Source organism: Oreochromis aureus, linkage group 13, assembly GCF_013358895.1.
Source record: "Oreochromis aureus strain Israel breed Guangdong linkage group 13, ZZ_aureus, whole genome shotgun sequence".
Classification (NCBI taxonomy): Eukaryota; Metazoa; Chordata; class Actinopteri; order Cichliformes; family Cichlidae; genus Oreochromis; species Oreochromis aureus.
In genome coordinates, this window is record NC_052954.1 from 16,974,538 (window position 1) to 17,118,716 (window position 144,179).

Here is a 144,179-nt window from a genome sequence, read left to right on the forward strand (position 1 = left end):
GGTATATTTTCAGCACTTTCCTCAGCAGTAATTAGTGGATCATGTTAATAGTTTTAAGATGTACAAAGGTAACTGTCTCTGCATAAGACAGACAGACTCAGGTGTACATTGAAATTTTGTACCTCGTCATTTTATTTGTCCCTTTTTTACAAGCTAAACTTTGTCATTAGGAATTTCTGATTTTTCAAACTTGGTCCAATCCAGTTAACATTAGACAGTTAGAATTTGCACAAGTAATTGTTGCAAATGGCATAAAAAGCACACCTGAGTCTTATGTTTAATGTTCCATTCAAGTGGATTTGTCTTTGTGAAGAGTATAGAATAATTTAGAAACCCTCCTACTTTTACTGCAGGTCTCTTTGTGTTCCTCGGCACACTGCTCCTAGCAAATGCTTCTGTCGATGCATCTCGTATCCTGCATTCAAAACTGCTTAACAACATCCTGCAAGTTCCCATGGTTTTCTTTGACACTACACCTATTGGAAGAGTGGTCAACCGCTTTGCAAAGGTAGCGTTTGTATTTCACCTTTTTTCACTTTTTAATCATTCCATTATTTTCTCATCCTGTGGCTTTTATGTTTACAAGTACAAGATGCAATTATTTTTTAATTCCATTTTTCAAAATTAATAGTGGAAGTGGAATGTTCCCCAGTTCTGCTTAAACTTTTGCATACAGTCCTTCTCAAATGCCTCCTCAAGTATAGACAAATGTACCCTGGTCTGTCTGGAATTGGTACAGGTGTTAGTAGAAACTAGAGTACAAAAAAATCAGGATTAGATTATTTTAATGTATACTGAGTAGCTTGAAAGTAGTGTCATAAGTCATAGTTCAGTTTATATAACAGGGTTTATATCTAACCCATCTAACAAAAACCAAAGGTTTTGTGTTCTTATCTTGTTTTACCCACCCGCTATGATCACCTTATACTTATTCTAAACTCTTTTACGAAACCTTTGCTTTTAGGATTTCATCTAGCTCTAGAACCAGTTTGATCTTACTATATTCTATTTATCAACAGAGATAGCTCACCCACTGCATACTAAGAGCTAAATTCACCAAAAATTAAATTAGCTTTTGATATATATTTATATACCAATTTTGCCTCAAATTTCAAAGTACACAAAAAAGTTGGTGGATAAACCATTAAAAAAAACACACACACAAAAAAACACCTCCTTTTATTGACATTTGCACCAAGTTCCTAATTTCAGCAGGTATTGTGTTTTGTTGTGTTATTTAACACTTTTTTCCTTTTATTTACACTTATAATCTCACCGTTTTTAAAATTACTTTTGATCTTTTTACATGCACTTTATTGATAAAATGTACTTGACTTGTGTTTTTATAAATACTAACTTTCCAACTATTGTCCTAAAGGACATTTTTACCATAGATGAAGCTATTCCTAATTCCTTCCGCTCCTGGCTCCTCTGTTTTCTGGGTGTACTGGGGACGCTATTTGTCATCTGCCTGGCAACTCCTTTCTTTGCCATAGTCATCATTCCTTTGGCAGTGATCTACTTCTTCGTACAGGTAAGCCGAACAAGGCAAAGAAGATTTGCCTAACTAACTAAGAATTGGAAATTGATTTTGTTTTTTTTCTCTCTACACCTAGCGCTTTTATGTCGCCACTTCAAGACAGCTGCGCCGACTGGACTCGGTGTCTCGCTCACCGATATACTCTCACTTTGGTGAGACGGTGTCCGGCCTGTCAGTGATAAGAGCCTACAGGCATCAAGAAAGGTTTCTTAAACACAATGAAGTAACTATAGACGAAAACCTCAAAAGCGTTTACCCGTGGATCGTGTCTAACAGGTCAGATATTGAACAGTGTACCTGCAAAAACAGATTAGCATGTGATGTAAATTGCTCATAAAACTGACCCTAACATTTCTCTTTGTGCATGCTTTTGGGGTTTGTTTACTCAACAGATGGCTGGCCATACGTCTGGAGTTTGTTGGAAACCTGGTGGTGTTTTTTTCTGCTCTGTTTGCTGTCATTTCCAGAGATTCTATTGACAGTGGCCTGGTTGGCTTGTCTATATCATATGCCCTTAATGTGAGTCACTAAAACACTCATACTTTTATCATTATTTCATCACTGTTTATGTATGTGGTAATACTAAAATCCAGGAATAATGTAAACACTGACGTCTATTCTACACTGTTCTGCAGGTAACCCAGACCCTCAACTGGTTGGTTAGGATGACCTCAGAGCTGGAGACCAATATTGTAGCTGTGGAGAGAGTGAGTGAATATACTGAGCTTGAGAATGAGGTATGTAGAAGTTTTTTAATGACAATTCTTTTTATTAGATCAAACTCTACTGTTATCTTAATAAGGCATGAATTTCAAGATTCCTTCAGGCTGTTAGTTCATTGTAAGCCCCACAATGCAACAGGGATAAAAACATAACAACAACAATAATAATAATAATAATAATAATAATAATAATGATAATAATACATTTTAGTACAATATCGCACATGTACACTGGGCTTTAGCTGCTGATCTTGAATAGTGACACATTGTTACCTCCGCCAAAGAGGTTATGTGTTTTGGTAGCATTTACATGCTTGCCGTTCTGTCTGTAAACACAACAGCTGGAAAGTATTGACTGAATTTTGATTAAACTTTGTTGTTTGAGTTTATAGTGGGATCATGTTAACAATCCACTCAAATTTGGTTAGCGCCACCAAGGTCTTCAAGGACAACTTAATGATTTATTGGTTGAAAATGGACAAAAAGTCTTAGAATCTTTGGTGTATATGGTCAACATATAATACTACCATATAAACACCACAGCTACTGCCACTGATTGTACTGACAACATTTAGGTATATAGGGAATGAAGAATGGGGACTCTAGATATCAAGTTACTTTGGAACTCTGATCTCCTCTTCAAGGTCAAATAATGTCAATCTTTTAATAGGTCAGACTTGTATAACATGCCTTTTTATTTTAAAAAACGATGTTAGAAATTTGACTTTGTTTGTATTGGCAACATTTGTTTTATTATGACTTTGTTATGTACATTACAATAACAGGTTACAAGTGTTTAAATACGTGGCAATTCAAATTCAAGTATAATGTTGCAATTTTGTTGCTTAATGCATGTTTATGTAGGTTTTGATATTACTATAATATCTTTGTATGTATATGTGAGTGCTTCAATTAAAGAAAAGACATATTCCAGTGGTTATCTTAGCTAGTCTTGATAACGTCTCCATTATTACTCATTTATTCTGTTTGTGTTTGTTGTTACAGGCTGACTGGGTAACTGACACTCGGCCCCCACAGCAGTGGCCAGAGGCAGGAAGAGTGCAATTTGAGAACTACAAAGTGCGTTACAGACCTGAATTGGATTTAGTGCTGCATGGAATCACTTGTGACATCGACAGCACTGAGAAGGTGCGTGTGTGTGTGTGTGTGTGTGTGTGTGTGTGCGTGCATATCTGAAAGAGAGACAAAGCAAAAGAGAGGGAGCATGCATGTATAAAGTTCATGCAGGATTTATTAATATGTTAATGATTTACAGAATAACCTCTTATCAAATAGATCAAGATATAAACAACAATATCTAATGTGTTTTTCACACAAGATACAGATTCAAATACTGTAAAAAATGTTGTTTGTTGGATAGAGGTTGCTTTGTTTTTTTCTCTTTCACTAGCCTTTAAAAATAATAGCGATTTCTCAAGTGTACCTTACAGATGGTAGACTTTAAGTTTACTGTAGTTGATTTTAGAAAAAGATTAATTTGTATTTTGATGTAACTTTCACCTGTAAAGCACTGACATTCTGTACTTTAGTTTTTTGATGTTTTACAGTCCAGTCTATTAATTATTTACTCAAGAAAAAAAAGCCACAGAGCAAACAGTGATGACAATAATTAATTTTAAACAAACAGTAAAAAATAATGTAAACTGTCAGCTTGTGTCTTTAGTTGTACATCACTCTATACTATAAACAACTGTGATATCCAAATGTGTAACTAGCCTATCTTTAAGATAAAATGTCAAATGACACACTGATAATGTGAAGTGAACATAATGTGAACACCCTGAATACAGTGAAGTCAAGTACACATTAGAAAAGACAGTCTGTATTGCAACAACATATAAAAGAACAAGATATAGCATCTTATGTTGTGGACTTATCAACAGTCAGCAGAATTAATTATACCATCCATAAAATACCAGCTGCATTTTTTTGTTTTAACATGACATTACTTAAATTGCTAAATAAAATCTTTTACACACTGAGTACAGACTGAGTATAAATGTTTGTGACTGCACTGTTTAATGCCTTTTCTTAACCTGTTGTGACAACAGTTTATGAAAACTTTTTTCAAATATGCGCCAGCTGTTATTTTGATCTTATGTGTTTTCTCTCACTGCATTCAGATCGGTATTGTTGGTCGCACAGGAGCTGGGAAATCAAGTCTTACCAACTGCCTGTTTAGAATTATTGAAGCTGCTGAAGGTTGCATCCGCATTGATGATGTAGATATCTCTAAAATAGGCCTGCATGACCTGAGAAACAGACTCACGATTATACCACAGGTATACACATCAATATAGACAATAACCTTGTCAAAGAATTAAGTATATTATTAAAAAATACACTGACATTTTTAATCCCATGTGCACAGGATCCCGTTTTGTTTTCGGGGTCACTGAGGATGAATCTGGATCCATTTGACAAGTTCAGCGATGAGGAGATTTGGAGAGTGCTGGAGCTCTCTCATCTAAAGAGCTATGTATCAGGACTGCAGGAAGGATTACAGCATGAAGTGGCAGAGGGGGGAGAAAACCTCAGGTGGGTAATAAAATTAACAATACAGCCTCTGTGGTCATTTGAAAATGATGATGACTTCAAACTCAAACCTAGTGAATGTTGGCACATAAACTGCAAACATCGTTAGATGTATACCTTTTCCACACTTCATTAGTCTAAACCTAATGCAATTTTCAAAAACCATACATGCATAAACTTTCATATACACATGAGCTCCTTGTGTGCTTTGTGCATAAACTCTCTTAAGATATCAATGCTTTAATACGATCTTCCCAGTGTTGGGCAGAGGCAGCTGCTGTGTCTGGCTCGAGCACTCCTGAGAAAGTCACGTATCCTAATTCTGGATGAAGCCACGGCAGCTGTTGACCTGGAGACAGACAACCTGATTCAGAACACCATCCGCAAAGAGTTCTCAGACTGCACAGTCCTTACCATCGCCCACCGCCTGCACAGTATCATGGACAGCTCTAGGTGAGTTATAGCTTTTCCCTTAACATTTTTGGATGACATTTTTGGAATTCATGACAATGTTTTTCTAACATGAAGCATAAATTTGGTCTTCTTTTGCTGCTGGCTCAGTGAATTTTGGTCAAAGTGACAAAATCTGTAGTTTCAGAATCTATAAAATATCGTCTTTCAGCACCCGACAACATGTACACCTTTTTGTGGAATCCCTTTGCTCTTTAATTGTTTGCTGTTCAGCTGTATGGCAGTTGTTGAAATAGTTTGGTGAGCTTTAACCTGGAGTTTCTGGAAAATACATTTATATTTAAAAACAGATTTCAGGATTTAATGAATCAATATCGCATTATTCAAATTAAATTCGATTTGAATCGGGAAATCGATCTATTTTATTTCTCAGTGGGCTACTATTAAATCCTGTCTGTCTTTCCAACAGGGTAATGGTGCTTGATGCTGGAAAAATAGTGGAATTTGATTCGCCGAGCAACCTGCTTGAAAAAGAAGGTCATTTCTACGCCATGGCAAAGGATGCTGGGATAACACTAGAAAGCAACACAAATTTATAATCTCTACTTATACTGTTTTTTTAGGGAAGATTTAGGGTCACAATTTTTTTGTGCATGTGTTTTATTTGTAGGTTACATTGTGAAGACTGGATTTTACTTTTATGTAAAGAAACACTGACATATATATTGTATTTATAGGGAACAACATAGGGAAAACATATTGTAAATGTAACGCATTTTATGTGTGAAAAATAAAATTTCTTTCTGAAATCATTCTTAACTGGTTTTAATTAAAAAAAAACAATTTTTTGACACAATGTTATCAGTTTATGTCAATGGAAAATTGTACTTAGTAGTCAGTATAAGCTTTTAATGATATAAGTTTGCATATGATAGAATACTGTATGTTGACCTTTTGATGACTTAGACTGTTGTCCACTACAGGACTGTTTTATAAATTCTTTCTCACAGCTGAAAAAGCTGTTATTATTTCACTCCTGCCAGGAAGAGGAAGAGCTGGACACTCTTATCTGACGCTCCCTAACAAGAAGAGAGGCTGAATCCTTCTGAATCTCACAATAAACACGCATACACCTGAACCACTCTTATCTTCACTCCCTACGCACTAACTTTCCTCTGCCTATGAATAGACGTATTCACTGTTGTATTATTTTTGCATATAAATAAAGACAAGTGCAAGAACAGAGGGCTGATCACAGGGCCCCCACTCTGTTGTGAGCGTTCTGTGACCGCCCTTGCAAGTAAAGATCTGCAGTGTGTGTCTCTTCACTCTTAGACTCTCAGCTGAAGAAGTGTCATTTAGAATAAATCTCTTGACATTTATTTTGGTCCTTCGTAGCCGGGGCAGAAACATCAGAACTGTTATCTGTGACTCTGTTCCAAGATCCAGCACTGATTCCTGACGCCGTGGGAAGCCAGCACCGAAGTCTGTGCACAGCCCTCTTAGACGAGGCCGAAAGCCCTGGACCGTGTGAATTCGGGTCCAGGCCGGTGTTTTTAGTCTGGTCCACGGCGGTGGGATTCAGTCTGACGATCCGAATCACCAGTGAGACGTCTGAGGGTGAGAGAAACACTATTTTGTGAAACGGCCACGAAGGTTTTAAGAAACGCGTAAAATGAAATGATAAAATAGGTTAAGTTCGCCAAAAGGCCAAAAGAACTAAGTTTACACCAGTTTCAGAGGTAGCCGAAATTATCTTGTGACAAATTATTAAAGAAACGCGTAAAATAGGTTAAGTTCACCAAAAAGAACTAAGTTTAGACCAGTTTTAGAGGTAGCCGAAATTATCTCGTGACAAATTATTTAAGAAACGCGTAAAATAGGTTAAGTTCGCCAAAAGGCCAAAAGAACTAAGTTTAGACCAGTTTCAGAGGTAGCTGTTAAATACTTCGTGACAAATTAGCGGCGCAAATGTCTATCTGTGTGATGTGTGTATGTGTCTAGAAGTAAGTTGATTTTACAGCACAATACGCTGCTGAACTACTTCTATTTTATTTGTTTTCTTTGCTTGAGGCTCAAGTACTGGTGACAAATGAGAACGGTTGAGTTTTATCTCGTAAAACTGATACCGCTTCATTTTTTAGAAGTGAAGTAGAAGGGCGTATCAGCAACCACTCTGAAGTCAAGCGTGCCAGTGACAGCCCAGCAAAATCTTTGAAAATGGAGAATAAACGAGCGAAATTAACACCTGCTGAGAGCTGGGTTGTCTGTTTTGTTTTAGGTGACAAGCCAGAAAAGTTAAAACTTAGTTTCTTGTTTTGAAAAAGAAAAAAGGGAAAAAAGGGAGGTTTTGTGTTTCTCAGCCAAGAACAACTACAATTTAATTCTATGTTTTTGAGAAAGGAGAATTTAAAATAATAGTAATAATAATAATAAAACAAAGAGTGATGTTTTGTTTAAGTGGTGAAGACAGCCAATACTGCAAGATACCATTTAGTGCATGATCTGCGAGCAATAAATGAAATCATCTTATTTATCTTTAAATAAACTCCAATTATGGAGACCTGAAGTCACATGCTTAGGGCACACTCTCAGGTGAAGGCAGAAAGCTACTAAACAAAGAAAAGAAGCTATACAAAATGCGCCACAGCCACAAACTAAGCATTCACATTCTTTCTGACTCTTTGTGAGCCTGAGTTATGACCTTGGCTCCCTGTTTTTCTGCTTCCACCAAAGGTGGGGGTGACGCTCCCGTGGCATGTGCTCTGTTCTCTTTACTATCACAAAGAGGAAAAAAAAAAAGAGAGAGAGGCCCCTGCTCTCTGAATACAATATTCTTTTCATAACTCAGCGGTATGAAATGTCATGAAACAGTGTAACTCACTCACAGTAAATCAGCAGTATAGGATAATACAAACCTATCTAATAAATCTAATGATTTTCACATTCTTTTAACTCAGAAGTATGATGTGGCCTACAGCAGTATCATGATTCACTCATTTTGATTACAGGTATAATGTAATATATAACAGCATAATAATCTCACAACTGCTTCAAGCACATTTGCCTTTCTTAACACACGTGAGAGAAAGGCAACTGTTGAGAAAATGCTCTTTTGGGTGAGACAGTCCCAGAGGCCCTGCATGCAAGCGTACTAACACACATACATGCAATGAAGAACAGCTTACACTACAGCCAACACATGTGCCTATATCCCTCATTAGTGTTAAAACAGGGAAAACTTAATAGTTTTGTTATCAAATGCTGAAGTTTATCCACTACTAACAAATAAACTCTCTGGGTTGCAGGACAACAACTTCAAAAAGAAAGAGACTGGTATGACCAACCAGTGATGAAACAACAAATTTAGTGGTTAAGAGTCAAATTGTGAGATGTTTTCTGCTGATTGAATCATACAAGTGATTACTGAAGGAAGGAAAATTCCTTTTTTGTGCTTTTAAACGTGATCTTACGAATTTTAATATCTACCTGTGTTGTCCTGTCAACTTGGTGGGTTATGAGTTGATTATATTGTGAGGAAAAACAAAAAAGGGGGAGAGAAGGCTGACACAGGGCCTGGCCCGGTGTTTCTCCCCTCTCTGAATAACACAGCCAATACAACATCATTTTCCTGTTCGTCTGTTTTTGTTTTGTTTTTGTTTTTTCTCTTTATGTTTAATTACAGGCTGCTTTGCCGGTCCTGAAAGCCGAAGCTGACCTGGACTCCTGCTCTCCCCTCTACCATCTCTGACCCTGACCCTGACCAAATGCTGCAGCAGCTGGACCCATAACAACAATCTAAAAATGTCAACAGTGCTACAGGAAAGCAATCTCATGCAGCAGAAACGGAGAGCGTTAAATCCAAGGCCCGTTTCACTACACAGGGAGATTTACAGACAGCTTCAGCTGACAGAGCTGTGACGAGACGCCCATTAAGCCCGAATGAAAAGTAAGGCCGAGCAAAGAATGCTGACCTTGATAACTCTGCATTAACACTGTACAGGACAGTGACGGACCAACACGGATGATCGGGCAGCAGAAGAAAGGGCGTGCCAGAGACAGGAGGAGCAACTGAGGTCAAAAGGCACCTCAGAATGGACAAAACACAGAAGAAGATGTAGGTTTCACCTGCGGTGAGCATGGACACTGGAGAAAGGACTGCCCCAATTGGGGCCAAAACCAGGACAGACTGAACTTTGAGCAGCAGCAGCAATGGTCGCGTAACCGGACTGAAAAGGAGGAGGGCAGGACCCCAGGACACGCTTCAGGCCGTGGTTTACCCAAAACACCAGAACAGGAAAGTGATAAACACGCCAACATACACAAACATACACATCTACACACACTGACTCAGAATGAAGAGAAACACACACCTGAACAGACGTGCACTTGTTGATTGAGTGAGAAATGACACACACACACATCAGACAATGTACACTCATCAAACATGACTGATGCCCTGAACGCCTTGAGACAGATCCAGCAGGCCCAAAATCAGGCCTATGTAAATAATACAAGTGACTGCTAAAAAGACTACTACTGCCTTTTCACTGTGCAATACTTTTTGTTAAAAACCAACGGTGCAATAGACTTCAATACTTGAAATACTTGAAATACTTGCAATTCCTTTGTATTCTTATTCTTATTTATTCTATTTATCCCTTTTTGTATTTGTATTTTTATTTTGTGTCTTTGTAACATGTATCCTGCCATGTCTAAAACTCATGATTAACCGTATAATTGTTTCCACTGTTGCTGCATACATAGCCGTGACAAATGATGATGATGACCCCGACCTGTTGGAGCATGAAGACTTTGTATGATTAATGATGATGTGATAGAAACTGTACAACAAGATGTTACATACTGATATCTCACTTGAAAGTTATACTGACAACAGGAGGGAATGTCAATGGAAAATTGTACTTAGTAGTCAGTATAAGCTTTTAATGATATAAGTTTGCATATGATAGAATACTGTATGTTGACCTTTTGATGACTTAGACTGTTGTCCACTACAGGACTGTTTTATAAATTCTTTCTCACAGCTGAAAAAGCTGTTATTATTTCACTCCTGCCAGGAAGAGGAAGAGCTGGACACTCTTATCTGACGCTCCCTAACAAGAAGAGAGGCTGAATCCTTCTGAATCTCACAATAAACACGCATACACCTAAACCACTCTTATCTTCACTCCCTACGCACTAACTTTCCTCTGCCTATGAATAGACGTATTCACTGTTGTATTATTTTTGCATATAAATAAAGACAAGTGCAAGAACAGAGGGCTGATCACAGGGCCCCCACTCTGTTGTGAGCGTTCTGTGACCGCCCTTGCAAGTAAAGATCTGCAGTGTGTGTCTCTTCACTCTTAGACTCTCAGCTGAAGAAGTGTCATTTAGAATAAATCTCTTGACAGTTTATGATTGTGCACTTATTTGTATTTTTATATGACAGCAACGTGCAAACATCTCGCCTGTGTTAGATCATTCCCACAAACATCTGTATGAAATATCCAGGAACTAAAAAATCAAATAAAGAAGTCAATTAGTACTAATTAGGCCACTGCATCCATTTACATCCATCTCTTAAAATTTTCTTTGGAATGGATAAAGCATGCTAATATTAAGCATCGGGAATGGTCTTCCCAACGCTAACCTCAACCTCACTGAAAATTTGTGGATTATACTTTAAAACCGGGTCTGTGCTAGGAAACTCACCAATTTAAACTCTACCAATTCTGTCCAGAAGATGGTCAAATATCCAGCCATAATTACTCCAGAATCTTGTTGACAGCAACCAAATATGTCTCTCTGAGGTGTAACTTACAAAGGGACGTTTAACCAAATATTAGCGGACATGTATTTATACAGTGGCTTGCAAAAGTATTCGGCCCCCTTCAACTTTCCCACATTTTGTCACATTACAGCCACAAACATGAATCAATTTTATTGGAATTCCACGTGAAAGACCAATACAAAGTGGTGTACACGTGAGAAGTGGAACGAAAATCATACATGATTCCAAACATTTTTTAGAAATAAATAACTGCAAAGTGGGGTGTGCGTAATTATTCAGCCCCCTTTGGTCTGAGTGCAGTCAGTTGCCCATAGACATTGCCTGATGAGTGCTAATGACTAAATAGAGTGCACCTGTGTGTAATCTAATGTCAGTACAAATACAGCTGCTCTGTGACGGCCTCAGAGGTTGTCTAAGAGAATATTGGGAGCAACAACACCATGAAGTCCAAAGAACACACCAGACAGGTCAGGGATAAAGTTATTGAGAAGTTTAAAGCAGGCTTAGGCTACAAAAAGATTTCCCAAGCCTTGAACATCCCACGGAGCACTGTTCAAGCGATCATTCAGAAATGAAAGGAGTATGGCACAACTGTAAACCTACCAAGACAAGCCCGTCCACCTAAACTCACAGGCCGAACAAGGAGAGCGCTAATCAGAAATGCAGCCAAGAGGCCCATGGTGACTCTGGATGAGCTGCAGAGATCTACAGCTCAGGTGGGGAATCTGTCCATAGGACAACTATTAGTCGTGCACTGCACAAAGTTGGCCTTTATGGAAGAGTGGCAAGAAGAAAGCCATTGTTAACAGAAAACCATAAGAAGTCCCGTTTGCAGTTTGCCACAAGCCATGTGGGGACACAGCAAACATGTGGAAGAAGGTGCTCTGGTCAGATGAGACCAAATGGAACTTTTGGCCAAAATGCAAAACGCTATGTGTGGCGGAAAACTAACACTGCACATCACTCTGAACACACCATCCCCACTGTCAAATATGGTGGTGGCAGCATCATGTTCTGGGGCGCTTCTCTTCAGCAGGGACAGGGAAGCTGGTCAGAGTTGATGGGAAGATGGATGGAGCCAAATACAGGGCAATCTTGGAAGAAAACCTCTTGGAGTCTGCAAAAGACTTGAGACTGGGGCGGAGGTTCACCTTCCAGCAGGACAACGACCCTAAACATAAAGCCAGGGCAACAATGGAATGGTTTAAAACAAAACATATCCATGTGTTAGAATGGCCCAGTCAAAGTCCAGATCTAAATCCAATCGAGAATCTGTGGCAAGATCTGAAAACTGCTGTTCACAAACGCTGTCCATCTAATCTGACTGAGCTGGAGCGGTTTTGCAAAGAAGAATGGGCAAGAATTTCAGTCTCTAGATGTGCAAAGCTGGTAGAGACATACCCTAAAAGACTGGCAGCTGTAATTGCAGCAAAGGTAGTTCTACAAAGTATTGACTCAGGGGGCTGAATAATTACGCACACCCCACTTTGCAGTTATTTATTTGTAAAAAATGTTTGGAATCCTGTATGATTTTTGTTCCACTTCTCACGTGTGCACCACTTTGTATTGGTCTTTCACGTGGAATTCCAATAAAATTGATTCATGTTTGTGGCTGTAATGTGACAAAATGTGGAAAAGTTGAAGGGGGCCGAATACTTTTGCAAGCCACTGTATGTTTGACTGTTTTGATTAGAGAAAGGCCAAAATAAATTCATCCTGTGCACCCAGTTTTTGTTTTTTAAAGTGACTCAGGATGTCTGCTGTACAATTATTCCATCCTGGAAAAAGATGACTTCAAAGAAATCATTAAAAGCCAAAAATTACAATGACATTCATATAAATGATGAGTTTATGTACCTCTTTGACCACACCTGTATGTGTACTTATGACAAAGTGGAACTAGAGTACTTTTTTTATTTTAAAGTCAGACAACAATCATTTATCAAAACCTTACTGGTTTAAAATATTTATGTAGAAAATAACAGGAAAAGGGATCTAATGACCCCACTCCCTCCAAATCCCTAAATGCTCCTCCCCTTCCCTTGTTCAGTAAGTTTTCCCCCTAACACAGTGAAAAGTGTGTTAGGGGGAAAAGTCTTACATAAGTAAGACTTATGTAAGTCCTTCACTTTGTTTTCCTCTCTCTGGAGCTTATTTGTGCAAATTACAAAGCTTGATTCTGTAAATGATTTTGCTATATCAGTTGTTCTCACTGACTCACTAGAAAGCCTGTAGTGTACTTTTTATAGAAACCGGGCACAAATTCGAATCTTGTATTCTCTATGCTAATACAGCACATCTCTGTTGTATTAATGTCGTTTCTCTGTAGAGGGCATAAGCAACTTTTTTTTTCTGCTTAAAAAACCTCACGGATCAAAGTCCCTTACAGCCACATCCTACAATTGTCAGTGAACTGTGGGTGGACAGAGGAGAAAGCAGCAGTATCTGAGTCAAACACAGCAGTAGTGGGGCAGAGGGTGAGAGGCGTCGGCTTGTCTGGTCAGCTGAGGTTGACTGAAGCTATCACTGTAAAGCATGTGTGCGGCAGCTCTGGAGGAGTACTGTGGGTCCATTTTTGGGGTGAGTTAAACAGACAGAAACACTGAAGATTTTAGGTAAATTCAAACAAACATATAAGACTAGTAACATACAAAGTAAATTGTCTGGAATGTATGTTGAGAATGACAGCAAATAGACATAACACCTTATAATACCATGTCAGGGGCATGTTGATGTTGAAGTTGGTATTGAAGTTTGTGGTGGTTTTTTTGAAGATCTTTATTTCTTTTCTATGCTTTGGAGACATAAAAGCTTTAAGACAAATGTAAACAGTGTAAAAAGCTGTTCATGTTATTGCGTCAGCCCGTTCAACACAGATTGGGCAAACAAGAAGGTCATGGTTTCTATTTGTCACAGCAACTATGAAAGACATCTTCCAAATATGCAGAAAAGAAGATGATTAACTTTCTGGTTTCAGAAAGTTTCTGGTTTCAGAGAGTTAATCAGTTGCACTTTCTGGTTCCTTTAGAAGGGCAGCAGGATTTTGTTATGCATGTGTGTTTGTGTCCTTCAGAATGCTTCATATCTGAAGCGACCAGACCCAGACCTCCCACTATGTGTGGAACAGACAGTTCTTGTATGGATCCCCCTTTGTTTCCTGTGGCTCTGTGCCCCATGGCACCTGCTGGCTTTCTGTCAGAGCGCAAACGTAAACACACAACCACTGTCCAAGCTCTACATCTGCAAACAGGTAAGAAATACTATCTAATAAAGACATCTTCATAAAAAAAAATTGTTGTTTCAGTTTATAGCTTAGGTAGGTGTGTTCTAGTTTCAAAAGTTTAACTGTATACTGTAAAAAAAAATATGTTTTACTGTAAAGTTTTACAGAATTTACAGAAAAAACAGAATTTCTGTTATTTTTAAATACATAAAATATGAATCAAATTACAATAAAATGACAGTAAAAGATGACAAAATGACATTAAAAGTAGTTTCTGTACTTTTACATGGATTTGTTGTCAGTTAACACATTTGTTGTGTTTTGATGGAAGCATTTGTTGCGCATTTTTTTAATCTTGATTAAAAGAGGGACGTAGTCTGAATCCAAGTTTCGAATCATTTATTGCCTCAAGCAGTTCAAACCATAAGCATGTACATGGATCTCTTTCATTCAGAAAACCACTGTCTGCAAGCAGTTAGCTGTAACCAACTTCCTGAAAGAGAGTGACCTACACTTAACATTACAGAGAATTATATGTAAATTTGTGCTTTCAATTGGTCAAAACTGTTGGGAGCTGTCCCCACTCCTCGGGTGAGAGCGGCTGGTGTCTGGCAGGGGCAAGGTTCCTGCGCGCGTCATGTGCCTGCCCAGCTGCCTGTGAACCCAGGTTCATGACCAAGCCTGTGGTCCGCCACCATTGCTTGCCATGCGGTCGAGAAGACCAGCTTCACTGTTGCCACTGGACAAGCAGCCGGCGTGGTTCGTTGCATGGCCGTGGGGAGGCTGACACACCTGAGCTGCATTAGCTTGTCACACCTCCCCTGCCTATAAGCTCGAACTAGGTCCTGAAGGATATTGTTGTTGGTGTGTGTTGATGTGTACAGCAACCGAGCGTAAATAAGTGTTTAAAAGCATTAAGATGTGGGCGGTTCCATTGCTCTCCTGTCACAGACTTGTTGGTGTCAAAGGGTATTGTAAAAATGTGAGTTTGAATAAGCTTTCTGAGCTTTTTAAGGAAGTTCGGAGCTGTGGTCTTTTGGTGAAAATCCTAAAAAGTCATCGAACTAAATGGGAAGTACAAAGTTAGCATAGTCTTGATTGTAGAACTTTTAAATTTTTCTCTCAGTGTTTCGTCAATGTGCTCATTCAGTGTTCTTCATTCTGTAAAGTTCTTGTCTCCCCGTTTCAAATTATTGTTTCTCATTCCCTGTGTTTTTATGTTAGTCATTTGTCTCCTGTACCTTGCAATTAGTTTTGCTTTCTTTTTAAGCTGTGCCTTTTTCTCCAGCTATGTCTGCTTCCCTTAATTCTTATGTGTGGTTTTTATAACCTAATTCCTTTGTTCTTTGTCAGGTCATTTGTTAACCTGCTTTCATGAGCTCCAAGTTCTCCGAAAAAGCTTTTTGCTGTTCATTCTTCCCCTATGGATTGTAATCATCCTAACTGAAGATTAGTTTTCACTTAAATATGAAGGTTTCTCAGTATTGCATTAACATTCCCCTATTTCCACACTTCATGCTAGTTCACAAATGCACAAATGCAGAGCAACAGCTACACAATGAAATACACAATCAGTACATATATGACTCATTTTACAGACTGCGCCTTTGCGCTGGACTATCTATCCAACCTGAATGGAATGGCTGTACCATCCAGTGATACCAGTTTTGAAAGGGACTCTACCAAAAACTATAATAAAACCTGCAGACAAACAGTGAGCAGTAGCTAACATTCTTCAATAAAAACCAACAAAACCAAGCTTGGTGAGAGCAGCCATCGCGGGGCAAACGACCGACAGAGCCTCTCCCGAACCCAGCACAGCCCTGAGTGGTGGGCGGATCGATCCAAATATCGATTGTATTGATACCAAGTCGGCATTGGTATCGGATCGTTATGGTGAGATTGATTCTTTACTTTACGTTCCACTCTTGTTTGCAATGCTGTGGTTTCGGCAAAGACGAAACAGCCAGGTCACCAGACTCGCCACACCTGTATCAGCGCAGAGCAGGCACACATTGCTCCCCCTCTTGTGTTTAGATGTTGCGCCGTCACATGACGCGACTTAGACGTGTTGGGTCTTGTTAAGTTGTTTACATATCATTTATATTTTTACCTGTTCTTGTTGTTGTTGTTGTTGAGAATTTTAATTGTAATTTTTGTAGTATAGTTTCTCAACAGTACTTGTTTGTTTTAATTTGTTTACTGGTTTGCACTTTTTATTTAAGATTTTTCTAGAAAAAAATTGATCATATCCATTTTCTATAAGCATTTTCTATTTAATTATAAAATTTGTCCTAATTATGTCCTGGGATTTAACTATTTAATAATAAAAAAAAGGAAACATCACAAAAAACACTTAAGGTCATGAAAATTAATTGAGATTTAGCAATTCAATGACACATCCACCTTCTTTATTTAAAAGTATCGATCAGCGATACTGGCCCCTATTTACTTGGTATTGGATCGATACCAAAATATGCACTATCGCACTCCACTGGTTTCACTGCACCTGTAATTTTAAAATGAAAACTACCCCAGAAAACCTTCTTTTGCCACATGTTCCTTGCCATGTGTCAATTTAACACAATTAGAGAAGCACAAGAAGATATGTGCGTTGTCTCTTAAAAAAATTCCAGGGCTTCTCCCCTGGAGTAGATCCGCTCCAGGCCTGTAACCCTATGTTAAAAAAAACAACATCCAGTGGTGTGTCCTGCTGTTGAAATAAAAATGAACTGAACTGAACTGAACTGAAATCACGTGATTAAATCATATGATTAAACCTCTGCTGTGGAAAAAGTGACATGGATGTTAGCACAGTGCATTTCATCATCTGTTTGCACACTTTCTCACAGTGACCTTTGCATTGTAAATATGATGTCATGAATAACACACTGCTGGTAAGTACACACAGAATTTGGCAACTAAAAGGTTAAGTCTGCATGGCCCATAAGCTCATGCGACCCTAGTATGGTGCTGTCATCTTCCTGCTCCTGTAAAAAAAAAACAAAAAAAAAACATACATCCACCCTTTTCCCCACTGTCTGGGTGGAGTCAGTCAGTCAGTCCCCTCAAGTTTATTGCTGATAGCAGAACTTCTTGTGCCGCATACTTAAGTTTCAGCAATATGACGTCATTTCAAAAGAAAAAAGAAGAATTTAGAATGAAGAATTCTAAATTTAGAATTTAGAATTTCAAAACACTTTCATCCACCAGCCACACACTTCACACAACATTAATTTTCTATTAAATATTGAGTTTCTTCCCATGTAACCAGGTGTGTGGCATGGTTAAACATCCCCCACACATCAGGAACAAGAAACTCAATAATCTGTTAGAGTCAGCACTTACTCTACAGCATTCTGTTCACCTCAGTTCAATCATCTTTCCCCAATATAATAATAGTCTGCTAGTTTATATATCACTTCTCATCCCACTAAGTGAACCGGACAAGATGATAATAACAGAAACGCATGCTTAAAATACTATCTGATCTTCATGAGCTTCATTGCATGAGTGTGTGTGTTAGTAGGATTAATGCATTTTATACTTATTTTTGTCATTTTTGTGTACCTCTCCTCTTTGCGGCGCTCCAGACACTTTCTCAATTCTACACTCCAAGGCAGTTGGTTTTTCTCTCCAGGCTCCTTAACCCAATTTCATTTCCCACACTAAAACAACAGTGTTCCTCCATGTGTCCTCCCCCTCCCGTGGTCTCCTCTCCCCCACCTTGCAGCAGTCCAGTGGCACTCAGTTCTCTTCAGCTTTGTCCTGTGTATTGCCACTGTCTCTTCCATTGCCATTTTACTCTAAATGTGGCAAATGTCAAACTCGGACAGTCTTCCCAAGGTACATTCACACAGTGCAGTTGCAGCTTGTTATACTGTGAGTGACAGTATTTCAATTACAATACAACATAAAGGTGAATCAATTAACTTTATGTTCAGATACATATAAAAATCCATTTTACAGTTTATATAATCAAAAATGAACAGTAAATTGTTAATAATCTAATGAGAATTTCAATCACGGTTTTACTTAGTTCAACTAGTTTAAATATGTTTTTATGGGTATTATAGAATCTTTTGCATATATGCAATATGGAATAACAGTACATGAATAACAGTCCTTTAACTTCCTAAGACCCGAACTCTTTCATGTCATGCATTTTCAGTTTTTCTTTGCTATATAGGCTGATTGGGACTTGATGAATGTAAAAACAAAGAATTACCTTTTTTTTTTTTTTTTTTACCTGATTTTTCTTTCTGAGATAAATGAGATCCACATATGAGGACGTTCGTTTTAAATTTCGATAGAACAGTGGCATAATGTCCTCGTAAGTGGATATCAGGCCCTTGTAGAGCAAAAAATTAGTATTTTGGTCTAGAGAACCCAAAATGTGATGTCCACATATGTGGAGGCCAGGTCCTAGGAGGTTAATGCAATTTTTTAATGGAATAACATGATTTATTCTCCTGTCTGGTCTGTGTTTTCTTCCTTCAGCTTGTGGTGTCCCTGTTGTTCCTGACGGCCATAGCACACCTGGGAGTCACACTAGGAGAAGATTTTGGTCCAAACAGTGACCAGTCTTCAAAAAATGCTGGTGTATACTACGCAAATCCGGTTTTATTTGCAGTCACATGGGTAAATAGAGCAACCTTTTTATTTAAATATTTAAATTTGAAAGGATGTGTTTTTTATGTTGTGATGTGTCTTCTTTGTTAGATCGTTGTCCTGCTCTGCCATGAAGGATTACGACGTGAAGGAGCAATAGACTCTGCCTCTCTTTTCCTCTTCTGGTTACTCCTTGTAGTGTGTGACATCTTTCCTTTCCAGACCCTCCTACGAGAGGCTCTCAGACTGGTATGAGTGAAGACATTTGATCAAGTTGGATTAAAGTAAAGGACAAATAGTAGATTTACTCAGACATGGTGCAATAACTTGATATGATTGACTTTTAACTCTCCATATTTTCCATAACACACTGTTTTCTGTTTCTTCGGGACCCTTTAAAGTTTTTCTTTCTCTCATTTTTGGTATTTAGGGCGAGGTCCCTGATGTCCCACGTTTCAGCCTTTTCTACATTTCTTTTGGGCTTGAACTGATTGCACTAGCTCTTTCTACTGTGGCTGATATCCCCCCAGAAGCTAAAGACTTTATAAAAAAGGTACCCATTTGTTTTTGTTTCTTTGTTTTCAGAGGGAAAAGTTCATAAGTATAGATTAAATAAGATACATTGAACCTTGTTTTATCCACAGAATCCTGAAGCAGGTGCACCATTTTTGAGCAGAATCACGTTCAACTGGTTAAACAGGTAACATTAATGTCAGTATAGCACGAATCTTAACATCATCTACATATGTGCTCCATGTCTTCAAAGTTCTCTTTGTTTTTACAGTATGGTTTTAAAAGGCTACAAACAACCTCTGGTTCAGGAGGACATGTGGGATCTGAATGAGAGTGATAGCACTGCTTTCATCAATGAGCGTTTCCAGCATTTCATGAAGCCTGAGTTGGATGCAGCTAGGGTCCGCTTCCAGAACAAGATGAAAAAGAAATCAGCTAAAACCAGAGACAGTGCCCAGGAAGACCCACAGCTTTCCAGTGGTCTGGGGAAAGGGGTGAGTCAGGATGTACTAATGATGGTGAGAGCATTCAAACAAAAACACTTCCACACCCATGTACACTACTGAGCAACAGTCCAAACGGATGTCACCAACACCATGGCTGCCTTTTAAGGATCCCAGATACTAGGTTGTTGCCGAATAAATTTCATCAATTGTACTTAAACGATCTGTTCTTTTAGGAGGAAAGGGGGAAGACAGAAGATGAAAAGAAGAAAAAGGACAATAAGGAGGAAGAGAACTATCCCAGTTCATGGCTGATTACCACCATTTATAAGACCTTTAAAAGGATTCTGATTGAGACTGTCTGCTTCAAACTTCTGCAGGATGTGTTAACCTTCGTCAGTCCTCAGCTTCTTAAGTGAGTAAGATATTAGAGAACGTTACAGAAATAAAACAACAGATTTAAGAGAAGAACAATGTTGTTCTTGTACAATGCTGCTCGACTTAAACCAGTAACTCAGCTGTGTTGTACCCTGTAGTGGACTACAGTGGTCTCTTAATAGTTCACTGTTCTGAATTTCTGATGAATATTTTTCAATAAGACAATCAAATTACTTAAAGGAGTTTATGCAATTATCTTTTACAGATGCAATAGTTTTACCAAATTTAGGTAAACATAAAAAAACCCATTTTCTTCTCTCTTAAGTTTTTTGTTTTTTGTTTTTAGATTTACTTGCTATTACCTTTTAAAATCCTTTGTGTTAACTATTTACTATTGTCAATGTGTGGGACCAGCACCTCAGTACAGGAAGTCTGGGTCAGCTCTCTGTTTAAGAAGTTCTAACTGCTGTATGACTATTACCCAGCAGGCAATGCAGAGTTCAGATGGGGCTGATGTAGCTGAGGGGGCTCGCCCAGCTTTAATGGTCTCAAAATCATCCGAATGTCTTGCCTGCTTATCTGATAAAATCTGGGGACCTGAGTAGCCTTGTAGTCCTGGCCTCCGTCAGGCACATAGTTACAGCAGCTCCCCTCTTTATTGGTGCGCTTGGTATTTAAGTGGGTTAGCTTTAGAGGGCTTGACAGTAGGCCTCAAGGATATGTTATGTGTAAAGGGCTGAAGTAACCTGTAAGAGCTATTTACATTAAAATGGGTTAATACTCAGATTTTTACCTGTACTGTTTCACAACGGGTTAAAAGGTTCTTCTGGGCGCTCTCTTTTATACTCTACCAAGTCCCATTTGCCTCCCCTTCTCTTTCCTTTCAGCAATTAACTATCACTATTAACTAACAGCTAAATCACATATGAATTCTGATTCTCTTTCACTACTCAAACTACATTTCTCATTTAACATATTGATCAAACTTATATTTTGATTTATCTTTTATCAAAAATAAAGAAAGATAAAAAATGAAGATAAAAATAAAGATTAAAACTATAAATCACATTAGAAAAACTGGATGTTAAGCTTTTTCACCCTCTCTCAGATGTGTTGAGAAGAAAGGCAGGGGGTCTTTAATCTCTCTCTGTCCCTCATGTCTCGACATTAGTCATTCATAACCGATAACAGGAGTGCCAGGATGAAATGAGGACATTGTTAGATAAGTGCTAAAGATGAAGCAGGAGATTAGCATGTTTTCTTCTTTTTTTCTGTTTTTCCTAGATTGATGATCTCGTTCACTCAGGACAAATCCAGATATGCCTGGGAGGGCTATTTGTATGCAGTGTTGCTGATGGTGGTGGCTCTGCTACAGTCTCTGACCCTACAGCAGTATTTCCAGCGCTGCCATGTGCTGGGGATGAAGGTTCGCACTGCACTTATGGCTGCTGTGTATAAAAAGGTAAAAGCAGGAGTGACAGAACACCATTTATTGACATTGGTGTGAAAAAAAAAATCAAATGCTGTATAATATAAATTACTGTTACACATTAGAAGAAAAAATTACTAGTCATAATTTTCTGCTTAAGTCAGTTGTCAGATTTTTCAGTTTTAAAGAACTTTTATCAGCACATACTTGCCACTGAAAAACACAGACTGTGTTAGTCTGTAGCTCGAGTTTCCATCAATACGTTTACTAATGATCTCAATGATTAATTTTGTGAGTTCTCAGTCACTACTGGTGAAGACCCTGATTGTATAGCCAATCAGAATACATCATTTTTGTTTTTATGAAGTTTTATTAAGTTTTACCAAATCTTAGAAATCAGGAAATGAAGAAAATTCTCCTTCTGACACATCAAAAACTATTTATATTATTTCTAAACGAAAGTCAGCTTTGCTTTTTTTTTTCAATATATAGGGTTAGAGTAGGTTTATGGTTTAAAAAAAAGTAACACAAAGATCCATCTCCTGTTTTGCTGATGTACAAAAACATACAGAGTAAGAAAAAATATCACTTATCATGCTTCTCTTACTTAATTTCCACCCCACTTTCTAATTAATATGCCCCTTTTTATCCCTTTTCTAAGGCATTAGTGGTGTCCAATGATACTCGTAAGGAGTCAACAGTAGGGGAAATGGTGAACCTGATGTCAGCAGATGCCCAGCGCTTCAATGATGTGACCACCTCTATCCACCTGCTGTGGTCCTGCCCTCTGCAGATCATCATATCCATTGTTTTCCTGTGGCTGGAGTTAGGACCTTCTGTGTTGGCAGGACTGGGAGTCATGGTGTTAATAATTCCAACCAATGCACTGATAGCAACCAAGGCCAGAAAACTACAGGTCAGGGGAAATACTTGCCAGATCTTCTTTGCTTCTGTAAACCTCTGTGCGAGATTCTAAATCAAATAATCAAGATGAGATTAAACTGCAAATTTTAATGTTTTATTCAAAATGTTTAACTAACGTATTGGATTGACTGTTTATGTCATGGTCTGCGTGGCAGGCCGTCGGGATGTGAGGAATGAGGACCCAAACGCTGGACTCTTTATGATGAACAGTGCATTTATTTACAGTGCTGTAAATAGTTCACACAATAAATTGAATAGCTTTTATTCAAGATGTTTAACTAAAGTATTGCATTGACTGTTTAATACATTTTGATACAGTCCCCCACTTTCAGAGGCTCAAAAGTAGTTGGACAGCTGAGTGACGCAGCATACAGGCTCAGCCACGTGTCTCACAGTCAACATACAGATTTGCTCTCATAGACCAGTCTCCCTTCTATAAAAAGACCAAAAATTTCTTTGGAGTTTAATTAATATTAACATTAATGTGAATAAAGTGATCTCAGTAACTTTGAACACGTGATTCTTGCTGGTGAAAAAGTTAGTTTTTTATTTTCAAATGAATTACACAGAATAAATTGCTGTTCAAAACACTTTATTTAAGTATTTCCTTATTGCCTGTTTAACATGAGCTACATTGTGTCTCTTTTCAGATAGAGAACATGAAGTTTAAAGATAAGAGAATGAAAATCATGAATGAAATTCTAAATGGGATCAAGGTGAGCTCTTTTGTTCAGTGTATTCATGGTGTATGTCGATGCCTTCCTTACATCTAAGGCTTTGATGCTTCATGAAACTGCAGTGACGTCATGAACCATAAGTGCTCTGCTGCCCCACCCTTCCTTCTGCCTCACTGCCTCCTCCCTGTCTTTTTCTTTTTTCTCTCACCAGATTCTGAAGCTGTATGCTTGGGAGCCATCCTTCCAGAAGCAGGTGGAAGACATTAGAGGGGAAGAACTAAAAGTCATGAAGAAGTTTGCCTACCTACACTCCTTCTCCATTCTTACCTCATGCTGCATTCCAGCTCTGGTGAGTTCTGTCAGAGAGCTTTGCAGTGACAAGAATCAAATGGTAAACAATCTTTTTTCCTAAACTGTCTGTTCTTGCAGGTTTCTCTGGCCACATTTGCAATATTTGTTAGTGTGAGCAAGGATAATGTGTTAACTGCTGAGAAAGCTTTTACTTCCATCTCTCTCTTCAACATCCTCCGAGCTCCTCTTGCCATGCTGCCCATGCTCATTGCTTCCGTTGTGCAAGTAAGTGAACAGACCTACATGAGACACATGTATCAAGCCTGTGATAAAATCACACTTAACCTGTTCTTTCAATTTGCAGACAGCAGTGTCTAAGAAGCGCCTGGAGAAGTTTCTGGCAGGGGAAGACATCGACAGTGACATTGTGCGCCAAGACCCCAGTTTCAGTATGTTGAGAATTTGCACTTGTTCTACAGCTGAAGACTGAAGCTTACTCACAGTTTCTTACATGTGCAGATCATCTGTTAAGCTCTGTCTTGGTCTGTGTTCATTCTTTAGATACTGCTGTGAGTGTATGTGATGGTTCCTTTGCTTGGGAAAAAGATGCAAAGCCTCTCCTGAAAGAGTATGTCTGTGTTGTTCATCAAAAAGTTACTAGTTAACTTAATTAACTGTGAGATGTTCACCAGGTGTTTTTCTAGCATTGCTTCAATTTTTCCAGTCTGCCTATTTGCCCCTGATGTGTTCACAGCATTGAGCACAGTTATTATGTGTGTCCAGTGTGAATTTGGACATTGAGCCTGGTCGGTTGGTTGCCGTAGTGGGAGCTGTTGGGTCAGGAAAGTCGTCTCTTATGTCAGCCCTCCTTGGAGAGATGCACAGTACCAAAGGTTTTATCAACATTAGGGTAATGGCTTTTTTTCATTTGTGTCTGTCAGTGTGCGTTAAAAAACATGTAAAATAAAACTAAAACAAACACATAAAATAAACAATAAAGGATAGAAGACTTTAACAATCACATTACAATATTTTTATTTTTTTAAGATTGCAATAATTAAACATTAAAGGCTTTAGCTAACAAAGCCAAGATATAGAAACAAAAAACAACAAACGCCTAATTCGTTCAAGGCAGTTTTGATAATCTGGTCTAAACTCATCAGTATTGGTGGAGATTAATTCAGCCACAGCAGAGTAAAGAAGTATATTTTTCTACAAATTGAAACATTGTTGCATGTTTTTTTGTGAAATTGAGACAGAGGATTTGCTGTGGCAACCCCTAAAAAAATTAGCCAAAAGAAGAATGAGAATTTTTTGCTCAGCAAGTTTTCTAATTTATAAAATTAAATTCCAGTTTCTTTTTTGTCTTTTCATTACATAAGTGTCTTTACTCCAGCTTGGTGTGATCAATTTTTTAGAAAGACAATGTAAAACAATGCTAAGTCCACTGGGCAATCCACCTGTTCAAAGAACAGTTTTATCCATATTGAACTGGGAATAACTCAAATCATTTTACTCACAGAATAAACTGAGTTCAGTGGAGTTTTGTAACATTTCTAGTAAAAGAATTGATTTTTTTTCCATCTAGCCATGGTAGTGTTTGGTCTGGATGAAATTTTGTGAATGCCAGTTTTTTATGATAAGACAGATCTGTCTTGAGTAATAGTCTATTTCTTTCCAGGGTTCTCTTGCTTTTGTACCACAGCAAGCCTGGATCCAAAATGCTACTTTGAAGGATAATATCTTGTTTGGATCTCCACATGAGGAAGAGAACTTCAAAAAAGTCATACAGGCCTGTGCTCTTGCCCCAGACCTTGAGCTGCTGCCTGGAGGAGACCTCACTGAGATTGGAGAGAAAGTGAGTTACACTTTGAATGGTTCAGGTTTTTGGTTACACAAATATTTTTCCTGTATGCAAATACTGTGTATGGTGTTTACTGTAAACACAAGTAAAATATTTGTTTCTCAAATACATGACAAAAAAGTAACAAAACAGAAGAGCTCTTCTGATTATATAGGAAAGGCTAAAAGAGTGTGTCTCTTTTACCTCCTTTCTTCTCTTTTCAGGGTATCAACCTCTCAGGGGGTCAAAAGCAGCGTGTGAGCTTAGCCAGAGCAGTCTACAGTCAGGCTGATATTTATCTATTAGATGACCCTTTGTCTGCCGTGGACTCCCATGTAGGGAAGCATCTGTTTGAAAATGTAATTGGACCCAATGGAATACTTAAAAACAAGGTTTGTGCTTAAAAACATATGTCAAATATTTGATAATTATTTTAGAGGAAAAAAGGGGGAAAAAGGAAAAAGAAACTCGCCCACTCCCCATTTAATTTCTTCTGATGAATCTTGACATGAACTACTATCTGCACAGGATATTCCAGCTGTTACTTGCTTAGAAAACATGGTGTCTAATTTGTAGTATTTTACCTCATTTTACCCAAGACCAGAGCATTACATAGAGGTTACAATAGGTTTAATATCACACTAAATGACCAAGATAACTGAATAGCCAATAATGAAAGGTTAGGAATAAAAGCCACTCGGAAATAGAATTACAAGTTAGAAAATGTCACGGCTAGCAAGGCAAGCCGTGTGGAGGTGAGATAGGACCCAAAATGCAGGCACTGACTTAAATTAGAGTGAGCTTTATTTACACAATGACAATACAAACAGAAGTGGTGATGGCATGTGCAGAACCTAAAGGGAAACCTTTAGGAGGTAACACAAAGACCAACAAGCAGACAGAACAGCACGGAGGAACACAGATGGACCAGTAAAAAGAAGGAGAAAACACAGGGCTTATATACACACAGGAGCAATCAGGGAATGAGAACCAGCAGGGAGACACAGCTGGGGTTAATTATACATAACGAGACAAGGAGAAGCAAAACTAAACTCACTGCACATAGGACTTGGACTATCAAAATAAAACAGGAAACAAGAGACAATTCACAAAGATGTGGACTTGACATTGAGAGACAGACTGAAGGAACATGGCACATGGAACACAAAGAAGACAGTGACTTAAACTAGAAACCAGAATAACAAATAACATCAAGAGAACAAAACCATGAATAACCAATAATCAGGAAATAGAAGTTAAACACAAAACACTGGGAAACATGGCTTTATAAATGATTTTTAAATGATTAAACCAATTATTGTCAATTCAGTCTGTGAACTGAAATGTTTTCTCTTTTTGATAAATACAATTTATAAATATATTTAAAAAATAATTTATGTATTTTTCTTTCTTTTTCTTTAATTATTACAATGTTTTTGTAAATCCTGTCAGTTCAATATTTTTCTTATTGTTGAATTTATATTTAATTCTTCTAATAATTGTCTATTAAAAATCATTAAAGTGATTAAACTTTTTCACAGAATTTGGATATCTTTGCTCTATTATTAATTACTATCTCATTTGAACTTTATTAGCGCCTGCTTTAAATTCAGTTAATATGCTTTATTACTGCTTTTGCAACACTTCTTATCTGATACTGAATTTATACTGGTTTTAAAGTCAGGCTGGGAGATATACAGTAGATGTATACTTACTTTATAAATATTAATATTTTCATTTATTTGACTGGTGAATTCAAACCTGAGTCTCATATATCTCTGACCATACAGACTCGTATCCTGGTGACTCATGGCATAAGCTTCCTGCCTTACGTGGATAAAATAGTGGTTTTGGAGAATGGAGTCATTTCTGAAGTTGGATCCTATGAAAACCTTCGTGCCAGTGGAGGAGCTTTTTCTAAGTTTCTCGACACATATGCCAAAGAGCAGAGCAACCAGGGAAATTCAGAAACAGGTGATTACAACCTTTTTTAGTATATTAGCAACATAATCTGCACACATCACATGTTTTCTTAGTTGCACAACCAAAACCTATGCTAAAATTATACATCACAAATATGAATGAATTAAATTTCTTTTTGTCATCTTTTAAGGATACTTTGTTTTGATGTTGTTCACATATTTGACCCAAGTGCCATAAATTACTGCCATATATGTAAAACCCATGTATATTGTTAATTTAGATGAGGGCCAGGATGCAGAAGACTTTGAGCTCATCAGAGATGGAGACGGTGCCCAACCTGACGGTGCTTCGGAGGACACTGTTTCTCTTACACTGGAGCGAGAAGACAGCATCCGCCGCAGCCAGCGCAATGTCAGGTTGGAGCTTGTTAAAGTTGTAGATGAAACCAGGGAAACAGAATGTCCATTTCATTTTTTTCCCCATTTTTTTTAGTGTCAGATTAAGAAAAAATACTTCAGTAAAAAAATCTGAAAATGCTGATGAACCACAGAAAGGCCAGAAACTTATAGAGAAGGAAACTATGGAAACAGGACAGGTAACATAATGTTTTTGTACAACTAGTGCATGATTACAACAAATGATAGCCTGTTTCCTGAGTGCCTTCTCCCACTGATTTCCAGGTGAAGCTTGCAGTGTTCCTGCAGTACCTGCGAGCCATGGGCTGGGGATATTCTGCCATGGTTTTCCTGATTTACTTCATCCAGACTGCTGCTTTCACCGGTCAGAACCTGTGGCTGAGTGACTGGACCGGTGATTCTGTGGAGTACTACAACACGACATACCCTTCCTGGAAGAGGGACACAAGGGTGGGAGTGTTCGGAGCTCTTGGAGTGGCTCAGGGTAACTGAACACTAAATCCTTTTCTATTTGCAAATATTTTCAGGTTCATGTAAGTTAACATTAAGCAGCTTTATGTCTTAAAGACAGGAAAATTCTGTACCCTGTTATTTAGGATCCACTCATCTTTAGAGCGCTATATAGACAACCTAAACATCCAGTCTTTTTATTGTACTAGAGTTGTGCACTGTGTGCGTTAGGTTCTTTGTCACAGGAACCCATGCTGCAAAGTGCATAGGCACCTATACTTTCTTATGTTAATAAGTAGAGACAATTATGAGGAATTTATTGATATACAGAATTCAGTTAAGCTATTTAATGATTAAACTCTGATGGCCCATCTTAGCAAAATGGATTTCCAGCAATAATAGGAATTAGGGGAGAGAGTAGAAAGATATGCTTGAAGAAGGCGGGCAGAAAGATAATTGAACTAGAGCAGTGACATCAGTATGATGATGATGATGATGATGTCATGACTATGACAGCGTGGGAAAGTGGAAGTGTTGTACAATATAGACTAGGAGCCAAACATCCAGGAAGTAAAGAGATGATTAATTACAGTGATTATTTAACTCACTATTACTGAATATAAAGGCTCAAGTTATCTTATTGCAACATTAAGAGAAGCCAACACCTGAGATTGAGTTTATCACCAACAGTTATTTTATTTAAATGGAAAATAAAAAAAGGGAGAGGGAGGAGATGAGTGAAAAATATAAAGGAGTACAAAGGGAGGGAAAACATTTGTTATCTATTTGTCCTTCAACAGTATTTTATTTCCACCTTTCAAATATGTTTTGTTTTTGTTTTCATATGATATTAAAATCACAAAACAGTGTGTGCATTTGACATACAGCACATTTTATTTTAATATAAATAGAAATCTAATGGAAGAATAGTTGATATCAATGTACCTCAGGATATTATTGAAATTATCATTGAATTGTCAATGCTGGCATGGATAACAATGAAATAGTGCCGGTTGCTCTATCATGTTGTAAACTGGGGACAAATTACTATGTCAGAGTGAAATGTTTTATTCCAGCTGCTTTATATTGTAAATTAAGGACAAAGAACCAAGACTGTCAATTTGGACCCTGGTTCATCTTGAGCTCAGCTTTACATGCAGAGCATATGTTGCTGATTGAACTATTGTTTTTTCCATAAGAATAAGAATTGAATATGAAAAAAGTTAAATACAATTTCTTCTGTCGTTATTGCCCTATTATTATATTCTAATAATAATAACAGCCATTCTATATCAGTAGGCAGGAAAAAGCACACCTGAGTGTTACTGTAAGTTCAAGGTTCTGTTCACAGTGGATTTGTCTTTGTTAAGAATGTAGTTCTATTATTTAGAAACTTTCTTGTTTTTATTGCAGGTCTCTTTGTGTTCCTCGGCACACTGCTCCTAGCCAATGCTTCCATTAATGCATCTCGTATCCTGCATTCACGACTTCTTAACAACATCCTGCGAGTTCCTATGGTTTTCTTTGACACCACACCTATTGGAAGAGTGATCAACCGCTTTGCCAAAGTAGGGTCTTGTGGTCAACTTTTTAAGGATTCTTTTCATGAATTTCAATATTTATTTTATCTTCTTGTGGCTTGTATGTTTACAAATACAAACTAGAACTAGTTTTTAATGTCATTTCTAAAATAACAGTGCTCAAAATTAAAAAACTAAACATTAAATTTAACATTAAAAAAGCTTTTATTTGTTTTTGCTGCAAGTTGTATATCTACTTGTATTGTTTAATTTTTCCCACTTTAGCTTAAATGTTTGAATACAACCCTAAATATTCTTAAAATTGTTAAAGTAAAGTAAAAGTAAGTATAATTTTATTTGTATAGCACCTTTCAAGATAAAAATCACAAAGTGCTTCACAGAGAAGCTAAAACATAAAAACAAAAATCAAGCAAAAGTAAGTTTAAAAAGATGAGTTTTTAGCTGTTTTTTTAAAGAGACCCCTGAGTCCACGGATCTCAAGTTCAAAGGGAGAGAGTTCCACAGTCTGGGAACAGTTACAAAAGCTCTGTCGCCTTTTGTTTTCAGCCTCGTATGATGGACAACCAGCAAGCCCTGATCACATGACCTCAGGGACCTGCTGGGCATGTATGGATGTAAAAGATCACTGATATATGTTGGTGCTTTTCCATGCAGAGCCCTGAATGTCAGAGTCATAATCTTAAAGTGGACTCTGAATTTAATAGGGAGCCAGTGCAGCTGGATCAGCAGGCGTGTGGCATGGGAGTACTTAGAAGTCTTGGTCAGAAGCTTTGGAGCAGCGTTCTGAACAACTTACAGATGCTCCAAAGAGGCTTTCCATAAACAAGTGAACAAAGAATTACAATACTCCAAACAAGATGAAACAAATGCATGTATGACAATTTCCAGTTCTGAGCATGATACAATGGGACTCAGCTTAGCAATATTTCTCAAGTGATAAAATCAGGAGTGGACCAGAGATTTAGCATGAATGTCCAAAGTCAGAGCTGAGTCAAAAGTTACACCAAGGTTCCTGATAGAAGGTTTGGCAAATGTAGAACGTGACCCTGAGTTTTCCATAACCCTACGTGGAAATTTTTTAGGAGCACAAACAAGGACTTCAGTTTTCTCCTCATTAAGTTGAAGAAAGTTATCAGCCATCCAACCTCTAATGGAGTCCATGCACCTATGCAAAATCTGTAGCTTGAAAATGTAAAGAAACTGTTCGTTCTTTAAGTCTTTCTTTGAAGAGGCTTTCTTCCCAATTGCCTCCTCAAGTATACAGTTAAATTTCATTTATCTAGTGCTGACGCACAGTAACAGTCACTGAAGGTGCATTATATTGTAATGGTATCTTACAACAATCGAGAAAAAACCCTCAAACAATCAGATGATACCCTATGAGTCAGTACTTGGTGACAGTTGGAATGAAAAATGCCCTTTTAACAGGAAGAAACTTCTGGCAGAACTAGACTCAGAGACGCCATCTGCCGTCACAGTTTGGGGGTGAAAGAAGGGAGACGAGTCAAAGACATGCTGTGGAAGAGAGCCAGAGATTAATAATAATTAATAATTAAATTCAGAGTGGTGTATAAACACAATATATGAAATAAATCAATATACTGATCAATTTAATTTAATTTAATTTACAAAGTACCAAATCAAAAAAATTTGCTGTAATGCTGTAATATGGTTGTAGTGCTGTTGTCTCTGTTAGCTGCGGCTACTAAATTCAGCCACTTGTAGAAAAAGGGAAGAAGGAGTTAATTTCTCTTGTATCCTCATATCCTACTTATAACAACAAAAGGGTCTTAATGGACTAATAATTAATTATTAAATTATTAAGTCTTTAGTGTGGCTGAAAGACTGCATTCTTTGACTCAGCTATAATCTTTGGAATAACTCAAAACTTTAAAAGTGTTTAGTCACTGATGAACATCCATGACTTATCACTGACATTTTCTCCAATATCCTGACTTTAGCTTTTATAATACTTGAATTCATTCTTCTAGTATTATTTACTCTTATAATTTTGCTAGATATGCACTTTTTGTGTTTTTAAATGTGCATTATAAATCAAATTGACCTTTGACTTTAATAAATACTAAGTCTTGGAATATTATCCCAAAGGACATTTTTACCATAGATGAGGCCATTCCTGCTTCCTTGCGCTCCTGCCTTCTGTGTCTGATGTCTGTACTGGGGACAGTATTTGTCATCTGCCTGGTAACTCCTTTCTTTGCCATAGTTATCATTCCTCTGGCCCTGATCTACTTCTTTGTACAGGTAAGCCAAACAAGGTAAAGAAAATTTGTAAAAAAAAAAAAAAAAAAAAAAAAAAAAGCTATCCTAACTAAATTATAGTATGAAATCAACATTGATTTTGTTTTATCTTTCTCTCTACACCTAGCGCTTTTATATTGCCACTTCAAGACAGCTGCGCCGGCTGGACTCGGTGTCTCGCTCACCAATATACTCTCACTTTGGTGAGACGGTGTCCGGCCTGTCAGTGATAAGAGCCTACAAGCATCAAGAAAGGTTTCTTAAACACAATGAAGTAACTATAGATGAAAACCTCAAAAGTATCTACCTGCGGATCGTGTCTGACAGGTCAGACATTGAACAGTGTACCTGCAAACACAGAGAAGCGTGTGATGCTAATTGATGAGACCCTAAAATTTGTTTGTGTGCATGTTTGTGGGGTTTGTTTTCTTGACAGATGGCTGGCCATACGTCTGGAGTTTGTTGGAAACCTGGTGGTGTTTTTTGCTGCTCTGTTTGCTGTCATTTCCAGAGATTCTATTGACAGTAATGTGGTTGGCCTATCTGTATCATATGCCCTTAATGTCAGTCACAAAAACACATTATCCTTATTTCATCAGTGTTTATATATGTGATATTACTAAAATGCAGATATAATGTAAACACAGACCTCTCTCCTGTTGGGGTTCTGCAGGTAACCCAGACCCTCAACTGGCTGGTGATGACGACCTCAGCGCTGGAGACCAATATTGTAGCTGTGGAGAGAGTGAACGAATACACTCAGCTTAAGAACGAGGCATGTAGAAATACTTTGTGAGCAAGACATTATTTATCCATCCATCCATTCTCTTCAGTCTATCCTTATCTGGGTCACGGGGATGCTGGAGCCTATCCCAGCTACCATAGGGTGTGTGGGTGCTAACTACCAAGCTGCCATATGACATTATTTATATTTTGGTTGGATCAAAATCTACTGTTTTCTTAAATAGGACATGAATTTTAAGATGTCTACAGGCTGTGGGTTTATTGTAACTCTGACAGTTCAACAGGAATCTAATAAGCTTGGGTGTGATGTCAACTGCAATGTTTGCTCACTGTACAATGATAATACTTTTATTCCCAGCTACCGATAATTGTTCAGATAACTGTCAAACAAACAAGATTTTGATGCAACAATTTAATTTTATGTTTCACTGACATTTGATTTCACATGTTTGAACTCGATCTGTTCTATTTGAGTTGGGTTGTTTATTCATAATGGCAACAGAGCTGCACTGATTAGCACGTCCCATCATGAGACGTTCATACTGACATTTGTCTGATTTAGAATAAAGTATAACATTGCATATGCACACTGGGCCTTAATTGTCAATCTTGGTTGCATATTTTCATTTGAGCTATTTAATTTTTTACCAAATGTGACATCTTTTTAAGTTTTTTTTTTCTTCTTTATTTTAATGGTGTATGCATGCATGTCTGTATATATGTTGTCTGTATAATTTTTTTTATTATTTATCTTGGTTTGAATATTAATACACAACATATTCTAGAGCTATCTTAGCTGAATTTGATAACTTTTGTACTTTATTACACGTGTATCCTGCTTTTGTTTTTTCGGTACAGGCTGACTGGGTAACTGACACTCGACCTCCACATATGTGGCCAGAGGCAGGAAGAGTGCAATTTGAGAACTTCAAAGTCCGTTACAGACCTGAATTGGATTTAGTGCTGCATGGAATCACTTGTGACATTGACAGCACTGAGAAGGTATGTGTGTGTGTGAGAGAGTCTCCATATATGTATAAAGTTCTTGTAAAAGTTATAGGTTTTACTGTATCTGATATCATGTTCACCAAAGATACAAAAGCATATACTGCTAAAAAAGAAAAAGAAAAAAAGATGTTGTTTTTGGATGGACATTAAATCAGTGGGAAGTTTTTTCTCCCTCATTGAAAAATCCATAATATATAAAATTGTCCCACTATTTTTTTAATTTAAAAGGTTAACTATTAACAACTTGTTTAAGCTTTCTGCTGGCTCAGATTGGTCAAATGTATCTAAAATGTAGCATCCAGATACAGACCTGCACATCATTTTTTTTATTTGAGTTTAGAAAAGCTATTTACGTTGAATCTGTTAATCTGTTACTCAAGAAAGATGCCACAGATCAATCTGTGTACAGTAATTACATAACTGTAAAAATGATGTGAACTACCAGTTTTTCTTTTAATTTATACATTATGTGTATTACTGTATATTATAATCAGCTGTGATATGTAAACATGTAACTAGTCTATGGGCAGTGGTTCCCAAACTTTTTTTGCTAGGCCCCGGAATATCCAGCATTGCAATCAATACATCCATCCATCCATCTTCTTGCGCTTATCCGGGACCGATTCGTGGGGGCAGCAGCCTAAGCAAAAAAGCCCAGACCTCCCTCTACCTAGTCACCTCCTCTAGCTTTTCCAAGGGAGCACCAAGGCGTTCCCAGGCCAGCCAAGAGATATAATCTCTCCAGTGTTTCCTGGTTCTTTGCTTTCCTGCTGAGGACCGTGGCCTCAGATTTGGAGATGCTGATTTTCATTCCCACCGCTTCACACTGGGCTGCGAACCATTCCAGTGTGAGCTGGAGGCCATTACCCGATGAAGCCAACAGAACCACATCATCCGCAAAAAGCAGAGATGAGATTCTGAGACCACCCAAGTGAAAGCCTTCCGTCACTTGGCTATGCCTAAAAATTCTATCTATAAAAATTATGAACAGAAGAGCAGCCCTGGCAGAGCCCATCACCAATCAAGAACGAGTCTGACATGCCGGCTATGCAGACCAAGCTCTTGCAACAGTTGTATAAGGACTGAATGGCCCGTAGCAATGGGCCATTCAATCCAGGAGCATGGGTACTCCCATACTCCTGGAGCACCCCCCACAGGACACTCCAAGGGACACGGTCGAATGCCTTCTCCACGTCCACAAAACACATGTAGACTGGTTGGGCAAACTCCCATGCACACTCAAGTGTCCTTGAGAGGGTAAAGAGCTGGTCCAGTGTTCCACGACCAGGACGAAAACCACATGGTTCCTCCTGTATCCGAGGTTCGACTAACGGACAGACCCTTCTTTCCAGCACCCTGCCATAGACTTTCCCAGGGAGGCTGAGGAGTGTGATCCCTCTATAGTTGAAACACACCCTCTGGTCCCCCTTCTTAAAACTGGGAACCATCTACCAATCCAGAGGTACCCCCCCCCCGATCTCCACGCAACATTGTAGAGGTGTGTCAACTAGGACAGCCCTACAACATCTAGAGCCTTCAGGAACTCAGGGCATACCTCATCCACCCCAGGGGCTCTGCCACCAAGAAGTTGTTTAACTGCCTCAGTGACCTTGCCCCAGAGATTGGCAGGTCATCCCCTTTGTCTCCAGACTCTGCTTCCACCACAGAAGATATACCAGTGGGATTAAGGAGGTCCTTGAAGTTTTCCTTCCACCGCCCGACAATTTTCTAAGTCGAAGTCAGCAGCGCTCCACCCGCAGTATACATAGTGCAGCTAGAGCACCGCTTTCCCCTCCTGAGTCGCCTGACAGTTTGCCAGAATCTCTTCAAGGCAGTCCGAAAGTCTTTTTCTATGGTCTCTCTGCACTCCTTCCGTACCCGAGTTTTTGCTTTAGCCACTGCCCGAGCTGCATTCCGCTTGGTCTGTCGGTACCTATCAGCTGCCTCTGAAGTCCCACAGGCTACCAAGCCAGATAGGACTCCTTCAGCTTGGTGGCTCCCTTTACCTCTGGTGTCCGCCATTTGGTTCGGGGGTTACCACCACGACAGGCACCAACCACCCTGTGGCCGCAGCTCAGTGCAGCAGCTTCAGCAATGGAGGTGCTGAACATGGTCCATTCGGACTCAGTGTCCTGAAGCTCTGCTGGAGGTGTGTGTTGAAGATCTCGCAGACTGGGGCCTCTGCTAGGCATTCCCAGCACACCCTCACTATACATTTAGGTGCACCAGGCCTGTCCAGCGTCCTCCTCCGCCACCTGATCCAACTCACCATCAGGTGGTGATCAGCTGACAGCTCAGCCCCTCTCTTTATCCGAGTGTCCTGAACATATGGCCGCAGGTCTGGTGATACAATTACAAAATCAGTCATCAACCTGTGGCCTAGAGTATCCTGGTGCTACGTGCACTTATGGACACTCTTATGTTCGAACATGGTGTTCTTTATGGCCAAACTGTGGTTTGCACAGAAGTCCAACAACAAAACACTGCTTGGGTTCAGATCCGGGAGGCCGTTCTTCCCAGTCACTCCCCTCCAGGTCTCCCTGTTGTTCCCCACGTGTGCACTGAAGTCTCCCAGTAGGACAACAGAGTCCCCAATGGATTAGGGTAAGATCAAACACTGACAACTTTGAAATATTGGCGTCAAAGTAAAAATGAGTAAAGACTCATGGCAGCAACATAAATCATGGAATTACTACAAATAGCAGTAATGACTAATAAAATATCTGCTGACTCTGAAAAATGTTGCTTCTTTCTGTAACATTACTGAAATGTCTAAGATCTTTTACAAACTAAGTACAGACTGAGTATATTTGCTTATTATTGCATTATTTATTGCTATACTGTTAAATACAATTTATATCCAGAAAGAAAAATGTATAGATTTTTTTTTCAAGTATGCGCCAGCTGTTATTTTGATCTTATGTGTTTTCTCTCACTGCATTCAGATCGGTATTGTTGGTCGCACAGGAGCTGGGAAATCAAGTCTTACCAACTGCCTGTTTAGAATTATTGAAGCTGCTGAAGGTCGCATCCTCATTGATGATGTAGATATCTCTACAATAGGCCTGCATGACCTGAGAAACAGACTCACGATTATACCACAGGTATACACATAAATATAAACAATAACCTTGTCAAAGAATTTGATATTATTAAAAAATACACTGATATTTGTAATCCCGTGTGCACAGGATCCTGTTTTGTTCTCGGGGTCACTGAGGATGAACCTGGATCCATTTGACAAGTTCAGTGATGAGGAGATTTGGAGAGTGCTGGAGCTCTCTCATCTAAAGAGCTATGTATCAGGACTGCAGGAAGGATTACAGCATAAAGTGGCAGAGGGGGGAGAAAACCTCAGGTGGGTAATAAAATTAACAATATGGCCTCTGGGTATAAGTTGTATATAGGTATAGGTTTTGTACAGTTCGTTATTTTAAACCTTATGTAATGTTCTGCAAAACATACATAAACTTTAATTTTATTTGAACACATTAGTGTCATTTGTGGTTTACTTTCTTCTTTTGCAAAAAACCCTCTTAAGATATCAATGCTTTAATACGATCTTCCCAGTGTTGGGCAGAGGCAGCTGCTGTGTCTGGCTCGAGCACTCCTGAGAAAGTCACGTATCCTAATTCTGGATGAAGCCACGGCAGCTGTTGACCTGGAGACAGACAACCTGATTCAGAACACCATCCGCAAAGAGTTCTCAGACTGCACAGTCCTTACCATCGCCCACCGCCTGCACAGTATCATGGACAGCTCTAGGTGAGTTATAGCTTTTCCCTTAACATTTTTGGATGACATTTTTGGAATTCATGACAATGTTTTTCTAACATGAAGCATAAATTTGGTCTTCTTTTGCTGCTGGCTCAGTGAATTTTGGTCGGAGATTGACGAAACATGTAGTTTCAGAATCTATGAGATATCGGCTTTCAGCACCCGACAGCATGTACATGTACGTGCCGTCGGATCTCGCTTTGTGTTTACATCTTTTTGTGGAATCCATTTACCCTTTGCTCTTTAATCATTTGCTGGTTTAGCTGTATGGCGATTGCTGAAATAGTTTTGTTAGCTTTAAGCTGGCGTTTCTGGAAAATACATTTATATTAAAAAACAGATTTCAGGATTTACTGAATCTATATCGCATAATTCAAATTAAAATCGATTTGAATCGGGAAATCGATTTTTTAAACCCACCCCTAATCATACATGAGAGTAATATTTGACCAAATGATCTAGACCAAGGGGTACTGACTCTCTGTTTTCCATTGAGGTCAAAGTTAGCCTCAAATTTGTCAAGATGTTACATCGCTAGTAACTTCACTTGGATTCAATGAATCTTTAAATGGGCATCTGCTAGATAGTTCTGCTAGTTTAGCAGAACATTGTAAAAGTGAACAACTACTAGTATAACAGATTTGTCCTGACCTCAACCTTGTAATAAAAGGCAGCACTATTTGTGTAACCCTTTAAACTTTGATTCCTTAGAATAATGAGCATACCCTTTCCCTCCAGTGTCTGTTTGTATCTCCCCTGAGTTAACTGTTCACAGAGACAGCACAAATATTTACACATCAGTTTTCACTTTTGAGCTGGGGCTGCCGAAGCCACACAGTATGGACATTTCTCAGTGGGCTACTATTAATGCCTGTGCTTCTTTCCAACAGGGTAATGGTGCTTGATGCTGGAAAAATACTGGAATTTGATTCGCCGAGCAACCTGCTTGAAAAAGAAGGCCATTTCTACGCCATGGCAAAGGATGCTGGGATAACATTAGAAAGCAACACACATTCATAATCTCTACTTATACTGTTTTTTTAGGGAAGATTTAGGGCCACAATTTTTTGTGTATGTGTTTTATTTGTAGGTTACATTGTGAAGACCGGATTTTGGAAACACATTGTAAATGTAACACATTTTATGTGTGAAAAATAAAATTTCTTTCTGAATTCATGCTTAACTGGTTTTAATTTCAAAAACCTCTTTTTTGATACAATGTTATCAGTCTGTTCATCAGGCCTCTGCATCTATTTACATCCATCTATTAAAACTGGCTTTGGAATGGATAAAGCATGCTAATATTAAGCTTCGGGAATGGTCTTCCCAACCCTAACCTCAACCTTACTGAAAATTTGTGAATTACACTTAAAAACCGGGTCTATGCTAGAAAACTCACCAATTTAAACTCTACCAATTCTGTCCAGAAGATGGTCAAATATCCAGCCATAATTACTCCAGAATCTTGTTAACAGCAACCAAAAATGTCTCTCTTAGGTGTAACTTACAAAGGGACGTTTAACCAAATATTGATGGACACGTATTTATATGTTTGACCCTGTTTTGACAAAATCCAAAATAAATTCATCCTGTGCACCCAGTTTTTGTTTTTTAAAGTGACTCAGGATGTCTGCTGTACAATCATTCCATCCTGGAAAAAGATGACTTCAAAGAAATCATTAAAGGGCAAAAAATACAATGACATTCATATAAATAATGAGTTTATGTATGTTTTGGACCACAACTGTATGTGTACTTATGACAAAGTGGAACAAGAGTACTTTTCTTATTTTAAAGTCAGACAACAATCGTTTATCAAAACCTTACTGGTTTAAAATATTTATGTAGAAAATAACAGTAAAAGGGATCTAATGACCCCACTCCCTCCCCATCCCTAAATGCTCCCTCCCCTTCCCCTTTTCAGTAGGTTTAAAAGTAGTAGTTAAAGCTGCATGGTAAGACTTATGCAAGTCCTTCACTTTGTTTTCCTCTCTCTGGAGCTTATTTGCACAAATTACAAAGCTTGATTCTGTAAATGATTTTGCTATATCGGTTGTTCTCATTGACTCACTAGAAAGCCTCTAGTGTACTTTTTATAGAAACCAGGCACAAATTCGAATCTTGTATTCTCTATGCTAATACAGCACATCTCTGTTGTATTAATGTCGTTTCTCTGTAGAGGGAATAAGCAACTTTTTTTTCTGCTTAAAAAACCTCACGGATCAAAGTCCCTTACAGCCACATCCTACAATTGTCAGTGAAGTGTGGGTGGACAGAGGAGAAAACAGCAGTATCTGAGTCAAACACAGCAGTAGTGGGGCAGAGGGTGAGCGGCGTCGGCTTGTCTGATCAGCTGAGGTTGACTGAAGCTATCACTGTAAAGCATGTGTGCGGCAGCTCTGGAGGAGTACTGTGGGTCCACCTTTTGGGTGAGTTAAACAGACAGAAACACTGAAGATTTTAGGTAAATTCAAACAAACATATAAGACTAGTAACATACAAAGTAAATTGTCTGGAATGTATGTTGAGAATGACAGCAAATAGACATAACAACACCTTATAATACCATGTCAGGGACATGTTGATGTCATAGTGTTGAAGTTTGTGGTTTGTGGTGGGTTTTTTTTTTGAAGATCTTTATTTCTTTTTTATGCTTTGGAGACATAAAAGCTTTAAGACAAGTGTAAAAAGTGTAAAAAGCTGTTCATGTTATTGTGTCAGCCCGTTCAACACAGATTGGGCAAACAAGAAGGTCATGGTTTCTATTTGTCACAGCAACTATGAAAGTCATCTTCCAAATATGCAGAAAAGAAGATGATTAACTTTCTGGTTTCAGAAAGTTAATCAGTTGCACTTTTAAGACAACTTTCTGGTTCCTTTAGAAGGGCAGCAGGACTTTGTTATGCATGTGTGTTTGTGTCCTTCAGAATGCTTCATATCTGAAGCGACCAGACCCAGACCTCCCACTATGTGTGGAACAGACAGTTCTTGTATGGATCCCCCTTTGTTTCCTGTGGCTCTGTGCCCCATGGCACCTGCTGGCTCTCTGTCAGAGGACAAAAGTAAACACAAAACAACTGTCCAAGCTCTACATCTGCAAACAGGTAAGAAATACTATCTAATAAAGACATCTTCATAAAAAAAATTGTTGTTTCGGTTTATAGCTTTACTGTTTTACAGAATTTACAGGAAAAATTGAATTTCTGTTGTTTTTAAATACATAAAATATGAATCAAATTACAGTAAAATGACAGTAAAAGATGACAAAATGACATTAAAACTAGTTTCTGTACTTTTACATGGATTTGTTGACAATTAACACATATGTTATGTTTTGATGGAAGCATTTGTTGCGCATTCTTTTTATCTTGAGTAAAAGAGGGACGCAGTCTGAATCCAAGTTTCGAATCATTTATTGCCTCAAGCAGTTCAAACCATAAGCATGTACATGGATCTCTTTCATTCAGAAAACCACTGTCTGCAAGCAGTTAGCTGTAACCAACTTCCTGAAAGAGAGTGACCTTCACTTAACATTACAGAGAATTATACACGAAATTGTGCTTTTAATTGATCAAAACTGTTGGGGAGAGGCCGTGGTTTACACTTGGCTTTCCCTCGTTGGCCCACAGGCTGGTCGCAGCCTTCTGGCACTGGTCAGATGAGGACACATCTGGGGTGGTAACCTGCCTCTCCTATTTCTGTATAACAGCCTGGTTTCATGTCACGGTGGTCACGGTGGCATGTGAAATGCATACTTATTCCAGGCTTTGTTATTGTTCACTATATTGCAGCCAAAATCATAAAAATGCATATAAATTAAGATTTATGAAAATATTTGACCTCACACGTTCATCTAAAAAAAATGGTGACAACATGTATAAATGTTTATTTTATGAGTAAATAATATCCATTGCATTCTATATTGGTTATCTATTTTTTTTAGAATTATTGACCAACATTGGTAAATATACAATAAAAATGATAAAGATAGAAATACATATTTTATATAATTCTTAAAAATTAAAGAGTTTGGACAATACATGTTAAATGCCTATGGAATCACAGTAATTATCATAATTCAAAATACAGTATAATTTAATATCATTTTAATTACACTTTTTTTAACTAAAATTTGTAACACTAAAATGATCATAATGTATTTGTTATTGCTTAGCTTGTTTAATACAAAAATGTCAGTAAGAAGTGAAGGGTTTAACATTTGAACATGAAGATTTCACATTTTAGTTTTAAAAAGAAACAAGGCGTGAAGGACGAGCACTTTCCATTCAAGCCTAATAGCAGTTAGCTTTCAAGTCAGCAATGATACAGAAAGGAAACAGACTTTATATGGAGAGGTCATTGTGGATTATGGGACGCTTACAAACTGACAGTTTGGAATTTTTACCTTTTGGAAGAGAAGGTGAAGATTTTTCTCAAAAAGCTAAGGAAAAATTCATCAGAGGAAACTGATCATTTATACAAATTAACCTCTAAAAGACCAACCAGTGCTTACTTTTGTATAAGCACAGGCCAGAACAGTCTGACATGTTTTGTTGTAAAAACATCAATTTTCACATAGGGGGGGTCTAACCAGGACCCTTACTGGATGCAGGATGGGAATCGAACTTGCAACTCACACTTCAAAGGTGTGTAGTCTTACCACTACACTATCCAGCTGCTAATCAAACTGCTGATTTGCCACCTCAGCATGGAGTCAAGTTCTATAGAGTCTTGATAATGACCTGCTAAATTTTATTCAGATGTGTGGCAGCAGAACACTGCCCCTCAAGGACTGGAGTTCAACACCTGTGTTTTAGGTCATAACAATAAAAAAAAGAAAAATGTTTTTCAAAAGGTCGATGTAAGAAAAGATTCAACAGCTAAAGTGTATGCATCACTTTGCACAATGAAGCTAAAACACATGTAGTGTAAATTCTCTATTAAGATCAAAAACACCAAGAGGCCTGTCTCTGTGAGTTTATTATAAATGCATATACTGTGTATGAAATGTTCTAACATGAAAAGGACAAGTGATTACAGCAAAGGGGCAAAGAGATGTGTCATTCCAGCACTGTGTATTTTAAGCAAAAAGAGAGGAATCTGTAATCAGTTCTCTGAAACCTTGAATGGAAAACTCAGTTTGTTTTCCCATGAAAACTTAAAAACACAGTACTGGTTAAAATCTAATATAAAACAATATGAAAAGACATTTTTAATGGAATAATATGATTTATTCTCCTGTCTGGTCTGTGTTTTCTTCCTTCAGCTTGTGGTGTCCCTGTTGTTCCTGACGGCCATAGCACACCTGGGAGTCACACTAGGAGAAGATTTTGGTCCAAACAGTGACCAATCTTCAAAAAATGCTGGTGTATACTACGCAAATCCAGTTTTATTTGCAGTCACATGGGTAAATAGAGCAACCTTTATATTTAATTATTTAAATTTGAAAGGATGTGTTTTTTATGTTGTGATGTGTCTTCTTTGTTAGATCCTTGTCCTGCTCTGCCATGAAGGATTACGACATGAAGGAGCAATAGACTCTGCCTCTCTTTTCCTCTTCTGGTTACTCCTTGTAGTGTGTGACATCTTTCCTTTCCAGACCCTCCTACGAGAGGCTCTCAGACTGGTATGAATGAAGACATGTGACCAAGTTGCAATTAAAGCAGAATGCAATAAATAGATTTACTCAGACATGGTGCAATAACTTGACATGATTGACTTTTAACTCTCCATATTTTCCATAACACACTGTTTTCTGTTTCTTCGGGACCCTTTAAAGTTTTTCTTTCTCTCATTTTTGGTATTTAGGGCGAGGTCCGTGATGTCCCACGTTTCAGCCTTTTCTACATTTCTTTTGGGCTTGAACTGATTGCACTAGTTCTTTCTTCTGTGGCTGATATCCCCCCAGAAGCTAAAGACCTTATAAAAAAGGTACCCTTTATTTGTTATTCATTTTTGTTTGTTTTCAAAGGCCGAAGTTCATAAGCATAAATTAAATAAGATACATTGAACCTTGTTTTTATCCACAGAATCCTGAAGCAGGTGCACCATTTTTGAGCAGAATTACTTTAAACTGGTTAAACAGGTAACGTTAAAGTCAGTATAGGAATCTTAACAAGCACCTACAAATGTGCTCCATGTCTTCAAAGTTCTCTTTGTTTTTACAGTATGGTTTTAAAAGGCTACAAACAACCTCTGGTTCAGGAGGACATGTGGGATCTGAATGAGAGTGATAGCACTGCTTTCATCAATGAGCGTTTCCAGCATTTCATGAAGCCTGAGTTGGATGCAGCTAGGGTCCGCTTCCAGAACAAGATGAAAAAGAAATCAGCTAAAACCAGAGACAGTGCCCAGGATGACCCACAGCAAAATGGCCTTTCCAGTGGTCTGGGGAAAGGTGTGAGTCAGGATGTACTAATGATGGTGAGAGCATTCAATCAAAAACACTTCCACACACATGTACACTACTGAGCAACAGTCCAAACGGATGTCACCAACACCATGGCTGCCTTTTAAGGATCCCAGATACTAGGTTGTTGCTGAATAAATCTCATCAACTGTGCTTAAACGATCTGTTCTTTTAGGAGGAAAGGGGGAAGACAGAAGATGAAAAGAAGAAAAAGGACAATAAGGAGGAAGAGAACTATCCCAGTTCATGGCTGATTACCACCTTTTATAAGACCTTTAAAAGGATTCTGATTGAATCTGTCTGCTTCAAACTTCTGGAGGATGTGTTAACCTTCGTCAGTCCTCAGCTTCTTAAGTGAGTAAGATATTAGAGAACGTTACAGAAATAAAACAGATTTAAGAGAAGAACAATGTTGTTCTTGTTATTCAGTTACCCACAATGCAGCTGAACCATTTGCTCAGCAACTCAACTTTGTTGTACTACAGTGGTTTTCAATGGTCTCTTAATAATCCAATTTTTAGACTTTCTGATGCATATTTTTTAATAAGACAATCAAATTACTTAAAGGAATTTATACAATTTTCTGTCACAGATGTAACAGTTTTCCCAAATTTGTGTAAACCTTTTTTTTAAAATCCATTTCATTCTCCTTAAATTTTTTTTTTATTATTTACTTGCTATTACCTTGTAAAATCCTTCCAGTCCTGGCCTCCGTCAGGCACACAGTTACAGCAGCTCCCCTCTTTATTGGTGCGCTTGGTATTTAAGTGGGTTAGCTTTAGAGGGCTTGACAGTAGGCCTCAAGGGTATGTTATACGTAAATGGCTAAAGTAACCTGTAAGAGCTATTTACTCTAAAATGGGTTAATACTCAGATTTTTACCTGTACTGTTTCACAACGAGTTAAAAGGTGAATATCAACAATTTAGACTTTAATTGCAGGAAATTTGAGTGAGTTAATACTGAGTTTCTTCTTAACATTGGAGAGGAGACAGTCACATCCAAGTCTGAAGATGTGCTTATCTCAGTGTTCCGTATTAATGAAAATCATTCAACAGGAGAGCATCCCCTGGATATTCGAACTCCCAAAAATAAAAATGACATTCAAATCATCTCAAAATTATAATCCACAGGGAAAATCGGGAAGATACAATCCACCAACAATGGAAGTCAAACCCTCTTCAAGGTTAATAATCCAACATGGCACAGACAAGCAGAAAAAAAGTCCCCAAAAATACAAAATCAATGAACTGCTCATCTCACAGCAGATGAAGGGAAAATCAATGAATGCTTCTGGGCGCTCTCTTTTATACTCTGCCAAGCCCCTATTTGCCTCCCCTTCTCTCTCCTCCTTTCTAGTCATTCAAGCCCATTGTTGACATAAGATCATCTGATGTCCAACCACACACTATCTATCTGATTTATCAGAGTTTACCTCAAAATCACTTCATTACATTTTCTTTGTTATTCTTAACATAGAAAATCTCATGACATTTGAACATTTAAGAGACATCCTTCACATTGCTGGCACCTATAGGCCAAGATCTAAGCTAAATCACATATGAATTCTGATTCTGGGTTTAACTGTTACAATACTACAAGATCTAAGCTGGATCATGTCTACAGACACAAAATCTACACTTTTCCACTACTCAAACTACATTTCTCATTTAATATATTGATCAAACTTATATTTAGATTTATCTTTAAACAAAAATAAAGAAAGATTAAAAAATGAAGATAAAAATAAAGATTAAAACTATAAATCACATTAGAAAAACTGGATGTTAAGCTTTTTCACCCTCTCTCAGATGTGTTGAGAAGAAAGGCAGGGGGTCTTTAATCTCTCTCTGTCCCTCATGTCTCGACATTAGTCATTCATAACCGATAACAGGAGTGCCAGGATGAAATGAGGACATTGTTAGATAAGTGCTGAAGATGAAGCAGGAGATTAGCATCTTTTCTTGTTTTTTTCTGTTTTTCCTAGATTGATGATCTCGTTCACTCAGGACAAATCCAGATATGCCTGGGAGGGCTATTTGTATGCAGTGTTGCTGATGGTGGTGGCTCTGCTACAGTCTCTGACCCTACAGCAGTATTTCCAGCGCTGCCATGTGCTGGGGATGAAGGTTCGCACTGCACTTATGGCTGCTGTGTATAAAAAGGTAAAAGCAGGAGTGACAGAACACCATTTATTGACATTGGTGTGAAAAAACAAATCAAATGCTGTATAATATAAATTACTGTTACACATTAGAAGAAAAAAATTACTAGTCATAATTTTCTGCTTAAGTCAGTTGTCAGATTTTTCAGTTTTAAAGAACTTTTATCAGCACATACTTGCCACTGAAAAACACAGACTGTGTTAGTCTGTAGCTCGAGTTTCCATCAATACGTTTACTAATGATCTCAATGATTAATTTTGTGAGTTCTCAGTCACTACTGGTGAAGACCCTGATTGTATAGCCAATCAGAATACATCATTTTTGTTTTTATTAAGTTTTATTAAGTTTTACCAAATCTTAGAAATCAGGAAATGAAGAAAATTCTCCTTAGACATCAAAAACTATTTATATTATTTCTAAAAGAAGGTCAGCTTTGCTTTTTTTCCCCCAATATATAGGGTTATGGGCTTTTTTTTAAGTGACATGAAGATCCATCTCCTGCTTTGCTTATATACAAAAACATACAGAGTAAGAAAAAACATCACTTATCATGCTTCTCTTACTTAATTTCCACCCCACTTTCTAATTAATAAGCCCTTTTTATCCCTTTTCTAAGGCATTAGTGGTGTCCAATGATACTCGTAAGGAGTCAACAGTAGGGGAAACGGTGAACCTGATGTCAGCAGATGCCCAGCGCTTCAATGATGTGACCACCTTTATCCACCTGCTGTGGTCCTGCCCTCTGCAGATCATCATATCCATTGTTTTCCTGTGGCTGGAGTTAGGACCATCTGTGTTGGCAGGACTGGGAGTCATGGTGTTAATAATTCCAACCAATGCACTGATAGCAACCAAGGCCAGAAAACTACAGGTCAGGGGAAAAACTTGCCAAATCTTCTTTGCTTCTGTAAACCTCTGTGCGAGATTCTAAATCAAATAATCAAGATGAGATTAAACTGCAAATTTTAAAGTTTTATTCAAGATGTTTAACTAACGTATTACATTGATTGTTTAATAGATTTTTATACAGTCCCCCACTTTCAGAGGCTCAAAAGTAGTTGGACAGCTGAGTGACGCAGCATACAAGCTCAGCCACGTGTCTCACAGTCAACATACAGATTTGCTCTCATAGACCAGTCTCCCTTCTATAAAAAGACCAAAAATTTCTTTGGAGTTTAATTAATATTAACATTAATGTGAATAAAGTGATCTCAGTAACTTTGAACACGTGATTCTTGCTGGTGAAAAAGTTAGTTTTTTATTTTCAAATGAATTACACAGAATAAATTGCTGTTCAAAACACTTTATTTAAGTATTTCCTTATTGCCTGTTTAACATGAGCTACATTGTGTCTCTTTTCAGATAGAGAACATGAAGTTTAAAGATAAGAGAATGAAAATCATGAATGAAATTCTAAATGGGATCAAGGTGAGCTCTTTTGTTCAGTGTATTCATGGTGTATGTAGATGCCTTCCTTACATCTAAGGCTTTGATGCTTCATGAAACTGCAGTGACGTCATGAACCATAAGTGCTCTGCTGCCCCACCCTTCCTTCTGCCTCCTCCCTGTCTTTTTCTTTTGTCTCTCACCAGATTCTGAAGCTGTATGCTTGGGAGCCATCCTTCCAGAAGCAGGTGGAAGACATTAGAGGGGAAGAACTAAAAGTCATGAAAAGGTTTACTTACCTAAAGTCCATCTCCATCCTTGTCTTCCACTGCAGTCCAGCTCTGGTGAGTTCTATCAGAGAGCTTTGCAGAGACTAGAATCAAATGGTAAACAATCTTTTTTCCTAAACTGTCTGTACTTGCAGGTTTCTCTGGCCACATTTGCAGTATTTGTTAGAGTGAGCAACGATAATGTGTTAACTGCTGAGAAAGCTTTTACTTCCATCTCTCTCTTCAACATCCTACGATTTCCTCTTGCCATGCTGCCCATGCTCATTGCTTCCATTGTGCAAGTAAGTGAACAGACCTACATGAGACACATGTATCAAGCCTGTGATAAAATCAAACTTAACCTGTTCTTTCAATTTGCAGACAGCAGTGTCTAAGAAGCGCCTGGAGAAGTTTCTGGCAGGGGAAGACATCGACAGTGACATTGTGCACCAAGACCCCAGTTTCAGTATGTTCACCATTAGAATTTTCACTTGTTCTACAGCTGAAGACTGAAGCTTAGTCACAGTTTCTTACATGTGCAGATCATCTGTTAAGCTCTGTCTTGGTCTGTGTTCATTTTTAGACACTGCTGTGAGTGTATGTGATGGTTCCTTTGCTTGGGAAAAAGATGCAAAGCCTCTCCTGAAGAAGTATGTCTGTGTTGGTCATCAAAAAGTTACTAGTTAACTTAATTAACTGTGAGATGTTCACCAGGTGTTTTTCTAGTATTGCTTCAATTTTTCCAGTCTGCCTATTTGCCCCTGATGTGTTCACAGCATTGACTATAGTTATTATGTGTGTCCAGTGTGAATTTGGACATTAAGCCTGGTCAGTTGGTTGCCGTAGTGGGAGCTGTTGGGTCAGGAAAGTCGTCTCTTATGTCAGCCCTCCTTGGAGAGATGCACAGTACCAAAGGTTTTATCAACATTAGGGTAATGGCTTTTTTCCCGTTTTTATCTGTAGTGTGCGTTAAAAAACATGTAAAATCCAAAACATCTAATTAGGTCTTAACTGAAAAAACACAAACGTTCACACAAATGACTACCTATTTTAAAAAAAACAAAAAAACATGTAGCATGACTGTAGCTTAATCAAATTAAGTTTGCTTCAGTGTTTACTTCAGAGCCTTCCCTCATCTCTCATGAAGGCAGAGTTTATTCTGAGATTATCAGAATCAGAATACTTTATTATTCCCTCAGGAAATTATGTTCCTTATTTTTTTGTTTTTTAAATACACAGAAAATTAATGTTGATTCAATGATTTACTGGTTTTATTTGATGACTGAAAGTATACATAGCAGTATCCTTATACATTCTTGATCATCCAGATAAGGAAATCCCAAAAAGTTGATTCTGTTCAACTGGACATAGCTTTTTTAGACTGAAAGAGTCTCACTGAAAACACTATGTCTACATCAAAGGCATAAACTTTTGGGGGGTCTACATAGCAGTAGCGTATTTTTCGGACCATAAGGCGCACTGGATTATAAGACGGATTAAGCGAAACTGTCACGGCGAGTGGAGTGAGCCGTGTGGAGAAAAATAAAGGAGGATCCAATTGCAGGCACTAGTAGAGATGCGAAGGGGGCTTATTGTCAAATAAACACAAGTTGAACATGGCAACACAGAACTAAAGACAACCTGAACCTGGAAAACTAAACTACAACACATGAACATGAAGGAGGGTGGGCAGAGGCAAATGAGGATAGACAGCAGGGAGAACACACGGAAGAAACACGGTAGATACACAGACGGACCAGCAACTACAACAACAGAAGACACGACTTAAATACACTCAGAGAACACAGGGAGATTACACACAGGTGGGGAACACAGCTGGAAGTAATTGACAAGACGAGACAAGGGAGGCAAACTGAAAACACTCACATAAGACACGGACTTTCACAATAAAACAGGAAACAAGAACCCACCACACAAAGACGCAGACTCGAGGCAGACAGAATATAACACATGGAACTCAAACTATACTAAACATGAGACACAACCGAAGAACAAATCCCTCACCAGAATAACTAAAACATAGATTTATCATAATAATCAAAGCACCAGAGAAACCAAAAACAATCCAAAATGCAAAACTAAACCAAAATATAAGAACTCAAAATACTGGGTCAAAACTGACCCAGAACCGTGACAGAAACTAAACAGTCAGATAAGTCAAAGTTTATTCAGCTCATTCACAATGACTCTCAACATTGTTCAATTGTAACACATAAAATACAGAACAATAAACTCACTTTTTTAGTTCATTCCTCTTCCACAAATCCATCAAATTCTTCATCTTCTCAGCTGCTCTATTCCCATCTACTGTGTGACTGATAGCCTTGAGTTTGAAATATGCTTCATAAGCATGTCTCTTAACAGGTGCCATTTTGGGGTCCTTATACACACACAATAAAGTCATATTATGTTGAAGCACAGTACGTATTACTCCGCGAGGCTCCTGACTATATGGTAGCCATAATGCTCCAATCCATCAAGCGGTGCGGCTTCGTAGCTTACCAAAGTCATACTAAAACATTTTGACAGATTTTAAAGAGCCATGTACCACATAAAATCGGTTCAAGGTTAGTAAGCACAACCAGAATTCATGCATAAGGTGCACTGTCAATTTTTGAGAAAACTGAAGGATTTTAAGTGCACCTTATAATCCGAAAAATACTGTAGTTAGATTCAAGAAGGATTAGAATACAAAAAACGTATAAGACTTTAACAATCACAATACAATATTTTATTTTTTTTTAAAGAATGCAATAATTAAACATTAAAGACTTTAACAAACAAAGCAAAGATGCAGAAACAAAAAAAACCCAGCAACAGCCTAATTCATTCAAGGCAGTTTTGATAATCTGGTCTAAACTCATCAGTATTGAAGGAGATTATTTGGCCACCAGAATAAAGAAGTATATTTTTGCACAAATTTTGTGAAGTGGAGGCAGATGATTTGCTCATAACACAAACCATTTTACCCACAGAATAAACTGTTAGAATAAACAGTTTTTTATGATAAGACAAAAATGTAGTGAGACATCTGTAATTGAGTAATAGTCTATTTCTTTCCAGGGTTCTCTTGCTTTTGTACCACAGCAAGCCTGGATCCAAAATGCTACTTTGAAGGATAATATCTTGTTTGGATCTCCACATGAGGAAGAGAACTTCAAAAAAGTAATACAGGCCTGTGCTCTTGCCCCAGACCTTGAGCTGCTGCCTGGAGGAGACCTCACTGAGATTGGAGAGAAAGTGAGTTACACTTTGAATGGTTCAGGATTTTGGTTACACAAATATTTTTTCCCTTATGCAAATGCTGTGTATGGTGTTTATTGTAAACACATGTAAAAAGATGTGTTTCTTAAATACATGGCAAAAATGACAAAACAGAAGAGTGTCTTGATGCATGCTCAATCATCCAGGTAAGTAAATCCCCAAAACCTGATTTTGTTCATCTGGACGTAGCGTTTTCAGTGGGAGAAACGTTTCGTCACCAAGTGACTTCTTCAGTCTCAGCTGACTGCAGGTTTCCCCAATCTGATAAACAGTACATTTGCATAATGACTGAAACCAGCCCACTGAAGGAACAATGGGCTGGGAGATCAGTCCCTTCATTATGATTATGCAAATTCTCATGACAATTGATCAACAACCACTGATCAAAGGTCATTGATCAAAGACCGCTGATCATTGGCCATGAGTACCATTCACAGAGAGTTGGGGAATGGCTGCAATCACAGCATTGTAAGATGGTGACAGATGTACCTTTAGGCCCCCTCCTCAATTCAGAGATGGTCTTCCCCTTTTCAGGTAAATGGCCTCCTTGACTCCCTGCTCAAAACAGCGTTCCTCCCTGTCCAGGATGTGTACATCCTCATCATTGAGGTCCTGGTTAATGGCTTTCAGGAGGCCATTTACCTCCCTGTGAATGGTACTCGTGGCCATTGATCAGTGGTCTTTGATCAGTCAGCTTTGATCATTGGTTGTTGATCAATGGTCATGAGAATTTGCATAATCATGATGAAGGAACTGACCTCCCAGCCCATTGTTCCTTCAGTGGTGCTAGTTTCAGTTATTATGCAAATGTACTGTTTATAAGATTGGGGAAACCTGCAGTCAGCTGAGACTGAAGAAGTCACTTGGATGAGTGACGAAACGTTTCTCCCACTGAAAACGCTACGTCCAGATGAACAGAATCAACCTTTGGGGGCAAAACAGAAGAGCTTTTCTTATTATATAGGAAAGGCTTCCTCGCATTAAAGAAAATCCCGGTATCTCTTTTCCCCTCTTTTCTTCTCTTTTCAGGGTATCAATCTCTCAGGGGGTCAAAAGCAGCGTGTGAGCTTAGCCAGAGCAGTCTACAGTCAGGCTGATATTTATCTATTAGATGACCCTTTGTCTGCTGTGGACTCCAATGTAGGAAAGCATCTGTTTGAAAATGTAATTGGACCCAATGGAATACTTAAAAACAAGGTTTGTGCTTAACAACATATGTTAAACATTTCACTCAAAATTTATATTTTAAAGTTAAATGATTATTTTTAAGGAAAAAAAAGTGCACATTCCCATTTAATTTCTTCTGATGAATCTTGACATGAAATACTATCTGCACAGGATAGTCCAGCTGTTACTTGTTTTACCTCATTTTACCCAGGATCATAAAGGTTACAATAGGCTAAATATCACACTAAATGACCAAGATAACTGAATAGCTAATAATTAAAGGTAAGGAATAAAAGCCACTTGGAAGTGGAATTACAAGTTAGAAAAGATTTGGCTTTATAAATTATTTTTAAATGATTAAACCAATTATTCCTGTCCTAGCTGACACGCCTCTGCAATGTTGCGTGGAGATCAGGGGCGGTACCCCTGGACTGGCAGACATGGGTGGTGGTCCCAATTTTTTAGGAAGGGGACCGGAGGGTATGTTCAAACTACAGAGGGGGATCACACTCCTCTGCCTCCCTGGGAAAGTCTATGCCAGGGTGCTGGAAAGGAGAGTCCGTCCGTTAGTCGAACCTCGGATACAGGAGGAACCATGCATTTTTTGTCCTGCTCGCGGAACACTCGACCAGCTCTTTATCCTCTCAAGGATATTTGTGGGTGCATGGGAGTTTGCCCGACCAGTCTACATGTTTTTTGTGGACTTGGAGAAGGCATTCGACCATGTCCCTCGGGGTGCCCTGTGGGAGGTGCTGCGGGAGTATGGGGTGTCTGGCCCATTGCTACGGGCCATTCAATCCCTATACAACCGTTGCAAGAGCTTGGTTCACATAGCCGGCAATAAGTCAGACTCGTTCCTGGTGGGTGATGGGCTCCGCCAGGGCTGCCCTTTGTCACCGATTCTGTTCATAATTTTTATGGACAGGATTTCTAAGCACAGCCAAGTGGCGGAGAGCTTTCACTTAGGTGGTCTCAGAATCTCATCTCTGCTTTTTGCAGATGATGTGGTTCTGTTGGCTTCATCAGGTGATGGCCTCCAGCTCGCACTGGAACGGTTCGCAGCCGAGTGTGAAGCAGCGGGAATGAGGATCAGCACCTCCAAATCTGAGGCCATGGTTCTTAGCTGGAAAAGGGTGGAGTGCCCACTCCAGGTCATGGACGAGTTCCTGCCCCAAGTGGAGGAGTTCAAGTATCTCGGGGTCTTGTTCACGAGTGATGGGAGAAGGGAACCGGAGATCGATAGACGGATTGGTGCTACGGCTGCAGTGATGCGGATGCTGCACCGATCCATCGTGGTGAAGAGGGAGCTGAGCATAAAAGCGAAGCTCTCAATTTACCGGTCGATCTACGTCCCTACCCTCACCTATGGTCACGAGCTATGGGTAGTGACTGAAGAACGAGATCGCGGATACAAGCGGCGGAAATGAGCTTCCTCCGAAGGGTAGCTGGCCTCTCCCTTAGAGATAGGGTGAGAAGTTCAGCCATCTGAGAGGGGCTTAGAGTAGAGCCGCTGCTCCTCCACATCAAAAGGAGCCAGTTGATGGGGTTCAGGCATCTGACAAGGATGCCTCCTGGGTGCCTCCTGGGTGAGGTGTTTTGGGCATGTCCCACTGGGAGGAGGCCCCGGGGCAGACCCAGGACACGCTGGAGAGATTATATCTCTCGGCTGGACTGGGAACGACTTGGTCTTCCCCGAAAAAGCTAGAGGAGGTGGCTGGGGAGAGGGAGTTCTGGGCTTCTCTGCTTAGGCTGCTGCCCCCGCGACCCGGATAAAGTGGAAGAAGATGGATGGATGGATGGATGGATGGATGGATGGATGGATGGATAAACCAAATATTGTCAGTTCAGTCTGTGAACTGAAACATATCTTCTTTTTGATAAATACAATTTATAAACATATTTAAAACATCATTTATGTTTTTTTTCTTTCTTTTCTTTAATCTTTCTTTAATCTTTATTTAAGAGTAAGGCTAAGGGAAATAAGACTTTATGTTTGTGTGGTGATTACAATATTGATCTTTGTAAAGAGGCAAATGATAAGGCTGCGTCAGATTTTTTTGAATTATTACTTGGTAAAGGATTTTATCCTTTAATTATAAAGCCGAGTAGAATAACGGATAAATCGGAAACACTAATTGATCATATTTTCATTAATAGCTTGGAGAGTAATATTATGAATGGCCTCATCATAAATGATATAAGCGATCATCTACCAGTCTTTTTTACTTTTGATTTAAATATGAAAAGAAAGGAAGAAGTTGGTTTCGTGAGTCATAGAAGGTTAAGAAATAACGAGGCAATTAACAAGTTTAGACAAGATCTCATGGAGGTGGACTGGAAGGAAGTTTATGTTAATGAGGTCAACGTTGCATATGGAGCTTTTTTTAAATACTTACTTGGCCTTGTATGATAAACATTGTCCATTGGTATCATTTAAGTATAAGAAAAAGAATAAGAATATGAAACCTTGGATAACTAAGGGTCTTGCAAATGCGTGTAAAAAGAAAAATAATTTATATAGGGATTATATAACACAGAGAACTAAGAATGCAGAAATGAAATATAAAGTTTATAAAAATAAGTTGGTATTAATATTGAGGAAAGCCAAGAAAGACTACTATAATAAACTTTTTCAGGAAAACAAGAATAATATTAAGGGCATTTGGAATATTTTTAAGGAGGTATTGGGTAACAAGAACACACCCTTAGATCGGCCTAATTATTTTATTAAGAATAATCAAGTTGTCGAAGACAAGACTGAAGTAGTAAACGAATTTAATTCCTTTTTTGTAAATGTTGGACCCACTTTAGCAAATTTAATTAGAAAAAATGACGATTCAGAATATGAGGAAGCCTGGAAAGGAGAAAACAGAATGGTTAATTCTATATTCTTGGCTGATACTACCGTAAAAGAAATAGTAGCAATTGTAGAAAATTGTAAAAATAAAAAATCTACTGACTGTGATGGTATAGACATGGTTGTAATTAAAAAGACTTTAGATTGTATAAGTATTCCTCTTTGCTGTATTTTTAATCTTTCGTTACAATCAGGAGTATTTCCTGATCGAATGAAAGTGGCAAAAGTGATACCCTTATATAAATCAGGAGATAAGCTTAGTTTTAACAATTATAGGCCAGTGTCTCTTTTGTCACAGTTTTCAAAAGTACTTGAAAAACTTTTTGCGCAAAGACTTGATAGTTTTATTGAAAAATATCAACTAATAAATGAAAATCAATTTGGATTTCGTAAAAATAGATCAACGGCATTAGCATTGTTGACTTTCATTGACGATACTTCATCTGCAACCAATAATAATAAATATACAGTTGGGGTATTTGTTGATTTAAAAAAAAGCTTTTGATACGTTACAACATTCTATTTTGATTTCTAAATTGTATAATTATGGTGTGAGAGGAGTGGCATTGAATTGGTTAAGGAGTTATTTAGAAAATAGGTCGCAATATGTGCATTATCTCGGTAACACCTCTGAAAGATTGAAGATTGTATGTGGCATTCCTCAAGGTTCTATTTTGGGACCTAAACTTTTTAATTTATATATTAATGATATCTGTGACGTATCAAAAAGGTTAAATTCTATTTTATTTGCAGATGACACAAATTTTTATTGCTCTGGAGAGAATTTGAAAGATTTGGTTGAAATTATGACTTCTGAGATGTTAAGATTAAAAATATGGTTTGATGTAAATAAATTATCTTTGAATCTGACAAAAACGAAATTCATGATGTTTGGCAATCGTGTAAAGGAGGATGAAGTCATTATGTCCATTGATGGAGAATTGATTGAAAGAGTTACTGAATTTCGTTTTTTGGGGTGTAATAGTAGATGAAAATTTGACGTGGAAATCACATATTGAGTATATTAGAAAGAAGATGGTTAAAAACATTTATATTTTGGGAAATGTAAGAGATTTATTAGACTATAAAACAATGCGCATTTTATATTTTTCATTGTTTTCTCATATTTTAGTTATTGTATTGAAGTCTGGGGAATACATATGAGAATACTATAAAACCTCTATACTTATTACAGAAGAAAGTGATACGAATGATTCATAATGTGAAATATAGAGAACATACAAATAAATTATTTATAAAATCGAAATTATTAAAATTAGGAGATTTAGTGAAATTACAGACACTATTAATTATGTTTAAGGCTAAAAATAATATTTTGCCCTTTAAGTTACAAAGAATATTTTTATTGTGTTCAGGGGGAGAAGACAGCAGAAGGAAATTTTATTTTAAGCATCAGTTAGCTAGGACTACACAAAGGTTAATGAGTCCAACGGTTAGGGGTATACGACTGTGGAACTCTCTTCATTATAATTTAAAGAATTGTATAAATTTACATTGTTTTAAAAAGTGTTACATGCTTAAAACGATAACTCAATATGAAGAATGTGAATGAAATTGGAGTTCATTGAAGAAGGATCCATTATAATTTTTTGTTTTATTTATTTTAATTTTATTTTTCTCCTTGTTACCATGTGGAGTGGTATATTTTGATTGTAAATTTGTATATTCTGATGGTAAATTTGTTGTTTGGTTTGTGGTAGGACCGGAGATAAATGTTAATGTTAGTTTGTTCCCTGATTTTTGGTGCCCACTTGTAATATAAGTTGGATTGTAGATAGGGGGCAGGGTTTAATAAGAATATTTTCTTCTTCCTGCTCCTTTTCACACATGGTTTTAGTGTTTTATTGATAGAAAGTGTGGTTGGTTTGTTTGAACTGTTGTACCAAGTGTGAAATAAATAAATGAAATAAAATGAAATGAAATACTTAACAATGTTTTTGTAAATCCTATGTAACCCTATCTGATTGGTGAATTCAAACCTGAGTCTCATATATCTCTGACCATACAGACTCGTATCCTGGTGACTCATGGCATAAGCTTCCTGCCTTACGTGGATAAAATAGTGGTTTTGGAGAATGGAGTCATTTCTGAAGTTGGATCCTATGAAAACCTTCGTGCCAGTGGAGGAGCGTTTTCTAAGTTTCTCGACACATATGCCACCGAGCAGAGCAACCAGAGAAATTCAGAAACAGGTGATTACAACCTTTTCTTAGTATATTAGGAATATAATCTACACACATCACATGTTTTGTTAGCTGTACAACCAAAGTCTATGCTAAAATTATACATCACAAATATGAATGAATTGAATTTCTTTTTGTCAATTTTTATGGATACTTTGTGTTGATGTTGTTCACATATTGACCCAAGTGCCATAAATTACTGCCATATATGTAAAACACCATGTATATTGTTATTTTAGGAGAGGACCAGGACGCAGAAGACTTTGAGCTCATCCCAGATGGAGACGATGCCCAACCTGACGGTGCTTTGGAGGACACTGTTTCTCTTACACTTAAGCGAGAAAACAGCATCCGCCGCAGCCAGCGCAATGGCAGGTTCGAGCTTGTTAAAGTTATAAGTGAAACCAGGGAAACAGCTTGTCTCAAATAGCATCTTTGGCAGAATGTCCATTTCATTTCTTTTTTTTTTTTTTCAGTGTCAGATTAAGAAGAAATACTTCCCTTAAAAAATCTGCAAATGCTGATGAACCAAAGAAAGGCCAGAAACTTATAGAGAAGGAAACTATGGAAACAGGACAGGTAACAAAATGTTTTTGTACAACTAGCGCAAGATTACAACAAATGATAGCCTGTTTCCTGAGTGCTGTCTCCCACTGATTTCCAGGTGAAGCTTGCAGTGTTCCTGCAGTACCTGCGAGCCATGGGCTGGGGATATTCTGCCATGGTTTTCCTGATTTACTTCACCCAGTATGCTGCTTTGATTGGTCAAAATTTGTGGTTGAGTGACTGGACCGGTGATTCTGTGGAGTACTACAACATGACATACCCTTCCTGGAAGAGGGACACAAGGGTTGGAGTGTTCGGAGCTCTTGGAGTGGCTCAGGGTAACTGAACACTAAATCCTTTTCTATTTGCAAATATTTTCAGGTTTGTGTAAGTTAACGTTAAGGAACTGTGTGTCTTAGAGTAAGGAAAATTCCCTGCTCTGTTATTTAGGATTCAATCATTTTTATAGCGTTTTAAAGACAACCTAAACATCCAGTCTTTTTTATTGTACACATTAAAATTTGCAGTGTCAAACTAACACTTAAAGAGTTAAATTTAACACTGTTTCCGAGTCTATTTGGTCCCATTCGGAATTGGTGTTAAATCAACTCTTTCTATAGTGTTAAAATTTTAGAGTAAATTTAACTCTAAATAGAGTAAAAATTTAACACTGAGTAACACCGCATAGTGTTAAATCAACTTAACACTACTAGTAGTGTTATATTATTTACTCTATCATAGTGATAAATTAACTCTATTTGAGTAAAATCCCACTGATTTTTAACACTGAATGGAGTTATTTGAAATTAACACTGGGGGTTCAAAGAACTCTGATGGGAGTTGATGTTACTCTATACTGTGTTATTCATACACTAATCTCTAGTGAAAAATTAGCTCTCATAGAGTAAAATTTGTAATTAATTTAACACCAAGTAGTGTTACTAAAACTCTTCCTGTAGTGTTACCTTTACACACAATTCACTGTTTTGCAGCATGAAAACCTGGTTTTAATAATGCTTTTACATATAAAACAAGTAAGCAAAAACCACAACTAGATAATACATTTAACAGCTTTATTTTTATGTTAGGCTCAAAATATAAAAACATCTCATGTAGTGTATAAAACACTTTAAAACAATGAATTTAGTTTGGCATAAAACCCGCAATATGGAGCGACATACAGGAGGAATCTGAAATGCCATACTTCATTTGAAGAAGCAACACAGCTCATTTATGTTCAACACCTTCAGCACCATATTGGGATGCAGTCTGACCCTAAATGCATGATAATGGTCATCAAAACACAGGGTTTCCATCAGTTTTCCGCAGAGCAATACAATGTCATCTTTCACAACAATACTTTTGATCTTACAAAAACACGGAATCTCAGACACTACATCTGTACAGATGATAAAGTCAGGGCGGTACTCTGTACCGTGTGTTATTATCCATTTAGCTGAAAACAAACTGGTAGACAACACAGCTCAAAGCAATTTCTGGACCTTCTTCCAGCTCTCCAAGTGTCACCATCTTTCCTGGTCCTAAAGCTAATCTTTCAAGGCTAAAGGACTCCCAATGCTTTATTTTATTACTATTATATTTATTTTTGCTTGTGGTGTCCTGTAAAGGTACGCTCTGTAAGGCTGCATCTTTAGCCTGAGTATGAATCTCAAAAAACACTTCCTCCATTGAAGAGACAAAACTATTTACAGTAGATTGGCTTAATCCAGCTGCCCTGAGTTGTGCAACAGCAGAGGCACACATATCCAAAGTGCTCTTATTTGACCTTTTCAGATGTTGTGGGTGTGTTTCTTCTACATTAGTTGACATCACCTCCCCTGTAGTGCTAACTTCTTTAACTGCCACATCAGGCTGTAGATTAACATCAGTGTCAGCCTGTTGGTCAAAATAGTTAAGGTGTTTGGTATTTAAATGTTTTCTAAAACCTGTGGTTTGGATGAACGTGTACATGTTGTGAAGCATAGTGTTGTAAGATGTGCCAAACACAAAATGTGCTTTAAACAGTTCATCAAAAGAACCAAGTGAAGAGGTAGACTTGCATGGCATGGCATTCTTGTCAAGAATAATGAAGAACCAGTGGATGTCATTCTTTTCACCCCAACAGCCAGGAGGTAGGGTTGAGTGCTGGTAGTGACGGCATCAAGGTGCTCTTGGATATTTGTTCCAGTCTGAAAAGACAAATACAGACAGGCAATAAGAATCAAGTTTTCTTAAACTGGTAATTCATAACATAAAAATAGAAAAGAAACACAAACCTTCTTGAAGACCACAAGATGCCTTTCTGCTTGAGAAGCTGACACCTTTCCTGGTCTCTTCCGACCCTGACCAGATGGTGGAATCAGATGTAATAGCAATAGAATTGCTATTGTCCCACCTGTCCCACTGTCCCAGCCTGCAAAAATTATTTGTTTTTAATAAAGTTGAATCATCATCAACAATATATTTCAATGCACTGAAAAAATGTTTGAGTAGACCCAAAAGACAAAAAGGATAACTGTTCTGTGACAAACATTATATATGCTATGAATGTGCTAATCAAAGAAACAGCTCACCAATGTCAGCACTAACTTCAGTGGCATCCTCAGGTGAGTCAGCTGCCAGCAAGAGTTCTTTCAGGTCACTGGTAGAAGGAAGCTTTCTGCCTTGGATAATCTTTCTTTTGAATGTTGTTGGCCACCTCTCCAGCAACCTGCCTGATACATCCTCACCAAACATCAGTACAAAATCCTGTTCGATCTGTAACAGGAAGAGAATAGAGAATTATATCTGCTATCTACGAAATATTAAAGTGTTTTTACATTGTCAAAGTAATGACAAATATTCACCAAGCCTTTGATATCTTTGAAACGTGGAAAAACAGACAGTATGTTGCTTGACAGCAGGAGGTCAAGGACCATGCTGTGTCGATAAACAAATGTCAACTTCATCTTCTTCTTGACTGTCTTCATCAGCTGAATGTTTCATCAGAGCGATTGTATTCTTGCACTCATCCTCACTCAGCACCTTCTCTGTAACAAACTGCAACTCTCGTCTGACAGTTGGTCCACCACACTGGTCTTCACTCGATGATCCATCTCCTGGTGCTAGACAATATGAAATACAACTTTATCAAAACTAATAACAACATTTAATAACCATTATTAATAAAGAACCACAATGTGGAACTGTATTATGCATTTCCACTGAATTATAAATGTTACCTCCAGATGATAATCGCCTCCCTTTAGCGGTGCATCTCTGTATGGCTTTAATCCTCCAGGCCAAGTACCCAGTGCCATTCTCGCCATCATAATAATGTTCCTTGGAGAGTGACATGTACAGACACTGATAAATGAATGAACAAAATAAGTTATGTAACAATGAACAGTTGATAAGGACATACATTTTAGCAGGATTTAAAATGTTTAAACGTGATTTTGGTTGTATAAGTTATTACTATGAGCTACTTACATTTTTTGAGTACGGGCCACTGAGGTAAGGGAAAAAGGTTACAATTCCTCTGGCATGCTTCCTGTAGACAGTAATTTCTTATAGTCAGTGCTCTTCATCGAACAAAATGTGAATATTAAAACAGTCCCATAAATACCAGTAAAACAGCCTTGCATTGTTATTTCTTACACTGTATGTTACTTTTTCAGTGTAACAAGGTGTTTCAGCCCTTTGGCTGTAGTTTTTAAGCCCTGTACTAAATGAGTATTTCACCTACATGAAATATATTCCTCAATACAAAACTAAAATAATTACTAGTACTTTTACCGTTTGTCTGATCTAACTTAGCACTAGGGAGTCAGTATTTTGTTCATCTTTAGTTTAACATACTGAATAGTCTGCTAACCAAAATGGAAAAAGGTAACTTGTGTCAATACCATCATTAGTTAACATCAAGTTAACTCACTACAAATACAAACACTGTCATCTTAAGTTCAAACTAATAAAAGAAAACATTACAAACTGAATCCTGGATATTTTGGATGCTTTATCAAGTTTATACTGCCTGCTGGTTGTAATAACTGTAACTGTAAAATCGCTAAAGACAGCGGAATTGAAATAAGACAATAACCTTACTGAAAACGACCTCTATAGATAGGTATCCAAAAAGAAGTGAAAGATGTAACATTAGTGTAAAATTTTAATTAGTTAATGCTTGCCTTACATAATTTAAAATGTAACAATAATGTTTAAGTGCCCGTGCACCAATGTTAGCCAAAATGCTAGTTAGCTAGCTAATGTTAATATGTAGCTCCCAACACATAGAGGGTTTAATTTAATGGAATTTCAAACATGCTAGAACACAACACAATCACCACTACACACTGAAATACATTAACAATCCTTACAGTCTTAGCCAACACTAATTAACAACCTTACGTTAGCATACAGACAGTGTCACATTTGCTTCAGGTACAAAATGAAATATATAATAAACATGGACAAAAGGAATGTAACCTTATTTTAACATGCTACTTGTGTTTAAAATGTCAAATTGTTGGTTTAATAAGTGAATATGAACAACTTACCGTGTAACTGATGTGAAGAAAATGGCGCCGTGAAAAATCCTCTCAGTTTGAAAAGGAGTCTGTGGTGGGAGGAGCTTTCTAGAGTAACATTGACACTGCGTCTTTTAACTCCGCGAATTATCACCCACACTGGGAGGCGTTTTGCTCCAGCTGTCGTTATAATGACTCTATTAGAGTAAATACACTTTAACACTGCTGATTTAACACTGGGAAATTTACTGTGTACTAGAGGACTTGTGCACTGTGTGCGTTAGGTCCTTTGTAACAGTGACCCATGCTGCAAAGTGCATAGGCACCTATAATTTCTTATGTCAATAAGTAGAGAAAACTATGAGGAATTTATTGATATGTAGAATTCAGTTAAGCTGAACTGAATCTTCTCAAGCTAAACTACTCAGACTATAATAAAACTAAAATAATCAAAGAAAAACAAAAAATAAGGAGGATGCTTCAGAGCTGTTCGGTCTGGGGGAATGATGGGGCTGATGTAGACGGAGGAGATGAATGAAAAAATAGAGAGGACCACAATGGGAGGGAAAGCATTTGTTATTTATTTGTTCTTTAACAGTAGTTTTTTTTTTTTAAACCATTCAAATGTGTTTTTTAAGTGTCTACATTTGACATACAGCATATTTTATTTTAATAGAAATAAAAAGCTAATGGAAGAATAGTTGATATCAATATACCCCAGGAAATTATTGAAGTTATTATTGAATTGGCAATGCTGGTACAGATAACAATGAAATAGTGTTGGTTGCTCTTTCATATTGTGACTGAGGGACCAATTACTATTTCAAAGTGATATGTTTTATTTCAGCTGCTTTATATTGAAAATTAACGACAAAGAACCAAGACTGTCAATTTGGACCTTGGTTCATCTTGAGCTCAGCCTTACATGCAGAGCATATATTGCTGATTGAACTAATGTTTTTCATAAGAATAAGAATTGAATATGAAAAAAGTTAAATACCATTTCTCCTGTCAGTATAGCCCTGCGACAGACTGTCGATTTGTCCAGCTTGTGCCTTCCCTCTTGCCCTGTGGCAGCAGAGACAGACTCCAGCTCATGCAACCCTGAATTTCATACAAGCTGAACTTTGTCATTAAGAATTTGTGAACATCCAAACCTGCTCGGGTCTCCAATTAACAAGATTCTTAGTAATAATGAGCATTTGCAAAAATAAAAATTATTTTGTAACATTAATAATAATAATAATAATAGGAAAAAGCAGAAAAAGCACACCTGAGTGTTACTGTAAGTTCAAGGTTCTGTTCACAGTGGATTTGTCTTTGTTAAAAATCTAGTTCTATTATTTAGAAACTTTCTTGTTTTTATTGCAGGTCTCTTTGTGTTCCTCGGCACACTGCTCCTAGCCAATGCTTCCATTGATGCATCTCGTATCCTGCATTCACGACTTCTTAACAACATCCTGCGAGTTCCTATGGTTTTCTTTGACACCACACCTATTGGAAGAGTGATCAACCGCTTTGCCAAAGTAGGGTCTTGTGGTTCAGTTTTTAAGGATTCTTTTCATAGTTTTCAATATTTATTTTATCTTCTTGTGGCTTGTATGATTACAAATACAAACTAGAACTAGTTTTTAATGTCATTTCTAAAATAACAGTGCTAAAAATTAAAAAACTAAACATTAAATTTAACGTTAAAAAAGCATTTGTGTTTGCTGCATGTTGTATATCCACTTGTATTATTTAATTTCCCCCAATTTTTTTCAATACAACCCTAAATATTCTTAAAATTGTTCTTTCTTTACATCTTTCTTTAAAAAGCCTTTTGTTAAGGTTCAATGCAGGGGACTCAAACGCAGGACTCCTGAATCAGCTGAACACAAGGATTTATTTACAGAGTTCACCAAGTGTATATACAGGGAGTGCAGGGCAGTGCTATATATAACATTGTGAGGGACGGGGCTCCGGGGAAATCCGAGGGGGGAATCACTCGCTCTCCAACTCTCCACATACACGACTGCAGTTCCTTTCTTCACACTTGACACACAGATTCACACGGGAAAGGTAATCCAGGGGGTCTGTAGACGAGGAAACAGGAATGAGTACGATATTCACAAAAGACACTTGACTTATCTTGAGCTGTAGCTTGACTCTCACTGACGCGTTGTAGACAACGATCCAGCGACGACCAGCAGTCACCTTCTGGCTTAAATGCCGTTCACCTTGATGGGCATCAGGTGTGTTCGTTTCCGTGGGCGTGGACCGAGGGCGTGAACCCACAATGAGTTCCGCCCCGGCAACAGAGAGGAGGAGAGAGAGAGAGCGCGAGAGAGAGAAAAGGAAGAAAAGGCCGATCAGCGTCTCGCCGATCCCCCAGGCCGTGACACCTTTCTTCTCAAGTGCCTCCTCAACTATACAGTTCAATTTTATTTACCTAGTGCTGACACACAATAACAGTCGTTAAAGGTACATTATATTGCAAAGATAATATAATAATATTCTAAAGATGTTGTATTATAAAGATAATATTGTAAAGATTGTAAAGATTGTAAAGATCCTACAATAATAGAGAAAAAAACTATGATGATGACTCCCTATGAGTCGGTACTTGGCGACAGTTGGAATGAAAAACATCCTTTTAACAGGAAGAAACTTCTGGCAGAACTAGACTCAGAGACGCCATCTGCCTGGACCATTTGTGGGTGAAAGAAGGGTCTTAATGGACTAATGATTAATTATTGAATTATTAAGTCTTTAGAGTGGCTGAAAGACTGAATTCTTTGGAACAGCTGTAATCTTTGTAATAACTCAAAACTTTAAAAGTGTTTAGTCACTGATGAACATCCATGACTTATCACTGACATTTTCTCCAATATCCTGACTTTAGCTTTTATAATACTTGACTTCATTCTTCTAGTATTATTTATGCTTATTATTTTGCTAGTTATGCAATTTTTATGTTTTTATATGTGTATTATAAATAAAATTGACCTTTGACTTTAATAAATACTAACTCTCCAAATATTATCCTAAAGGACATTTTTACCATAGATGAGGCCATTCCTATTTCCTTGCGCGTCTTCCTTCAGTGTCTGCTGGGTGTACTGGGGACAATATTTGTAATCTGCCTGGCAACTCCTTTCTTTGCCATAGTTATCATTCCTCTGGCCCTGATCTACTTCTTCGTACAGGTAAGCTAAACAAGGTAAAAAAGCTACCCGAACTAACTAACTTATAGTATGAAATCAACATTGATTTTGTTTTGTCTTCCTCTCTACACCCAGCGCTTTTATATTGCCACTTCAAGACAGCTGCGCCGGCTGGACTCGGTGTCTCGCTCACCGATATACTCTCACTTTGGTGAGACAGTGTCCGGCCTGTCAGTGATAAGAGCCTACAAGCATCAAGACAGGTTTCTTAAACACAATGAAGTAACTATAGATGAAAACCTCAAAAGTATCTACCTGCGGATCGTGTCTGACAGGTCAGACATTGAACAGTGTACCTGCAAACACAGAGAAGCATGTGATGCTAAATGATGAGGCCCTAAAATTTGTTTGTGTGCATGTTTGTGGGGTTTGTTTTCTTGACAGATGGCTGGCCATACGTCTGGAGTTTGTTGGAAACCTGGTGGTGTTTTTTGCTGCTCTGTTTGCTGTCATTTCCAGAGATTCTATTGACAGTAATGTGGTTGGCCTATCTGTATCATATGCCCTTAATGTCAGTCACAAATACACTCAGAATTTATCCCTATTTCATCAGTGTTTATATATGCGGTAATACTAAAATGCAGGAATAATGTAAACACAGACCTCTCTCCTGTTGGGGTTCTGCAGGTAACGGAGACCCTCAACTGGCTGGTGAGGATGACCTCAGAGTTGGAGACCAATATTGTAGCTGTGGAGAGAGTGAATGAATACACTCAGCTTAAGAACGAGGCATGTAGAAATACTTTGTGAGCAAGACATTATTTATCCATCCATCCATTCTCTTTAGTTTATCTGGGTCACAGGGATGCTGGAGCCTATCCCAGCTACCATAGGGTGTGTGGGTGCTAACTACCAAGCTGCCATACGACATCATTTATATTTTGGTTGGATCAAAATCTACTGTTTTCTTAAATAGGACATGAATTTTAAGATTTCTACAGGCTGTGGGTTTATTGTAACTCTGACAGTTCAACAGGAATCTAATAAGCTTGGGTGCGACATCAACTGCAATGTTTGCTCACTGTACAATGACAATACTTTTATTCCCAGCTGCTGTTTCTCCACTGTTTCTTAACATACTACCGATAATTGTTCAGATAACTGTCAAACAAACAAGATTTTGATGCAACAATTTCATTTTATGTTTCACTGACATTTGATTTCACATGTTTGTTTATTCATAATGGCAGCAGAGCTGCGCTGATTAGCACGTCCCATCATGAGACATTCATACTAAATTTAGTCTGATTTAGAATACAGAATAACATTGCACATGTACACTGGACCTTAGTTGTTAATCTTAGTTGCATATTTTAATTTGAGCTATTTAATTTTTTACCAAGCGTGACATGCTTTTAAGTTTTTTTTCTTCTTTATTTTAATGGTGTATGCATGCATGTCTGTATATATGGTGTCTGTATAATTTTGTTTCCTATCTATCTTGGTTTGAATATTAATGCACGATATATTCAAGAGCTATCTTAGCTCAATTTGATAACTTTTGTACTTTATTACACGTGTCTGCTTTTGTTTTTTCGGTACAGGCTGACTGGGTAACTGACACTCGACCTCCACAGATGTGGCCAGAGGCAGGAAGAGTGCAATTTGAGAACTTCAAAGTCCGTTACAGACCTGAATTGGATTTAGTGCTGCATGGAATCACTTGTGACATTGACAGCACTGAGAAGGTGTGTGTGTGTGTGAGCGTGAGACATTCTATTGTTTGTTTGTTTTTTAATGTTTTATAGACCAATCTATTAATCAATTACTCAAGAAAGATGCCACAGATCAGTTTGTGTTGACAGTAATTACATATAATTAAACTGTAAAAATAATGTAAACTATCAGTTTTTCTTTTAATTTATACATTATGTGTATTACTGTATATTATAATCAGCTGTGATATGTAAACATGTAACTAGTCTAGCCCCGGAATATTCAGCATTGCTATCAATACATCCATCCATCTTCTTGCGTTTATCCGGGACCGATTCGTGGGGGCAGCAGCCTAAGCAAAGAAGCCCAGACCTCCCTCTACCCAGCCACCTCCTCTAGCTTATCCAAGGGAGCACCAAGGCGTTCCCAGGCCAGCCAAGAGATATAATCTCTCCAGTGTTTCCTGGTTCTTTGCTTTCCTGCTGAGGACCGTGGCCTCAGATTTGGAGATGCTGATTTTCATTCCCACCGCTTCACACTGGGCTGCGAACCGTTCCAGTGCGAGCTGGAGGCCATTACCCGATGAAGCCAACAGAACCACATCATCCGCAAAAAGCAGAGATGAGATTCTGAGACCACCCAAGTGAAAGCCTTCCGTCACTTGGCTATGCCTAAAAATTCTATCCATAAAAATTCTGAACAGAAGAACAGCCCTGGCAGAGCCCATCACCAAACAAGAACGAGCCTGACATTGCCGGCTATGCGGACCAAGCTCTTGCAATGGTTGTATAAGGATTGAATGGCCCGTAGCAATGGGCCATTCAATCCAGGAGTATGGGTGCTCCCATACTCCTGGAGCACCCCCCACAGGACACTCCAAGGGACATGGTCGAATGCCTTCTCCACGTCCACAAAACACATGTAGACTGGTTGGGCAAACTCCCATGCACACTCAAGTGTCCTTGAGAGGGTAAAGAGCTGGTCCAGTGTTCCACAACCAGGATGAAAACCACATGGTTCCTCCTGTTTTCAACGTTCGACTAACGGACAGACCCTTCTTTCCAGCACCCTGGTATAGACTTTCCCAGGGAGGCTGAGGAGTGTGATCCCCCTGTAGTTCTTAAAAATGGGAACCATCTACCAATCCAGAGGTACCGCCCCTGATCTCCACGCAACATTGTAGAGGTGTGTCAACCAGGACAGCCCTACAACATCTAGAGCCTTCAGGAACTCAGGGCATACCTCATCCACCCCAGGGGCTCTGCCACCAAGAAGTTGTTTAACTGCCTCAGTGACCTCGCCCCAGAGATTGGCAGGTCATCCCCTTCGTCTCCAGATAGGACTCCTTCTTCAGCTTGGTGGCTCCCTTCACCTCTGGTGTCTGCCATTTGGTTCGGGGGTTACCACCACGACAGGCACCAACCACCCTGTGGCCGCAGCTCATTGCAGCAGCTTCAGCAATGGAGGTGCTGAACATGGTCCATTTGGACTCAATGTCCTGAAGCTCTGCTGGAGGTGTGTGTTGAAGATCTCGCAGACTGGGGCCTCTGCTAGGCATTCCCAGCACACCCTCACTATACATTTAGGTGCACCAGGCCTGTCCAGCGTCCTCCTCTGCCACCTGATCCAACTCACCATCAGGTGGTGATCAGCTGACAGCTCAGCCCCTCTCTTTATCCAAGTGTCCAGAACATATGGCCGCAGGTCTGGTGATACAATTACAAAATCAATCATCAACCTGTGGCCTAGAGCATCCTGGTGCTACGTGCACTTATGGACACTCTTATATTCGAACATGGTGTTCTTTATGGCCAAACTGTGGTTTGCACAGAAGTCCATCAACAAAACACCGCTCGGGTTCAGATCCGGGAGGCCGTTCCTCCCAGTCACTCCCCTCCAGGTCTCCCTGTCATTCCCCACGTGTGCACTGAAGTCTCCCAGTAGGACAACAGAGTCCCCAATGGATTAGGGTAAGATCAAACGCTGACAACTTTGAAATATTGGCGTCAAAGTAAAAATGAGTAAAGACTCATGGCAACAACATAAATCATGGAATTACTACAAATACTGCTATTTGTAGTAATTCCATGACTATAAGCACTATAAAATATCTGCTGCCTCTGAAAAATGTTGCTTCTTTCTGTAACATTACTGAAATAACTAAGATCTTTTACAAACTAAGTACAGACTGAGTATATTTGCTTATTATTGCATTGTTTATTGCTATACTGTTAAATACAATTTATATCCAGAAAGAAAAATGTGTAGTTTTTTTTTTTTTTCAAATATGCGCCAGCTGTTATTTTGATCTTATGTGTTTTCTCTCACTGCATTCAGATCGGTATTGTTGGTCGCACAGGAGCTGGGAAATCAAGTCTTACCAACTGCCTGTTTAGAATTATTGAAGCTGCTGAAGGTCGCATCCTCATTGATGATGTCGATATCTCTACAATAGGCCTGCATGACCTGAGAAACAGACTCACAATTATACCACAGGTATACACATAAATATAAACAATAACCTTGTCAAAGAATTTGATATTTCTAAAAAGTACACTGATATTTGTAATCCCGTCTGCACAGGATCCCGTTTTGTTCTCGGGGTCACTGAGGATGAACCTGGATCCATTTGACAAGTTCAGTGATGAGGAGATTTGGAGAGTGCTGGAGCTCTCTCATCTAAAGAGCTATGTATCAGGACTGCAGGAAGGATTACAGCATGAAGTGGCAGAGGGGGGAGAAAACCTCAGGTGGGTAATAAAATTACCAATACGGCCTCTGGGTATAAGGTATATAGGTATAGGTTTTGTACAGTTCGTTATTCTAAACCTTATGTAATGTTCTGCAAAACATACATAAACCTTAATTTTATTTGAACACATGAGTGTCATTTGTGGTTTACTTTTTTCTTTTGCAAAAAACCCTCTTAAGATATCAATGCTTTAATACGATCTTCCCAGTGTTGGGCAGAGGCAGCTGCTGTGTCTGGCTCGAGCACTCCTGAGAAAGTCACGTATCCTAATTCTGGATGAAGCCACGGCAGCTGTTGACCTGGAGACAGACAACCTGATTCAGAACACCATCCGCAAAGAGTTCTCAGACTGCACAGTCCTTACCATCGCCCACCGCCTGCACAGTATCATGGACAGCTCTAGGTGAGTTATAGCTTTTCCTTAACATTTTTGGATGACATTTTGGAATTCATGACAATGTTTTTCTAACATGAAGCATAAATTTGGTCTTCTTTTGCTGCTGGCTCAGTGAATTTTGGTCGGAGATTGACGAAACATGTAGTTTCAGTATCTATGACCTGTTACAGAGCATCAACTTTTCTTTAATATCAGGTGTGTTTCCAGAATCACTAAAAACTGCTGTAATAAAACCTATACTGAAAAAGGACAATCTTGACAAGACACAAATGAATAACTACAGGCCGATCTCAAATCTCCCATTTTTAAGCAAGATCATTGAAAAAGTTTCTCAACAGCTCAATTACTTCTTAAAACAGAATAACTGCTATGATGCCTTCCAGTCAGGTTTTAGACAGAACCACAGCACTGAAACCGCTCTGACCAAAGTGTTTAATGACATATGTCTGAACACAGACAGTGGAACAATGTCAGTCTTAGTTTTACTGGATCTCAGTGCAGCATTTGATACAGTTGACCACAACATATTACTCAAACGACTGGAGAACTGGGCAGGTCTTTCAGGAACTGTACTAAACTGGTTCAAAGCATACTTAGAAAACAGGAAATACTTTGTATCAATAGGTAACTTCACATCTGAGCAGACAAGCATCACATGTGGAGTTCCCCAAGGTTCCATCTTGGGACCCCTTCTGTTTAACATTTACATGCTCCCACTGGCACAGATTATAAAGAACAACAAAATAAACTATCATAGCTACGCAGATGACACACAAATACATATCACAATGTCACCAGGAGACTGAGGCCCTGTACAGGCTCTTGGTCAATGCATTGAGGAAATTAATGACTGGTTGTGCCACAATTTTCTCCAGCTAAACAAAAATAAAACTGAGGTAATAGTCTTTGGTGCCAAAGAAAAACGATTACAGGTCACCAGAGAACTTCAATCTATACACCTAAAAACCACAAACCAGGCGAAAAATTTGGGTGTAGTGATGGATGCAGACCTAAACTTAGAAAAACACATTAAGACAATAACAAAATCAGCTTACTATCACCTCAAGAATATTTCAAGGATAAAAGATCTGATGTCTCAACAGGACCTGGAAAAACTAGTCCATGCATTCATCTTTAGTAGGCTTGATTACTGTAACAGCATCTTTACAGGTCTACCTAAAAAATCAGTCAGACAACTACAGCTCATTCAGAACTCTGCTGCTAGAGTCCTCACTAAGACCAAAAAAGTCAACCACATCAGTCCAGCTCTGAGGTCTTTACACTGGCTGCCTGTCCGTCAGAGGATAGACTTTAAAGTTCTGATGCTGGTCTATAAAGCTCTGAATGGTTTAGGACCAAAATACATCAGTGACCTCCTGACCCAGTATGAACCTTCCAGATCCCGCAGGTCAACTGGATCCGGTCTGTTATCAGTCCCCAGAGTCAGAACCAGACACGGAGAAGCTGCATTCAGCTTTTATGCTCCTTATATCTGGAACAAACTCCCAGAAAGCCTCAGATCAGCTGAAACACTCAGTTTATTTAAATCCAGGTTGAAGACTCACCTGTTCTCAGCTGCATTTGAATAAAGCACCAAATCCACACTCAAGTTTAAATTTCAAAACCTACTTTTTAACTACTGATTTATCTACTGTTCTGATTTTATCTACTGTTTTGATATTTGATTTTATATACTGTTTGTTTGTTTGCTTGTTTTAATCAATTTTAAATCATGCTTTTTATTTGTTTTTGTTTTTAATGTCTCTGTAAAGCACTTTGAATCACCTTGTTGTTGAATTGTGCTATATAAATAAACATGCCTTGCCTTGTCTTGCCTTGCCTTGCCTATGAGATATCGGCTTTCAGCACCCGACAGCATGTACATGTACGTGCCGTCGGATCTCGCTTTGTGTTTACATCTTTTTGTGGAATCCATTTACCCTTTGCTCTTTAATCATTTGCTGGTTTAGCTGTATGGCGATTGCTGAAATAGTTTTGTTAGCTTTAAGCTGGCGTTTCTGGAAAATACATTTATATCAAAAAACAGATTTCAGAATTTACTGAATCGATATTGCATTACTCAAATTAAAATCGATTTGAATCAGGAAATCGATTTTATTTAAATCCACCCCTAATCATACATGAGAGTAATATTTGACCAAATGATCTAGACCAAGGGGTACTGACTCTCTGTTTTCCATTAGTAGTTTTAGCACTTGGACTTTACCTTAACCTAAACTTACTTTACCTTATATTTTGGCTAAGATGTTGAGCTGACTATCTGATACTGTGCATTTGTAGGTCTTCTGTGTGTTCTTTTTATTACTTAGATTATTTTTCTTTCCATTTCTGTTCTGTTTTGGTTTTTACTTTGGTGTTTCAGCAGTTAACGTAACAAAAGTTCCAAATGTGTGAGGTCAAAGTTAGCCTTACATATACACATTTGTCAAGATGTTACATCCCTAGTAACTTCACTTGGATTCAATGAATCTTTAAATGGATATCTGCTAGAAACAACTACTAGTACAACAGATTGGTCCTGACCTCAACCTTGTAATAAAAGGCAGCACTATTTGTGTAACCCTTTAAACTTTGATTCCTTAGAATAATGAGCGTACCCTTTCCCTCCAGTGTCTGTTTGTATCTCCCCTGAGTTAACTGTTCACAGAGACAGCACAAATATTTACACATCAGTTTTCACTTTTGAGCTGGGGCTGCCGAAGCCACACAGTATGGACATTTCTCAGTGGGCTACTATTAATGCCTGTGCTTCTTTCCAACAGGGTAATGGTGCTTGATGCTGGAAAAATACTGGAATTTGATTCGCCGAGCAACCTGCTTGAAAAAGAAGGCCATTTCTACGCCATGGCAAAGGATGCTGGGATAACATTAGAAAGCAACACACATTTATAATCTCTACTTATACTGTTTTTTTAGGGAAGATTTAGGGCCACAATTTTTTGTGTATGTGTTTTATTTGTAGGTTACATTGTGAAGACCGGATTTTGGAAACATATTGTAAATGTAACGTATTTTATGTGTGAAAAATAAAATTTCTTTCTGAATTCATGCTTAACTGACTTTTTTTGATACACTTTTATCAGTTTATGTGTGTGCACTTATTTGTATTTCTGTATGACAGCAACGTGCAAACATCTCGCCTGTGTAAGATCAGGTGCCCACATACATCTGCATGAAATATCCAGGAACTAAAAAATCAAATAATAAAGTCAATTAATACTGATTAGGCCACTGCATCCAATAAAATTGTGTTTGGAATGGATAAAGCAGGCTAATATTAAGCTTCTGGAATGGTCTTCCCAACCCTAACCTCAACCCTATTGAAAATTTGTGGATTACACTTAAAAAAAACCGAGCAGATATTGGAAGTTTACACACCTACATTCTCGCCTGAAAGATAAGAGTAATATTAAAAGTTAGTAGCGGGCGCCATTGTTGGAAACTGGAATTTGCTGGGCCGCTCTATGAAATCTGGGATGTAGTGGGCCATAAAGGATACACCCGACCCATCCTTCAAATTCGGGGAAAAGGAGGACCTCTTTGTCGGCTGCATTCGGAGGTGTCTACGAATGTGGACAGCCTTCGTCGCGTCGTTGTGACGTAATCAGCCTACAAATGCAGCCTCAGGAGGATGCAGCCTTTGAATTTGGACACCAGGGCCGTGCAGAGACGTTTATAGGGGCGGGTGCTCAAAGCTAAAAAGGGGCACATTGAACCAGGCTGAATAACAACAACACACATTCATCAAGAATCTAATATGGGATCGCATCATACTATATCACTGTTGTGAGGCAAAGCAAACGTAGCCTATGTTTTACCTGATGGGTACAATGTTGCTGTTGAGGGGTTGCTGCTGCTCCTGCTGCTGATAGTGCTGGAGGGCAGGGCTGTGTTGATCTGAGACTGTAGACATTAAAAAGTCCATAGGAGAGATGGTAGCTGATTAAACAAGTGTCATGAGATAATAACAAAATGCAAAGATTGGTGACAGTGCTTGGAACCATAAGGCGACAAAAAACTGAGAAATAAACATGGCTCTGCCTGTGAATCACTCTTTGCCTCTCTTCCTCCTTCCATCCCCTCATCTCATCTATCACTCTCCACTTGCTGTCCATCTGAGAACAAGGCACAACTTGCTATTGCAATAAACTATTCTTTAATTATCTACACTTAACAACTCTTACACTTAATCTATAATAAAATGATGACAGAAAAATGTTATAGAAGCAAAACATTTCAGTTGTGCTTATTATTATTTTATACTGGAATACCTCTCCAACAACTGGTACATGTGTTAATGTTACCTGTGCTCTTTGTAATCCAGCTGCTGAGGGATCCACTGCCTTTAGTAGCCTCACACAGCTCCTACTGTTTCCTCCTCATGTCCTTACCAACCATGTCTGGACAATGTTATATTATGAGTAATAATTCAAAATCCATATACATAAAACACACACATGCATGTACACACAGTGACATTTTAGACCTTCTTCAGAATACTGTATATACTGTGGGCACAAGTTTCCATCATGGTGCTGATCCAGAATCCTTCCCTTATTATTTATTACTAGAGCTACAATAATAAAGCAATGAGGGGAAAAAAGTAATAAATTTATAATAATGTATTTATGATGATTCCATTTGTTTCACTATCCACTCTGTACAGGGAGAACGCTTATTACATTTTTAAACTGTAGAGATACAATAATTTTGCTGCTGTAAAATCAGCATTTTGTCTTATTTAAAATATAAATCTAATATAATCTGTTTCTTAATGTATGTTCTTTAAAATACAGCGTGTTTTTTAAATATTATAATTATAATAATCTATTATTATGTGGACATGCATATTAGATCGTTTTAAGTGAAATATAATCCCTCCAGAAAGGCAGGAAAAGCCCTGTAACTTACTTTAAAACTAAATATGTTCCCTAAAACGGTGACAGAGCTACAGACCCATGACAGCCTTACCCAGTGAGCCAGCAGCTATGACCAGCACTACTTGTGCAGTTAATAAAAGGACAGGTAAAGTTTTTCTCGCTTTTGCACACACAGCACGCTCATTTGTTTCAGTTCGTCAGTTGCCACAAGACAGCTTACCAACTTGTACGTAATAAGCTAATACTCCTATGTGCTGTAGACTACAGTGTGCGCTGTACACCTACTTACTGGTTTTGTCGCATCAGTCTGTGTCTCTGAGTTAATTTGTGTTTCTCCTACAGCTCCGGACCGCAAAAATGCGCGTGCTCTTTGTGAGCTCGTTTCGGCTCGTAACCAGCGCGTTCTGCCGTCAAGGGCGATCATTGGTTAATGGTGATCATGTGACTGATGCAAGCGGATCCTTTTATTTAGCAAAATGTGATTAATAGTTAAATATTATTGTTGAGGGGCACAGACAGGACTCCACACGCACACACACATTTAAAAAAAAAAAATAATTAAAATTTAAAAAAATTGCCTCAACAAAGGGCACTTTGGGCACCCATCAGGAAAGGGGCGGGTGCTCAAGCCCCTTCCGCCCCCCCCTCTGCACGTGCCTGTTGGACACCCCCATATAGTAGTCGTGGTAAACCAATCACATGACCACTTCAAGGTGACAAAGCAACAAGGTGCTATATACCAGTTTTTAAATTGTGTTGATACGCCACGTAAAACCAGAGTCATGATAAACAAGATATACACCGTGTTTTTTTCTGGATACTTTCATTATGTTTACTGCCTAAGTACAGCGCTACCCAGCTCTCTCTGCTTATGACAAAAAACTAAAAAAACAAAACAAGAAACAAAACACCCCCCCCCCATTCGTGTTGGTGGAAAAATGTGCAGTGTCGACCAATCAAAAAGTGATATGGCAACATGACATTTGGATGTTTAGGAAGTGGGGGAAGTTTTATGAGTGACGGTGAGAGAGAGAGAGAGAGAGAGAAAGAAAGAGAGACAGAGAGCGTGATTTTTGAGATGTGAGATTTGTGGCGTTTAGCTGTGTTTGGAGTGTGTAGTTAGTGTGTTGTCTTGTGTAGTTAGTGTGTAGTGTTGTGGATAGTTTTGTGTTGTGTGTCAGAACAATGAGGCGACTGCTGTCTCCAGGTAGAAAACAGGAGGAGTGATACATCTCCTGTTGTCAGACCTGCAGGTATCAGGGTTGTGATGTTCTCCTTTATAGTGGACAGAAATTATTTTTTGGCGTCTTATTTAATGCAGAACACCTGATTGTTATGGAAATAGTTTGAAATGTTTTTGGTTTTTTTCAAAAAAAAAAAAAGATAAAAAGTAAATAGCTGCAAAAAAAACTTTGTTTGCAAAACTTGTGCATATGATTTTAAAATTCACAATTTATATTTGTATTTAAAGTTATGAAATGTGATTCATTAAAGATGTTTGTGGTTGTTACAGTAAAAAATAACTTTTTCTACTTGGATTTTCTGTTTTGTCTGATTTTAGATCAATTGTGTTAATACAGTATGTCAAAATGAAAACATAACTGTAAATTCAGACATGTGAAGTTGTGCTGAAAAGAATGATACCAAACAAGGCAAAGTAAATAGTTTTTAAAGTTGAAATGTAGAGGTAAATTAAAAGTTATCAAAAACAGCCAATTATACTCTGGACCCCAGAGGGATAAACTTTTTTTTTTTTTTTAAGTAACGCAGTAGCTACTTTTCCTAGTAATTAATTACTTTTAGAATCTTGTAACTCAGATACTAACTCAGTTACTTTTTAAAAGAAGTAAGTAGTAACTATGATTAACTACTTTTTCAAAGTAACTTGCCCTACACTGCATATTCATGATGAGTTTATGTATATTTTTGACCACAACTGTATATGTACTTATGACAAAGTGCAACGAGAGTACTTTTCTTATTTTAAAGTCAGACAACAATCATTTATCAAAACCTTACTGGTTTAAAATATTTATGTAGAAAATAACAGGAAAAGGGATCTAATGACCTCACTCCCTCCCCATCCCTAAATGCTCCCTCCCCTTCCCCTTTTCAGTAGGTTTTCCCCTTAACACAGTTAAAAGTGCATGGTAAGACTTATGCAAGTCCTTCACTTTGTTTTCCTCTCTCTGGAGCTTATTTGCGCAAATTACAAAGCTTGATTCTATAAATGATTTTGCTGTATCGGTTTAATGTTCTCACTGACTCACTAGAAGAGCTTTAGTGTACTGTTTGTAGAAACCGGGCACAGATTCAAAATGTTGTATTCTCTATGCTAATACAGCACATCTCTGTGTCATTTCTCTGTAGAGGGAATAAGCAACTTTTTTTTCTGCTTAAAAAACCTCACGGATCAAAGTCCCTTACAGCCACATCCTACAATTGTCAGTGAAGTGTGGGTGGACAGAGGAGAAAACAGCAGTATCTGAGTCAAACACGGCAGTAGTGGGGCAGAGGGTGAGAGGCGTCGGCTTGTCTGGTCAGCTGAGGTTGACTGAAGCTATCACTGTAAAGCATGTGTGCGGCAGCTCTGGAGGAGTACTGTGGGTCCAGTTTTTGGGTGAGTTAAACAGACAGAAACACTGAAGAATTAACGTAAATTCAAACAAACATATAATTAATATCATACAAAGTAAATAGTGTGGAACGTATGTTGAGAATGACAGCAAATAGACATAATAACACCTTATAATACCATGTCATGAACATGGTATTATAAGGGACATGGTTGCTTGTTATGCTTTGGAGTAATAAAAGCTTTAGGAAAAGTGAAGCTGATTAAAAGGCAGTAAAAATAAAAGATGTACTTGTAAAAAGCTGTTCATGTTATTGTGTCAGCCCGTTCAACACAGATTGGACAAACAGGAAGGTCATGGTTTCTATTTGTCACAGCAACTATGAAAGTCATCAAATGCAGAAAAGAAGATGATTAACGTTCTGGTTTCAGAAAGTTAATCAGTTGCACTTTTAAGACAACTTTCTGGTTGCCTTAGAAGGGCAGCAGGACTTTGTTAAGCATGTGTGTTTGTTTGTATGTGTCCTTCAGAATGCTTCATATCTGAAGCGACCAGACCCAGACCTCCCACTATGTGTGGAAAAGACAGTTCTTGTATGGATCCCCCTTTGTTTCCTGTGGCTCTGTGCCCCATGGCACCTGCTGGCTTTCTGTCAGAGCACAGAAGTAAACACACAACCACTGTCCAAGCTCTACATCTGCAAACAGGTAAGAAATACTATCTAATAAAGACATCTTCATAAAAAAAAATTTTTGTTTCAGTTTATAGCTTAGGTAGGTGTGTTCTAGTTTCAAATGTTTAACTGTATACTGTTAAAAATATGTTTTACTGTAAAGTTTTACAGAAAAAACAGAATTTCTGTTATTTTTAAATACATAAAATATGAATCAAATTAGAGTAAAATAACAGTAAAAGATGACAAAATGACATTAAAACTAGTTTCTGTACTTTTACATGGATTTGTTGTCAGTTAACACATTTGTTGTGTTTTGATGGAAGCATTTGTTGCGCATTCTTTTTATCTTGGGTACAAGAGGGACGTAGTCTGAATCCAAGTTTCGAATCATTTATTGCCTCAAGCAGTTCAAACCATAAGCATGTACATGGATCTCTTTCATTCAGAAAACCACTGTCTGCAAGCAGTTAGCTGTAACCAATTTCCTGAAAGAGAGTGACCTACACTTAACATTACAAAGAATTATATATGAAATTGAGTTTTTAATTGGTCAAAACTGTTGGGGAGAGGCCGTGGTTTACACTTGGCTTTCCCTCGTTGGCCCACAGGCTGGTCGCAGCCTTCTGGCACTCCGCTTTCCTCCGGTCAGGCGAGGACACATCTGGGGTGGTAACCTGCCTCTCCTATTTCTGTATAAGAGCTTTTAGCCTAGCCTCATGTCACGGTGGTCACGGTGGTATGTGAGATGCATACTTATTCCGGTCTTTGTTATAGTTCACTATACTGCAGCCAAAACCATAAAAATGCATATAAAGTAAGATTTATGAAAATATTTGACCTCACACGTTCATCCCAAGAAAATGATGACAAGATGTATAAGTGTTTCTTTTATGAGTAAATAATATCCATGCCAACCCTCATAGGGTATAATTATGCTAACTTCACAGATGGTGCATTTTATATTGGTTATGTACTTTTTTAGAATTATTGACCAAAATTGGTAAATATAAAATAAACCTATAAAGATAGAAATAGATATGTTATATTATTCTTAATATATATTAATGAGTTTGGACAATACATGTTAAATGCCTATGGAATCACAGGATTGTATAACTGAAAATACAGTATAATTGAATGTCATTTTAAATATAATTAATTTTTAAATAAAATTTGTAACACTAAAATTATCATAATGTATTTGTAATTGCTTAGTTTTTTAAAAAATACAAAAATGTCAGTAAGAAGTGAAGGGTTTACTTCAGGAAGAGTTCACAGTTTTAAAGTTTTAAACAGAAACAAGGGGTGAAGGACGGGCACTTTCCATTCAAGCCTAATAGCAGTTAGCTTTACAGAAAGGAAACAGACTTTATATGGAGAGGTCATTGTGGATTATGGGTTGCTTCCAAACTGACACTTTGGAATTTTTAACCATTATATGACTTGTTGGTGTTTTGGTAGAGAAGGTGAAGATTTTTCTCCAAAAGCTAGAGAAAAAGTTGTCAGAGGAAAACTGATTTATACAAATGAACCGTAGAAGGCCGACCAGTGCGTCACTTTTGTATAAGCACAGTAGTAGACGCTAGAACATTCTGACATTTTTGTTGTTAAAACAACAATAGTTCATTTGAAAGGAGGAAAAAGGAGCAGTCACAGTCTGCAGGGCAGCCAATCTTGTGTATTAACACACTGCATCTGCAAGTCAAGTATAGCAAACTCAAACTTTTGGCTACCTGCAATAGATACCGTACAGTACACAAATTTCTTTGCATTTAGGCAGGTTCATTTATTCAAGTGACAAAGCCTCCAGTCGCACAGACTTGCTTTTCTTCATGCGTGCAGCTCTCAGCAGATTCATTATATGACTTGTTGGTGTCAAGGGGTATGCTGGGAAAAAGGTGAGTTTGAATAAGCATTTTAAGGAAGTTCAGAAATTGTCATAGCTGTGGTGTTTTCAGTGAAAACCCTAAAGGTTATCTATAAATCATCAGGACCTAACTAAAATGAGGCACATTGCCAATCTGCTCGTTGTGTAGCCGTTTGCAAGTCTCAAAAATTACAGTGCTTTAAATGTCTTGTTTATCGTCACCACTAAGATTTTCTGTGACTTTGCAGGGACATTTATAGAAGTACATGGAAAGTACAATTCAATTCAATTCAATTCAATTCAATTTTATTTACATAGTGCCAAATCACAACAACAGTCAGCGTCTAAATAAAAAAAAGTTTATTTCTCTCAGCGCCTTCTTACCTTATATTGTAAGGTAGACCCTACAATAATACAAGTTTTCAGTTTAATATGAAGGTTTCTCAATATTGCATTAACACAAATGCATTTGCAAATGCAGAAAAAACAGCTACACAATGAAATACACACTCAATACATATATTACTCATTTTACAGACTGTGAAAACCTCTTTCCAACTGCACCTATGGTTGCACTGGACTATCGATCCAACCTGAATGGAATGGCTGTACCATCCAATGATACCTGTTTTGAAAGGGAATCTACCAAAAAGTATATCTAGAAAATAAAGTAAGGACAGTGGTCTTTGGCCACCTTTTTGAGGGTGGAAAATTGTTTCTTTGGGTTTCACAGTGGATCCAAACTGTAACTGTTGTCAGTTCATCTTTACTGAAAGATAACTTTGCTGTCTACACATGTCAAAACATTTTGCGTTGTGGTCTGTTTGTTAACAGTTAAATGTTGAAGCACAGAAAGTAGAGACTCCTAATTGTTTAATAGATGTCAATTGTACTGTGAGTGAGAGGATTGCGATTACAATACAACAAAAAGGTCAACCGATTAACTTTATGTTCAGATACATATAAAAATCCATTTTACAGTTGATATAATTAAAAATGAACAGTAAATTGTCAATAATCTAATGATAATCTCAGTCACTGTTTTAAGTACTTTAACTAGTTTACGTATATTTTATGGGTAGTATATAATTTTTTTGCTTTAAATATGGAATAAAAGTACATGAACTACTAATAACAACTAATAACAGTATTTTAACTAGTTTCATTATATTTTATGGGTAGTATATAATTTTTTTGCTTTAAATTTAATAACAGTATTTTAATACAATTTTAAGCCTGATATAATTGTATTACAACAGTGTCTGACCTTATTTTTAGGCGATTTTGTTGTTTTTACACCTATAAATAAATTATATTCAATATATACAATCTGTAAATGTATATAAGATTTCTTGTAAGTTTAAAGCTACAAACTTTAATTTTAAGTTTAATTTACTGTCCTGTAAAACAAAACAGAAATGCTGTATATTTTAATTATAGAAAATTTCTGTATTTTTAACATCAAACACATTTTCCATTATCTTACTATATTATTCTGGTGCGTTGACTGCATGTCGAGGTGGCAAACCCTAACCCTACTCAAGTAAATAATAAAAAAAAAAGACAAAAAAGCACATCTAAAACTACTTTAATTGCACCATGTTCATTTACTCTTGAGCTGCTGTAACATGAATCAAATTGCTGATTTGCCACCTCAGCATGTAGTCAAGTTCTACAGAGTCTTGCTAATGACCTACTGAATTTTATTCAGATGTGTGGCAGCAGGGACACATGGAAAAGTTTCAGGACACCGGCCACCGAGGACTGGAGTTCGGCACCTGTGTTCTAGGCCATAACATGGAAAAAAATAAACATTTTTGAAAGGGTCAATGTAAGAAAAGATTCAACAGCAAAGGTGTACATCAATTTACACAATGAAGCTAAAACACATGTGGTGTAAATTTTCTGTTAAGGTCAAAAACACCAAGAGGCCTGTCTCTGTGAGTTTCTTATAAATGCATATACTGTGTATGAAATGTTCTAACATGGAAAGGACAAGTGATCACAGCAAAGGGGCAAAGAGATGTGTCATTCCAGCACTATGTATGTTACCGGTAAGCAAAAATGGAAGCATCTGTTATCACTTCTCCGAAACCTTGAAGGGAAGAACTCAGTTTGTTTTCCCATGAAAACTTAAAAACACAGTACTGGTTAAAATCTAATATAAAACATTGTGAAAAGACATTTTTTAATGGAATAACATGATTTATTCTCCTGTCTGGTCTGTGTTTTCTTCCTTCAGCTTGTGGTGTCCCTGTTGTTCCTGATGGCCATAGCACACCTGGGAGTCACACTAGGAGAAGATTTTGGTCCAAACAGTGACCAATCTTCAACAAATGCTGGTGTATACTACGCAAATCCAGTTTTATTTGCAGTCACATGGGTAAATAGAGCAACCTTTATATTTAATTATTTAAATTTGAAAGGATGTGTTTTTTATGTTGTGATGTGTCTTCTTTGTTAGATCCTTGTCCTGCTCTGCCATGAAGGATTGAGGCGGGAAGGAGCAATAGACTCTGCCTCTCTTTTCCTCTTCTGGTTACTCCTTGTAGTGTGTGACATCTTTCCTTTCCAGACCCTCCTACGAGAGGCTCTCAGACTGGTATGAGTGAAGACATTTGATCAAGTTGGAAATAAAGTAGAAGACAAATAGTAGATTTACTCAGACATGGTGCAATAACTTGATGTGATTGACTTTTAGCTCGCCATATTTTGAGTAACACACCATTTTCATTTTTCTTCGGGACCCTTTAAAGTTTTTCTTTCTCTCATTTTTGGTATTCAGGGCGAGGTCCGTGATGTCCCACGTTTCAGCCTTTTCTACATTTCTTTTGGGCTTGAACTGATTGCACTAGTTCTTTCTACTATGGCTGATATCCCCCCAGAAGCTAAAGACCTTATAAAAAAGGTACCCTTTATTTGTTATTCATTTTTGTTTGTTTGTTTTCAGAGGGCGAAGTTCATAAGCATAGATTAAATAAGATAAACTGAACCTTGTTTTATCCACAGAATCCTGAAGCAGGTGCACCATTTCTGAGCAGAATCACATTCAACTGGTTAAACAGGTAACATTAATGTCAGTATAGCACGAATCTTAACATCATCTACATATGTGCTCCGTGTCGTCAAAGTTCTCTTTGTTTTTTCAGTATGGTTTTAAAAGGCTACAAACAACCTCTGGTTCAGGAGGACATGTGGGATCTGAATGAGAGTGATAGCACTGCTTTCATCAATGAGCGTTTCCAGCATTTCATGAAGCCTGAGTTGGATGCAGCTAGGGTCCGCTTCCAGAACAAAACCAGAGACAGTGCCCAGGAAGACCCACAGCAAAATGGCCTTTCCAGTGGTCTGGGGAAAGGTGTGAGTCAGGATGTACTAATGATGGTGAGAGCATTCAAACAAAAACACTTCCACACACATGTACGCTACTGAGCAACAGTCCAAACACATTTCACCAACACCATGACCGCCTTTTAAGGATCCCAGATACTAGGTTGTCGCTGAATAAATCTCATCAACTGTGCTTGAATGATCGATCTGTTCTTTTAGGAGGAAAGGGGGAAGAAGGAAGATGAAAAGAAGAAAAAGGACAATAAGGAGGAAGAGAACTATCCCAGTTCATGGCTGATTACCACCATTTATAAGACCTTTAAAAGGATTCTGATTGAATCTGTCTGCTTCAAACTTCTGCAGGATGTGTTAACATTTGTCAGTCCTCAGCTTCTTAAGTGAGTAAGATATTAGAGAACGTTACAAAGATAAAACAACAGATTTAAGAGAAGAACAATGTTGTGCTTGTACAATGCCGCTGGACTTAAACCAGAAACTCAGCTGTGTTGTACCCTGTAGTGGACTACAGTGGTCTTTTAATGGTTCACTGTTCTGACTTTCTAAAGCATATTTTTCAATAAGACAATCAAATTACTTTTTTTCTTTAGTTTAAATTTACTTGCTATTACCTTGTAAAATCCTATGTGTTAACTATTCACTATTGTCAATCTGTGGGACCAGCACCTCAGTACAGGAAGTCTGGGTCAGCTCTCTGTTTAAAAAGTTCTCATCGCTGTATGTATTACCCAGCAGGCAATGCAGAGTTCAGATGGGGCTGATGTAGCTGAGGGGGCTCGCCCAGCTTTAATGGTCTCAAAATCATACGAATGTCTTCCCTGCTTATCTGATAAAATCCGGGGACCTGAGTAGCCTTGTAGTCCTGGCCTCCGTCAGGCACATAGTTACAGCAGCTCCCCTCTTTATTGGTGCGCTTGGTATTTAAGTGGGTTAGCTTTAGAGGGCTTAACAGTAGGCCTCAAGGGTATGTTATGTGTAAAGGGCTGAAGTAACCTGTAACAGCTATTTACATTAAAATGGGTTCATACTCAGATTTTTACCTGTTCTGTTTCACAACGGGTTAAAAGGTGAATATCCACAATTTAGACTTTAATTGCAGGAAATTTTAGTGACTTCATGCCAATTTTGTTCTTAACATTGGAAAGGAGACAGTCACATCCAGGTCTGAAGTCATGCTTATCTCAGTGTTCTGTATTAATGAAAATCATTCAACAGGAGAGCATTCCCTGGATATTCGAACCCCCAGGAATACAAAGGACATTCAAATCTTCTCAAAATTATAATACACAGGGAAAATCGGGAAGTTACAATCCACCAACAATGGAAGTCCAAACCCTCTTCAAAGTTAATAATCCAACACACGGCACAGACAAGCAGAAAAAAAGTCCCCAAAAATACAAAACCAATCTTCTGAACTGCTCATCTCACAGCAGATGAGGGGAAGAACAAAGAATGCTTCTGGGCGCTCTCTTTTATACTCTGCCAAGTGCCTATTTGCCTCCCCTTCTTTCTCCTCCTTTCTAGCAAATAACTATCACTATTAACTAACAGCTAAATGACATATTAATTCTGATTCTGCTTTTAACCGTTACAATACTAAAGGTCTAAGCCAGATCATGTCTACAGACACAAAATCTAGACTCTTCCACTACTTAAACTACATTTCTCATTTGACATATTGATCAAACTTATATTTAGATTTATCTTTAAACAAAAAATAAAGAAAGATTTTAAAAAATGAAGACAAAAATAAAGTTTAAAACTAAAAAATCATGTTTTTTTAGAAAATGAATGTTAAACCTTTTTCACCCTCTCTCAGATCTGCTGAGAAGAAACAACATTAGTCATTCATAACTGATAACAGGAGTGCCAGGATGAAATGAGGACACTGTTAGATAAGTGCTAAAGATGAAGCCGGAGATTAGCATGTTTTCTTCTTTTTTTCTGTTTTTTCTAGATTGATGATCTCGTTCACTCAGGACAAATCCAGATATGCCTGGGAGGGCTATTTGTATGCAGTGTTGCTGATGGTGGTGGCTCTGCTACAGTCTCTGGCCCTACTGCAGTATTTCCAGCGCTGCCATGTGCTGGGGATGAAGGTTCGCACTGCACTTATGGCTGCTGTGTATAAAAAGGTAAAAGCAGGAGTGACAGAACACCATTTATTGACATTGTTGTAAAAAAAAATCAAATGCTGTATAATATAAATTACTGTTACACATTAGAAGAAAAGAATTACTGGTCATAGTTTCCTGTTTAAGTCAGTTGTCAGATTTTTCCATTTCAAATCACTTTTATCAGCACATACTTGCCACAGAAAAAACACCTGTGTTAGTCTGTAGCTCGAGTTTCCATCAATACGTTTACTAATGATCTCAGTGATTAATTTTGTGAGTTCTCAGTCACTACTGGTGAAGGCCCTGATTGTATAGCCAATCAGAATACATCATTTTTGTTTTTATGAAGTTTTATTAAGTTTTACCAAATCTTAGAAATCAGGCAATTAAGAAAATACTCCTTCTGACACATCAAAAACTATTTATATTATTTCTAAAAGAAAATGAGCTTTGCTTTCTTCAATATATAGGGTTAGACTAGGGTTGTGTGGGGGGGGGGGGGGGTTAAGTGACATGAAGATCCATCTCCTGCTTTGCACATATACAAAAACATACAGAATAAGAAAAAATATCACTTATCATGCTTCTCTTACTTAATTTCCACCCCACTTTCTAATTAATAAGCCCTTTTTATCCCTTTTCTAAGGCATTAGTGGTGTCCAATGATACTCGTAAGGAGTCAACAGTAGGGGAAACGGTGAACCTGATGTCAGCAGATGCCCAGCGCTTCAATGATGTGACCACCTCTATCCACCTGCTGTGGTCCTGCCCTCTGCAGATCATCATATCCATTGTTTTCCTGTGGCTGGAGTTAGGACCATCTGTGTTGGCAGGACTGGGAGTCATGGTGTTAATAATTCCAACCAATGCACTGATAGCAACCAAGGCCAGAAAACTACAGGTCAGGGGAAATACTTTCCAAGATGAGATTAAACTGCAAATTTTAATGTTTTATTCAAGACATTTAACTAAAGTATTGCATTGACTGTTTAATAGATTTTTATACAGTCCCCCTCTTTCAGAGGCTCAAAAGTAGTTGGACAATTGAGTGACGCAGCATACAGGCTCAGCCACGTGTCTCACAGACAACATACAGATTTGTTCTCATAGACCAGTCTCCCTTCTATAAAAAGACCAATTTCTTTGGGGTTTAATTAATATTAACATTAATGTGAAGAAAGTGATCTCAGTAACTTTGAACACGTGATTCTTGCTGGTGAAAAAGTTAGTTTTTTATTTTCATATGAATTACACAGAATAAATTGCTGTTCAAAACACTTTATTTAAGTATTTCCTTATTGCCTGTTTAACATGAGCTACATTGTGTCTCTTTTCAGATAGAGAACATGAAGTTTAAAGATAAGAGAATGAAAATCATGAATGAAATTCTAAATGGGATCAAGGTGAGCTCTTTTGTTCAGTGTATCCATGGTGTATGTCGATGCCTTCCTTACATCTAAGGCTTTGATGCTTCATGAAACTGCAGTGACGTCATGAACCATAAGTGCTCTGCTGCCCCACCCTTCCTTCTGCCTCACTGCCTCCTCCCTGTCTTTTTCTTTTTTCTCTCACCAGATTCTGAAGCTGTATGCTTGGGAGCCATCCTTCCAGAAGCAGGTGGAAGACATTAGAGGGGAAGAACTAAAAGTCATGAAGACGTTTGCCTACCTACACTCCTTCTCCCTGCTTATCTTCCGCTGCAGTCCAGCTCTGGTGAGTTCTGTCAGAGAGCTTTGCAGAGACTAGAATCAAATGGTAAACAACCTTTTTTCCTAAACTGTCTGTACTTGCAGGTTTCTCTGGCCACATTTGCAGTATTTGTTAGTGTGAGCAATGATAATGTGTTAACTGCTGAGAAAGCTTTTACTTCCATCTCTCTCTTCAACATCCTCCGATCTCCTCTTGCCATGCTGCCCATGCTCATTGCTTCCATTGTGCAAGTAAGTGAACAGACCTAGATCACACACATGTATCAAGCCTGTGATAAAATCAAACTTAACCTGTTCTTTGAATTTGCAGACAGCAGTGTCTAAGAAGCGCCTGGAGAAGTTTCTGGCAGGGGAAGACATCGACAGTGACATTGTGCGCCAAGACCCCAGTTTCAGTATGTTCAGCATAAGAATTTGAACTTGTTCTACAGCTGAAGACTGAAGCTTACTCACAGTTTCTTACATGTGCAGATCATCTGTTAAGCTCTGTCTTGGTCTGTGTTCATTTTTTAGACACTGCTGTGAGTGTATGTGATGGTTCCTTTGCTTGGGAAAAAGATGCAAAGCCTCTCCTGAAAGAGTATGTCTGTGTTGTTCATCAAAAAGTTACACATTTACATCACTGTTTTTCAACCAAGTCATGTTACTGATTAACTTAATTAACTGTGAGATGTTCACCAGGTTTTTTTCTAGCATTGCTTCAATTTTTCCAGTCTGCCTATTTGCCCCTGATGTGTTCACAGCATTGAGTACAGTTATTATGTGTGTCCAGTGTGAATTTGGACATTGAGCCTGGTCGGTTGGTTGCCGTAGTGGGAGCTGTTGGGTCAGGAAAGTCGTCTCTTATGTCAGCCCTCCTTGGAGAGATGCACAGTACCAAAGGTTTTATCAACATTAGGGTAATGGCTTTTTTTCATTTGTGTCTGTCAGTGTGCGTTAAAAATATGTAAAATCCAAAACATGTAATTAGGTCTTAACTAAAATAACACAAATGTTCACACCAATAATTATTTATTTTAAAAAAACTGAACATGTAGCATGACTGTGGTATAATCAAATTAAGTTTGCTTTGGTGTTTACTTCAACGCCTTCCCTCATCTCTTATCAAGGCAGACTTTTTCAGGAAATTATCAGAATCAGAATACTTTATAATTCTATAAGGAAATTATGTTCCTTATCTTTTTGGCTTTTAAATACAGAAAAATCAATGTTGATTGAATAATTTACTGAGTTTATTTTATGACTAAAATTATAGAATTACTCTATATAGCAGTATCTTTATGCATTCTTAATCATCAAGATAAGGATATCCCAAAAAGTTGATTCTGTTCATCTGGACAAAGTGTTTTTAGACTGAAAGATTCCCACTGAAAACACTATGTCTATATGAACAGCATCAACTTTTTGTGGTCTAAATAGCAGTAGTTACATTCAAGAAGGACAAAAGGCGTAGAAGAATTTAACAATCACAATACAATATTTTAATTTTTTTAAAGAATGCAACAATTAAACATTGAAGAACAAACAAAGTAAAGATGCAGAAACAAAACAACAGCAAAAGCCTAATTCATTCCAGGCAGTTTTAATAATCTGGTCTAAACTCATCAGCATTGAGGGAGATTAATTCAGCAACAGCAGAATAAAGAAGTATATTTTTGCATAAATGTTGTGAAATGGAGATGATTTGCTCATAACTCAAACCATTTTACCCACAGAATAAACTGTTCTCTGAAAAATTGAGTTCAGTGGAGTTTTCTAGCATTTCCAGTAAAATGATTTTTTTTTTCACCTACTGTACTGTTTGGTCTGGATAAAACCGTGTGGACAATGTAGTGAGACATCTGTAATTGAGTCATAGTCTATTTCTTTCCAGGGTTCTCTTGCTTTTGTACCACAGCAAGCCTGGATCCAAAATGCTACTTTGAAGGATAATATCTTGTTTGGATCTCCACATGAAGAAGAGAACTTCAAAAAAGTAATACAGGCCTGTGCTCTTGCCCCAGACCTTGAGCTGCTGCCTGGAGGAGACGTCACTGAGATTGGAGAGAAAGTGAGTTACACTTTGAATGGTTCAGGTTTTTGGTTACACAAATATTTTTTCCCATATGCAAATGCTGTGTATGGTGTTTATTGTAAACACATGTAAAATATTTGTTTCTTAAATACATGACAAAAAAGTAACAAAACAGAAGAGCTCTTCTAATTATATAAGAAAGGCTTCCTTGCATTAAAAAGAATCCCGGTATCTCTTTTCCCCTCCTTTCTTCTCTTTTCAGGGTATCAACCTCTCAGGGGGTCAAAAGCAGCGTGTGAGCTTAGCCAGAGCAGTCTACAGTCAGGCTGATATTTATCTATTAGATGACCCTTTGTCTGCCGTCGACTCCAATGTAGGAAAGCATCTATTTGAAAAAGTTATTGGACCCAATGGAATACTTAAAAACAAGGTTTGTGCTTAACAACATATGCTAAACATTTCACTTTAAAATTAATATTTTAAGTTGAAATCAGTATTTAAAGGGAAAAAAACTTGACCATTTCCCATTTAATTTCTTCTGAGGAATCTTGACATGAAATACTATCCGCACAGGATATTCCACCTGTTACTTGTTTTACCTCATTTTACCCAGGACCAGAGCATTACGTAAAGGTTACATGAATAGGCTAAATATCACACTAAATGATCAAGATAACTGAATAGCTAATAATGAAAGGTTAGGAATAAAAGCCACTCGAAAATGGAATTACAAATTAGAAAAGGTTTGGTTTTATAAATGATTTTTAAATGATTAAACCAATTATTGTTAATTCAGTCAGTGAACTGAAACATATTCTCTTTTTGATAAATACAATTTATGAACATATTTAAACATAATTTATGTATTTTTCTTTCTTTTTCTTTAATACTTAACAATGTTTTTGTAAATCCTATCTAACCCTATTTGATTGGTGAATTCAAACTTGAGTCTCATATATCTCTGACCATACAGACTCGTATCCTGGTGACTCATGGCATAAGCTTCCTGCCTTACGTGGATGAAATAGTGGTTTTGGAGAATGGAGTCATTTCTGAAGTTGGATCCTATGAAAACCTTCGTGCCAGTGGAGGAGCTTTTTCTAAGTTTCTCGACACATATGCCAAAGAGCAGAGCAACCAGGGAAATTCAGAAACAGGTGATTACAACCTTTTTTAGTATATTAGCAACATAATCTGCACACATCACATGTTTTGTTAGCTGTACAACCAAAGTCTATGCTAAAATTATACATCACAAATATGAATGAATTGAATTTCTTTTTGTCAATTTTTATGGATACTTTGTGTTGATGTTGTTCACATATTGACCCAAGTACCATAAATTACTGCCATATATGTAAAACACCATGTATATTGTTATTTTAGGAGAGGGCCAGGATGCAGAAGACTTTGAGCTCATCCCAGATGAAGACGATGCCCAACCTGACGGTGCTTTGGAGGACACTGTTTCTCTTACACTTAAGCGAGAAAACAGCATCCGCCGCAGCCAGCGCCATGGCAGGTTCGAGCTTGTTAAAGTTATAGATGAAACCAGGGAAACAGAATGTCCATTTCATTTTTTTCCTCTATTTTCTTTTAGTGTCAGATTAAGAAGAAATACTTCCATTAAAAAATCTGAAAATGCTGATGAACCACAGAAAGGCCAGAAGCTTATAGAGAAGGAAACTATGGAAACAGGACAGGTAACAAAATGTTTTTGTAAAACTAGCATATGATTACAACAAATGATAGCCTGTTTCCTGAGTGCCGTCTCCCACTGATTTCCAGGTGAAGCTTGCAGTGTTCCTGCAGTACCTGCGAGCCATGGGCTGGGGATATTCTGCCATGGTTTTCCTCAGTTACTTCACCCAGAATGTTGCTTGGATTGGTCAAAATCTGTGGTTGAGTGACTGGACCAGTGATTCTGTGGAGTACTACAACATGACATACCCTTCCTGGAAGAGGGACACAAGGGTGGGAGTGTTTGGAGTTCTTGGAGTGGCTCAGGGTAATAGAACAGTCGTTCCTTTTGTATTTGCAAATATTTTCAGGTTCATGTAAGGATCCACTCGTTTTTAGAGCGCTAAATAGACAACCTAAACATCCAGTCTTTTTATTGTACTAGAGGACTTGTGCACTGTGTGCGTTAGGTCCTTTGTCACAGGGACCCATGCTGCAAAGTGCATAGGCACCTATAATTTCTTATTTTAATAATTAGGAGGAATTTATTTATATACAGAATTCTCTTAAGCTGAACTGAATCTTCTCAAACTAAACTACTCAGTGTAATAAAAAAAATTGTAATAAAACTAAACTAATCAATGAAAAACAAAACAAAACTAAGGAGGATGCTTCAGAGCTGTTCAGTCCTGGGGAAAGATGGGGCTGATGTAGAGGGAGGAGATGAGTGAAAAAATCTAGAGGAGTACAAAGGGAGGGAAAACATTTCTTATTTATTTGTTCTTTAACAGTATTTTATTTACACCATTCAAATATGTTTTTTCTTTTCATATGATATTAAAATCACAAAACAGTCTGTACATTTGACATACAGCACATTTTATTTTAATGTAAATAAAAATCTAATGGAAGAATAGTTGATATCAACATACCTTGGGAAATTATTGAAATTATTATTGAATTGTCAATGGTGGCATGGATAACAAAAAATAGTGCCGGTTGCTCTTTCATATTGTGATTGGGGGACCAATTACTATGTCAGAGTGAAATGTTTTATTCCAGCTGCTTTATATTGTAAAAAGACTGTCAATTTGGACCTTGGTTCATCTTGAGCTCAGCTGTACATGCAGTACATATATTACTGATTGAACTATTTTTTTATAAGAATAAGAATTGAATATGAAAAAAGTGTGCTTGCTGAGCAACTTGGATGAGGTCACTGCAGAAATAAACACAGCCCACATTGTTTTTACAGCCCTATGCATTGCCAAGAAAACGGTCCTCCTTAACTGGAAAAATAAAAATAATCTTAATTCTAATCAATATAAAAACCATCTAATAGATCACATTAGTCTTGATACAGCCTCTGCCACCACATTTGATCAATCCCTTTGGGCTCCTTTGATCGGCTTCATCACCTAGTGGGGGTAGGGGGGTCATGGTTTGGTCCTGCCTTCGCTATTGTGGTTGATATGGAGGTTGGGATGGGCTTAGGGCGCCAGGAGAACCCCGAGAGACGTTATCCCTGGAGGGCTCAACCCGGGGGGTTGTGGTCATAACCTGGTTAGTGGCTCTGGTCGCTCTTAGAGGGTGTTCTCCTCGTGACTGCATGCAGCGGGGCTGGGGGATGGTCTGTACTGGCGGACGTAGGTTACTGGCCTGGTGGCCTGGCTGCCCCTGAGTGGATCCGGGGCAGGCGGGGGGCTTGGGGTTGGGGTGCCGTCTCCGTGATGGGGCTCTGGCTGGGCCTTGGGGGCTTCGGTCCTCGTCGGTGTGTCGCCGAGGTTGTGGGCGGGTGGGTGCACGGGGCTCAGCCCTGGTGCAGGGGCCTCTGGTGCATTGGCCTAACTGGGGGCTCTTCAACTGGCAGGAGGTTGTTCCATCCTTGCAGAAGTCCACTCTGCAGGTGGGGAGACACAGGAGAGGTGGAGAATAAACCTAACCTGGGTGTCTGTTGTCTTGTGTAGTCTGGAAATGATTGAATGTTGGGGTGGGTATAGTTTCCTCTGCGGTGGGGTGGGGTGGGCTTCCCCAGGTCCTGTGGGGCTTAGCGGTGCTGCTGCCATAGGCCCCGGTCTGGATGGGCCTGGGCTCCCTTGCCTTGGTGGGTACTAGAGGACGGGAGTGCCTACTGGGGTCAGCGGGGAGCTGGCCCTAAGGAGGGCATCTTGCCCTCCCTTCTTTCCTCCCCATCCCCGGCTGCCTCCTCTTCCCATTCCACCACACCCACCCACACAGGTAGGGCCTTGGGGTGCGGGTGTGTCACCAGGGTGCAGGGCGGCATTCCCCGCTCTGTCCCCTTCTGGCCACCTGTGCCTCAATTTTATTTCACAACTTAGACATCCACATTATTCACACTCTCATAACACACACACACACATATATATAGGGCCTTGAGGGTGACCACGTTAACGGCGCCCAGAGGACGGTCTGTGTATTCAACCCTACCTCTGGCGCGGTGCCCACCTCTCAATTTTAAATCCATGTAGACATTGAGGGTTCTCAGGAGGGGCCGTGCTAACACCTGCTGCTCTCTGGCAGCAGCACCATGCCCTCCCTTGTTTTAAATGCACTTTAGAACAACACGCAGCAACACTACACATGAGCGGGAGGAGGGAGGTATGGGGTCTTCACACACCCCCTCTCTCTACTAGCCATCGGGCGGGGGCTGGGAGGAGGTGTTGGCTGTCCGATTGGCCTCCCTGCTGCTGCGGAGCCTGGGCGGTCTGCTTGCCTCCACCCCGGGGGAAAGGGTCACATCTCTTGGGTCTGGGTGCCGTTTCCCCCTCTGGGGGCGAGGGTACCTGGACCCGGGGCATAGAGTATGTTTGGGGAGTATGATTGTGTGTACATGTCTATGTATGTCTATCCCTACGTTGGGTGAGTGCTGAGTGTTTGTATATGTGTGCATGAGGGTGGGAAAGCATGTTTATGTCTGTGTGTGCCTGTTTGTCTGTGTCTATATGTCAGGTCGGGTCTTAGACTCCACCTCCTGGGTACTCCCAGGCCCTCCAAGTGTGGAGGCCTATCTCCCCTCACCACACTCCCTGCTGATAACTGATGCCCTCAGGGGTTGGTGCATTGGTGGTTCTTGGTGTCCGGGGCTGGGCGCTCAGGTATGCACCAGCTCACTCCCGGTGGCTACTTGGCGGGGCCCGATGCCTGTCGCTCGGTCAGGCCTCTTCCGGGGCAAAGGGGGCCCTCGGGCCTGCGGCCTCGGGGCCTGCAACTCGGTTCACTCTGGCACAGCTGGCTGCCGGCAGAGCCGGCGGGCACGCCAGTGCAACCCCTCTGGCTTCTGCCCGTGGCTACTGGGTGACCCCTCGTCTGGGGATCTCCTCAGCCCTTCCCAGGAGGGTGGCACGGATGCCCCTCCGGTGGTACTCCTTGGGCTCTCGCACTCTGGGGCCTCTGGATGTCTGGAGCCTGGATCTCCTCCATGCCTGCTTCATGCCCTGGGGGACGGGGCTATGGCCCTCCACACCCTCTAGCAGACCGTTACATGGGGAAACCTTTTGAATACAAGCACGCTGATCCACACAGGTGTGCACACGGGTGTTCACTGTTCGTAGACATAAACTACACCTTTCTTAGCTGCTACTTCAAAGCACATTGTGCGCTGTCTGTCCTGCGTGCTGCACAACAACTTTCAATATTTAGTATTTACTGCTGTTCACACTTAGCTAGATTAACGTGATGGTGTTGTGTTTAGTATGTTGCTTTGTTTTTGTTTGGTTTTTTTTTTGCTTGTCTTCTCTTCTTTTTCTCTCAAAAGGTGATCCAGGAGATTTTTTTTTTCTCTTTGTCTTTGCAAGTGCCATTTCTCACTGTCTCTTTTCCCTTCTGTTTTTCTTTTCCTTCCTCTCTTTCTTTCTCCCTTTCCTATCCCCCAGTCATGTCTGTCCCACCTGTAACAACTGAAAATAAAGTAAATAATAACAACAAAGTTTGATCAAATGGACCAATATGGCAATGCCATGATGATCCATTTGGCAAAATAAATCCATTTGGTATCCTTGTTGGTCTTCAGACAACAATTCTGACGGCTAAAGAACCAAATGGGACAGACAAAAAAAAAAAAAAAAAAAAAAAGAATATGCCTATCTTGTGCCTTCCCTCTTGCCCTGTGGCAGCAGAGATAGGCTCCAGCTCATGCAACCCTGAATTTCATACAAGCTAAACTTTGTCATTAAGAATTTGTGAACATCCAAACCTGCTCGGGTCTCCAATTAACAAGATTCCTAATGACAATTAGCAATTTTGAAAATAAATATTATTTTGTAATAATAATAATAACAGCCATTCTATATCAGTAGGCAGGAAAAAGCACACCTGAGTGTTACTGTAAGTTCAAGGTTCTGTTCACAGTGGATTTGTCTTTGTTAAAAATGTAGTTCTACTATTTAGAAACTTTCTTGTTTTTATTGCAGGTCTCTTTGTGTTCCTCGGCACACTGCTCCTAGCCAATGCTTCCATTAATGCATCTCGTATCCTGCATTCACGACTTCTTAACAACATCCTGCGAGTTCCAATGGTTTTCTTTGACACCACACCTATTGGAAGAGTGATCAACCGCTTTGCAAAAGTAGGGTCTTGTATTTTACTTTTTAAGGATTCTTTTCATAGTTTTCAATATTTATTTTATCTTCTTGTGGCTTGTATGTTTACAAATACAAACTAGAACTAGTTTTTAATGTCATTTCTAAAATAACAGTGCTAAAAATTGAAAAAACTAAACATTAAATTTTAAAAAAGGCTTTATTTGTGTTTGCTGCAAGTTGTATATCCACTTGTGTTATTTAATTTTTCCCACTTTATCTCACATTTTGTAATACAATCCTAAATATTCTTAAAATTGTTCTCTCCTTACATCATTCTTTAAAGAGGCTTTCTTCCCAAGTGCCTCCTCAAGTATACAGTTCAGTTCAATTTTATCTAGTGCTGACACACAATAACAGTCGCTAAAGGTACATTATATTGTAAAGGTAAAGCTCTTACAACAATCGAGAAAAAACCCTCAAACAATCAGATGACTCCCCCTGAGTCAGTACTTGGCGACAGTTGGATTGAAAAACTTCCTGTTAACAGGAAGAAACCTCTGGCATGACTAGACTCAGAGACGCCATCTGCCGTGACCATTTGGGGGTGAAAGAAGGGAGACGAGACAAAGACACACTGTGGAAGAGAGCCAGAGATTAATAATAATTAAATGCAGGGTGGTGTATAAACACAATATATTAAATAAATCAATATACTCTTCAATTCATTTCGATTTTATTTGCACAGTCCCAAATCAAACTATTTGCTTTAATGTTGTAATATGTGTGTAGATCTGTTGTCTCTGTTAGCTGTGGCTACTAAATTCTGCCACTTGTTGAAAAATGAAAGAATGAGCTAATTTCTCTTGTATCCTCACATCCTGCTTATACCAACAAAAGGGTCTTAATGGCCTAATAATTAATCATTAAATTATTAAATAGTTAGAATGGCTGTAAGTGTCACAGCTAGCGGGGCAAGCTGTGTGGAGTTTGTGAGAGAGGACTCAAACGCTGGCACTAGCTTGGATGCGAGTGAGCTTTATTTACACAGAGAAGATACAAACAGAAGTGGCGATGGCATGTGCAGAACCTAAAGGAAACCTAAACTGGGGAAGGTAGTAAAACAAACCTGAAACCTTAATCCACAGAAGGACATGCAAGGGGAAACGCACGGAGGTAACACAGAGTAACTCAGGGAAACAACACAGACAGACCAGCAACGAGCACGAGAGGACACACACTATAAATGCACAGAGAGAAACAGGGAAACTACAGACAGGAGGGAGACACGGCTGAACCTAGTTAACATGACAAAACAGGGAGGGTGCAAAACTGAACACACTGACATCAGACACGGACTTTCAAAGTAAAACAGGAAATACACAGACTTGTCTCAGAGAAAAGGTAGAGACGAAGAACAGAGGGAACACACAGGCAGGGATAACTAAACACTAAACGGAAGAACAGAACCCGAAACCACAAAGAGAATACATAATAACAACAACAACAACAACAACAAAAAACACAAAACGCTGGGTCACATGACCCAGGACCATGACAGTAAGAGTCTGTATTCTTTGGAACAGCTCTAATTTCAGGAACAACTTAAAACTTTAAAAGTGTTTAGTCACTGATGAACATCCATGACTTATCATTGACATTTTCTCCAATATGATCTTTAGCTTTTATAATACTTGACTTCATTCTTCTAGTATTATTTACACTTAGAATTTTGCTAATTATGCACTTTTTATGTTTTTACATGTGCACTATAAATAAAATTGACGTTTAACTTTAATAAATACTAACTCTCCAAATATTATCCTAAAGGACATTTTTACCATAGATGAGGCCATTCCCACTAACCTGCGCGCCTGCCTTCTGTGTCTGCTGGGTGTACTGGGAACAATATTTGTCATCTGCCTGGCAACTCCTTTCTTTGCCATAGTTATCATTCCTCTGGCCCTGATCTACTTCTTCGTACAGGTAAGCTAAACAAGGTAAAGAAGATATGTAAAAAAGCTATCCTAACTTTCTTATAATATGAAATTAAAACTGATTTTGTGTCTTTCTCTCTACACCCAGCGCTTTTATATTGCCACTTCAAGACAGCTGCGCCGGCTGGACTCGGTGTCTCGCTCACCAATATACTCTCACTTTGGTGAGACGGTGTCCGGCCTGTCAGTGATAAGAGCCTACAAGCATCAAGACAGGTTTCTTAAACACAATGAAGTAACTATAGATGAAAACCTCAAAAGTATCTACCTGCGGATCGTGTCTGACAGGTCAGACATTGAACAGTGTACCTGCAAACACAGAGAAGCATATGATGCTAAATGATGAGACCCTAAAATTTGTTTGTGTGCATGTTTGTGGGGTTTGTTTTCTTGACAGATGGCTGGCCATGCGTCTGGAGTTTGTTGGAAACCTGGTGGTGTTTTTTGCTGCTCTGTTTGCTGTCATTTCCAGAGATTCTATTGACAGCAATGTGGTTGGCCTATCTGTATCATATGCCCTTAATGTCAGTCACAAAAACACTCAGAATTTATCCTTATTTCATCAGTGTTTATATATGCGGTAATACTAAAATGCAGGAATAATGTAAACACAGACCTCTCTCCTGTTTGGGTTTTGCAGGTAACCCAGACCCTCAACTGGCTGGTGAGGATGACCTCAGAGTTGGAGACCAATATTGTAGCTGTGGAGAGAGTGAACGAATACACTCAGCTTAAGAACGAGGCATGTAGAAATACTTTGTGAGCAAGACATTATTTATCCATCCATCTATTCTCTTCAGTCTATCCTTATCTGGGTCACGGGGATGCTGGAGCCTATCCCAGTTACCATAGCGTGAGGGTGGTACACCCTGGATGTGTCGCCAATCTGAAACAGGGATAACACAAAAGACAGACAACCATTCATACTGATATTCACACCTGTGGGAAATTTAGAATCTCCAATTGACCTTACCGCACTAACTGCATGTCTTTGGACTGTGGGAGGAAGCCAGAGTACCGGGAGAGAACCCACACAGATATGGGGAGAGCATGCAAACTCCACAAAGAAAGGCCCCAGCCAGATGGTTGAGTCTAACTCAGGACTTTCTTGCAGTGAGGCAACAGCGCTAACTACCAAGCTGCCATACGACATTATTTATACTTTGGTTAAATCAAAATCTACTGTTTTCTTAAATAGGACATGAATTTTAAGATTTCTACAGGCTGTGAGTTTATTATAACTCTGACAGTTCAACAGGAATCTAATAAGCTTGGGTGTGACGTCAACTGCAATGTTTGCTCTTTTATTCCTAGCTGCCGTTTCTCCACTGTTTCTTAACATACTACTGATAACGATTCAGATAACTGTCAAACAAACAAGATTTTGATGCAACAATTTCATTTTATGTTTCACTGACATTTGATTTCACATATTTGAACTCAATCTGTTCTATTTGAGTTGAGTTGTTTATTCATAATGGCAGCAGAGCTGCACTGATTAGCACGTCCGTTCAGACTGAAATTTGTCTGATTTAGAATACAGTATAACATTGCACATATACACTGTGTCATGATCCTGGGTCCTTTTGACCCAGCGTTTTGTGTTTTCTATTATTGTGATTTTGGTTCTGTTCCTCCTGTTTAGTGTTTATTCTGTTCTGCCCATCTATTCCTGTGTTAAGTCCGCGTTTCCTAGTCTGTGTCCTTGCATATGTGTTTCCTGTTTTACTTTGAAGGTCTCTGTCTTATGTCAGCGTGTTCTATTTACGTTTCCCCTGCCTCGTCAGCTGTTATGTCTCCCAGGTGTGTTTCCCTCCTGTTTCCCATCCCCTGATTACTGGTGTGTATTTATAGTGTGTGTTCACCCGTCCTCGTGGCTGGTTCGTCTGTGTTGTTCCCCTCCACTTTCCTGTGCATTCTCCTGTGTTGTTCTCCCTGCATCTCCGTTTCATGTCTCTAGGTTTCAAGGTTTCAGGTTTGTTTTTGCTTAGTTTTTCCCAGTTTAGGTTACTCTTAGCTTCTGGTTTTCGTCCACCTCGTCCCTGTTTATGTCACCCTTTGGTTAATAAAGGTCGCTCACAACTTAAGCCGTCTGCATCTTGGGTCCTTATCTAAACTCCACACGTCTGCCACACCGGACGTGACACACTGGGCCTTAGTTGTTAATCTTGGTTGAATATTTTCATTTGAGCTATTTAATTTTTTACCAAGCGTGACATCTTTTTAAGTTTTTTTTTCTTCTTTATTTTAATGGTGTATGCATGCATGTCTATATGTATGGTGTCTGTATAATTTTGTTTCCTATCTATCTTGGTTTGAATATTAATGCATGACATATCCTAGAGCTATCTTAGCTCAATTTGATAACTTTTGTGCTTTATTACACATGCGTTCTGCTTCTTTTTCTGTTGTTACAGGCTGACTGGGTAACTGACACTCGACCTCCACAGATGTGGCCAGAGGCAGGAAGAGTGCAATTTGAGAACTTCAAAGTCCGTTACAGACCTGAATTGGATTTAGTGCTGCATGGAATCACTTGTGACATTGACAGCACTGAGAAGGTATGTGTGTGTGAGCGTGAGAGGAAGAGTCTCCATATATGTATAAAGTTCTTGTAAAAGTTATAGGTTTTACTGTATCTGATATCATGTTCACCAAAGATACAAAAGCATATACTGCTAAAAAAGAAAAAAAGATGTTGTTTTTGGATGGACATTAAATCAGTGGGAAGTTTTTTCTCCCTCATTGAAAAATCCATAATATATAAAATTGTCCCGCTATTTTTTTTTTAATTTAAAAGGTTAACTATTAACAACTTGTGTAAGCTTTCTGCTGGCTCAGATTGGCCAACTGTGAAAGGAGGCCACTAGAGTGAAAGGAGGCGAGGCACAAACCCCCCTCGGTGCTCATTGAAACGGATGCTATATATGTGCATTTAATGTCCTTTGACCTTTTTGGTTCTTATTCCCTCACCCGTTCCCTCACATTTTTTTTTTTTTTTTTTTTTTGTGAGGGAACACAAAAAAAATTAAAGCTGCAAGCAGCGATATGAGGGCCCTCGCACCCCCGGCGCGTCGAGCCAAGCCCAACACCTAAAACCAGCGCTTCCGATCTGATGTCACATTGATGGAATTCATGCATTTAACCACCAGCTAAAATTTCATCTCATTCAACCATTATTATAGTCGTCCCACTAGGTGGCGCTCTAACCATTACTGACAAATGGCATAACAAACATTTCCGAGCTCGAGTCTCATCACGCCTGCGACCTTTGGGAGAGATTGGACATTGTGTTTTTGAGCGACAGCAGGTTACTGCTTTTGGCGAGGGATTGAAACTCCACGTGCCGCCATGACCACCCGTTTCCCTGAACGTAAAAGCTTCGCAATTTAACATCACAAAGGTCTTTAGATTCCACACACAGGAGATCGCGTAAATCTAATGAAATCCCTTGGAGGAGTTCGTCAAAGTATGAGGCCTGAAAAGAGGGGAAAATGTCGCCAAATTTACACATTGATTTTAAAATGGCTGACTTCCTGTTGGATTTGGGATATTGCTCCAAGAGACTTTTTGTACATCTTGATATCTCCAATAAGCTTGCCAGGTTTCAAACTCATACATAAAACACAGAGCAGGGGCTGTTGTTTTGAAATTTTGTAGGGGGCGCTGTGGAGCCATTTTGCGCTGTTCAAGGAAAATGAACATATAAAAGAAATCCCTCATCACATTAGAGGTGTGCGCCAAATTTCAAGACTTTTAAACTTTTCAAGCCCCTCAAAAGCCACTTCATCTTTCATGGTGAACTGCGCTGCCACCAGGGTGCGCCGTTCAGTTTATAGTCACAATTTTCTCACTGAAGCATCAAGAGGGACTGATGGTGATATTCACCGCTTTTGAGGTGGCCACGATGAACCTGTGAAAATCAGTACAACAAAATGAAAGACATGACATTTCCTGGTGCCACTAGGTGGCGCTCTACGTATTCCTGACAATGGGCATATCAATCTGTTCAGGGCGGGTCTGACATCATCCCTGTAAAATCTGGTACTGATCACATTGGATTTCATTGAGTTACACTAATTTGTTTCTTCATGGCGAGACCTCAATGTTCGCCATGCTGCTGCTGGGTCACACCCTTCAGCGAAAACTCACAGTTTTCTCTGTAACCCAAGACCAACTCCTTAAGGCTTTCCTGGAGAAATTTGAGGCTGCAGATGTCACCCATTACAATACTGTACCCCAAAGTGTAAAACATGACATTTCCTGTTCCCACTAGGTGGCGCTGTCCCTGGTGTCAAATATGGCAGTTGAAATATGTTCAGGGGTGGAGCCTTATCATATGTGTCCACTTTGGTCAAGGTCGGACAATGTATGACAGAACGAGAGGCAATAAGATTTTCATGGCGAGTCATCGAAATTCGCCGTGGCGCCACGGCCTCACAGTAACCCGAAAACTCAAAAGCTCCGCAATTTAACATGGCCCAGGTGTGTAGTTGACACTGACCAAATATGAAGCTTGTACGATGAAATTCCAATGAGGAGTTCGCAAAAGTTCGAGGCATGGAAATGGCAAAATTAGAGCCAAAATGTCACCTTCACTTCCAAATGGCGGACTTCCTGTTGGGTTTAGGACATGGCCATAATAGACTTTTATGTGCGTCTCCGAAAGTTAGATATGTGTTCCGAGTTTTATACATGTAGGTCATACCCATCTCGGGGCTCGCGTTTCTCATTTTTCTAGGTGGCGCTACTGAGCCAATTTTCCCTGGACATGTCTCACGGACATTAAAATACGTAAATTTTCACCAGACCTGACGCGTCTGCAAAATTTCATGAGTTTTCGAGCATGTTTAGGCCCTCAAAAGGCCGATTCATTTGCCGAAATAATAATAATAATAATAATAATAATAATAATAATAATAATAATAATTAAAGCTGCAAGCAGCGATATGAGGGCCCTCGCACCCCAGCACATCGAGCCAAGCCCAACACCTACAACCAGCACGTCCGATCTGATGTCACATTGATGGAATTCATGCCTAGAACCACCAGCTAACGATTCATCTCATTCAATCATTATTATAGTCGTCCCACTAGGTGGCGCTCTAACCATTACTGACAAATGGGATAACAAACATTTCCGACCTTGAGTCTCATCACGCCTGCGAACTTTGGGAGAGATTGGACATTGTGTTTTGAGTGACAGCAGATTACTGCTTTTTGGCGAGGATTGAAACTCCACGTGCTGCCATGGCCACCCCGTTTCCCTGAACGTAAAAAGCTTCGCAATTTAACATCACAAAGGTCTTTAGATTCCACACACAGGAGATCGGGTTAATCTGATGAAATCCCTTGGAGGAGTTCGTCAAAGTATGAGGCCTGAAAAGAGGCGAAAAAGTGGCTAAAATTACACCTTAATTTTAAAATGGCTGACTTCCTGTTGGATTTGGGATATTGCTCCAAGAGACTTTTTTGTACATCTTGATATCTCCAATAAGCTTGCCAGGTTTCAAACTCATACATAAAACACAGAGCAGGGGCTGTTGTTTTGAAATTTTGTAGGGGGCGCTGTGGAGCCATTTTGCGCTGTTCAAGGAAAAGGAACATGTAAAAAGAAATCCCTCATCACATTGGAGGTTTGGGCCAAATTCCAAGACTTTTTAAAATTTCCAAGCCCCTCAAAAGCCACTTCATCTTTCATGGTGAACTGCGCTGCCACCAGGGTGCGCCGTTCAGTTTAAAGTCACAATTTTCTCACTGAAGCATCATGAAGGACTGATGGTGATACTCACCGCTTTTGAGGTGGCCACGATGAACCTGTGAAAATCAGTACAACAAAATGAAAGACATGACATTTCCTGGTGCCACTAGGTGGCGCTCTACGTATTCCTGACAATGGGCATATCAATCTTTTCAGGGCGGGTCTGACATCATCCCTGTAAAATCTGGTACTGATCAGATTGGATTTCATTGAGTTACACTAATTTGTTTCTTCATGGCGAGACCTCAATGTTCGCATGCTGCTGGGTCACACCCTTCAGCGAAAACTCACAGTTTTCTCTGTAACCCAAGACCAACTCCTTAAGGCTTTCCTGGAGAAATTTGAGGCTGCAGATGTCACCCATTACAATACTGTACCCCAAAGTGTAAAACATGACATTTCCTGTTCCCACTAGGTGGCGCTGTCCCTGATGTCAAATATGGCAGTTGAAATATGTTCAGGGATGGAGCCTTATCATATGTGTCCACTTTGGTCAAGGTCGGACAATGTATGACAGAACGAGAGGCAATAAGATTTTCATGGCGAGTCATCGAATTCGCCGTGGCGCCACGGCCTCACCGTATCCCGAAAACTCAAAAGCTCCGCAATTTAACATGGCCCAGGTGTGTAGTTGACACTGACCAAATATGAAGCTTGTACGATGAAATTCCAATGAGGAGTTCGCAAAAGTTCGAGGCATGGAAATGGCAAAATTAGAGCCAAAATGTCACCTTCACTTGAAATGGCGGACTTCCTGTTGGGTCTGCATCAATGGTCCCATTGACTTTTTGTTCGTCTTGGCATGATACATGTGTGCCAAATTTCATACATGTAGCTCAAAAGATGTGTTCGTAGGGCTGCATTTAACAACACATAGGTGGCGCAAAATTTCACAGAGCCATTTCCCAGTGCCTATATATAAAACCATTAAAAATACAAAAATTTTCACCAGACCTGACATGTGCAAAATTTCATGAATTTTTGAGCATGTTAAAGCCCTCAAAAAGGCAATTCATTTCAATGAAAAATAATAATAATAATAATACTAATAATAATAATTAAAGCTGCAAGCAGCGATATGAGGGCCCTCGCACCCCAGCGCGTCGAGCCACGCCCAACACCTACAACCAGCGCTTCCGATCTGATGTCACATTGATGGAATTCATGCATTTAACCACCAGCTAAAATTTCATCTCATTCAACCATTATTATAGTCGTCCCACTAGGTGGCGCTCTAACCATTACTGACAAATGGCATAACAAACATTTCCGAGCTCGAGTCTCATCACGCCTGCGACCTTTGGGAGAGATTGGACATTGTGTTTTGAGCGACAGCAGGTTACTGCTTTTGGCGAGTGATTGAAACTCCACGTGCCGCCATGACCACCCCGTTTCCCTGAACGTAAAAGCTTCGCAATTTAACATCACCAAGGTCTTTAGATTCCACACACAGGAGATCGCGTAAATCTAATGAAATCCCTTGGAGGAGTTCGTCAAAGTATGAGGCCTGAAAAGAGGGAAAATGTCGCCAAATTTACACATTGATTTTAAAATGGCTGACTTCCTGTTGGATTTGGGATATTGCTCCAAGAGACTTTTTGTACATCTTGATATCTCCAATAAGCTTGCCAGGTTTCAACCTCATACATAAAACACAGAGCAGGGGCTGTTGTTTTGAAATTTTGTAGGGGCGCTGTGGAGCCATTTTGCGCTGTTCAAGGAAAATGAACATATAAAAAGAAATCCCTCATCACATTAGAGGTGTGCGCCAAATTTTCAAGACTTTTAAACTTTCCAAGCCCCTCAAAAGCCACTTCATTGGTCATGGTGAACCGCGATGCCACCAGGGTGCGCCGTTCAGTTTAAAGTCACAATTTTCTCACTGAAGCATCACGAGGGACTGATGTTAATATTCACCGCTTTTGAGGTGGCCACGATGAACCTGTGAAAATCAGTACAACAAAATGAAAGACATGACATTTCCTGTTGCCACTAGGTGGCGCTCTACGTATTCCTGACAATGGGCATATCAATCTGTTCAGGGCGGGTCTGACATCATCCCTGTAAAATCTGGTACTGATCAGATTGGATTTCATTGAGTTACACTAATTTGTTTCTTCATGGCGAGACCTCAATGTTCGCCATGCAGCTGGAGTCACACCCTTCAGCGAAAACTCACAGTTTTCTCTGTAACCCAAGACCAACTCCTTAAGGCTTTCCTGGAGAAATTTGAGGCTGCAGATGTCACCCATTACAATACTGTACCCCAAAGTGTAAAACATGACATTTCCTGTTCCCACTAGGTGGCGCTGTCCCTGATGTCAAATATGGCAGTTGAAATATGTTCAGGGGTGGAGCCTTATCATATGTGTCCACTTTGGTCAAGGTCGGACAATGTATGACAGAACGAGAGGCAATAAGATTTTCATGGCGAGTCATCGAAATTCGCCGTGGCGCCACGGCCTCACAGTAACCCGAAAACTCAAAAGCTCCGCAATTTAACATGGCCCAGGTGTGTAGTTGAGACTGACCAAATATGAAGCTTGTACGATGAAATTCCAATGAGGAGTTCGCAAAAGTTCGAGGCATGGAAATGGCAAAATTAGAGCCAAAATGTCACCTTCACTTCCAAATGGCGGACTTCCTGTTGGGTTTAGGACATGGCCATAATAGACTTTTATGTGCGTCTCGAACGTTAGATATGTGTTCGAGTTTTATACATGTAGGTCATACCCATCTCGGGGCTCGCGTTTCTCATTTTTCTAGGTGGCGCTACTGAGCCAATTTCCCTGGACATGTCTCACGGACATTAAAATACGTAAATTTTCACCAGACCTGACGAGTCTGCAAAATTTCATGAGTTTTCGAGCATGTTTAGGCCCTCAAAAGGCCGATTCATTTGCCGAAATAATAATAATAATAATAATAATAATAATAATTAAAGCTGCAAGCAGCGTTATGAGGGCCCTCGCACCCGGCACGTCGGGCCACGCCCAACACCTACAACCAGCACGTCCGATCTGATGTCACATTGATGGAATTCATGCCTAGAACCACCATCTAACGATTCATCTCATTCAATCATTATTATAGTCGTCCCACTAGGTGGCGCTCTAACCATTACTGACAAATGGGATAACAAACATTTCCGACCTTGAGTCTCATCACGCCTGCGAACTTTGGGAGAGATTGGACATTGTGTTTTTGAGTGACAGCAGATTACTGCTTTTTGGCGAGGGATTGAAACTCCACGTGCCGCCATGACCACCCGTTTCCCTGAACGTAAAAGCTTCGCAATTTAACATCACAAAGGTCTTTAGATTCCACACACAGGAGATCTATGGGCTCAAAATGTGGTCATAAATATTTTGTACTTGTAAATCAGTTTTGTACTTGTAAATCAGGATTTGTATGTGTAAAAAGAATTTGTGCGCATGTGAAAAAGATTTGTATTTGTAAAAGAATTTGTGTTAAAAAAGATTTGTATGTGTAAAAAGATTTTGTGTGTGTAAAAAGATTTGTATTTGTAAAAAGAATTTGTGCGTGCGTAAAAAGATTTGTATGTGTAAAAAGAATTTGTGCGTGCGTAAAAAGATTTGTATGTGTAAAAAGATTTGTGTGTGGACTTAGCCAAAACCCCCTGCAAGTTACAAGTACAATTTTGACCCTATTTTTCTTCCTGTCATCTGATTGGTCAATGTCATGTCAATCACAAATGTAACAATCCAATCAGAGAACAGATGGGGTTGGCTGTCGGAGGGGCACTTTTTTGAACTGCAGGTCCTTGAAGGGTAATACAGTTTGAAGCTGGAGGATCTCTATATAAATATCCGATAGCAGCTAGGTCCCCTTACTTTCAGCAGCTGTTGAAAGGATAAAGTTGTGGTATGTCAGTGGTTAGAAATACCATTATTACTTTAGGATTAGTTTAACACAAAGTCAGGGCTGACCCGGGACCATTGCTGTGAGTCACAGTGCGCAGCATAAAGGTCCTTTCACATCAGGCGCAGGATGTGCTGCTAATGCTAACTGCTAACTAAAAGCAAAGGATCCAGAATTTGTTGCGCTGGCTGCTGAGCTCTGTGGGTTTTTGCAGCAGCTCTACCTGTACTAGATGCACCTGCTCCTTGTCGTTTCTATCTCTGACTTTATGTCCTCTACAACAGTTTCTGTTTTTTGCTAGTTCTTCAAATGTTCAATAAAAACATGTATGCTAATTCATAACGAAGAAAGCTTTGTAATGAAGACTGTCATTTCCAAAACACTGCCCCCCCGCTGGGGTCCGCAGCGCTGTTGAAAAGCCTGTGGAAGTCCCTGTATAAAGCACGTAGACCTGTGACACAAAAATCACCAAACTCGGACGACCACAGACTGTTTTCCTTTGTGGTGAGGAAGGAAAACGCTGGGTTGGCATGTAAAAGGGCATTTATTCCCTTCAAGGACCTGCAGTTCAAAAAAGTGCCCCTCCGACAGCCAAACCCATCTGTCCTCTGATTGGATTGTTACATTTGTGATTGACATGACATTGACCAATCAGATGACAGGAAGAAAAATAGGGTCAAAATGCACTTGTAACTTGCAGGGGGTTTTTGGCTAAGTCCACACACAAATCTTTTTTACACATACAAATCTTTTTTACGCATGCACAAATTCTTTTTACACATACAAATCTTTTTTACGCACGCACAAATTCTTTTTACAAATACAAATCTTTTTTACACACACACAAATCTTTTTTACACATACAAATCTTTTTTACGCACGCACAAATTCTTTTTACACATACAAAACTGATTTACAAGTACAAAATATTTATGACCACATTTTGAGCCCATAGAGATCGGGTTAATCTGATGAAATCCCTTGGAGGAGTTCGTCAAAGTCTGAGGCCTGAAAAGAGGCGAAAAAGTGGCTAAATTACACATTAATTTTAAAATGGCTGACTTCCTGTTGGATTTGGGATATTGCTCCAAGAGACTTTTTTTGTACATCGTGACTTCCTCCATAAGCTTACCAGGTTTCAGACTTATAAATAAAACACAGAGCAGGGGCTGATGTTTTGAAATTTTGTAGGGGCGCTGTGGAGCCATTTTGCACTATTCAAGGAAAATGATCACATAACAACAAAGCCCTCATCACACTGGAGGTTTGGGCCAAATTCCAAGACTTTTAAACTTTCCAAGCCCCTCAAAAGCCACTTCGTCTTTCATGGTGAACCGCCTTGCCAACAGGGTGCGCCGTTCAGTTTAAAGTCACAATTTTCGCACAGAAGCATCATGAAGGACTGATGGTGATACTCACCGCTTTTGAGGTGGCCACGATGAACCTGTGAAAATCAGTACAACAAAATGAAAGACATGACATTTCCTGGTGCCACTAGGTGGCGCTCTACGTATTCCTGACAATGGGCATATCAATCTGTTCAGGGCGGGTCTGACATCATCCCTGTAAAATCTGGTACTGATCAGATTGGATTTCATTGAGTTACACTAATTTGTTTCTTCATGGCGAGACCTCAATGTTCGCCATGCTGCTGGCGTCACACCCTTCAGCGAAAAACTCAGTTTTCTCTGTAACCCAAGACCAACTCCTTAAGGCTTTCCTGGAGAAATTTGAGGCTGCAGATGTCACCCATTACAATACTGTACCCCAAAGTGTAAAACATGACATTTCCTGTTCCCACTAGGTGGCGCTGTACCTGATGTCAAATATGGCAGTTGAAATATGTTCAGGGTGGAGCCTTATCATATGTGTCCACTTTGGTCAAGGTCGGACAATGTATGACAGAACGAGAGGCAATAAGATTTTCATGGCGAGTCATCGAAATTCGCCGTGGCGCCACGCCCTCACCGTATCCCGAAAACTCAAAAGCTCCGCAATTTAACATGGCCCAGGTGTGTAGTTGACACTGACCAAATATGAAGCTTGTACGATGAAATTCCAATGAGGAGTTCGCAAAAGTTCGAGGCATGGAAATGGCAAAATTAGAGCCAAAATGTCACCTTCACTTGCAAATGGCGGACTTCCTGTTGGGTTTAGGACATGGCCCCAATAGACTTTTTTGTTCGTCTGGCGGCGTTAGATATGTGTGCCAAGTTTTATACATGTAGGTCATACCCATCTCGTAGGGCTGCATTTAACATTTTCTAGGTGGCGCTACTGAGCCATTTTTCCCTGGACATATGTAACGGACCATTAAAATACAAAAATTTTCACCAGACCTGGCATGTGTGCAAAATTTCATGAGTTTTCGAACATGTTTAAAGCCCTCAAAAGGCCGATTCATTTGCCTGAATAATAATAATAATAATAATAATAATAATAATAATAATAATAATAATAATAATAATAATAATAATAATAATAATAATAATAATAAACAGAGCAGATACAATAGGGCCTTCGCACTTTTGTGCTCGGGCCCTAATAATAATAATAATAATAAGAAACAGAGCAGATACAATAGGGCCTTCGCACTTTTGTGCTCGGGCCCTAAAAATGTGAGGGAACTTCTAAAATGTAGCTTCCAGATACAGACCTGCACATCATTTTTTTTATTTGAGTTTAGAAAAGCTATTTACGTTGAAATTTGGACTTTGTGCTGTACGACATTGACATTCTATTGTTTGGGGTTTTTTTTAATGTTTTATAGACAATCTATTAATCAATTAATCAAGAAAGATGCCACAGATCAATCTGTATTGATAGTAATTACACATAATTAAACAGTAAAAATAATGTGAACTATCAGTTTTTCTTTTAATTTATACATTATATGTATTACTGTATATTATAATCAGCTGTGATATGTAAACATGTAACTAGTCTATGGGCAGTGGTTCCCAGACTTTTTTTGCTAGGCCCCGGAATATTCAGCATTGCAATCAATACATCCATCCATCCATCTTCTTGCGCTTATCCGGGACCGATTCGTAGAGGCAGCAGCCTAAGCAGAGAAGCCCAGACCTCCCTCTACCTAGTCACCTCTAGCTTATCCAAGGGAGCACCAAGGCGTTCCCAGGCCAGCCAAGAGATATAATCTCTCCATGGTTTCCTGGGTCTTTGCTTTCCTGCTGAGGACCGTGGCCTCAGATTTGGAGGTGCTGATTTTCATTCCCACCGCTTCACACTGGGCTGCGAACCGTTCCAGTGCGAGCTGGAGGCCATTACCCAATGAAGCCAACAGAACCGCATCAGCCACAAAAAGCAGAGATGAGATTCTGAGACCACCCAAGTGAAAGCCTTCCGTCACTTGGCTACACCTAAAAATTCTATCCATAAAAATTCTGAACAGAAGAGCAGCCCTGGCAGAGTCCATCACCAAACAAGAACGAGCCTGACATTGCCGGCTATGCGGACCAAGCTCTTGCAACGGTTGTATAAGGATTGAATGGCCCGTAGCAATGGGCCAAGCATCCCATACTCCTGGAGCACCCCCCACAGGACACTCCAAGGGACACGGTCGAATGCCTTCTCCACGTCCACAAAACACATGTAGACTGGTTGGGCAAACTCCCACGCACACTCAAGTGTCCTTGAGAGGGTAAAGAGCTGGTCCAGTGTTCCACGACCAGGACGAAAGCCGCATGGTTCCTCCTGTATCCGAGGTTCGACTAACGGACAGACCCTTCTTTCCAGCACCCTGGCATAGACTTTCCCAGGGAGGATGAGGAGTGTGATCCCCCTATAGTTGAAACACACCCTCCGGTCCCCCTTCGTAAAAATGGGAACCATCTACCAATCCAGGACAACCAGGACAGCCCTACAATATCTAGAGTCTTCAGGAACTCAGGGCATACCTCATCCACCCCAGGGGCTCTGCCACCAAGAAGTTGTTTAACTGCCTCAGTGACCTCGCCCCAGAGATTTGCAGGTCATCCCCTTCGTCCCCAGACTCTGCTTCCTCCACGGAAGACATACCAGTGGGATTAAGGAGCTCCTTGAAGTTTTCCTTCCACCGCCCGACAATTTTCTAAGTCGAAGTCAGCAGCGCTCCACCCGCAGTATACATAGTGCAGCTAGAGCACCTTTTTCCCCTCCTGAGTCGCCTGACAGTTTGCCAGAATCTCTTCAAGGCAGTCCGAAAGTCTTTTTCTATGGTCTCTCTGCACTCCTTCCGTACCCGAGTTTTTGCTTTAGCCACTGCCCGAGCTGCATTCCGCTTGGTCTGTCGGTACCTATCAGCTGCCTCTGAAGTCCCACAGGCTACCAAGCCCGATAGGACTCCTTATTCAGCTTGGTGGCTCCCTTCACCTCTGGTGTCCACCATATGGTTTGGGGGTTACCACCACGACAGGCACCAACCACCCTGTGGCCGCAACTCAGTGCAGCAGCTTCAGCAATGGAGGTGCTGAACATGGTCCATTCGGACTCAATGTCCTGAAGCTCTGCTGGAGGTGTGTGTTGAAGATCTCGCAGACTGGGGCCTCTGCTAGGCATTCCCAGCACACCCTCGTTATACATTTAGGTGCACCAGGCCTGTCCAGCGTCCTCCTCCGCCACCTGATCCAACTCACCATCAGGTGGTGATCAGCTGACAGCTCAGCCCCTCTCTTTATCCAAGTGTCCAGAACATATTGCCGCAGGTCTGGTGATACAATTACAAAATCAATCATCAACCTGTGGCCTAGAACATCCTGGTGCTACGTGCAGTAATGGACACTCTTATGTTCGAACATGGTGTTCTTTATGGCCAAACTGTGGTTTGCACAGAAGTCCATCAACAAAACACCGCTCGGGTTCAGATCCGGGAGGCCGTTCTTCCCAGTCACTCCCCTCCAGGTCTCCCTGTTGTTCCCCACGTGTGCACTGAAGTCTCCCAGTAGGACAACAGAGTCCCCAATGGATTAGGGTAATATCAAACACTGACAACTTTGAAATATTGGCGTCAAAGTAAAAATGAGTAAAGACTCATGGCAACAACATAAATCATGGAATTACTACAAATAGCAGTAATGACTATAAGCACTATAAAATATCTGCTGACTCTGAAAAATGTTGCTTCTTTCTGTAACATTACTGAAATGACTAAGATCTTTTACAAACTAAGTACAGACTGAGTATATTTGCTGCTTATTTCATTATTTATTGCTATACTGTTAAATACGATTTATTTCCAGAAAGAAAAATGTGTAGTTTTTTTTTTTTTTTTTTTCAAATATGCGCCAGCTGTTAATTTGATCTTATGTGTTTTCTCTCACTGCATTCAGATCGGTATTGTTGGTCGCACAGGAGCTGGGAAATCAAGTCTTACCAACTGCCTGTTTAGAATTATTGAAGCTGCTGAAGGTCGCATCCTCATTGATGATGTAGATATCTCTACAACAGGCCTGCATGACCTGAGAAACAGACTCACAATTATACCACAGGTATACACATAAATATAAACAATAACCTTGTCAAAGAATTTGATATTTCTAAAAAGTACACTGATATTTGTAATCCCGTCTGCACAGGATCCTGTTTTGTTCTCGGGGTCACTGAGGATGAACCTGGATCCATTTGACAAGTTCAGTGATGAGGAGATTTGGAGAGTGCTGGAGCTCTCTCATCTAAAGAGCTATGTATCAGGACTGCAGGAAGGATTACAGCATAAAGTGGCAGAGGGGGGAGAAAACCTCAGGTGGGTAATAAAATTAACAATACGGCCTCTGGGTATAAGGTATATAGGTTTTGTACAGTTCGTTATTCTAAACCTTATGTAATGTTCTGCAAAACATACATAAACCTTAATTTTATTTGAACACATTAGTGTCATTTGTGGTTTACTTTTTTCTTTTGCAAAAAAATCCTCTTAAGATATCAATGCTTTAATACGATCTTCCCAGTGTTGGGCAGAGGCAGCTGCTGTGTCTGGCTCGAGCACTCCTGAGAAAGTCACGTATCCTAATTCTGGATGAAGCCACGGCAGCTGTTGACCTGGAGACAGACAACCTGATTCAGAACACCATCCGCAAAGAGTTCTCAGACTGCACAGTCCTTACCATCGCCCACCGCCTGCACAGTATCATGGACAGCTCTAGGTGAGTTATAGCTTTTCCCTTAACATTTTTGGATGACATTTTTGGAATTCATGACAATGTTTTTCTAACATGAAGCATAAATTTGGTCTTCTTTTGCTGCTGGCTCAGTGAATTTTGGTCGGAGATTGATGAAACATGTAGTTTCAGAATCTATGAGATATCGGCTTTCAGCACCCGACAGCATGTACATGTACGTGCCGTCGGATCTCGCTTTGTGTTTACATCTTTTTGTGGAATCCATTTACCCTTTGCTCTTTAATCATTTGCTGGTTTAGCTGTATGGCGATTGCTGAAATAGTTTTGTTAGCTTTAAGCTGGCGTTTCTAGAAAATACATTTATATTAAAAAACAGATTTCAGGATTTACTGAATCGATATTGCATTACTCAAATTAAAATCGATTTGAATCAGGAAATCGATTTTATTTAAATCCACCCCTAATCATACATGAGAGTAATATTTGACCAAATGATCTAGACCAAGGGGTACTGACTCTGTTTTCCATTAGTAGTTTTAGCACTTGGACTTTACCTTAACCTAAACTTACCTTACCTTATATTTTGGCTAAGATGTTGAGCTGACTATCTGATACTGTGCATTTGTAGGTCTTCTGTGTGTTCTTTTCATTACTTAGATTATTTTGCTTTCCATTTCTGTTCTGTTTTGGTTTTCACTTTGGTGTTTCAGCAGTTAACGTAACAAAAGTTCCAAATGTGTGAGGTCAAAGTTAGCCTTACATATACACATTTGTCAAGATGTTACATCCCTAGTAACTTCACTTGGATTCAATGAATCTTTAAATGGATATCTGCTAGAAACAACTACTAGTACAACAGATTGGTCCTGACCTCAACCTTGTAATAAAAGGCAGCACTATTTGTGTAACCCTTTAAACTTTGATTCCTTAGAATAATGAGCATACCCTTTCCCTCCAGTGTCTGTTTGTATCTCCCCTGAGTTAACTGTTCACAGAGACAGCACAAATATTTACACATCAGTTTTCACTTTTGAGCTGGGGCTGCCGAAGCCACACAGTATGGACATTTCTCAGTGGGCTACTATTAATGCCTGTGCTTCTTTCCAACAGGGTAATGGTGCTTGATGCTGGAAAAATTGTGGAATTTGATTCGCCGAGCAACCTGCTTGAAAAAGAAGGCCATTTCTACGCCATGGCAAAGGATGCTGGGATAACATTAGAAAGCAACACACATTTATAATCTATATTTATACTGTTTTTTTTTTAGGGAAGATTTAGGGCCACAATTTTTTGTGTTTTATTTGTAGGTTACATTGTGAAGACTGGATTTTACTTTTATGTAAAGAAACACTGACATATGTATCGTATTTATAGGGAACAACATAGGGAAAACATATTGTATATGTAACACATTTTATGTGCGAAAAATTTCTTTCTGAAATCATGCTTAACTGACTTTAATAAAAAGAAAAACCTCTTTTTTTTTTTTTTTGGATACAATTTTATCAGTTTGTGTGTGCACTTATTTGTATTTCTGTATGACAGCAACGTGCAAACATCTCGCCTGTGTAAGATCAGGTGCCCACATACATCTGCATGAAATATCCAGGAACTAAAAAAATCAAATAAGGTCAATTAATACTGATTAGGCCACTGCATCCAATAAAATTGTTTGGAATGGATAAAGCAGGCTAATATTAAGCTTCTGGAATGGTCTTCCCAAAGACGTAACCTAAATATGTGGATTACACTTAAAAAAAACGAGCAGATATTGGAAGTTTACACACCTCTTATCGCCTGAAAGATAAGAGTAATATTAAAACTTAGTAGCGGCCACCATTGTTGGAAACTGGAATTCGCTGGGCCGCTCTATGAAATCTGGGATGTAGTGGGCCATGAAGCATACACCCGACCCATCCTTCAAATTCGGGGAAAAGGAGGACCTCTTTGTCGGCTGCATTCGGAGGAGTCTACGAATTTGGACAACCTTCGTCGCGTCGCTGTGACGTAATCAGCCTACAAATGCAGCCTCAGGAGGATGCAGCCTATGAATTTGGATACCCCCATATAGTAGTCGTGGTAAACCAATCACATGACCACTTCAAGGTGACAAAGCAACAAGGTGCTATATGCCAGTTTTTAAATTGTGTTGATACGCCACGTAAAACCAGAGTCATGATAAACAAGATATACACCGTGTTTTTTGTTTGTTTTTTTCTGGATACTTTCATTACGTTTACTGCCTAAGTACAGCGCTACCCAGCTCTCTCTGCTTATGACCAAAAACTAAAAAAAACAAAACAAGAAACAACCCCCCCCCATTCGTGTTGGTGGAAAAATGTGCAGTGTCGACCAATCAAAAAGTGATATGGCAACATGACATTTGGTTGTTTAGGAAGTGGGGGAAGTTTTATGAGTGACGGTGAGAGAGAGAGAGAAAGAGAGACAGATTTGTGGCGTTTAGCTGTGTTTGGAGTGTGTAGTTAGTGTGTTGTCTTGTGTAGTTAGTGTGTAGTGTTGTGGATAGTTTTGTGTTGTGTGTCAGAACAATGAGGCGACTGCTGTCTCCAGGTAGAAAACAGGAGTGATACATCTTCTGTTGTCAGACCTGCAGGTATCAGGGTTGTGATGTTCTCCTTTATAGTGGACAGAAATTATTTTTTGGCATCTTATTTAATGCAGAACACCTGATTGTTATGGAAATAGTTTGAAATGTTTTTGGGTTTTTTTCAACAAAAAAAAAAGATAAAAAGTAAATAGCTGCAAAAAAAACTTTGTTTGCAAAACTTGTGCATATGATTTTAAAATTCACAATTTATATTTGCATTTAAAGTTATGAAATGTGATTCATTAAACATGTTTGTGGTTGTTACAGTAAAAAATAACTTTTTCTACTTGGATTTTATGTTTTGTCTGATTTTAGATCAATTGTGTTAATACAGTATGTCAAAATGAAAACATAACTGTAAATTCAGACATGTGAAGTTGTGCTGAAAAGAATGATACCAAACAAGGCAAAGTAAATAGTTTTTAAAGGTGAAATGTAGAGGTAAATTAAAAGTTGTCAAAAACGGCCAATTATACTCTGGACCCCAGAGGGTTAAACTTTTTTTTTTTTAAGTAATGCAGTAGCTACTTTTCCTAGTAATTAATTACTTTTAGAATCTTGTAACTCAGTTACTAACTGTTACTTTTTAAAAGAAGTAACTAGTAACTATGATTAACTACTTTTTCAAAGTAACTTGCCCTACACTGCATATCCATGATGAGTTTATGTATATTTTTGACCACAACTGTATGTGTACTTATGACAAAGTGTAACGAGAGTACTTTTCTTATTTTAAAGTCAGACAACAATCATTTATCAAAACCTTACTGGTTTAAAGTATTTATGTAGAAAATGGTAAATGGCCTGTATTTATATAGCGCTTTACTAGTCCCTAAGGACCTGTCACGGGTTCAAAATATTGGGGATGGATACAGGAGGAAAACCAAAATAACAACATTGGTCCGGCCGGGTCAAGTCAAACGATGATTTTAATGCACACGTGTGGGAGATGGGACACTGTGCGCAGACAGCACCAGATCTCTCACCGAAAACTACACAACAATAGTTTTTATGAAAATCAGGGTATTAGAACGCCCCCTCATGCGTAAAGTAGGTACAATACAATCAATGTTGACAACTTTTAACACATTAAAAGAACATCTTCTTCTTCCCGAGGCCAGATCCTTCCCAGTAATCAACTAAATCTGCTTATCCCCTGGAACAAACAGTCTCTCCTGCAAGCATAATCAAACAGCTACAAGGCCTTGCAAACTATTATTTAAATATTTGAACTCTCCCCTCTACATGAGTTTAACTGCTGCTTGTATGTGTGCGTGTGTGGCTCGACCTCAGCCTTCACTCTGTCTATAAGGACAGAGGCCAACTCTTCATGTGTGCAATAACCTAACTGAAACCATACATGTAGTCTGTTGAATAAATGTTCTAATCAAATGCCACTACTCAAAGCTTAATAAAAAGAATATAAATGAATAAAGGATAATGATGAATAACATGGTATATGTGTTTTGTAAGCGTGTTCTTTCTATAGCTCAAGATCCTTAACACAATAGATTGTTCAGTCCTCGCGCCGAACAAAGTTTCCGACCCTCCACTAGTTGACCGAGCCCCCCTCATTGGCAAGCACAAAAAATACAATGCATGTATATACAAAAGGATTATCACTGCACCTGTAATAGAAAATGTTAATATGGAATCATGACAATACCTGTAATACAAGTTGTAACATAAGGCCGACAGCCTAAAGAAATTCTCTAATGAAGTAACAATTAATGATGATACATAAATGAACTAATGAGTAATTATTGCCAATACACACTACTTAAAGGTTAACAAAAGATATGTCTAAATAAAGGATCATAAAATAACATGATGTAAGTGTCTTGTAAGCATGTGCGGCCTTCTACGCTCTACGTCACTTCCCTCAATAGATCAGCCAGACATCCCACTGACTGTAGCTTTTAACCCTTACTGACGTGAGCACAACTCCGTAATAAGCACCAAGCGGCAATATGTATAAAGATGATCATGGTTACACCTGCAGTGAAAGATTATATGATTATACCAACACCTGTAAATAGAAGATTAACATGCGGTTATAACAATCACTGTAATACAAACGTTAATGTAATGTCAATAGCTTCAATAAATGCTTTAATGCAATGCTTATTATATGATTCTGATGTAATGATAAAATAACAGTAAAATATCCCTTCTCAGTCCCCAAAGCGCTTTACACATCCAGTCATTCACCCATTCACACACTGGTGATGGCAAGCTACATTGTAGCCACAGCCACCCTGGGGCGCACTGACAGAGGCGAGGCTGCCGGACACTGGCGCCACTGGGCCCTCTGACCACCACCAGTAAGCAACGGGTGAAGTGTCTTGCCCAAGGACACAACGACCGAGACTGTCAAGCCGGGGCTCGAACCGGCAACCTTCCGATTACAAGGCGAACTCCCAACTCTTGAGCCACAATCGCCCCGGGAAAAGGGATCTAATGACCCCACTCCCTCCAAATCCCTAAATGCTCCCTCCCCTTCCCCTTTTCAGTAGGTTTTCCCCTTAACACAGTGAAAAGTGCATGGTAAGACTTATGCAAGTCCTTCTCTTTTTTTCCATTCTCTGGAGCTTATTTGCGCAAATTACAAAGCTTCATTCTATAAATGATTTTGCTATATCGATTCAATGTTCTCACTGACTCACTAGAAGAGCTTTAGTGTACTGTTTGTAGAAAGATTCAAAATGTTGTATTCTCTATGCTAATACAGCACATCTCTGTGTCGTTTCTCTGTAGAGGGAATAAGCAACTTTTTTTTTCTGCTTAAAAAAACCTCATGGATCAAAGTCCCTTACAGCCACATCCTACAATTGTCAGTGAACTGTGGGTGGACAGAGGAGAAAGCAGCAGTATTTGAGTCAAACACGGCAGTAGTGGGGCAGAGGGTGAGAGGCGTTGGCTTGTCTGGTCAGCTGAGGTTGACTGAAGCTATCACTGTAAAGCATGTGTGCGGCAGCTCTGGAGGAGTACTGTGGGTCCATTTTTTGGGTGAGTTAAACAAGCAGAAACACTGAAGATTTTAGGTAAATTCAAACAAACAAATAATTAATATCATACAAAGTAAATAGTGTGGAACGTATGTTGAGAATGACAGCAAACAGACATAATAACACCTTATAATACCATGTCATGGACATGGTATTATTATAAGGGACATGGTTGCTTGTGATGCTTTGGAGAAATAAAAGCTTTAGGAAAAGTGAAGCTGATTAAAAGGCAGTAAAAATGAAAGATGTACTTGTAAAAAGCTGTTCATGTTATTGTGTCAGCCCGTTCAACACAGATTGGACAAACAGGAAGGTCATGGTTTCTATTTGTCACAGCAACTATGAAAGTCATCTTCCAAAAATGCAGAAAAGAAGATGATTAACTTTCTGGTTTCAGAAAGTTTCTGGTTTCAGAAAGTTAATCAGTTGCACTTTTAAGACAACTTTCTGGTTGCCTTACACTGTTAAAAAAAACATCTTAAAAAAACGGTAATATTCCGGCAGCTGGGGCGCCAAAATACTACCGTAAAATAACAGAAAATAACTTCCTCATAAAAATACGGTTATTTCCAGTAATGACAATACAGTTTGTTGCGCTAATTTTACATGGGATCTTGCCTTTTCAAGTGATTTTAAACATTAAATTAGGAACATGTTAATGTGATTAAACAATGAAATTATCTATAAATAGGGAAAAAAACAAATCCTAAAACAACAGTAATATTCCGGCAGCTGGGGCACCAAAATACTACCGTAAAATAACAGAAAATACCTTTCTCATAAAAATACGGTTATTTTCAGTACTGAATATAGAGTTCGTTGCGCTAATTTTACATGGGATTTTGCCTTTTCCAAGTGCTTTTAGACATTAAATTAGGAACAATGTAACGTGATCAAACAATGAAAGTACCTATAAACAAGGTCAATGAATGTGGCAATATGAAGCATAATACGTAAATGTACAGAAATATACAGTTAACAGTTGGTTTAAATAATAATGGATTGCGTGCCCTGGGACAGAGGCGAGGCTGCCATATCGCACCATCGGCCCCTCTGGCCATCACCAGTAGGTGAAGTGTCTTGACCAAGAACACAACGACCGAGAGTGTCCGAGCCGGGGCTCAAACCGCCAATCTTCTGATCACAAGGCGAACTGCCAACTCTTGAGCCACGATCGCCCTAACTCGCAATGATAATAATACTTATGTGATGTAACAAAAGCTTATAGGAATCATGTTATATATTTTTCCATAGCATTACATTTGAATTCAACAGTTCAATCTTTCAAATAACGGACAGATATTTGTGAAATCATGATACATTTATGAATGTATTTTAACAATCTAAATATGCATATGTACAGACAGATACATTTAATAATCATGAAAATTATGTTTTAGTACATTACAGTGATTTAACGTTAATTGACATTTGAAATGTGAAGTCACAGTCTATTTACGTAACTTTAATGATATTCTAGAAGAACAGAACAAAACTGTAAAATGCACAGTAAAATACTTTTATATTAGAATTTTTTCCTACAGTGCAGCCATACCTGCGACCTTGCCGATGCTTAGCGTCATGTTATTATGTGTCCCAACATCCAATGGCATGTCACATTGTTTTCATGGCCACACCCTCACCCCAGGTGCAGAGGCCTATTTCTGTTCAGGAATGTTGTGAATACTTTGAGATTTATATTAATTGCATTTCCTACCTCTACATTTATTTTTTAAAATATATAATTAGCACAGCGTGGCCGTGCAATGTTTTATATGTATTTTTTAGGTTTTATTCCTATTAATTATATTTTCACTTGTTACCTCTGAATTATTGAATCAGACCTAGATGACATGAACTTTTCAGCAAAATTATAATTCAAATACTCCTTTAATTATTGATTATTCTCATTAATTTTTGATCATTTTATATATTTTTCCATAGTATTACATTTGAATTTAACAGATCATTCTCTCACATAACAGACAAATATTTGTGAAATTATGATACATTTCTGAATGTCTTTTTACAATCTACATGTGCATATGTACAAAAAATATATTTAAAAAACAAGTAAATTGTGTTTTACTATATTTACAGTGATTATTTTACCTTTGACATGTAAAATCACAGTCTACTTATGTAAATTTAATGATATTCTAGAAAGACAATACAAAACTGTAAAATATACAGTAAGATACTTTGACATTACTATTCTTTGGAACAGTGTAGAAGGGCAGCAGGACTTTGTTATGCATGTGTGTTTGTTTGTATGTGTCCTTCAGAATGTTTCATATCTGAAGCGACCAGACCCAGACCTCCCACTATGTGTGGAACAGACAGTTCTTGTATGGATCCCCCTTTGTTTCCTGTGGCTCTGTGCCCCATGGCACCTGCTGGCTCTCTGTCAGAGGACAAAAGTAAACACAAAACAACTGTCCAAGCTCTACATCTGCAAACAGGTAAGAAATACTATCTAATAAAGACATCTTCATAAAAAAAATTTTGTTGTTTCAGTTTATAGCTTAGGTAGGTGTCTTCTAGTTTCAAATGTTTAACTGTATACTGTTAAAAATATGTTTTACTGTAAAGTTTTACAGAATTTAAAGAAAAAACAGAATTTCTGTTATTTTTAAATACATAAAATATGAATCAAATTACAGTAAAATGACAGTAAAAGATGACAAAATGACATTAAAACTAGTTTCTGTACTTTTACATGGATTTGTTGTCATTTAACACATTTGTTGTGTTTTGATGGAAGCGTTTGTTGCGCATTCTTTTTATCTTGGGTAAAAGATTGATGTAGTCTGAATCCAAGTTTCAAATCATTTATTGCCTCAAGCAGTTCAAACCATAAGCATGTACATGGATCTCTTTCATTCAGAAAACCACTGTCTGCAAGCAGTTAGCTGTAACCAACGTCTTGAAAGAGAGTGACCTACACTTAACATTACAAAGAATTATATATGAAATTGTGCTTTTAATTGGTCAGAACTGTTGGGGAGAGGCCGTGGTTTACACTTGGCTTTCCCTCGTTGGCCCACAGGCTGGTCGCAGCCTTCTGGCACTCCGCTTTCCTCTGGTCAGGCGAGGACACATCTGGGGTGGTAACCTGCCTCTCCTATTTCTGTATAAGAGCTTTTAGCCTAGCCTCATGTCACGGTGGTCACGGTGGTATGTGAGATGCATACTTATTCCGGGCTTTGTTATAGTTCACTATACTGCAGCCAAAACCATAAAAATGCATATAAAGTAAAATTTATGAAAATATTTGACCTCACACGTTCATCCCAAGAAAATGATGACAAGTTGTATAAGTGTTTCTTTTATGAGTAAATAATATCCATGCCAACCCTCATAGGGTATAATTATGCTAACTTCACAGATGGTGCATTTTATATTGGTTATGTACTTTTTTAGAATTATTGACCAAAATTGGTAAATATAAAATAAACCTATAAAGATAGAAATAGATATTTTATATTATTCTTAATATATATTAATGAGTTTGGACAATACATGTTAAATGCCTATGGAATCACAGGATTGTATAACTAAAAATACAGTATAATTGAATGTCATTTTAAATACTAGAAAGTGCATTTTCTGAAGAAACTGCAGTGTGAATGCTTGAATCTGAATGTATGCACTGAAATGAATTAATTGCTGAATTTAAGTTAGGAATTTTGAATGAGATGAAAAATACAGAAATTTGCACCTGAAAACAAAAGTGCTGAACTGCTAAAAGCTGAAATCCACACAGAAGAAGTTGGAAAAGAGCTGAAAATGTTTTAAATGTAAATTAGAAAAACCTAAGTAATGAGAAAAGAAAATTTAGAGTCAGAAAACATCTGAATGAATATTAAAAGTTCATATTCTTTGAATCACTGAATGACTGAAATGTGTGATCCCTCCACTTGGATCCACTCAGTTTAAAAAGTTTATATTTCTGAGCTTTGAAAGACATGCTGTTGGAAAGAGAACATCGATGGCGACGTTTTGAGGGTAAAATGATGGCTGTAGAGGAAACACTGTGGAAACAGCAGCAGTTGAAAGAGAAGTGTTTAAAATGAATCTTGGCACAGTGAGAGAGAGAGCTCGTTAAGCAGGCAGGTGTGAGCCTGGTTGCTATAGTGACTGCACCCAATGGCCCCATACACACGCAGACATGCACCTCACTTTTGCTGCTTAAAATGAACAGAAAAGTCAGGCCGAAACAAATCGCTCCCAAATGAAAAGTATAAGTTGTATTGACAAAAATCTTTCACCGTGAGCGGCAGCAATGTCTAGTCTTCCTAATTCTCAGTTTTCATGCCTGTGGAGTTTATTATATGGACGTGGTGACAGTGTAAAGACAGCCTGCTCTTCTGATTTCCAAAGGAACTTTCTGAGCCATTTTAACATTGGAGTCTATGGAGGAGTTGGAGGGAGGAGGCTGTGCTTTGGTGACATTTATGAAAGAACCATAACACCTAGCACAATAGTAAACACATTGGATGAAAGAGGACAGCGATGGCTACGTTTTGAGGGTAAAATCATACCTGTAGAGCAAACGCTGTGGACACAGCAGCAGTTTTAAAAATATTTTAAGATTAATTTTTTGCTCCTCTCACTCTAGCAGTTGAGCTGTCTCACTCTAGCCCCAACATTCCGTCCCATACACACCCATTATAAACGCTGAAACGGCTGAAAAAACATCATGAAACTTAAACTGGAACTGAAGAAAAGTATAACAGATATTGAAAAGATAAATACAAGTTGAATAGTTGAATGTCTTGTCTTCGTTTTAAAGTTTGAATGGTGGCTCTATGTCAACGTATGTTGAAGTAGATACAGTTTGAAAATGAGTAAGTTGAATGAGGATTTGAAGGGTCTCCCCATTGAAATACATGGGAAATTTTTGTTGAAAAAGTTGAATAAATTTAAAAATATAAATGTTAAAAATGAGAAAAATAGAAGCAGTCATGTCCTAATGAAGAGGAATCTAACGTGTTTGAATGGTTTTTCTAAGTTGAACGGTTTTGAAGGAGATAGAATACAAAAAAAAACGACGGAATCTATAATAAAAATATAACTAGAAAGTGCATTTTCTGAAGAAACTGCAGTGTGAATGCTTGAATCTGAATGTATGCACTGAAATGAATTAATTGCTGAATTTTAAGTTAAAATGTTGAATGAGATGAAAAATACAGAAATTTGCACCTGAAAACAAAAGTGCTGAACTGCTAAAAGCTGACATCCACACAGAAGAAGTTGGAAAAGAGCTGAAAATGTTTTAAATGTAAATTAGAAAAACCTAAGTAATGAGAAAAGAAAATTTAGAGTCAGAAAACATCTGAATGAATATTAAAAGTTCATATTCTTTGAATCACTGAATGACTGAAATGTGATCCCTCCACTTGTATCCACACAGTTTTAAAGGTTTATATCTCTGAGCTTTGAAAGACATGCTGTTGGAAAGAGAAGAACGATGGCGGCGCGTTTTGAGGGTAAAATGATGGCTGTAGAGCAAACACTGTGGACACAGCAGCAGTTGAAAGAGAAGTGTTTAAGATGAATCTTGGCACAGTGAGAGAGACAGAGCTCATTAGGCAGGCAGGTGTGAGCCTGGTTGCTATAGTGACTGAGCCAATGGCCCCATACACACACACAGACATGCACCTCACTTTTGCTGCTTAAAATGAACAGAAAAGTCAGGCCGAAACAAATCGCTTCCCAAATGAAAAGTATAAGTCCTATTGACAAAATTCTTTCACCGTGAGCGGCAGCAATGTCTAGTCTACCTAATTCTCAGTTTTCATGCCTGTGGAGTTTATTATATGGACGTGGTGACAGTGTAAAGACAGCCTGCTCTTCTGATTTTCAAAGGAACTTTCTGAGCCATTTTAACATTGGAGTCTATGGAGGAGTTGGAGGGAGGAGGCTGTGCTTTGGTGACATTTATGAAAGAACCATAACACCTAGCACAATAGTAAACACATTGGATGAAAGAGGACAGCGATGGCTACGTTTTGAGGGTAAAATCATACCTGTAGAGCAAACGCTGCGGACACAGCAGCAGTTTTAAAAAAGATTTTAAGATTAATTTTTTCGCTCCTCTCACTCTAGCAGTTGAGCTGTCTCACTCTAGCCCCAACATTCCGTCCCATACACACCCATTATAAACTCTGAAACGGCTGAAAAACATCATGAAACTTAAACTGGAACTGAAGAAAAGTATAACAGATATTGAAAAGATAAATACAAGTTGAATAGTTGAATGTCTTGTCTTCGTTTTAAAGTTTGAATGGTGGCTCTATGTCAACGTATGTTGAAGTAGATACAGTTTGAAAATGAGTAAGTTGAATGAGGATTTGAAGGGTCTCCCCATTGAAATACATGGGAAATTTTTGTTGAAAAAAGTTGAATAAAATTAAAAATATAAATGTTAAAATGAGAAAAGTAGAAGCAGTCATGTCCAAAAGAAGAGGAATCTAACGGTGTTTGAATGGTTTTTCTAAGTTGAACGGTTTTGAAGGAGATAGAGATAGAGTACAAAAAATATGGAATGAATACAAATAATAATAAATAATAAAGATTAGAAGAACAATAAGTGCATTTTACAAGCATTGAAGAAATTGAAGAACAATACTGTGAATGCTTACAAGCATTCATCTGAATGAAAGTGCATTTTCTGAAGAAACTGCAGTGTGAATGAATCTGAATGTATGCACTGAAATGAATTAATTTGAATTTTAAAAAAAATAAAAATGTTGAATGAGCTGGAAAATACAGAGTTTTTAACCTGAAAACAAAAGTGCAGAACTTTTGAAAGCTGATGTTCACACAGAAGAAGTTGGAAAATAGCTGAAAAGTTTTAAATTAAAATTTGGAAAACCTAAGAAATGAGAACAGAAAATTTAGAGTCAGAAAACATCTGAATGAATATTAAAAGTTCATATTCTTTGAATCACTGAATGACTAAAGTGAATCCCTCCACTTGGAACCACACACTTTTAAAGGTTTACATCTCTGAGCTTTGAAAGACATACTGTTGGAAAGAGAAGAACGATGGCTTCGTTTTGAGGGTAAAATGATGGCTGTAGACCAAACACTGTGGACACAGCAGCAGTTGAAAGAGAAGTGTTTAAGATGAATCTTGGCACAGTGAGAGACAGAGCTCGTTAGGCAGGCAGGTGTGAGCCTGGTTGCTATAGTAACTGCACCCAATGGCTCAGTACACATGCACACAGACATGCACCTCACTTTTGCTGCTTAAAATGAACAGAAAAGTCAGGTCGAAACAAATTGCTCCCAAATGAAAAGTACAGGTCCTATTGACGAAATTCTTTCACCGTGAGCGGCAGCAATGTCCAGTCTACCTAATTCTCAGTTTTCATGCCTGTGGAGTTTATTATATGGACGTGGTGACAGTGTAAAACACCATGCTCTTCTGATTTTCAAACGAACCTTCTGAGCCATTTTAACATTAGAGTCTATGGAGGAGTTGGAGGAGGAGGCTGTGCTTTGGTGACATTTATGAAAGAACCATAACACCTAGTACAATAGTAAACACATTGGATGAAAGAGGACAGCGATGGCTACGTTTTGAGGGTAAAATCATACCTGTAGAGCAAACGCTGCGGACACAGCAGCAGTTTTAAAAATATTTTAAGATTAATTTTTTTGCTCCTCTCACTCTGGCAGTTGAGCTGTCTCACTCTAGCCCCAACATTCCGTCCCATACACACCCATTATAAACTCTGAAACGGCTGAAAAATCATCATGAAACTTAAACTGGAACTGAAGAAAAAGTATAACAGATATTGAAAAGATAAATACAAGTTGAATAGTTGAATGTCTTGTCTTCATTTTAAAGTTTGAATGGTGGCTCAATGTCAACGTATATGGAAGTAATAAGAGTTTAAAAATGAGTAAGTTGAAGGAGATTTTGAAGGGTCTTCCCATTGAAATACATGGGAAATTTTGTTGAAAAAAGTTGAATAATTTTAAAAATATAAATGTTATAAATGAGAAAAATAGAAGCAGTCATGTCCAAAAGAAGAGGAATCTAATGGTGTTTGAATGGTTTTTCTAAGTTGAACGGTTTTGAAGGAGATAGAGTACAAAAACGACGGAATAGATAAAATAGAATAAAGATTAGAAGAACAATACTGTGAATGCTTTTACAAGCATTCACACTAATAATAATAATAAAGATTAGAAGAACAATACTGTGAATGCTTTTACAAGCATTCACACTAATAATAATAATAAAGAGTGTGAATGCTTTTACAAGCATTCACACTAATTCAGAAAGTGCATTTTCTGAAGAAACTGCAGTGTGAATGCTTGAATCTGAATGTATGCACTGAAATGAATTAAATACTGAATATTAAGCTAAAAATGCTTAATTAAATACAGAATTTTTAACCTGAAAACAAAAGTGCAGAACTTTTGAAAGCTGATTTTCACACAGAAGAAGTTGAAAAATAGCTGAACATGTTTAAAATATAAATTAGAAAAAGATGAGTAATGACAAAAGAAAATTTAGTCAGAAAACCTCTGAATGAATAACAAAAGTTCATATTCTTCTAATCACTTAAAGAGTGGAATTATGTATTATAAATCTCTAATTCATATTAAAAAAATAAAATAAATGTAAAAACAAATTTGTTGAATTGAACTGAAAAGATGAACAAACATTCTGGAGAAAATACAAGCTTTAATATCCAGGATAATGTTTTTCAGACATATACACATGTGTATATCATGTTTAATGGTATTACATACATCAATTTGTTTTGAATGTCATACAAAATAACATAAAAATCTTAAGTCATATTGTACAGCTTCTTTCTGAAAAGGACTTAAATCAATTCAACAAATGTTTTTTTTTTTTTTTTGAAATAGACTAAAAATCATTTTAAAAAGAGACGTTTGCAATGTTTTAAGGTGTTAATAATCTGATCCTGTCATGTGTCTGTTCAACTTTAGTTTTTGGCACAGACTCGATTCTTAAAGAACAAATTACCAAATAATAAACAAATAAAATTGAAATTAAAGTAGCTTTTTTTTGTTAAACACTTCACCGGAGAATAAATAAAAATAACTAAATTAAATAACCAAATAAAAATAATAAGCAACATATGAAATACATAAAAATTCAACTTTTAAAACCACAATCCTGAACCTTTAAATTGTGTTGAATGGCTGAACAGCTGTTTCTATCGGTCTACTTAATCTACTGATCTGTCTACACATCTTTTTATTACTCATTCTTTTTTGTGTTTTATTGTAAACAGTGTCCACACAGTGGTAAAAGAGAACTGTATAGAGATTTTTGAGTAAACTCAAACGAAAGCCTAAGGTGGTGACACAGTTTAACACATACAAATAATCAAATAAACACATTAGTCCTTTTTGTGAACATGGATAAATAAGTATCATTAGTTTACAGCATTGTTCAGCCATGCCACTAAATGCTTTTTAACACTGTGTTTTAACCTGGGCTCAGGCACAAAGTCCCAAATTTAGTTAATCCCTGACTTTGAGTTGTGGTTATGACTAATTATTATACACAAGGCTTAATCTATCTGAACTCTAATGACACAAATATGTAAAAACCTATACTTACCAGCTGATACCCCACGTTACACACTCGGTGTGCCATGTGACCTGAAACTTTGGTACAAACTCATCATAATTATTCTGTTAACACTGTTTCTTTAACACTGTTTGTGTTGCTGTTCAGCAGTTTAAAATGTTTTAGATTGGATTACATGGAATGAATTTGAGTTCTCTTGGGGTTTTTTGTCTGTGTTTCGTTCTTAGCAGATTCTTTCTTTACATACTGTTGAATTCCAGTTACCACATTTCTGGTCATATGACATCCTGAGTGCCCACTTAAAAAAATCCCCACAGTTAATTCAACATTAAAACAAAATAAAAATATGTTAAATAAATAAAGGTTTGCTCTGTGATGAAATATTAAATAAGCATACACTGTACAGAGCACTAACAATGAAAACAATCCTTTAGCCTGTTGATCAGAGAGAGGCAGTCATTATGTCCATTTAAAACCTGTAATCAAGTCCAGTGACTTCAGAGTGGATCCTCCCTGTCATCCGGCCAGTATTTGATGTGTGGCAAGCAGCACAGAAGCAGGATAGCTGAGGACTTTAAAAGAAGAGCAGAAAACAGGAACATATGTAGTTGTAAATGTAAATATCGGTGATACTTGTCTTGTCAAAGGAATAAAATAATGAACTTACACACTCATTTAGGGAGGATCTTGACACTGCACAGAGGAGGCACAGTCAGTCTGGCAATGATGGTGATCTGCAGGGATGTTTTCCTGCAGCAACAGTCCTGCCGACTGGCCATATGATCCAGAGTAGTTGGTTTGCAATAAACAGAAAGGTGTTTATGTTAGGTAGTGTGCACTTAGAGCTGGTCCTAAGAAACAAACACATCCTGTAATAAACTGAATACCTTTAGTAGTGCTGCTGCAAATATAAAGCCCTTCTATCATGTGTGGTTTCAAAGAAGATGTTTTGGAGGCTCGGTCACAGAAACTGTGCAGTCTGTTCAGTCCTGAGTGTCTCAGCTCTGAAGGGGATGGATCACAGAGGGAAACACCTGAGTACAGATATTAAAATACACTCAAAATAGCACTCCTAAGGTCAAGTGAAAACACAATTTAAACACTTTACAAAGAATTAATACATGTTTTCATGGAAATAATGTCATTAACCCTTTTTGTTGTGAGTAAATCTCACCGACTGCTTGTGGGACAAGCTAGAAGGAAGACTTATCACAGAATCTCTCCTGTGCTCCAGATGTGAAGTCTCACGCTCTGATCGTACGGCGATGAAGATGGTGATGATGAAGCCTCTCTGATCTGTGGCATTACAGTTTCTGGCTGCTATGTGCTTCACACTGTTGGATTTTACATGTGAAGCTTGGAGAAGACACAAGAGGACTGTGTCTCTCTTAACAAAAAAAAAAGAAAGAAAAGAAACCTAACAACCTCCCACCGTACCCCCCCACATTCAGCTCCCACCTACTCACTCCACTCAACTCCCCAGCCTCACACCATCCAATGTCTATACAAATGTAGGGTATCAGCTGGTAACAGAAAGCAAGTGAAACATATGTAGTACATATGTAACACTGCTGAAACATTTCTGGCCAGAAATGTGCAGTTATCAGCCAGTGCATTTATCATCCCAGACCCAGACCCACCCTGATAAATGCACTGGCTGAAACATGATAAAAGCTCATAAAAATGTATGTTTCATTGAAAGATTTGTCCAAAAATATAATGATATACTTTTGAAAAAGTTTAAAGATTATAACAAACTGAAATCAATAACATTTTTGTAAATATTATTTCAAAATAGAGGCACAGATAAACTAACTTAACTGTCATTATCGCTGTAATTAGGTATTTTAAACGTTTAGTCTGTGTTGTTCTCTCAGAAACAATGAAGAATCTGTTGAACATTTGTGTTGTGTGGGCAATCCTCTGGTCCACCATCCCTCCCTCCCAGCCACAGTGAGACTGGGGCAGCCTGGCAGGATTTTGAAGCCTGGCTGCAGAGAGGATATGCCTACACTGTTTGTTTTAAACTGCTGTATTTGATTTTTCTGACATTCATAGATTACTGTTAGATTTTCTGTAATAAATATACTTGTCATATTTTACTGATATCATTACTTAATTCATGTAATTGTATTTTATGTAAAAAATTCAAACATTATACTGCAATGCAGGGCGTTTTTTCTTAAGTCAACTTTAAATATATCGCTCTACTTTCTTAAGTCATTCAAAAATATAAACATTACTTACTGTATTCAAAGATCTAGATCATGAGTCATCACAGGACAATACACAGTATACAGGGTCATGGTAACTATGGTAGGTCTTCATGACTCCAGAATGGAGACATCGCTCTGGCTGAGAAATGAAAATTAGGTCAAGCAGTGTGTTCTTCTCTGTGGTAGGGGCAGTGATGACCTGTGCGTATCCCCTAGACTCAAACAGCTCCAGGATTGGTTTGTTTGCACTGGATAAAACATTCTCATTAAAATCACCACACACTATGATGGGATGACAGTCCATGATCTCTAATGAGTCTAATAGGCTTACCAGGTTTTTCAGGAATGGCCTCAGAGTGTAGTCTGGAGGTCTGTACACAACTGCAATCAGTGCACTGACTGGTGCTTCAACCTTTAAAGCCAGAAATTCAAGGTCAGTTACATTATGGATGTACTGTTTTTCATGCACTTGAATGTCACTTTTACATAAACAGCAACTCCACCACCACTTCTGTTTGCCATTTGGGGAAAGTTTGTGTAGGACAGGTGTCTGTTGCGTTTGAACAAATTGTAATTTTCAAGTGGAGACTCTCTGCGACAAAAGAGCCCCGCAGGTGTGTTTCTGTTAGGCACAAAACATCTGCTAGACACAATTCATGGTGACTCTTGATGTCATTAATGTGAGCTGGCAGTCCCTCTGTATTATGATGAACAATGGTGAAAACCTCTGACCTGCTCAGTGTTTGCCTCACGTGTAGAAGAGGCATCATGTCATCAAGGTTGGCTTGTCTCATGTTCTCAAGTGCTGCAGTGATTTCTGGGTTGGTGAATATTTTTTTCTCCTCCATATCAAGAAGATACAGTCCACTGAGAGACGTCACTCTACTGACAGCTACGTAGGCCATGCCGGGCTCAAAAATGCTCTTAAGAGAGACAACAGCTGATGTAGTTGTCATACCTTGTACCTTATGTATTGTACATGCAAAGGCCAACTTTACTGGGAACTGTCTTCGTACCACTCCTTTCTGCTTTAGATTCTCCTCTGCTCTCTCAATGTACACCATGTTGTCTGCTGGTGTGCGGTTATTCTTTCCAGATGTCTCATTATCCATTTGAAGTCCAAGCTTGATGATGTGTTGGTCATTTTCAGAGTAAACTACTCTAAGTAGTTTTCCAAAAGCTCCATTAACCAAACCATTTTGTATGTCAATGTTTCTGGTGAGCATGACACGAGCTCCTTCTGCAACTTTCAGTGTGTCTGGTAACTCGTTTTTACCTCCTTTCAATGGTCTGTCTTGAAGTGCCATTCTGCCAGTTCTAGGATCCTTTCTATAATCATCTGCATGGATGTCAATGATATGAGTGTGGAGCAGACCCAGTGTTGCAGAGTTGTGCGCATCCACTTCTTTGTTAGTTGCAAAAATGTGCAACGCATCAGTCGGACAATGGGCTGGTTCAGTTATGGCCTGTGACAACAAATTTCTATCTGCTTCGCAAAGCACATCCAACTTTCCTTTCACACGGATTCTGTTCAGCATCTCAGCAAAGACAACATCATCTTTCTGACGATAATCTCAGTCAGAGTGATCATCTGAAAATGCTCCCGCCACAGGTCGATCTCGGACGGGTCGTGCACACAGAGAGGTTTCGACTGTCGCACTGGGGGTAGCTGATAGAAGTCTCCAACAGCAATGACTGACATGCCTCCAAAGGGTCTCCGAGTCCCTTTTATCTGTTTGAGTCTTGCATCTACATATGCAAAGAGATGTCTTGACACCATAGACACTTCGTCAATGATGATTATTTCAGCATTCAAAAGTTCTGATCTGACTTCATCCAGCTGATTGCCAAGTCCCTGAATAGGAGGTTTTAAGCTTCTAGGGAGCTTGAGAAGAGAATGCAGAGTTGTTCCAGAAATGTTAAATGCTGCAGTCCCAGTGAAAGCAGTTAACAGGACAGTGGGTTTTGATATGTCAACATCGTCTGCATATCTGGGCACTTTGCTCAGTATCTTAGATGCTTCTGAGTAGATGCATTTGATAAGATGTGATTTTCCTGTTCCAGCACCACCATTAATATAAAAGAAAAACTGCTCTGGATTTAGAGCACAGACTCTTTTAATGCACCAGTCTCTAACTGCATAAAATATGCAGGCTTGCTTCTTATTCAGATTCTGAAACATCTGACGTAACAAAGTGGGATCAATAGCAGGGGGTTCCCTGATGGCTCTGACTTCTGTTGAAGCATCAGCCTGACGGCTGTAGTCAGGCACATCTTCCTGTTCATTTTCATTGTCTCGCTCTCTTTCTTGTTCAACAAGTGGCAACCTTACAAGATCTGATTCAGGTGCCAGATTACACCATTCGTCAGTCACACCTCTGTTCTGCTCATATTCCTCAACAGCGGTCTCGATCTCCTCACTGTTTTTCTCATATTTCTCTCTGTTTCTTTTGACAATGTGTTGCACGTACTCAAGACGGTCAGTACCTGGTAGCTGTACACAGCCAGCACCATAGAAAGCCTGATAGGTTGGCAAAGATGGCGTTTTCAGTTCGTTGTCTGAACGATGAGGAAGGTACAGTTTAAGCAGTCTTCCATAATATTGCTCTGGATGTTTTTCTTGTGAGCAGCGGTGAAATCTGATGATAGCAGGCTTATCGTTTTTGCGCCTTTGCACAAATCCCATCTCATTGAGAAGGGCAAAACATCTTTACCTTTTGTCTGTTGGCCATAGACAATCCTGCAAGTAGCAGCAAAGTCTGCCATGCACATCTCCTCATACTCTGGTGTTTCAGGTCTGGCTTTGTATTTGTCATTCAAAGATGTCATCCAAACATTGGAAGACTCGGGTGTTGTGTTGTCCAGAACTGACAGGGGACGACTCATTTTCACAGGATTATCATCAGTTGGTATGAATATTACAGCACGTGAACATTGCTTCATGTGAAGACCACATGCACGAGCAACACACTCCTGTGCACTGATCTCTCGCTTCTTTGAATATGCCTGCATGACGGCTCTCATTTCATCGCACTCATTTACACTGTCTTTATGGGAGCTCTCAATGACAGTTTTCAGGTACTCAGATAGCCACCCTCTTTTTAGATATATATTTCATTAAATAATTTGCAGCGCCAAAAGCATCTAGAACAAAGCTTATGTCGATATTACTGTTCCAGGCTTCAAGCAGATGTGGATTATAGCCGTTTATCCAAGAGTCTTTTGGATCACGCTTTAGTATGATCGTACTCCTTGTGTTCATTTTATTCAGGTATCGCTCATATTCTGCATGTGTCAACTTGCATCTTGCCAAGAGCTGCTCTAAACTCATGGAAGCAGTTTCAGGTTCATTCAGGAGCTGGTTCAGTGGTCTGAGCTTGTTCTTTGCTGTTTCTACCTCCAGTTCATCATCCTCACTGGGTCTTGTGATCATTGTCTCATTGCAGGGTGGTTTGGGAAAACCAAAACGGCACCCAGAGTTTAAACTCCTAAAGCACGTCTTTGTGTGGTTCTTACTGTGTTTTTGCACTTCTGTTACTTTCTTGTACAGTTCAGGTTGTTTATGTGGATCAGGCAGCTGTGCTGTGATGTATTTGTTTATAAAATCAACAACAGTTTGATCATCATCATCCTCAAACACAGGAGCACCTTCTACCCACAGGAGGCAGTGTGTGTGGGCTTCCTCTGTGCTGAAACTCCACTCTGTAAAAGTAGTCAATGACTTTTGCCAAGTGGCTCTGCAGGAGATAAGAGTAAATCTCTGAATAATGCTTCAACTCTCTTGTCAAACATGCGCATTGTTGTGACAGGATTGCTTCTCAGGATGTCACACTTTGCTGACCAGTCGAGTCCTTCAAAATTCACTTGTTCACCTTGCTGCCTTGTTATTGCTTCAATCACTTCAGGCCAGCGCATTTCAGCAGCTGAGAATGTGCAAAAGAACGTGGGAGTTCCCAACTGTCTGATCATGGCAAAAAGATCTCTAGTTGTTTTCTCCCAATAGGCTGGGGTTCCTCTCAGAGGCTGCATGAATCTCACTGCATCTTTATTTCGCACCAGTTTCTCCACCTCATGTTTATCTTGCAGCATGCCTGAGGTTATTTTTCTCCCATCTCTGGTCAAAGGCTTTGCCTTCCTTAACTGGATTGTCATGCTGGAAGTAGCCAAATGTATTTCAGTCACAAACTGTGCAAAGAACAAATAGTTTGTGTCTTTGGCAAAACGGTCATCAGTGCAGAAAAGTCTTGATTTGAAATACCCACTGGGGGATACTTTGATCAGCCTTCTTTCATCAAGTGTGTTTTGGCCTGTAGGGAACTGCACAGGGAAGGCCATGGCCTCCAGTTTAGGTGTTTTGAAAAACTTATTGGATTGTTTTCTCTGCAGGAGCAACAGAGTAGATTCCTTCACTGAAACATAATATCTCCTCAGCCACATCAGGGGCTGCAAACAGGACTCGAGTGCAAAACCACCATTAGTCAGTCCATCTGCTTGCTCTGAATCATCTCTCATCTGTTCACGTGGTTGTTCACCATCACAGGGTAACGTGTCAATATCCTGTTCATTTTTATTTTGTGCTTCACTCAGTGCATTTTTCTCACAGCTGTCAATTTCCATTAAATCAGCCTCATCATAATCGTCCTCATTCATGTTCTCATCATCATCCTCCTCATCTTCATCAGGAAGTGTTGGATCACACAGCTCAGCATCATCTCTGATGCTCACATCCTTATACTGTGGATGAATCTGCTTGAGTTTATGCAGTGCTTGCACAAGTTTAGACCAACTTACAGTCTGAAACAGCTGATGACCTTTGTAAGACAAGCGTCTCTTCAGTTTAACTCTCATCACCTGAGAATTTATTCTCAATCGAGGCAATGCTTCAACAGTTTCCTGTACCTCTGATGGGACACAGACCACATTTCCTCTAATTGCTCTCTGTCTGCCTTTGGGAAGAGGAATAATCTTGGCAAATGGTATGCACTTGGCTATGAGATGTCTCTCCAGTATGTTGAGATCAGACAATTCAGGTGGAATATCAGCAAGATCCAGTTTATTGGCAACAGCAAGTGCTGGCATGGATCCATTTTTAAGATGATTGTGGCAGGTGTGACAATCCACTCTCTCTTTCTCTCATCAGGCACATTGCACTGCTCATTTCTGCAGTTTTCATCACAAACATGAACAAACTTTCCTGTCAAACATGTTGCAACCACATGTGGGTTTACATAATTTGACCTTCTGCAGGGTCGCACTTGGTTTGGAAATGAAGCCTTGAAACATACAGTACATGGGTATGATGGTCCAACTTTGATTTGTGATTTGAACACAGATATGGCCTCGTTGATCACACTGTTGTCACTCTCTTGGGTTTGTCTGTTCACCCATCTGTATTTCCTTTTTATTTTCATGGCACATCTCATGTTGTGCATAATCCTGAATGCAAGATTACTTTGATACCTGACTCGCATTAGTTGTTTCATCAGTTGTCTCTGTCTCTCTCTGAATTCTGGGTTTTCTCGATACCTTTTAGTGATATAGCTTTTTTTCTCCTCTCTGAAATCAGTATTCTCACAGTAACGTCTTTTAATATATTGTTTTTGTTTCTGTCTAACTTTAGCATTCTCACAGTAACGTCTTTTAACATACTGTTGCTGTTTCTGTCTGAATTCTGCATTCTCACAGTAACGTCTTTTAACATACTGTTGCTGTTTCTGTCTGAATTCTGCATTCTCACAGTAACGTCTTTTAACATACTGTTGTTGTTTCTGTCTGAATTCTGCATTCTCACTGTAACGTCTTTTAACATACTGTTGTTGTTTCTGTCTGAATTCTGCATTCTCACTGTAACGTCTTTTAACATACTGTTGTTGTTTTTGTCTGAATTCTCCATTCTCACAGTAACGTCTTTTAACATACTGTTGTTGTTTTTGTCTGAATTCTCCATTCTCACAGTAACGTCTTTTAACATACTGTTGTTGTTTCTGTCTAACTTCAGGATTGTTTTTATATGCCGTGCTTGTGCAAGATTTTTTCTTTTCTTTGTAATCTTTATTTGAAGCGTACTTTTGTCGTTCTTTCCTTTTTTGGTTTTCTTTTCTCTGATTTCTGGGTTTCTCTGATGCCATTAATCTTCTTTTCATTTTGTGCCTTTGTTGTTTATTAACTTTTTTCAGTTTTTTTAAAACTATATCAGAAAGATCACAGGCAGCAACATTTGTTATTGCAGCATTTGATTGACACGAAAAAGCATCATTTGATGGAAGGAAATTTAATTCACTGCATAGTTCTTCTGTGGGTATATTAGGAGGTTCATTCTGATGTTCATATGATGTGAACTGAGTCATGTGGACTTCTTTTTGTTTCACCAGTGGCGTGCAAATGGACATTTGACAAAAGATGTTCTCAGTCAGATCAGTGGTTGTGTTTCTCCTTGGAGTAGAGGAGTTTGCTTCATCAACAGTTGTATCAGAGTGTGTAGGTGCCACAGCAGTGGCAGCTGTTGGTCTGCAGAGTGTGTCTGTGATGGTATCACTCAGGTTGACTGTGCTCATACTGTAGAACTGCACAGGCTTCAGCTCATAGTTACAAGAAGGTGATATCTCCATCCCTTCATAAGAATCCTGGAGCCTCTTAATCATGTCACTGAGGAGTGTGAATTTCAGCATCACAGCCGTACCACGATCACGTGACCATAGTGGTAGAGGAAGACCACTGGCTGTTCTGGAGTGTGGATCAAAGAAACCATATTTGCCTGATGTGGATCTGAACACTGCGATACACAATCCACTCATAATTAGTAAGGCATACTGCACATCTGACAACAGGCAGCTCAGTCCTGCTTCTAAGCTGAGAAAGGTATCTACTGCTTCCTCTGAAGGTTCTCCAAATGTCCCATACCGGGAAGGCTGTGTCATGTCGACATGATACATAGACCTGCGAGCATCAACTTTGTCTGGCAGCTCATCGGTTGCCAAATGAATACTCTTGGGGAATCTTTTCTTGGCCTCTTTGTACATCACATCACCTTTATCCAAGACCAGATTAAGGTCAGCTGTAGTCATGTTATCATTCTCATGAAGGAAAGCAAGAAATGTGATTGAGTTACATGTGCACTGACTGTTTCTGGAGTCCCCATATTTAGGATGAGCCTGGCTGTGAGATGCAGAGACATGTGCTACAGAGGGCTGGTTTTCAAGGTTCACTCTTTCTGAATGAGATCGTCCTGCCACATCACTGTGATGGCCTCTTTTCACAATGTCAGCATAACCCACCTGTGGGGAACTTGACACCTCAGGTTGGTCTCTACAGTTTACCCGATGTTCATTAAATTCATGCTGCAATCCAGTCTTTACAGCATCAGCATAGGATACCTGTTGTACATGTGCAGGAACATGTTGACCTGTCTGTTTGACACCATCAGCATTGGTCTTTGCAGACACACTGTCTTCTGCAGAGCCCTTAGGAAAATCACACTCAGCTTGTTCACATGTTGGTACACTGTGAAACTCATGGAACTTCTTCCAGCGTTGTTTTGCAGCTTGTGACTTTTTCTGCTTCCTTGGCATTTTTACACACCTGTGTTTCTCTTAGTCTTTAGAAAATATATTCAAAAAATAAGAGTGGCACACACCAGGAGATGTTGTCTTTGTCTTTATATTTCAGTTTTTATTTCTCAGAAACAATGTCTTTGTTTGTTTGACAGTTTTTTTGTCAGTCGAGAGAATAATATGCACTCTCTTTATGGGCTTGGCACAACTTAGCAGCAAGCCCAGAATGAAAAACAGGTAGAGAGAAAATTTAGAAGAGAGAATAGACAGAGCAGGAGAGACACGGCTGGGAAATCACAATCAGACCGTGAATTAGAGTTTTCTTTATTTGTTCAGTTTGTTCTCAGGTAGAGGCAATATGCACTCTTTATTGCTTTAATGGCTTGGCATTTTTCAGCAGCAAGCCAAGAGTGAAAAACAGGTAGAGAGAAAATTTAGCAGAGAGAACAGACAGAGCAGGAAAGACACGGCTGGGAAATCCCAATTAAACCGTGAATTAGAGTTCCTTCGAACTCTAAAATTAGAGACGCGGCTTTGAAATCAAACCGCAGAGTTTTCTTTGTTTGTTCAGTTTGTTCATAGGTTGAGGCAAAATATGCACTCTTTATTGCTTTATTGGCTTGCCATTATTCAGCAGCAAGCCAGGAGTGAAAAACAGGTAGAGAGAAAATTTAGCAGAGAGAACAGACAGAGCAGGAAAGACACGGCTGGGAAATCCCAATTAAACCGTGAATTAGAGTTCCTTCGAACTCTAAAATTAGAGACGCGGCTTTGAAATCAAACCGCAATAAGATTCTTGGTTTGGCAAAATTTCTCACAAACCACAGGGTGAAATACAGATGGAAAGAAGGCAGAGACAACAGGTGGAGCAGTACAGAGGATAGAGGGGTTGGGGGGTTGGGATGTGAGAGAGAAGACTGGAGATCTGGTCCTTGTTCTTCTTCTGCACACTGTGAACAAAAAACAAGAAAAAAAAAATAATAATTCATTAAAATGATATCACATGGTAATTGTATAAACTAATTGTGACTACTGAAAAAGGACAAAAGAAATATTCAAGCTAAACTGTTGTCGGCTGCCATGTGCAAAAAGTTGCATAATTGGGCACTTTTTAAAAGAATAAATATTTAATTAAATTCAGCAATAATATTTTAAAATATAAATATGATTGAGTGAATCGTTAACTAATCACATGTAATGTGACTACAAAAATGTACGAAAAAAATATTTTAGCCCAATTGTTAAGCTGAACTTATGTGTATTTATTATAAAAATGTGTTTAAAAGGTCTAGCACGAAGTTTGAACCCATCACTTTACAGCTTATATTAGTCAGATTATTTTTTTTTTATTTTGGTCTACTTCTCTTACAGTATGTGCACACCTACCAGGCAAAGCACAGATGCGAGTCAAGTTCCTGAAAGTGTAAGAAGAGAAATAATATGTTAGTTGTCTGTACAGCGTTATTAGACTAACAGAAATACAAAGGCCGCATGACATGATACACTGAACTTATAGTCAGCAGGGTAATTATAGAGTAATATAGCACCCCAGCTGATACAGCAGCCATTTTATAATTCAAACTAATTAACTGAAGTATTGATTTAAGTACTTATGTAAGGCTACTGTTAGACTGTTACTAGCGTTAGCATTGCTGCTAGCGCTAGCATTCCTGCTAGCATTAGTACTTCAGTTAGTGTTAGCACTGCTGCTAGCACTAGCAGTCTTACTGTTAAAACTGAGCCACAATGGCAATAATAAAATCATTTGTTACTTTTGTCTCACTGACCGCCAATAAATATCACAGGAATATTCTTTTTGTCAGTTAACAACTGCTAAGGCTAGTGTTAGCATTATAGGTAGCGTTAGCATTGATGCTAGCATTAGCATTGATGCTAGCGTTAGCATTAAAGCTAGCGTTAGCATTGAAGATAGCGTTAGCACTGCTACTAACAGCAAAAGTCATAAAGCGCTCTTAGTGTTAAAACTGAGCCACAATGGCAATAATAAAGCTCATTTGTTACTTTTGTCTTACTGACCCCAATAAATATCACAGGAATATCACAGGAATATTCTTTTGTCAGTTAACAACTGCTAAGGCTAGTGTTAGCACTATAGCTAGCGTTAGCACTGAAGCTAGCGTTAGCACTGCTGCTAACAGCAAAAGTCATAAACCTATATAAATGATAGCGAAAGTTATTCTTTTTTGCTTTCTTTATTCTTTGAACTGTGTTGAACTTAAAAAGACTTGATATGTGAGTTTAAATGTCAAACATGTATTTTTACCATCATAAAAAATTAAACAGTGCTGTACTGAGTGTATTGTACTTACCACAGCAGAGAGCAAAGCGGAATGACGACAGTTGGTGCAGTGAGTAGTTAAAGACCGATGAGGCGTTCAGGTGGTGCTTGGAAATTTGAGCATCAGTTTAAACAGCAATATTGAGCATATACATTTCTCTGTCATAGCGAGACAGAGAAAAAAACACACAAGACTCATCAGCATACAAATTGGTACTTTTTCTCTTTATGTCACTCATTCGCTTATACTCAGGAAAGAGGGCAACTGGCATTAAATTAGCAAATAAAAAGTATGTCATCTTGAACTGTTTTATGGGTTTTATTTTAAGACTACTTTGTGTGTATTAGTGGGGAGATAAATTATACAGACTAAAAACAGAGACATTAAATGAGATTAGATTATTTAAAATGTGGGAAAATCAACTACAGACAGGTAGAGCTTTAACTATCCAGTCAGAAAAGATTATTTTAAAGTCATCAACTGACTCCAACCGCCCAGATCTGAAAAACCTCTGTGGAGAAGACAAGTCCACCAATACACAATCAACTTGAATTTAACAGGGCAATGAGAATGCTCTATTCAGTTGGCCTATACTAACTACTGACACACTGTTAATCTGTGGCAAAACCCTGTCAAAACCTGTCTTATTGTACCTATTGAAAAAGTTAATCTTACTACAACTGCTTAGATGTAACAGACATTTTTAGGTTTAACCTTGGCAGAGTGAGAGACTGAGATCGTTAAGCAGGCAGGTGTGAGCCTGGTTGCTATAGTGACTGCACCCAATGGCTCAGTACACATGCACACAGACATGCACCTCACTTTTGCTGCTTAAAATGAACAGAAAAGTCAGCCCGAAACAAATCGCTCCCAAATGAAAAGTACAGGTCGTATTGACAAAATTCTTTCACCGTGAGCACCAGCAATGTCTAGTCTACTGCATTCTCAGTTTTCATGCCTGTGGAGTTTATTATATGGACGTGGTGACAGTGGAAAGACACCATGCTCTTCTGATTTTCAAACGAACCTTCTGAGCCATTTTAACATTAGAGTCTATGGAAGAGTTGGAGGAAGTAGGCTGTGCATTGGTGACATTTATGAAAGAACCATAACACCTAGTACAATAGTAAACACATTGGATGAAAGGGGACAGCGATGGCTACATTTTGAGGTTAAAATCATACCTGTAGAGCAAATGCTACGGACACAACAGCAGTTTTAAAAAAAGATTTTAAGATTAATCTTTGACCTGCTTCCACTCTACCAGTTGAGCTGTCTCACTCTAGCGGCAACATTCCGTCCCATACACACCCATTATGAACTCTGAAACGGTTGAAAAAACATCATGAAACTTAAACTGGAACTGAAGAAAAAGTATAAAAGATATTGAAAAGATAAATACAAGTTGAATAGTTGAATGTCTTGTCTTCGTTTTAAAGTTTGAATGGTGGCTCTACGTCAATGTATGTGGAAGTAGATACAGTTTAAAGAGGAGTGAGTTGAATGAGAATTTGAAGGGTCTCTCCATTGAAATACATGGGAAATTTTTCTTGAAAAAAGTTGAATAAAATTAAAAATATAAATGTTATAAATGAGAAAAATAGAAGCAGTCATGTCCAAAAGAAGAGGAATCTAACGGTGTTTGAATGGTTTTTCTAAGTTGAACGGTTTTGAAGGAGATAGACTACAAAAAACGTACGGAATAGATAATAATAACTAGAAAGTGCATTTTCTGAAGAAACTGCAGTGTGAATGCTTGAATCTGAATATATGCACTGAAAAGAATTAATTGCTGAATTTTAAGTTAAAAATGTTGAATGAGATGAAAAATACAGAAATTTTCACCTGAAAACAAAAGTGCTGAACTGCTAAAAGCTGACAAGCACAGAGAAGAAGTTGGAAAATAGCTGAAAATGTTTTAAATGTAAATTAGAAAAACCTGAGTAATGAGAAAAGACTATTTAGAGTCAGAAAACACCTGAATGAATATTAAAAGTTCATATTCTTTGAATCACTGAATGACTAAAGTGTAATCCCTCCACTTGGATCCACACACTTTTAAAGGTTTACATCTCTGAGCTTTGAAAGACATGCTGTTGGAAAGAGAAGAACGATGGCTTCGTTTTGAGGGTAAAATGATGGCTGTAGAGCAAACACTGTGGACACAGCAGCAGTTGAAAGAGAAGTGTTTAAGATGAATCTTGGCACAGTGAGAGACAGCTCGTTAGGCAGGCAGGTGTGAGCCTGGTTGCTATAGTAACTGCACCCAATGGCTCAGTACACACGCACACAGACATGCACCTCACTTTTGCTGCTTAAAATGAACAGAAAAGTCAGGCCGAAACAAATCGCTCCCAAATGAAAAGTACAGGACCTATTGACGAAATTCTTTCACCGTGAGCGGCAGCAATGTCCAGTCTACCTAATTCTCAGTTTTCATGCCTGTGGAGTTTATTATATGGACGTGGTGACAGTGTAAAAACACCATGCTCTTCTGATTTTCAAACGAACCTTCTGAGCCATTTTAACATTAGAGTCTATGGAGGAGTTGGAGGAGGAGGCTGTGCTTTGGTGACATTTATGAAAGAACCATAACACCTAGTACAATAGTAAACACATTGGATGAAAGAGGACAGCGATGGCTACGTTTTGAGGGTAAAATCAGACCTGTAGACCAAACGCTGCGGACACAGCAGCAGTTTTAAAAAGATTTTAAGATTAATTTTTTTCACTCCTCTCACTCTAGCAGTTGAGCTGTCTCACTCTAGCCCCAACATTCCGTCCCATACACACCCATTATAAACTCTGAAACGGCTGAAAAATCATCATGAAACTTAAACTGGAACTGAAGAAAAGTATAATAGATATTGAAAAGATAAATACAAGTTGAATAGTTGAATGCCTTGTCTTCGTTTTAAAGTTTGAATGGTGGCTCTATGTCAACGTATGTTGAAGTAGATACAGTTTGAAAATGAGTAAGTTGAATGAGGATTTGAAGGGTCTCCCATTGAAATACATGGGAAATTTTTTGTTGAAAAAGTTGAATAATTTTAAAAATATAAATGTTATAAATGAGAAAAATACAAGCACACTTGTCCAAAAGAAGAGGAATCTAATGGTGTTTGAATGGTTTTTCTAAGTTGAACGGTTTTGAAGGAGATAGATGCACAAAAACGTACGGAATATATAATAATAACTAGAAAGTGCATTTTCTGAAGAAACTGCAGTGTGAATGCTTGAATCTGAATGTATGCACTGAAATGAATTAATTGCTGAATTTTAAGTTAAAAATGTTGAATGAGATGAAAAATACAGAGTTTTTAACCTAAAAACAAAAGTGCAGAACTTTTGAAAGCTGATGTTCACACAGAGAAGAAGTTGGAAAATAGCTGAAAAGTTTTTAAATTAAAATTTGGAAAACCTAAGAAATGAGAACAGAAA

At 38.7% G+C, this 144,179-nt stretch overlaps 5 protein-coding genes and 4 long non-coding RNA genes across 13 annotated transcripts in view; 5 read left to right on the top strand and 4 right to left on the bottom strand.

Moving 5' to 3' along the window:
* Positions 1-6,038, top strand: part of abcc2 (ATP-binding cassette, sub-family C (CFTR/MRP), member 2) — a 22,267-nt gene extending 16,229 nt beyond the window's left edge. The window contains exons 23-32 of the mRNA XM_031739034.2: positions 354-508; positions 1,379-1,534; positions 1,617-1,816; positions 1,933-2,059; positions 2,176-2,277; positions 3,268-3,411; positions 4,407-4,565; positions 4,655-4,821; positions 5,077-5,271; positions 5,699-6,038. Of these exons, the coding sequence (XP_031594894.2) occupies positions 354-508; positions 1,379-1,534; positions 1,617-1,816; positions 1,933-2,059; positions 2,176-2,277; positions 3,268-3,411; positions 4,407-4,565; positions 4,655-4,821; positions 5,077-5,271; positions 5,699-5,828 (1,535 nt within the window). The 3' untranslated portion in view covers positions 5,829-6,038. The remainder of the gene's footprint in view (positions 1-353; positions 509-1,378; positions 1,535-1,616; positions 1,817-1,932; positions 2,060-2,175; positions 2,278-3,267; positions 3,412-4,406; positions 4,566-4,654; positions 4,822-5,076; positions 5,272-5,698) is intronic.
* A 7,315-nt stretch (positions 6,039-13,353) lies between these two features.
* On the top strand, positions 13,354-38,651 carry LOC116319587 (canalicular multispecific organic anion transporter 1-like). 4 transcript variants are annotated; one of them, XM_039621644.1, is made up of 32 exons: positions 13,393-13,606; positions 14,100-14,276; positions 18,750-18,890; positions 18,972-19,109; positions 19,291-19,413; positions 19,505-19,560; positions 19,645-19,867; positions 20,053-20,231; positions 21,479-21,656; positions 22,285-22,539; positions 23,198-23,263; positions 23,436-23,573; positions 23,654-23,800; positions 23,880-23,964; positions 24,077-24,143; positions 24,299-24,425; positions 25,197-25,373; positions 25,583-25,750; positions 27,149-27,332; positions 27,562-27,697; positions 27,774-27,876; positions 27,962-28,181; positions 29,561-29,715; positions 31,798-31,953; positions 32,078-32,205; positions 32,387-32,513; positions 32,624-32,725; positions 33,553-33,696; positions 36,648-36,806; positions 36,894-37,060; positions 37,273-37,467; positions 38,370-38,651. In XM_039621644.1, the coding sequence occupies exons 1-32, from the start codon at positions 13,562-13,564 to the stop codon at positions 38,497-38,499; spliced, it is 4,596 nt and encodes a 1,531-aa protein (XP_039477578.1). In that variant the 5' UTR covers positions 13,393-13,561; the 3' UTR covers positions 38,500-38,651. The 4 variants fall into 4 exon arrangements, with proteins under 4 accessions (XP_039477579.1, XP_039477580.1, XP_039477578.1 ...); XM_039621643.1 differs by having other exon boundaries at positions 13,396-13,606; positions 32,078-32,277; XM_039621645.1 differs by lacking the exons at positions 36,894-37,060; positions 37,273-37,467; positions 38,370-38,651 and adding an exon at positions 36,168-36,306 and having other exon boundaries at positions 13,354-13,606; positions 32,078-32,277; positions 36,648-36,789.
* Positions 38,652-39,763: 1,112 nt separating this feature from the next.
* On the top strand, positions 39,764-73,350 carry LOC116319653 (canalicular multispecific organic anion transporter 1-like). Its single transcript, XM_039621454.1, has 32 exons — positions 39,764-39,908; positions 40,407-40,583; positions 42,746-42,886; positions 42,968-43,105; positions 43,288-43,410; positions 43,509-43,564; positions 43,647-43,902; positions 44,064-44,242; positions 45,875-46,052; positions 46,669-46,923; positions 47,415-47,480; positions 47,645-47,782; positions 47,863-48,009; positions 48,089-48,173; positions 48,291-48,357; positions 48,513-48,639; positions 50,792-50,968; positions 52,022-52,189; positions 57,046-57,229; positions 57,460-57,595; positions 57,697-57,799; positions 57,885-58,104; positions 63,646-63,800; positions 65,307-65,462; positions 65,556-65,755; positions 65,865-65,991; positions 66,108-66,209; positions 67,025-67,168; positions 69,474-69,632; positions 69,720-69,886; positions 70,097-70,291; positions 73,069-73,350. Exons 1-32 carry the CDS (start codon positions 39,864-39,866, stop codon positions 73,196-73,198), a joined length of 4,701 nt encoding a protein of 1,566 aa, XP_039477388.1. The 5' UTR covers positions 39,764-39,863; the 3' UTR covers positions 73,199-73,350.
* LOC120443251 lies at positions 59,878-60,427 on the bottom strand. The gene is made up of 3 exons (XR_005615281.1): positions 60,340-60,427; positions 60,043-60,179; positions 59,878-59,955 (listed from the first exon to the last, which is right to left on the bottom strand). It is a non-coding gene; the product is annotated as an uncharacterized LOC120443251 (long non-coding RNA).
* LOC120443250 lies at positions 60,432-61,144 on the bottom strand. Its single transcript, XR_005615280.1, has 3 exons — positions 60,988-61,144; positions 60,613-60,870; positions 60,432-60,523 (listed from the first exon to the last, which is right to left on the bottom strand). It is a non-coding gene; the product is annotated as an uncharacterized LOC120443250 (long non-coding RNA).
* On the bottom strand, positions 64,141-66,165 carry LOC120443247. The gene is made up of 2 exons (XR_005615275.1): positions 66,084-66,165; positions 64,141-64,493 (listed from the first exon to the last, which is right to left on the bottom strand). It is a non-coding gene; the product is annotated as an uncharacterized LOC120443247 (long non-coding RNA).
* Positions 73,351-77,555: 4,205 nt separating the features above from the next.
* Positions 77,556-114,944, top strand: LOC116316358 (canalicular multispecific organic anion transporter 1-like). 2 transcript variants are annotated; one of them, XM_039621456.1, is made up of 32 exons: positions 77,660-77,806; positions 78,293-78,469; positions 82,548-82,688; positions 82,770-82,907; positions 83,091-83,213; positions 83,315-83,370; positions 83,455-83,689; positions 83,855-84,033; positions 85,611-85,788; positions 86,417-86,671; positions 87,108-87,173; positions 87,346-87,483; positions 87,564-87,710; positions 87,790-87,874; positions 87,993-88,059; positions 88,252-88,378; positions 89,353-89,529; positions 89,756-89,923; positions 90,467-90,650; positions 90,880-91,015; positions 91,094-91,196; positions 91,282-91,501; positions 95,604-95,758; positions 97,542-97,697; positions 97,797-97,996; positions 98,106-98,232; positions 98,349-98,450; positions 100,126-100,269; positions 112,679-112,837; positions 112,925-113,091; positions 113,297-113,491; positions 114,578-114,944. In XM_039621456.1, the coding sequence occupies exons 1-32, from the start codon at positions 77,762-77,764 to the stop codon at positions 114,705-114,707; spliced, it is 4,680 nt and encodes a 1,559-aa protein (XP_039477390.1). In that variant the 5' UTR covers positions 77,660-77,761; the 3' UTR covers positions 114,708-114,944. The 2 variants fall into 2 exon arrangements, with proteins under 2 accessions (XP_039477391.1, XP_039477390.1); XM_039621457.1 differs by lacking the exons at positions 112,925-113,091; positions 113,297-113,491; positions 114,578-114,944 and adding an exon at positions 112,214-112,320 and having other exon boundaries at positions 77,556-77,806; positions 112,679-112,795.
* Positions 114,945-118,946: 4,002 nt separating this feature from the next.
* Positions 118,947-144,179, top strand: part of LOC116335146 (canalicular multispecific organic anion transporter 1-like) — a 146,562-nt gene continuing 121,329 nt past the window's right edge. The window contains exons 1-2 of the mRNA XM_039621455.1: positions 118,947-119,084; positions 121,369-121,545. Coding sequence (XP_039477389.1) covers positions 119,040-119,084; positions 121,369-121,545 — 222 coding nt within the window. The 5' untranslated portion in view covers positions 118,947-119,039. The remainder of the gene's footprint in view (positions 119,085-121,368; positions 121,546-144,179) is intronic.
* On the bottom strand, positions 138,986-140,915 carry LOC120443246. Its single transcript, XR_005615274.1, has 3 exons — positions 140,769-140,915; positions 139,825-139,853; positions 138,986-139,388 (listed from the first exon to the last, which is right to left on the bottom strand). It is a non-coding gene; the product is annotated as an uncharacterized LOC120443246 (long non-coding RNA).

Excerpts from the sequence above, each read along its gene's own strand:
- LOC116319587 (XM_039621643.1), top strand. The coding sequence starts at position 13,562 with ATGTGTGCGGCAGCTCTGGAGGAGTACTGTGGGTCCATTTTTGGG. Across the intron at positions 22,540-23,197 it reads CCAAGGCCAGAAAACTACAG|ATAGAGAACATGAAGTTTAA; the intron begins GTCAGGGGAAAT and ends GTCTCTTTTCAG. Across the intron at positions 37,061-37,272 it reads GAGGGGGGAGAAAACCTCAG|TGTTGGGCAGAGGCAGCTGC; the intron begins GTGGGTAATAAA and ends CGATCTTCCCAG.
- LOC116319653 (XM_039621454.1), top strand. The coding sequence starts at position 39,864 with ATGTGTGCGGCAGCTCTGGAGGAGTACTGTGGGTCCACCTTTTGG. Across the intron at positions 48,358-48,512 it reads GCAAAGCCTCTCCTGAAGAA|TGTGAATTTGGACATTAAGC; the intron begins GTATGTCTGTGT and ends ATGTGTGTCCAG. Across the intron at positions 69,633-69,719 it reads GACTCACAATTATACCACAG|GATCCCGTTTTGTTCTCGGG; the intron begins GTATACACATAA and ends CCGTCTGCACAG.
- LOC116316358 (XM_039621456.1), top strand. The coding sequence starts at position 77,762 with ATGTGTGCGGCAGCTCTGGAGGAGTACTGTGGGTCCAGTTTTTGG. Across the intron at positions 86,672-87,107 it reads CCAAGGCCAGAAAACTACAG|ATAGAGAACATGAAGTTTAA; the intron begins GTCAGGGGAAAT and ends GTCTCTTTTCAG. Across the intron at positions 91,197-91,281 it reads AAACTATGGAAACAGGACAG|GTGAAGCTTGCAGTGTTCCT; the intron begins GTAACAAAATGT and ends ACTGATTTCCAG.